A 119377-nucleotide genomic window follows, 5' to 3' on the forward strand; every position below is an offset into this window, starting at 1 on the left:
TTCCTGAAAGGTCACGCTTGTTCCAGCCAGACCAAACACGGCCTAATTGCTTTGTTGTTTGTCGGGCCGAGCCTGTTTTTGTGTCGCACTTTTCCTTTGTTTAGCATTCCCAAGTATATTACCTGCACCAATGGCCAAAAAGTTGGGAAGGATTGAGGAGGGAAGTCTAAGGAGTGGGACAAAGAAGGAGGAAGGGAGAAAATATGATGGCGAGGGTGGGGGGGGCTCCGACGCTCCTTTTCCTCTCTCAAGCTAAAAATAGCAAAAGTAGGAAGGTGGTGATGGGAGGACCTGAATGAACAGGGGTAATAGGCAAGAGACAAACAGCTGGGGGAGAGCATGTTTTTTTTTGCAAGATGGCGGCCTGCCATGCAGCTGTACTCCGTCCTTCAAGCTCCGGCTCCCTTGGACATTATTATATCGGCCCGCTCTTTCTCTCACACTGATATGTTGAGCGGGAAGGAGAGTCATGGGCCCCTGACAACACCAAAGAAGCAAAAGAATGTGCAATATGAGGCAAGAGAACAGCTGTACGGCGAGAGAACAGCAAGTCGAGGGGCGGGAGGGTCAGTCCATTCACACAAGAGGTGCAGCTGAAGGGAGCCAACCTTTCTGGAAGTGGAATCAACAAATGCATGACATGGTTTCAATCAAGTCCAGAAAGTCCCGGCTGGGACGGCCGAGGCCCGACAGATGTGCGGCTCAGCTGTTGCTGCGGAACTCACGGGCTTGCGGTGGTCGGGTCTTATATTAAGTAGGCTCCCCCGTGGCCAAACAGCCTTGGGAACTCGGCTTAAAGGAATGACGCGATGGAAATACGATAAGGTCACCCTCGTGAAGATAAAGTCTTGAGTCTTAATTCATTGGCCCAGTGAATTTGATTCATCTTTGATCAACACTCACCTGAATCTTACACACATGCACCGAGGCTGGGTTCTTGTGAAATTGTCTTCAGTGAAAAGCCACGTTCTCTGTGGTTGCCACCAGCACAGATGGTAAAACCATAATAGCTTGAGCATGTTCCTTCACACTTAACACCTCAACCTGCCTGTTGGTTTCCGCTCTTCACTTACGGGTAAATTCTAAAACTTGTTGTGAAAGACGTTGAGCATGTTAACTTCCTTGACTGGTTGTCATGAACTTGCGGTTTTTGAGATCCAAATACAAAGCTTTGTGTTGAATGAGAAGCAGAGTTTATTTTAAAAACTTATATTTATATACTTATAATACAAAGTATTCACAGACAATGCAACGTGCTGCAATGACGACAAACAGAACATCTTGTGTCTTACTGCATTGTGTCTTCTGTGTATGTAGGCCCCGAGGGGGACCACAGACCCCGCAAGGAGGTCAACAGGTGTCCCCCCACCTCCAGGTGCACAACACCGCAACCTTTACAAAAAGTACAGCAACTATATACTATGCACTCATTTTATCTGCCAGATGGTCATCTTATTAGATAACTTGATTCTGAGCTTCTATGGATTTTTTATTTTATTTTGCGGGGGCGAGGTAACCTTTGCTGCAAATGGCAATTGTGATTCTGAGATTGAAGAGCAGAAGCACGAGATATAAAAAAAATCATTTTGTCAATGTTTTCCACTATCAAGTACGATCAACTGAAGTAAAACTCTTATCAGGAGTTCTGAAACTATTTTGGCCTTCATTGCACATGACTTGACTGTAAAAACAAATAATACTGAGAAGATCATCTATGAGGTTGTTCTTTCCGTTCATCTATTTACTTTACTCATATTGGGAGAGAAACCCAATGCGATCTCTCAGCGGGACATTTTTAGGTCTTTTTTTTTTTTAAAGCTAATATGTGGAAGATTTAGCAAGACATTCCAAACGTTTCTGATCAGGGTGGACCCATTCATTGGCCATTTAAAGAAAAACTACACATTTCTTACACACACACACACGCACACACTTCAAGCTGCAACAACGTGCAGAATAACTTGAGTTTATCATATGCTATCATTCACATTGAAGGCACACAGCTGCTAAAATACATTATATTCCATGAATAGAATGAAAACAACATTGTGAGTTCAAACTGTGTCACATGGGAACACCTTGGAGAAGTTCCACACGAAACCTTATAGCACGTATAATGTCATCTGGGCTGTTATGGAAGCCACATGACTCAAGTGGTTACAAAGTGAGTAAACACATTGTTATGTCCGAGTGTGTGTAGTATAGATTTAGAGCACGAGAAAAGCATGAGGAAAGGTTCATATACATATATATATATACGTATATGTGTGTGTATATACACGTATATGTATATATTTATAGAAGACCAGCCTCATAGCTCTGTGGTTAGAGCACTGGTCTTCAAAACCAGGGGTCGCGAGTTCAATTCTCTATTCGCCTGGTGCCTGTGTGGGTTTTCCCCGGGAACTCCGATTTCCTCCCACATCCCAAAAATATGCTTGGTAGGCCGACTGAGCGCTCCGAATTGCCCGTAGGTGTGTGTGTGTGTGTGTGTGAGTGGGGATGGTTGTTTGTCTCTGTGTGCCTTGTGATTGGCTGGCAACCAGTTCAGGGTGTCCCCTGCCGACTTTCCGATGACAGCTGGGATAGGCTCCAGCACACCCGCAACCTCCGTGGGTATGTATATATATGCATATGTACATATGTATGTGTAATGTGTATATATATATATATGTATATATGTAGGTACATAGTATATATAAATATTCATTTATTTATTTATTCAGACCCAAGGATCATTTCAACTTCAATGAACCTAGTGTAAATGTTTTTGCAATGTGAGATGACCAAGAACTTCACACAGCAAGATCGCCATCACGATATCAATGATGCATGCATTATTTTCCCCATCTTCTCAACACACCCCATGCTTGCATTTTGAGCCTCGTGAGAAAGCAGTGTCCTCGCAGAGGGCCGGAGAGGAGAGGACCATCATGCGTTCCTCGCATTCTGAACCAAAACCGCATGCTTGCTTGAGCCCTAATGACATTTGGATGACTCGCATAAAAAAGGGCATCCAACTTCCAATTTGAGCGGAAGCTCAATCAATGGACATGCAGTGAGGATAAAGGTCAATCTGTGCTTTGCATTTTGAATGTGAGCCAAATTGTTTTGTTTTTTTGTTTGCACACTATGTTTTCATGTTTTGTTGTTTAGTTTGAAATCGAACTCTTGACTATCTCCGTCTAACACACACACACACACACAACTTGTTATTACTGGAACGCAACAACTGCAAGTGGGTATGCGCTATTTCCAACAGTCTTCTCAAAGTGGGATTACAAAATAAAACACTGATTATCACAGAGACGAAATGTTTTTTTTTAAGAAAAGGAAGAATGAACTTTTCTTTTTCATCATGATATCCTAAAGTGTCATTGTGGTCCTCTTCTTGACTTTGGTTTGAGCCATTTTGTACATATGTAAGCTTTGTGTATCTTCTGGACTTGAGCGGTTCCACAATATGTCCCACTTGGTTTTTGTAAAGTTATGTCCACCATCCTCGGAATCCACCTGACCTTTACATACCTGAACAATGCCTGAGATAGCAGTTAGTGACTGATTCTTATGACATATGGACATGAACGTGCTCTCAGTAATCCATCCACCCGGCATCAAAGCATCGGGTGTATTGTTTCTTCTTGCTCTGCTGGGACGCGAGGCTGCCAAAACGTGCTCACCTAGGGGATGTCGCTGCAACCAGAGCCTCTCTTTTCCTTCACCTAACCTCATGCACAGATGCGACGGTTTGAGCAGACCGCAGGAGAGCAAGCTTATCAGCAGGCAAAACAAGTGCGTCTGCTTCGCACCAGGCGTGACAATTAACTGTCGAGCTAAGACTGGATTTCTCTGATAACCTTTTATTTGTCGCCCCAGTAGATGTGCAGTAGAGATGGGCTCAAATCTCATCCGGCATATTGTACACTCGCCAGATGTGTCTTGATATTCAGTCTGCGTGTTTACGTGCCGCCGCAGCTTTGTGGTCAGGCTGTCCGCGAGCGACTAACTGTGAGCCAGGCACAGGTCATCGGGTCAGTGATGGCTTGTTTGGCTCATTGATGGCTTCTTTGGCTCATTGGGTATGAGACACTGCTCTCTAGCGGTTAGTTAGTAAACTACATTTATTTAAAGGCAGCCGCACAACATCCATCTGATTTTCTCTACTGATTATTCCAAAGGTGGGAAAGGTTTTTCATGATCTGCTCTGTTCTTTAATTTGTCCCACCAAGCATTTACATTATCAAGACTTGTGCAATATTTGTTGCCGTTTCCTTCCTGAAATTGGTTAATCAAAATCTTCCTTTTTTTTTAAATTAAATTGACTTGTTTTATTAACGTACAATGAACATTTTCATCTAATGAAATAATTGTTTGTTCATAATGAAATTACATAATTAAGGGTTGCGGGAAGCTTGAGTTCATAACTGGGAAACAATTGTGTGCAGTGGATGTTCCCTCAAAATATTTCCCACAGAAAAACTGCACTGTACAAGTGTTTATTTTTGATTTGCAAAACATCAGACAAAATAATATTACATAGACATCAATTTATAATAGAAAAGAGATCTTTGAGAGAGAAAAAAAAGACACAAAAGATAAAATTGTAATTACAATAAAATTTAGGTGATTTAAATTTTTCTGATAACTAAAGCCAAGCGTGACCTATACATTAGGCCTTTTGTGGCAAATAGAGTCAATCAGTATGCGCGCATTACATAAGATTACATTAAGTGCTTTTGTTGGTTTAGGCATTTTAATTGAACGTGGCATAATTTGGCTTCATAAAGAAGGACTAGAATTCCATGCCAAATTCAGAAGTACTACATTATAAGTCAGATTCTCTCCCAGTCACAAAGCTGGGGAACGTGGTGTCCCTGCAGTAAAAAGGCCATGTAGCACACAGCTCAGGGTAAGTCGTCATGGCAATAATGTTCGTCTTTATATTACCCAAAAAACAACAACTCTAATCATTCCATTCAGTGTTTACCTGAAGCAGTTTGACATGAGTACAAAAAGTGATCTCTCTCCAATGAGTACCACTATATTCCTATTGGGGGGGGAGGGACACTTTGGACTATGCCCGCATTATGTCGTGTCTCTAACTTGTTGATGCTTGACAATTTAAACAAATTATATATAAATAGAACATAAGGGGGGAGAAGCAGCATTGCATGTAGTGTACTGAAGATGTCGCCTCTCCTAATTCCCTTCGTCGGACCAAAAACGGGTTGGGAATGACACAGGTGAGGGAGCAGACTTCAGACAGAAGATATGAGAAGAAAGAACGTGGGGGCGGGGCACTGTAGAACTTCAACCACACATAAAGTAGAACCAAGTGGGGCTAACACACCTCTCATTGCTCCATCAGCCACTGGAGTTCCTCTGGACACTTCCCTAACCAATTACATCCTCTCCAAGGTTTGCCTTTACAAACCACAGTGGCTTTAAAAAGTCTACACATCCTCTCCAAAAACTTTCAACATGAATGATAGCCTGTAGGGGATTACAGCCATTACTTGCCAGAAATTCCTGCAGCTCCTTCATCTCATGTGTTAACGTATCTGACTGATCACATTCAAACTAATCTATACATGCCTCTGAGCATTTCCAACACTGAGATTTCTCTGACAAGTATTTCCAAGGATTTAGCTGTACCTTGGAACAAAGTGAAGACAGTCATTATATGAGTACATAAAATATGGCACCATTGTGAGAACTGGAACAGGAGAACTGGACATCTCTGTTAAACAAATGTAAAGACCAGAGAGAGAAGGAAAACACTGAAGGAATTTCTGGCAAGTCATGGCCTAAATATGACAATAATTGACTTATTTTCTTTCACGCACACAGACAAAAAAAAACCATTATCCAGCCATTATATTTTTTCTACATTTCACAAAAATCTGGTCTCATAAATGAGGTGTGTAGACATTTCGTTTTCATTCCACTCTCCAAGTATACATGTCAAGGACAATGCTGCGAAGCGCTTTCTAGCCAGTGAGAGCCCCGTGGGTGTAGGCACAAGATTTCATAAAAACACCACTGGTATTTTGTGTGTTGGTGGGAACGGAGGGGGCAATGCTTAGTATGAGAAGACAACTGTACAACGACAACAAACAAACTATCAACGACTTCATTAGCTGGACTCTCCCAAAATCTGTGAGATATCTCTGAGGTAATCATTGAAGTATGACTCATTAGACAGCAATAAATACCAATATGAATACAAACATTACAAAAGTAAAAACTGAAGCAAATGCTAAAGCCCAAAAAAAAAAAAAAAAAAAAAAAAAGAGCTAAAAGAGGTAGGTTGTTTCTTATTAGGTTGACGACGGTGTACATCCATTGTGGAAAATCTTCGTCTTAAGAACTACATTTAAGTTGATTCCATTACAATCCCTGTCGTAAAGGCGGGAACGAAAACTCCAAATCGAACGTGTGGGTGGGCGGGCGGCGAGACGGCTATCATACCTGCTTTATGGACAGGATTTGTAATGGCAACAGTCATACGGACAAACTTTCAAAAAGAGAAACAAAATAGTATATCTGTAAAGCTTGCTGGTGATAGTGTACCATGATGTGTATATTACAGGTATTACGGTATGTGATGTCATTCTTGTTGACTAGAACGTTACTATCTCAACAAAGATGGTCGCATGTCATGCGTGGTGGATCGCCGTTGCAGTAGAATTTACAAGGTCCAGTAATCCAACAAGCACCAACCACATTGTTACAATGGTTTGAAGCAGCTTTGTATGGTGAATACAAACAAGAAAACCTCGTGTCAATATGAGCAGATCCATGATATGTACAATGAGTCAGAGTCATGAGCGCCAACGTCTACGTTACTTTTGTCCTCCACAATTTTCCTGCTCGGCTCAGAAATCCTCACCGAAGAACTCACTGACCCTGTTCTCGTTTGGAGGAAAGCCTTCCTATGGCACTTTCGCATTCCCCAAAGTTCCTTACTTGGATAAAACACGCGCATATCTACAAAGAAATATTACGACTGCACTGAAAAGAAAAGACCAGCACAAGAAAGCCCTAAAGTTACCTGAATGAAGAATGGAATATTACATGAAAAAAAAAACATTTTTTTTTGAGAGATAGTTGTTTTTTCTTTTCAGTGTCGCCTTACTACTCCTCTGTACAAGTCAACACTGCATTACTATCTTTAACCTACATACAGCAGTAGAAAAAAACTTTCCAAAAAAATACATACGCGTGGTGGCCTACTGCCTCCAAGACACCCAATCGTCACTTTTGAGGACATGAACTTAGTCCGTATACTGTATTGGAGAAAACCAAAACGGTCGTTGCATTAACAGGGAAACATTTTGCAATATATTTCCCGTGCAGTTGGATTGGCACAAGTCATCAATAGTAGAAGAGTTGGACTTATGCCACAGTGAAAGAGAACGGTCCTGCTGGTGAGTCAGTTTGGGCTGCACAGTTTAAAGCGACAATGCTCTCCCGATGACAAACGAGGAGCAGCACGACGGATGCAAGAGTAGCCCTGAGATGATGTCAGTGGAAGCGTCATGAAAAGTCTGGCACAGGAAGCCTGCATAGCCAATCACAGGAACTACTTTCGCCCATGTCAGAAACTATTTGACATCACATCGCTACCGGGAAAATAGCTTGAACGCAACGCAACCCCGTGAAAATAGTCCACGCGTGACAGGAAAGGGAGGATTTGTGATGTGCATGCGGCATACTATCTATCAAGCAATCTACAGATCAGTTTTCTTCGGGCAATTTCATCGTGGCAACAAATAATACAGCGGCGGCCTCTTACGTGACTTAATAATCAAACTGGGTCATTCTAAAACTAATGAGGGTTCATCAGTTGATCACAACAAAGTGGAAAACGGCAATATTCTGTATTGGATATTTCTTTTGTATATCAATTTAAATACTATTTAGAATTCTCTTGCATTTACATTTAAATCTGTCATCTTCACGACATTTGTTTTACCCTGATACAAAGTCATTTTTTTTGCAGTGAGTGTCCTCAATGGGACAAAAATAAATAGATCAATGTTTTCTTGTAAAATTACAACCTTAATCTGGATGTCGGGGCATATGAATATTTCTTTAATCATGTATTTACATAAGGGCTTCAATCCTGTACTATTTCACCTTTTACTACTTTTTCTTTCAAATGTCCAAAGTCACTTATATTACAATGGAATATTTTTTTTAATCACTCGCATAATAAGAAATTCTCACACATTTTTTTTCCTATAAGCATTACATCAGTTTCTCAACATTAAAACTCCATTCGCATTTTAGTCTTAATACTACAAGTGTATTTCTTTCAAACCATAAAATGTTTTTTGTTCTCGTGATACTGTTTTTAACCGTCTTATTTTACGTTATTACAATTAAAATGTTTTTCTGTTTTTAACCATCTTAAACTATGTTATTACAGTTAAAATGTTTTTTTTTTTTTTTTAGTAGAACCAAATACACAACTTTTCTCAAAATTCCGATATGAATTATCTAGAGCAGAAACTGTATTATATTGAGTACTACAAGGCTGGTCACCCTAACTGTTATGTACTGCATATCTGGTCTTTAGACAAAACAGCCACTAGGGGGGGCGAACTGCACACATGAACTATCTGGAGGGCCTTTGGGAGGAGTTGCACACCAACCACAACCAGTCTCCCCCTCATCCTAGTTCTCAGACGTTCTAGAAAATACAGGGTATAATAAGTGCCAAGGTGTGAAGCAACTTGCAAAGTTTCATGCCCACCGAGCTCATGATATTCCACAGAAGAACAATTCTTGAAATTGTCCTGGAGAAGATACAGGGACATATAGAATAAAATAAACAATTCTGAAGCAATTATATCCATTTCTAAGCCAACTCCAAGTATGGTTTGCAGCCATCCATTAACAAGTCAGGTCTCTTACCGGAGCCTTAATTCACTAATCCAGTTAAATTTGGCATTTAGCCCTTTAAAACCTGTGATATATAGAGTATAGAGTCTTGAATAAATGGTGATACAACAGTGCTTAGGATACACATGGTAGCAATTAGCTATTTACAAGGAATTAACTATATCATTAGAAGCTTTAGGAAAATAAAGAGCGACAAGCCATAATGTTGGCTCGGTTTGATTGACCGTTTGCAGTTAGAAAGAAAAAAAAAAAAAGTAGCTAACACATTTAGTGGCTGATTCTCACCTCCAAAAACCAGGCAAACCAAAATCCAATCCACTAAATGACAGACTATACTCTGCAATCTAAAGTGAAATACTGACCGTTTTCCTTCATGGGCTGTGAGGTTAGTCAGAAAAAAAAAAAAAGATTGTGAGCGTGTCACGCGGCCGCACGCAAGTGAGCAGCAAGATGGTTTTCCGAGATGGTAGAGGACCATACCTTTGGCAAGAGATGAAAGGTTGGTATACATAAATACACACTGCCTTGGAGACAAGCAGATGACCATAAAAAATGACAACTTGTAAAGTAATGCAGAGGCACTGATTTCATCCGATAAAACATCGTCCGTACTGTATCTAAAGCATCCATAGAGGTGATAGTAATATAAAACAGCCCCGGTAAAAAAAATAAAAAAAATAAAGAGGTAGCTCAACGGAATGGCTAAATGAATAACTGAGTGTGTTTGTTGTTGTGCACCATGTGTGTACACAAAATGTCCTGACATTTGAAGCAGCGTTGATTTTTAAATAGACAAAAAAAATAAACACTGTAAAGAGGCAGAAGTATGCTTAGCTTAAGTTGTACTGAATGTAGTTCCCTTGTTTACTGTCGCTTAAACATCGGCTTGCTCGCCTTATGGACTCTTGAAAGAGACCCGCGTCCAGATCATCATCGGCTCCCGCCCTCCATTTTGTACCCACACGGGTGCGGTCGGTCGCCCCTTAGGACACCTCGCTGCCAAACACCTCCAGCACCAGTGGGGTGAGCTGCATGCTGTGCTCGGGTTGGAAAGAGAGCGAGCGGTACTGTTTGGAGTGCTCCTCGTTGAGGCTGCGCAGGTCGGCCAGCTTTTGAATCATCTTGGCGTAGAGCAGGCTCCCGCCGGGGTGGTTGAGCTGGATGTAGGCCTGCAGAATCTCGGACAGGCGGTCTTGGAGGGTTTCGATGCGCGCGTGGTCCTGCACACCTGGGCGGTCTGTGGGCAGGAGGAGGGGTTGGTGTTTAGAAATGATCATGGGTGCTGTTGACAAATGAGGTTTTCCCCAGAGTTTGGTTTTATACGGAAACAAGTGTCACTGGCATCAGGTTGCATGTTGATCCACTAATTTTAGATCAGCGGGAGCAATGGTCTGCAATTTTAATGAGGATCTTCCAGTTAGTTATACTCTATGTCCTCGCTTGCATAACGAGGCATATATAATGTATGTCTTGTGTTTTCTGATTGGAACGCCGTGACAAGACATAAAACCCGTCTGGGTGAAGTTCTGAAGAATCGCATACAGTGGGGATAAATATTTGATAGCTCTGCTGAATTTGCTCACTCGAAATCCTTCAATTTATCGTTGTTGTTGCGCGAAGCCCCAAAATGATTCCAAATGGATGGAAGTCAAACAGCTTAACTTTGATTTCTCCAAGTCATCTGTGAGTCACTAAGATGTCTTCATTTGCGTAACAATGAGCGTACCTGGAGAAAGCAAGCAGATGGCCATCAGCAGTACATGTTCCTCCTCATGTAGGCAAAGCTTCTTGAGGCCCACCTGGAACTTAACCAGCGGCTCCAGTAGTTCCAGAGTGTGGCCCGCTACAGCACAAACAACAACTTGGCATGATTATGTTCACCTGCACCGTCTAATGAGATTCCAAGCGACACGTGTATGCCAGCGGTTCTTTGAAGCTCTCAAGACAAGTCCCACAAATGCTAAAATGAGGGACCAGACAAAGGCAAAAAAAAAAAAAAAAAAAAAAAAAACATCCGAGTGTACATGTGGTAACTTTTAGACTGACCTTTGGTGACATCACTGATCTGGTATTTAAAGTCGGGACCACCGCAGCTCCAGGACATGTCTTCCAGGTTGAAGCTCTGATTTGAGCGAAGCATGATCACCTCAATGGCACTCGACTTCAGCAAGGCGATCTGATCTTCTGCTGTCAGCTCTCTGCGAGGGAAGATGCTAATGTGTTAGCGTACGCCAAGGGCTTGCAGTTACAGTAAATTAACAAATAATTGATCAAATGATGTCACACTTGAGATGATGGATGCAAATGCAATGTTTCATACTGACAAACATGTTGAGTTTAAGCATCGTCAACAAAACTGCCTCGAGCAAGGTCGCTGAATGTGTAAAGGGATGGAAATAGAATATGGATCTAGGAAGATCCTTTGACTCCTGAGCGACGGCCCGAGCTTAAGCGAATGAAGGCGAACAAACATTCCGTGGGTAATCCGAGCACATCCATCAAACCCAGTAGATGTCAACAACAACTAGCGAGAAATACGGGGCCCGGCTCACTTTAGCCGCAACTTTGAGGCGACCCCTATTTTGTCCTACCAACGAGCGGCGGGATGACTTTTCATAAAGTGGAGGTCGTCAAAATGTTAATAAGGAACAAAAACAACTCAAAATAGAAAGTGGTGCCATTGTGACGCCGACACCAGTCATCCGATTTTAATTTTATAACATATTTCCCACAATTCGGATGTGAACATTATTTTCCATTCCCTCAAATTAGCTGCTTCATGTTTTCCCTATTTGTGAGTCAGCTGGATTAGAAAAGTAAAATCATTTTTATTGCGGGCGATAAAACCTGCACTCAAGACTGGTATTTCGTCAGGAAGTGTGGTTTAAGGACTTTTACGTTCAACATAAAATTCCATTGACTTTTATTGAATACAAAAATATGCAAAAATATTTTAATTCATTTAATGCAGCGTTCATATGGCCGGAGAAGTTCTCATGTTAATTTCTGGTTTTATGATGATCAAGATCTCTTCTAAATTTATCATTTTGATTTTGATATTGTGCTCTAGATTAGCAGGCAGCAAATAAGACATGACATTAAGATATACCTGAAGCCCGGGATCATCTTGGCAAAGCCGATGACCTTCTGAATGCTGTAGGACACCAAATCGGCCAGGTGGGGCAGCATGGAGAAGCTGGAGGCTTCCTCTTCACTGGAATCGGGGCTGCTTCCTTGCTCCTGATACATCATCATCAAGTTGTTCAAATTCATTTTGGTGTCCACCGATTCTGCAGCAAAAGGGGGGAGAGGAAAATTAGACTAAGGGGCTAAAAAAACAGAACATGAGGGGAAAACGGATGACAGCCTTGAAAACACGTGAAGTACTTGAACATCAATGGTGTTATTTTCAGTCGTTTGTTGGCGCTGCGTGTAGGCTATGTGACCGTGCCTCTCGCTCTGTGCACTGCATTAGTGACAGATGCATTAATGGACTCATGTTTACCAGCGTACGTCAGATGTCTGCAGGGTACGAGGCCTTCAAAGGATTTCCACCGCATTCTCAGTAAACCAGTACAAACAAATTATACAAGCCGATAAAATAAGAGGAAAGTAGCTAGCTTGAAACAATTATAAATATTACGCTTCCCTAAATAGATTCTGTGATTATAAACGGAGGTTCACGTGTTCTTGATGGCTCTTGCGAGGGGGACTTTATGTTCCTCTTGAATATAACATTTACTTTTAAAGGCAACTGTGCTGGAAGGTCTATGTGAATTATTTCACCCAGCAGCCAATGTTGATCTTGAGAGACGTTTTCATAGAGCGAGAGCTTCTCACCAGGAGAATGACTGAAGGAATCGGAGGAGGCGTCCGACAGAGAGTGGAGAGAAGCGGCTCGGCTGGCGCTGCGTGTCACTGGACCCTCTCGCACAGGAGGCTACAAATGGAGGCAAAGAGGACAGTGGAATATTATTTATTTACTGAACAAATGATTACTACAGTGGAAAAATCTAAGGGAAAATATCATTGATGCTTGTCTGAACTGAAACATGAGCCACCCATATGTAGTTTTAACACGGGACCAGAGATGACATCAAAGTGACGTTTATGTTGTTGACACTCTAAGCCCTTAATGTGATAATTACAAGTTTGGTTCACGCTACAAAACGTTTTCCTTTTGTCTTTTGTTGGGTAAAAAATGCTACTTATCAGCACTAGATGTCAGCAGCGAGATTCACAACAACCAGCTGTTTAGCAGCTGGTGAACGATTTTGGCAACGCAACCCAGTCGTGAACAGAATGTTCTTCCGTTTGTCGATGGATTGCAGAATGCGACACAAACCCGAAAGCGGCAGAAGTCAGAGTAGGAGTCGTCGAATGTTTTGTGGTGCGCCTCCACCAGCGTGGCAATGACTTGACTCTGTTCGTCGGTCAGCCGAGGTCGCCGCGCTTCCCTCTCCGCTTCGCGTTGGGCCTCCTCATCCTTTCGCCGTTGAATGAGGTCCTTCTTCCTCTGCACTTCCTCGTCTGTCAAGATGACTGTGGCGCGGAAAGGGCGGGAGCGGGGGGGCAAAGAAACAAAGTCCATCATTTATTTATATATGTACGTATTTTTCCAGATAGTTAACTAATCTATAGGAAGAAGGCCATCGCCTCTTTACATAATATATTTTGCATTGTGATGACAGCTATGTCAATATAGCATTGGGCGGGGGTGTTGTTGTTCTCTGGAGGAAGAGAATGGGAGGGGACCAGTCCACATGGAGACCCCCGCTGTACTGAACAACTGAGAACATTGTCTTTGTTCTGTGGGCTCCTTGTTGTTCCAGCCACTGAATTAGCTCACAGAGAACCAGAGAGAGCGAGAGTCCGCGAGCCGGCTGACAATAACATGCTGCTGTCTTTTTTTTTTTACATAGTGTAACAGAGTGACAGGCCTAAGGTTCCTGTTTGACGCTAATGAACTTAGCTGCAACAAGGAGGGTTTTGGATAAAGGTACTATGTGTTGCATTTATTTCAATTTACATGAAAACAAAGGGGGGAAAAGGTCTACGGAGCAGCAGGTGTTTGAACTTGAGCTGGAGAATAATTTGTCTTTACAATGCCGGCTGACTCCACTAGTTCAAACATGTCAACACTCTAATGGGGGCAACAACTCAGTGATACTTTACCCTAGTTCAAATATTAGGTAATATTTGAAAAAGCCACCTCATGACCCCCCAAACACCTTATAGTTCACTTTGACTCTGAGGAGAGTAGTAGGATAGTAAACAATACTTTGTAGTCACCGGGTTATTTTTTTCTAAAAATTGGAACAACAAAAATAACTGAGATGGGGAAAAAAATATCTGTTAACGCTGTAACATTAACTTGTTCATCCAGCTTTTCTTGTTATAAAAGCATATGTCAAGACTTCATAAAAAAATAAAAAATCTAATAATAGGCCTGGGAAAGGCCCACCTGTTGAGAACTTCTACCCTCTAAGTATCTTTTGTCTAAGTTTTATTGAGGCAATCCATAAAATTCAATGTTGGTCTAACAGTATTAGACGACACAACCTTCTGGTTCTCCTTCAAACTGGGGTGCAAAGCTCCAAAACACAATAACCAGTGCAAACATTTACAGTAGTATGGTGCAAAATTGAACGCAATAAATACCTTCCTTGCAAGTATCTGGGTCAGCAGTCATACTTACACTCTTTCATCATGCCAATGTCCACACAGCGTTTGAGCCGGCATGCCTGGCAGTGGCGTCTGTTGTCCTTGGTGATGGTGCAAGTGCCGTTAAAGGGACACGTGAAGGAAGCCTTGCGCTTCATACTGCGCCTAAATCGAGCAAAAAACATTTCAGTCGGTTACGCAGCAACCTACTGTCAGATGACATAAATATGTTGAATTCACAGAAGAGCTAGTACTTACTTAAGAGCTTGCTTACTTTACTACGGTTGAAAACAGAATCAGTCAAGGCCAATCCACAAACGTTTAAATGGAGATAAAAAATGAATTTAAAATTTCTGGAGTATAATTTTTCTGTTTGCACCATTTTTGCATTTCACTACAATGTCATCGTGAGTTTGATTAATCATTGTTCAGCCTGACCAGAAACAGACTCAATTAAGTTCAGGCAGAGGCCGGATGAGCGAAAAGGACAGAGACTGTTTAACACATTCATCGAAGCACACAAAAACCCTATAGTAAAAAAATAGTGATTTTTTTTTATTTATTTACTGTACTTGTCAGCCCAGGAATATTCATAGCATTAATAAGCTCAACCGGCTGCTTGGTATTAGTGTGCACACGGATGCTGTTTTCAATGTGTTCTTATGTAACTGAGCCATGTGTGTGTGTGTGTGTGTGTGCATGTGAGTGGGAGGTCGCGCAACATAGGCAGGACCTGTGCATGCATACTAATGCGTATGTGAAGCAATTTGTGCTTTTCAGCAGGTCCGGTTGCACAAAGCACACACTAAGCGCATGTACAATATGAACGACTACGCGGTTTGGAGCATGTGCTTCCGTTTACATCAACCCATCGGCATGCTTGTGACATCACCGGCAATTCGTGTGTGCCGTTTGTCTACCTGAAAAAGCCCTTGCAGCCCTCGCAGGTCATGGCGTTGAAGTGAAAGCCGGTGGCTTTGTCGCCACACACGCCGCAGATTCGAGGCACATTTCTGTCGAACTCATCAGGGGCCAGGGTGGATGTACTCACAACAGTGGGCTCCATTACTGAAAACAGACGGGAGAGGTTAGATGGAAAATGTGAGGTCCCAACAAATTAGGAAACCGGAATAATTCTATTTTTACCACAAAGGAGAAGAAAAGTGTAACTTTTGTGAGAGTCAAATTTTAAAGTCTTGAGATCACTATCTCTCGATAACTGCCAAACAGCTCCATTAAATATTTGTTCAATAACATTGGTGGTTGATGATGAAATAGTTTTCCTCTCAGAAGCCAATATTTGTTCACTAAACAGAAAGCTGTTCATTTCGGTGCCAGAATATTCACTTTATTCAATTCCTTATGTTTGTGAAACGAAAGTGTATCTTCAAGACACACACACACACACGACAGTATCTGCTGCCTATTTTCATAATATAAATTCACAAATTCCTGTCACGTTTCTTCTCCCTGCAAGCCAGATAATGTCCCTTCCAGAAGCAGGGACCTTAACTTTCCAGTTTGTCCTTTGTAGGGCGGACTAAGGATTTTGTAAGGCAAACTGAGAGTTTATCTCGTCTGGAAAAGGATTTACCGCAATACGCAACAAGTGGAAAAATTCCTGTTCAACTCCAAAAAATGCGCACTATATTTGTTTGCCCTTAGCGCTTGGGCATCTATTTCAGTAAATGGCCTCGCGAAGGGGACAAAAAAACCCATGTCACCAAGAGGCCAGCATCCTCAAAAACAAATACGCACTGTCCTTGCCACAAAGCGCCTTTCTTACTATTTTCTTCGCTTCTACTGCAGAGTCAAAGCGGGGCAGATGGCGGGAGGAAATGGCGAGTCAAGGGAAAGTAGGATGCAAACCTCAACAAAGTCACGAATGAACCGCGGCTGGGCGGGGGCCAGCATGAAAATGTTTGGACCCATCGCTCCATTATCGAGTCATGTTATTTTCAACTTGTAAATATCACCAGACCAGTTCTTCTTTTGCCACACCCATGCAGACATGTTGACTAAAGCATATAAAGAATACTACAAAGGTTGTATACATAAAATTCTTACTGCTCCGGGCCTCACGCGGCCATCGGTGCCTTGCGTATCGCAGCATCACAAGATATCAACAATAATGGAAGTGTGTGGAAAGAATGGAAAAGGCACAGCTTCACATTGCTTCAGCTATAAATATTTGTCGGGGGGGGGGAGCAAAAACTCGCAACAGAATGACAATAGACGACTGACAGGCTGTTGATAGAAAAAGGCTGTTGGACCTCCTGCAAAACATGAGCTCAGGCCTGTTACCGGAGAGGAAACACAAATCGGACTTTCTAATTATACAGGAAAGAGACACGGGGACATGACGGCTTAATATGTTGAAACAAATTCTATGTTATGTCACACTGGCAAGGTGGTGTTTTTTTCTGCTGCTTCTCTTACCGTGTTGTTTTTCTCCCAGCCAACCCCTTCACTCACCACTTTTAAGAACAAAGGTCAAGAGAAGCAGTAATCCTATCGGCCACGTTGCAGAGATTTTAAGGTCATCTTTTCGCCGTGGGATACATGTCACACAAGACTTGATCAACAAAGGCCGCAGCTAGAATTATAATAAAGGCCATGTCATGATTGGCAGTTGCGCCTCTACTTCAACAAAAACACTGGCAACGCAAAAATAATATGCTCATAATTGGCATAGTGGTAAAAAAAAAGTCTGACTCCAATACTAAATAGTATTTAAAAAATATTTGGATTTTCTTGACTGACTCACCATAACTGACAAACTACAACGCCAAATTATTCAAGATTCAAAAAACAGCCTCTCTATCAAATCGTGCCCTCCATTTTTGATTGACCAAACATATTGTCACAAAATGGTTTGCTTTACAACACCATGTAGATACGGTGCTTCAAACGATATATTTGCATTTTATTTTATACGTACGCTCATGCTCCACTGAAGTAGTTCATGGCGCGCTACATAATAAATAAAATGAAAAATCATGTGCAAGTCAGCGACTCCCAGCAGGCACACTCATTCACCTTCCGATATCACTGACTAATGAGTGAAATCCGCCCTCTGCGGTTCCATTGAGCCTTGACAGGCCATTACACTCAACACACGCTTTGTATTGAGAGGGGGCTCTAAATAATTCATCAGGTTATTAGACCAGATCTGTACTCATTCCAGTTTCAGACACGCAGTACGACAAACAGCTCGGAGCGACGGCTTTCCGCTGACTTACCTCTCTTGAATAATATGCATTGTGTTTTCCACTATCGGCGGCATCAATCACACTTGTGTCGCAATAAGGACGACGCTGCTCACGGGCCGATGTGTTTGTGTTCTGACAGGTATGTTTTTGTTTTTTCTTTACACCTCCTGGTTGGCTTGTCCGAGCTGCTGTGTCACTGAATGAAACATTTGTAGAAAACTGTGTATTTCTTTGTCACTTACATAAAGGTTATTTTAGCAAAAATAGATTGTCAAGTGGTTTTACTGGTGCAGTGCAGCAAAAACTGATCCTGGCACCAGAAGTCACCTCGTGCCCTGAAACAAAATGATCAGTTTGGGGACACGCCCTCGACTGGCACCAATCCATGCTGCGTCGCCGCTCCCAATAGCAGGTAAATTCAAATATTTCTTCTCTGGAGTCATAACGATAAAGTATGGAGTTGAACAGACCACATGCAGTGCGGCAATAAAACGGACAGAATTATACATCACGTGAAGTGGAGAGCCACATGACAAGTCTAAGTGAGTATAATCTTGCACCAGCAGAACATTTATGACTGCTACACGGGACAGAGTTTGTCAAATAGTCCGATCCTCAAAGCTGCGGTTTACTTCATGTGCTCTCGTTTTCCAAACACTGGTCAGAGTACAAGATTGATTTTGTAGCGCTAGCCCCGAGTGACCCATTATATCAAGTAAGCGCAAACCTATCCAGTATGCTGAAGAGAAATGACAAATATTTATGGTCATATTCAAAGCAGAGGTTTTTTTAAGCCCGCTTGCCTTGTGCAATCCTCGCACGGTGTCGCCATTGACAACCTCACAATACTTCTAACACTGCCTATGTTACAATTGGTTACATTCTCGCCTCGCCACGCAGACGTTTCTCATCTCCTTTCCTTCTGAATGGCCGTTTGCTGCAGTCAGGCGGGCACGGCATCAACCCACAGGAAAGCATCGTAGGTGCGGTGCAGAAGGGGAGCGATTTACGAGAGAAGCGGGCCGGAGAAGAACGAAGCGGAGGGAGCGCGGGAGGGAGGGATGGGAGCTGTGAAAGTATACATAGATCCGGACAATGAAAAAGGGAGTGACCTCCATGTGACTTTCGGGGTCACCAAGCCCAAGTGTGCCCTTCTGCAGCGAGAAAGGGAGGACTCGTCTTAAGCGTTGGCACGGAGACACGTGCCAGACAAGACATCAACACAAAAATGTCTGTTTTAGAAATCTCAAAAGCCGGCTAAATATACACATTCGTGGGACACTTGAATTACAGGCTAAATATAAAAGTGTCTCATCCCTGTTGGCTGCTCATCTTGGGAAGCATCAAGGGGAAAAAGTGATTTACTTTGCTTGGTGGAGTCACGTTTTAGTACGTTAGTACTGTTACAGAGCAAACCTGACAAAGATTCTCCATGTGTAAATTGATGTGTTTATTTTGGGAAGTGGGAGGAACCTATTGATGAAAGACATAAAAAAAACGGAAAGCTCTCAGGACAAGACAATAGCTGTTTCTCTATTTGCCCTTCTGATGTTCCGTTCTTAATTGGCAACTTGCCCCAATTACTCATTGGGTGTGTCCATTTGACGAAATGAATGCCACATCGCAAATATATGTACCATAGATGCTTCCCATACCACAAACCGCTCATTTCTAGTGGGTGGGTAGGGTTGTGAGCGATTGAAACTAAAAAGCCGCTAAACTTTTGGGGGGGTTATTGGAATTTCCTTTGCCTTCAAACAACCAAATTGGCCGAGTCAGTAGAGGTGCTACTTGAGGCAGTGATTGATGGCTGGAATTTAAATAACTGCTTAAGAATTTCACTCCGATTTACTCACAATGTCCAGAAAAGGGTTTGTTAAATTTAAAAAAATATTATAAATTCAGCCATTGATATCATCAAGTCTAATCCACTGCGTAGTGCCAAACTTTATAGCATGAGACAATAACAGACTAACAATAAGCTTAAAAGGTTTTGTTTTTAAAAGTGGTAATAGCGGCTACACAAATAGTGCAATATCATAGAAATATAAAAATTCAGAGTGTTGGGTTCCTGGACAGCTGATATGAATGAGTATGCAGCGCGTTCACCTTGAGCTGAGCCAGGACAATTACTTCATTATTGAAGCCTCAATGTCAAAACACCATGGCAACAGAGAAAAACATATCAGGTTACTATTCCCCCTTTTCAAAATGGAAATGTTTGCGCTGGCGTGTCGTGACGAAAAAAAATATCGTAGGTGTAAAGGCGCTGCAGTAAATAATGTTCGATTTTCATTTAGGTGCAATCCATCGTTGCAGAAAAGAATTTGGAAGCACTTTAAAATGAAATGAAATTACATAATTGAGATGCACAAGGCATTCTTTGCTCAGCCTGGATTGGACCTCAATCAGATTTGAGTTTTACTGATCGACTCGTAAAGTTAGTTTTGAGATTTGTTTCTTCACAAATGCAAACTTGATACTTTTGATACTTTTGATAACATAGCTTGGCAGGCCAGATTAATAAAATGAACGAGCTGTTTGCGGCTTTTCCCATCTCTGAATTACTCATTTGAGTCTGAGTGGCAGTGTGTCCATCATAATCTATAAAAGGATAAAATATTGAGCACACACATATGATTTGCACATCAGCTACTTGCACTCCCGACTGAGGAATGCAGCTTTGATTTTTCTTACAGGTTTGTGCTCGGCAATGATCACCATTCCGGTTAACGACCGCTTAACAGCGACTTCCCACCGGGAGGAAAACTGCTGCTTTTATGCAGTATGCTCACCGTCACTGCCGCACAAAAGCAAAAATGTGCATGCAATGGACGATGCACAAAGTTTGCACTGATGTCACCTGATGTTATCTCGTTACAAGCACACACACGCACACACACACAAGACCAAATAAGAACCACCCAGATGTTAACACTAACTTCCATCAAATTCAAAATATTTAACGCAGTACACCCAGAGCACTAAAACATGCAGAAGAGGAATTGTCAAGTGGTAAATTCAAGAATAAAAAAATTTGGCATCACAGCCCAAGAATGCCAGCAATGAACTGTATTACCACATCCCAACACATACAAGTCGAAGCCAGAATGTGACCTAAAACAGACATGAAGCATCTCCGAGAGTCTAATCAGCATCCACCATTCAGCCAGCAAATGGGCCTAAAGGTGTACTCGAAAAGTACTGTAGAACGGGACTGATTGCAAAAATAAAAAGGAAAAAAGTTATGGCGCGAGAGAAGGGAGCAAAACGTAGGTGAAAATGTTTTAGCACATACCTCGGGCGGGTCACCGCGAGTACAGAAGATACATAAAACAAATCAGATCTGGAATGACCCGGGTTACTCAGAAGGACGCCACAATGGAAACATATGGACTTTTATGTTACAGCACAACCACCGCAAAAAAAAAACAAATACAAGGAGCAGGCGGGATGACGTGACCAACAAAAACAGATATTTACAATAATGGAAGTTAATGCTTAGGTCTCCGGAGAACACATGAATGAAGGAGAACAATCGGAGCAAACCACAACAACACCGTCAATAAAGAGGTTTGCAATGCGGCAAAACAACTGGCGGAGTCGACTAGTCCAGTCCTGTCCCTTTTCTTCCTTCTCTCATGCGCGCCCTTGGTCTATCATGCTTTTTTTTTTCTTTCTTCTTCTTACGATCTCTGGGACTATGTTACAACAGCAGTAACAGCACATGACAAGGTGACCTGTGCCCCACACAAGAATGGGCTAAACTGGGTTGGAAGGGGTGGGGGTGTTGTGTCCAACATCTATGGTATATTGCTCCCCTACTCAGGCCCCTATTGCTGGCCAGCAAAGGGAGGGAGAGAGAGAGGTAGTGACGGCAACCTGCCCCTTATGCTGGGCCCCTTGCTGGACTCTAGAGAGGGGGAAAGGCAGAGAGAAGCCCACTCAAACACACACACACGTCGAGAGTCCTGTTTATGTCTTTGCTGAATTTGACAGGGAATGCGTATTCTCAAGCACACGGGTCATGCAAGGAGATAACTGCTCAACTCATAAATGCGCTGAAACTAATCTTACATAAGCATCAAAAAACTCTCCTGAAAATTGTCAATGATTACGAATGATGAACATAAATTTAATACCTGAGCCAAACGATTATCAAATCATATGTCATATGTGAATGCTTCGGGGGAAAACAATAAAAATGGTCATTTTTAGCAAGTTAAAGGGTTCAGTCGAGTAAGAAAAATCATTGATATTCTAAACACCCACATTAGTCTAAACACAGCATTCAAATGAATGTTGCTTTTTTTACTTAAACAGCTAAATCCTCCCGTTTTTGATTTATCTCAGGTGGCGGCCATTCTACCAATTGCTAGCAACTGAAAATGACATCACAGTCCCTCAGGGCTCATGTGACAACTCTCACATCTGACCTGTTTTCTGGGTTTGGTCATGTGACATGCGCTGAAGCACCATGATGTCATTTTCCATCAATAGCAATTGATAAAATGTCCGTCCCCTATAGAATATAGTTTTAACTTTTTTAAGAAAATGACAAGACAATTATTCAATGTATATTGAGTCCTTTTTTCCCCGAACATTTTGCTTTCCAAGAAGTATTCGTTCTGCTTGAACAGCTGTCCATCAAATATATGTGTTTGGCCTACAAACCATCAGCCACAGGAGTTAACCGCGAACCCGCAGACATCAGGGTGAACTTACGACTTCATTAGTTACAAAGGCAACTGAACATATGTGGCACGTAGAGACAAGTGGCTCTTAACGGTACAACGAAGCCCTTTATACGTTACACGTGAGGAGGAAGCCACCAATTACTACGCCCACGAAAGGGAGGGGGACATCACTGCATGATATCTAATGGGCTGTACCTTCCCCACCACGCGCACGCACATCGAACACAGAACTTCATAAACAACATGATGTAAATACATTTCATAAAGGAAACAATTGTTTCTTAAGTTGACTTTGACGGGTTAGATCGAAGAAATAGTATCTAGGACATTTTTCGCACTGAGAGAATGAAGTAGCGGATATCGAAATAACATTGTGCATGCTATAAAACAGGTGTGGAATACTAAGAAATAGATAGATTGTGAGAAATGAAGTACAATCGATGGAAGGGGTAGTAATGAGAACAATTAGTGCCTTAATGGATGGTATGAGGGGAGGGGGAGACAGGCTGGTGGTAATAAATTTAGATGAGATTTTTGTTGTTGTTTTACCATTTTGACATGATAATAAAGTGCTCACAGACTATGGAAATGAAATGCTGGGATGTACAAACAAAACAATTATTATTTGAATATTAAATTAAATTTAATTATATTGTTTCAATAAACCTTACCTAAAAGGTTGGACAAAATAATTATGAAGAGAAAGTGTCCAAAACTTACAGAAAGAGACATCAATAACGACTGATCAGATAATTGATTGCTAATTTTCTCTGCCATTGTCCATAAATGAAATGCAGTCAACCACCCATGCCTACTTGGGATGATTAATTTATCGCTATACAGGACATCCATCAGAAGCAAAATGATTGACCGTCGAGGGCATTTTTGAAGAATTTAACAGCTATTTGCGAAACACATTTCAATACTGCCTTGATAGAAAATCCAAGCACACAATATCTTCCCAATATCCATTTTACTTGGATGGTTATTTCCTATTTATATAATAAGTATGTGACATTATATGAGAGAAGTAATTCTGCCTTCAGGGATATTTTTTTCCAGGAGTGGGCATTTTTCAAAGCAGAAAAAAAAATCTGTGAGCACCGCTGCATATTATGTGGCTAGCTTTGGCTTATGTGTGATAGAAATGGCTCACCTGAGGATTTGGCATGCCCTTGAACACTGGCTGAGACTTGAAAGCTTTCCTCCGTTTATCCCAAGATGTTAATCCTGTTCAATAGAAAAGCAAAAAGGCATGTGGCAAGTCAGTGGAAGGGGGCCTTCACCCTCGGACCTGACCAACAATTATGTAACGCAGAAATATCAACCCAAACATAACATGTCATCCGAAGTTGCGCAACGTTACTGATCGACATCGACAAGTTTAGGAGACGGGACTGGGGTTCAAATGAAGCTGTCATAAGGAAGAGACATTTCCAAAAGTCACAATCTGGACTTTAGCACGTTGCTCTTGTGCAATGCGAGTTTTCATACCTTAACAGTTGAACACAACTTTCCCCCCCCCATTAAGCCCCGAGTTGCTTTTGATCTTCTTCACACGCAGTCTTCGTGCGTGCCCGATCCCATGTTGACGAAGTGGTTTCTTTCGAGACGAGGCGACTATTTTGCAAATCTTAGGAATGTGGAGAAAAGTCGTCCGCCCTTCCAGACGTCGGACTCGCACGCGGCGGCGCTGGTAGTGGCTAGCGCTGTTTAGCGTGGTTAGCAGGCTGCATTTAACCCTCAAACGCGGAGCAACTTCGAGCAGATCGTTTAAGCGGTGCCGAGCGGGTCAAAGGCTGAACGGGAAAGCTGCTCGATATAGCACAAACGCTTCAACATTTGTAGAAGAAATTCACACCTACTGTAGTACGACGACATATATCCTTTAGCGCTTCTGTAACCAAATAGATGGCCATTACTTTTTGTTATGCACCGCCTCCTCCTTGGAGCCTCTACGGGAAAGAGGGATTTCCTCCCCGCCCACATAACGCACGTAGCCAATCACGTGTGAGCTTAGCGGATCGGCCCTGATCTGGTTGGTGACACTTCTGCTTTGCAGTCAGCCGATTGGTCAGTCTTGATGTCCGTAACGCAACAATCCAGCCCCTAAAACAGGGGTGTGTCGTGACGTCAGAGGTAACGAAGAGGTAAACAACTTTGACCGCGTGAGCTTAAAGCAACATGGTTTTGCCTCCAAATTTTGCGTGCGTATGGAGAGACCCCCGGTGCGGGGATTACCGCCACATCATTATCGACAATGCTCCCTCTCGATTGGCGGGGATTGTGAAATTTAGGCCATGTGTTTCTCTGCATCTCTTTGTTTATAAAACGACGTGTGATCAGTTCATCAAGACGTAAATGTAATTGTGTTCTTGTCTCTGGTCGAATGTCGAAATCGCGCCATTAGATGGACCTCGTTTTGTTTAATGCGTCTCGCCTCATTGTTTGACATCCTCAGAATGTGTGTTCGGTCAGGCGTGTGGAGACGAGGGGTGTGTCTACTCTGCAGTGCACTGGTAGGCTGCGAGGCGATGCCGCCGCTCTGGGCAGTGTGTTGCCATAGTACACTTACAATGCAAAGCACACCGGCTGCAACGAAAATAGATGACTAAACAACGTCAATGCATAATATTGACGTTTCGTCGCGCTTTCCTTGAGTATGGATCGAATCCGCTGCGCTTTCACGCTTCACTCGTTCAAATGGCATTTACGTCCGCGGTCGTGTTGCACATGGGAGCTGTGGTGCAAGGAGGAAATTGTTGTACAAAGTGTGTGTGTGTAGCTGAGGGCAGTGGAGGAGGCCTATATGAAGGTCAGGGGTGTGTCTGTAATAAAAACACCGTAGAGGGGGACAGATAGGAAGGGGAGAGGGAAAGAGGGAGAAGGGCCCCATCCGGCTTCATATATACGCTTCCAACTCAAATTGTTTTTGGACTCCTGCTGCAGGCCGAGTCAAAGCGCCATCTGCAAATTCCATAAGTTCAAAAGCTTTATCCACACACTTCCCATAAATCTGTTTTACGTATACATGTGTCCAATATCGTACTTAAAACTGATTATAACAGGGAATAGGAAAGTGGCGGCCTTTGACCTCACTGAGTAACCCATGGATTGTTTGTTTATTTATTTATTGTTCATAGTTGGACGTTTTTTTTACAGACCCAACATTCTTCAAACACTGACAAACATTCAATGTGTTTATAAATTATTTAAACACATAAATACACGATAAAATGAAACAGAGAGCTCATAAAAAAAAATTCTAAGCGATAGTGTCAACTTTGTTTTGCGGAAAATTGCATTCAGGGTTATGGTTATCCTCCCAGTTCTCCTCTTCATCATTAATAATACCCATCTGTATTGGGATCACAAAAATAGCCAACGATGAAGAAGGATGGTTTGAACTTTTTGAGGCATCTAAAATTCATTTTTAAGTGCAATTTCACCACTTTCGGGGCACTGTACATAACACGCTTGTTTTGATCCGTGCACCGTCTCCAGCGCATAAACCTATTGCGGAGCCACTTAAGAAATGTGGTGAGCTGCCGATTCACACAGTGGCTGGTAGTAAAGTGTGTGGGTGTTAGGTTCATGCTCGTCATTTGTCCTGTGGCTTGGGCCCTGTCCAAGTCTGGCACCAGGGCCCGATTCGAGCAGCTCCGGTAGCAGGGATTTATTTGACTGTGTTACATCCATGTCGGACTTGTATTTTGGCTGGGCCAATTTGTGCCCTCAGATGCTCCGATTCTCAAACTCAGCCAGGGTGATGTTTGGAAAGCATGAGGGTGGAAATCATAAATCAGAAACACTTGACCCACTTAAAGTAGGGAATTTGTTTTCGTGGCATTTGTGGGGTGACATGAATAGCCTGCACAGTAGAGCTCATGCTTTTGGTCAGCCAGAGTTGACAGTGCACTCTTCAGAAGTGCAGGCAGACTACACAGAACATAGACAGTAAATAGTGAAGTTTGCATGCTGTATTTGTAAGCGTATGAATATGAACATGGCCTTGTTGATTCAAAAAGAGTCACGGTTCTGTGACTTACTTATTTTACTTTCTAGGAAAAAAAAAAAGTATGAAATAGACAGAGCCAAATTCATTGAAGGTTTACTGTATTTATACAACTGAGAGTTTACGTTCTCCGATGCAATTCGTAAACTTGTCAAAATGAGAAATATTTAGATTCTGGCTTTTACTATCACACAAAACCACAGGAGACCCCCTCCACCCACCTTTATATTATTTACTTTAGATTAAGGGCTGTTTCTGGAGTTCTACACTTAAAATGGATGTATGTATACATTTGGACTGATTGAAATAACAAATTGTACATTAGTTGTTACACAATCATCTAATGCCGGGATGCTGACTGGGATATATTCATACACAGGCGAAGAAAGTCTATACTTCACACTGGAGTTCAAATGTTTACCTCCGGAGGCCCAAGCACAGCTGCAAGATGGACTTTGGAGGAGTGGGCTGAGCAGCTCTGGTTCCCTCCTGTGGGAGAAAGAAGGACAGCGTTAATCACTTCTGTTCTGGACAAGATGAGCAAACCGTAATTTCTAACCCGGATGCCAGTTAATATCCTACTTTGAATCTCTAACCCTAATAGTAAGCCTCCTTTGAAACCTTAACTCATACAGAACTTTTCTTAATGAAATGCCTAGTAAATGCAGCCGTTCATCTGCACCCCATCTCTCCCCCCCCCCCCCCCCCCCCCCCGTGTGGCACCCAACCCTAAGACCTCTGCGCGCCCCTGGCCTGCTGTACAGTATGTACTGTCCATTGTGACGTAACATGAAACAAGCAAAGATGCTCTCGAACGCGTCATGAACTGTTGAGTCTTGCACACTAAGATCAATCACACAGACAGCAAATGAAAGACGTACGGTACTCCTATTAGACGTGAATGAATTACCACGTTGATTACGTGCAAATGCAATCGATCACCTGTCTATGCTTTCATTTCGAACAGACTGAATCGACAAATCCACACGCTTGGATATCTGGACAAACAAGGCAATGCAACTACAAATTATGTTCGAATTTATTACCGCCATCGTTTCAGTCTTGGTTCATTTCGAACTCTGCGTCACGACGCCATCTTCCCGACCAGCTAACTTGCATGTCACATTAGCCACATGTGGTTAGTTGGAGTTGCATAAAACGTCACTAGTTACAGGGAAATGCAGACAGTTAATATGATCTCGACGAACTAAATTAGTACTTTTTATTGTATTTAAATACAGTCAAAAATGGCGGTGTGACAGCGCCGGTCCCGTGGTGTAATGGTTAGCACTCTGGACTTTGAATCCAGCGATCCGAGTTCAAATCTCGGCGGGACCTCGTCCTTTTATTTCGTATTTTTCATCGCGTGTGGATAATTTGCGCTATGATGTAATAGTGCAATACAGTGATTCAGTTATAACTTGTGTATCTTCGAACCTTTTTATTAAACCATGCAAAAAAAAATTTCTTTTAGTTTCCGTAATGTGAACATTTAATTCGCTTAGACATACAATATGCCGGGTTAGGAAATCACTGTTGTCATGCATAAAATATATTTCAGGATGCAAATAGATTTATATTTGGATACTGTGAATGTATGCACGATTATACATACGTATGTTGTGTATACGCACTCACATTTCTACAGTGCAAAAATAATACACGCATACAGTACATACTGTAGATCGTGGTTAGGAAACCACTGTTGTTGTGCATAAAATATATTTCAGGATTCAAATAGAGTTTATATTTGGATATTGTTCATGTGTGCGTAATGATACATACGTGTAGGGTATACACACTCACATTCCTACAGTGAACAAATATCACACACATAACATACTGTCATGCATTTTCTCTACCGTTTCTAAAGTCACACTACAAACATAACACCAATAAGATTTAATAATTATTTTTTAAAATATCGTACATGTCTTTATTGGGGTCAATGGTGAGCTGATGCCTGTCCTATCTGGTAATAGGTGGGGTCCATCTGTTTGCATATCTCAAATACCACACTTAACAATTTTCATTTAGTAACGAAGCATATACATTGTGTGTATTTTTGTAGAATTTTATTTCACACAGTTCTTTTTCAGAGGCATAAAATATATTACTTCTTTTACGGACAAACATTATGAAAATTGCATTTGTGCTCACTGAAGTTACACTGTTTGTAAATAATTAAAAAAAACACACACACACAGACACACGGGTGAAAAAAATAATAAAAAACAAACTTGAAATATATTTTTACATTTTATATCTTTGGTTGTTTTTTAATTTTTATTTTGGGGTGTTTTTCCAAGAATCTTGGTTGTCTTGTGAAAATAAAAACAAACCAACCAGGTCAGGACCAATGTGTGGTCCTTCTGAGGCATGGAGAAAGTGAGGTAATGTCTCTGTTGAAAATGACCTTAGCAGCCAGCGTGACATGTTTCCCAGATTGTGAAACGTTTCAGCTTTAAGGCATGAAGTTGTGATTTCCAGTCACAAAAATGTTAATGTAGTCTCTCTTTGAATTGGTTGATACATTTATGGCTGTGTGTGACTGAGTTTGTCTTTTGGTTTATGAAGATTGATGAAAATATGGGCCGGGCTATAAGATTCTGCGCACTGTACAGTGGCTCAAATCTGTAAACGTAACGATTTTTTTGCGTGTAATCCTGCTCACAATTAAAAATCTAATTATTTGTAACCTCTCTTCTCTTTAACTAAGACGTAGTGGAACATAAATCCACTATTGATCAACAATCAATTCCACACAATCAGAAGAATTAGAGATCCTCTTTGGTAAAACTTACAACATGACTGTTTAAAAAAAAACAACAAATCAAAACAAAATCAACGATTGTGTGTGTTTTTTGCGCCGTAGTATATGTTGTGTAGACCTCCCTCTTGCCCTCAAAATGTTTTCAGATGTTTCATCGGCGGAGCTGTGGTCCGAGCATAACTTTATTGATAAAGTTGACAATGGCCACTGCAGGTTGCTCTGGATCCAGCTCTGCAAAAAGGTGACACACATTCTCTGTGGCGCTGCCTGTCCGCCTGGCAACAAAACCAAACATCCTGGTGCAAAAAAAAAAAAAAAAAAAAAACCCATTTCAACTCAGTTTTTACAGTATGAGCACCACCAAGTACAACGTGTTAATTGCCATGCAATGTTGGTAGTAAGACTTGCTAAAACAGGAAGTCAAGCACTTACTTGCTGGACGTGCTATCACTGTTAGTCCATCTAAAGCACGGCACACAAATAGAAACAGAAGACAATTGCAGGAATACATAAATCAGGAGCTCAAATTGATGATCCAGACTAAATAGAGACTTGCATTGCTTTAAAAAAAAAAAAAAAGGTGGGCACAAGCACTGATAATTCTGCCTTTATTAGTCGCAACTGCCTGGAAAATTATATAAGCGCACACGCATACACACTTTCTTTTTTTCGGTCAAGAAGTCTCACCTCTGGTCTTGGGGATCAAGACTGCTGAAAGTCACACTGCTGATGGGGTAGTGCCTCCGAAAAAATAATCTGTGCAAACACAACCAGGGTCGGTTCGAAGTGCATCATCAAGAAAAAACATCACATCATGTCACCTTCTTTTGCTGTCAGTCAGAGTGATGCCCTGAGAGGAAACTTTAAAATGGACCATTGTTGCAGCAGGACGTGGACTCAGAGCCAGTGTACTTTTGGTTGCTTTGGAAACGGCTTCCGGTCCCGTTAATGATTCCGTTTCCACGGAGTTCAGATAGAGAACGTTGCAAGCTTCAGAGAAATCACAAGAATGGTGTTTTAAACACAGTGAACAGCATTGTGAGGCTTTACTGACCTCTACTGGTCAAACGTAAGAACTGCAAAAACCCGTTGCACAACTTTCTATGAGCATTTTTATTTATTGTTCTTTGATGCATTTCGGGCAGACTGAACAAAACTGTTGATAGAAATAAAGTTTTGGGTCATCAGAATAATTTAATCCAAATCTTACCTGCTCCCTGTTTAAGGAGGTCGGCCGCCGTGCTTGTGTTTGTTACAGTCCGTATCTCCTGAAGATCGCCGATCAGATCTAAAACATTGCACACCTCATGAATGCAACACTGAATAACCTCCAATGTCCAACCCAAAAGTGATACAAGTTGTTTAACCAATTAAAAAATAAAATTAATACGAGTTGGTTGACATTCAGAGGAGATGAGAACCAGACTACTAGAACCAATTTTACCTCTTTCTGGGACACGAAGGGCACACGGCAAAGAGATGGGTGTGATTGAATGTTGATACACCAGGGCAGACAAACTCCCTAAAGCGAGAATAAGTAAAAAAAAAAAAAAAGTGAAAGTAACCATGGAAAACCACACCTGATGGAGATAGCAGAGAACATCAAATTACCAAAATATGCTTCATTCTGACAGCCCTTGATTTTGACACCTCGCGGTCCTGTCTCAATGAGGAAATGTCTCACGAGCTGTTCCAGGACATCTGCTGTGAAATGATGAATTGTATGCAGGGGGTGAGTATGAACCATTTTTTTTTTCTAACAACAGACTACAAACATGGCTGATGGCTAAAAACTGTGATGACACTACCTTTGCTTCCAGTAATGTTGGCATTAGGCGGAGGTGTGGCCACTTTGAGGGCCAGGCCGTAGGCACCTTGGAAGGAATTACTGTCTCTGATGAGGAAAGTTCCCGGTTCCTTGTCCTTCAACACTGCGATGGCTGCGGAGAGAACAACAGTGAGGTCTTGTATACACTGAAACATACACCAGTAGTTTGGTTCCAACTCACCTTGGTCTCTGGAGATGCTTGGTTTGTACCAGTACTTGGAACTATCTTGGACAAACTTAGCGTTGACCCTGATGTCCTCCCTGCTGCTGCTATACTGTTTCTGCTCTGCCGTAATTGGGGACAAAGCCATATTGTGGATGGGGGAAGGTGCCGGAGAGCCTCGTAGATAAGTGTTCCCGTTAAGCGATCCCGGTGTCCCTGAAAGTCGTTTCTTCTCCGGGAGTGGCGGCTGAGCGGCTGGGATTGTGATTGCGGTGTAGCCAGTGTAAGGGACATGTGGGACACTTAGTAACGGGTAGTAATAAGGTGCGAGGGGGAACGTTGGCGTGTGGTAACCATCAGGCACAGGCGACGGTGGTTTGGCGGGGTCAGTGGAGCTGTCTCTCTCAGGCGTTAGGCGAAGCTCTGTCGCCGATGGGGAGCTGCGACATGGGGACTCACTTGGAGACATTTGTGAGGAGTTGTTGGAAGAGCTCGGACCGGCAACGTGTGTCGCGCTGCAGGAGGATGGGCCGTCACTCGGCGCGTTTGAGCCGTTGAGGTGGTCTTGCACCGGGGTGATGATGATAGTGGTACTTTGAGACTGATCGGTATCCTCGTTATTTTCTTTGACTTTTAGTTCCTCAAGTTTCTTTCCATCAGATGTACGACTGTGAGGAGGTTCACTTAACGGCGGTGTTACTTCAGGACTTGGGGATTGCTCTTCTGCCTCTGCTATTAAAAGTGTTTTGCTTCCATTTGTGTTGAACTCCAGTGCTAGTGAGGCATCTTGACTTAAACTGCAAGTATGAGAGAAAATTCAACTGCTGAATAAATGATAAATGTCTTCTCTGCATCATCTCGACAAAGGTGAGGTGTTACCTACCTGTCATCTGTGTGTGTGGGGCTGCTGCCACCAATGACTGTATAGTCATGATCAGAATCCAGAGTCTGGGTGCTTGATCTATCACGTTTACCCTCTGAACTCCGCGATACGTCAACATCTGCACTAGCTGTGGTCTTTTCCGCTTAGAAAAGAAAAAAAAAATCAGATGAATGTAGGTTGCAGGATTATATATTATTCTAAGAAAGTCCAATTCGTTTTTTTACCTTTGAGATGCTCGTTCTGATGATCTTTGGCTTCTGGAGGGGTTCCTGCAAGTATTTCTCTCCCAAGGGAGGGGCTACTGGCAGGCAGAGGAGAGGCTGACCCAGAGAGGAAACCCGAAGCATAACCTCGACTCTCGTGACTCTCGACGGGAGATGATTGGTAAGGAGAGCAGGGGCAAGATTGTTGTGGGGGCGGAGGGCTGTGGTATCCACTGCTGACTCCGTCTCGCATGTCCACCACAGGCTGGGGGCTGGGATAATTCTGGTGAGGTCCAAGGACAAACCTTTGCTGCTCCGCTCCTTGTTTGAAAGCAGCAGAGTGACAGCCGTGATATGGTGGCACGACTGATTTACACTGCCAGAAGTCAGCCTCTCCTGGCACTTCCCACGGGTTTTTACTTTCCCACAATGCCTCTCTAGTTCGTTGTAATCCCACCGCCTGGTCCGGATGCATCGAATGGAGCAGTCTGACCGAGGCCGCTTGGTGCTCCCGCCTGCTGGAGCAATCTCGGCAAGGACATTGATTTGGAGGACTGAAGAACATCTCTCGGTATGGGCTTGAATGGAGTGACTGGTGGGAAAGGTGAGCGATGGGGTTTTGGCTGGGATAATGGAAGCCTTGGCATTCATCATTGTAGTGTCTGTTGGAAGCTGGAAGGGTGTGACCATGCGAATGCGGATGCTCGGAAGCGGAATAAGGGAAGCACGGTCTGTGGAGACAAGGTGCAGATGGGGCCGGCTGTTCCCACGCGGGCAGAGGATGGACACTATGGCGATGACAGAGTTCCATATGGGTCAAATGAGGTGGAGGTGACACGGATTTGGTCGCTAAGGTCGGCAGGGTTTGGCTTTTGGGATGTTTTTTAATACTGTTGCGGCATCCAGCACAGTGACCATTGGATAGGCACGGCTCTTCCTCCCATTGCCGCCCCACCCCTCCACACTTGATACCTGCTCGACCGCAACATGAGTGTTCTCGCCTTAATCCACCCGTACTTGACAGGTTTGCTTCGTCTAAAATCTCCGTCTCTCTGTCTTTGTCTCGTACACGCTCTCTTGTTCCCCTTTCTCCTTTTTCCGTCAGACTTTCAGTCGTCTCGCTTTCGGGATGGGAAGTAAAGGGGACGCAGCCGGAAGTGCTGGTGAGAGTTTGCGGCTGGCTGGCAATCTGTGTCTTCACCGTTGGGCTGCTGCTGAGGCATCCGTTGGGTGAGGAAGTCGGGACCGGTCCTCTGCGTTTCCTCACCTGTGCATACAGACTACCGTCCAGAGGGCCCCGGGTATGAGAAATATCTGGTGGAAACAGGAAGTTCTCATTTATGAGACAACTCCAGTTTTAAACCAGTGGTGCAAATAGTTTGCATGGCACTCAATGTGTCGTTCAAAAGCTTAGTGATGCTGAGGAAGAACAAGATTTGTTTCCCAATGAGATACAATGAACAATTTTCTTACTCCCTGGGCTGTCTTCATGGTGCAGGTTCAAGTTCTCATAAGAATCCCATTTGACGACCGGATCTGATGTGTTGTAGTTCATTTTGATGGAGGCATCTGTCTTTTGGTTTTCTTGAAAGCACACACAAAAATAAGTAAGTAAAAAAACAAAAAAAAATCACATTAAAGATACTCAAGACTTCAGAACTCGGAAATATTCACCGTTTATTTTTTCTGGGCTGCTAGAAAAGATAAACTCCACTGCAGCATCACGAGGGAACCTGTCATCTATAAAAAGATACACAATGTCCAAAATATCACCTTGACTGCAGAAATGATAAAAGCACTCTTATTATTATTATTATTATCGTTATTATTATCATCTCATCTCTTAACAGCGTCACTTTAATTGAAAAGTTGGTCAATTTATACCTTGTAAAAAGGCACTTAAGCATGTACTAAGACCGCCACTTACTAAAAGATATCCAAACAAGCGCCACATTAGCGCGAGTTTGAAATAGTTCTCACACTTACATCGATTTTCCAAAACGTGGCCTTTGATCCAATTTAGTACAATCTGGGGCTTCCCTTTTTTTTTACCTGTGCAAGCTACGTCGAGGTCCTTCTTGCCAAACCACAGCTGGGCGCCATGAATGGTGCACGTGTGGAACTGGATCCTGAACACCACTTCTCTCTCTGCTGCCTGGCTCCGTCGATGATAGCACTTGACCTGAGAGGAAGAAAAGAACTTGATGAAGAGGATCAGAGATATTTGAACTGTAGGCAAAAATATTGGACCACCAGACCATTACACCGAAAGTAAATGACTTGTGGAAAAGAAAACACAAATTACAAGTAGTCTTTTGTGACATTGTGCAGTTTCTCACCAGAATGTCCCCCTTTAACAATAACGCCGGTTCCATGGTCACACACAGCTTTCTGGACCTCGAGGTCTGAGGGTTGCTGGAAAAACACGCAAGAGCTCGATTACAACCAAACATAAGAGCAGTCAAAACATGTCTCTGTCGAGTAAATCAAACGTAAACAAGGTGGACTTGAACGTAAGCAGTCGGGCAGCCATCATCTAAACATAGACAGTGAGCCAGCAAAAGGAACGTCTGTCTGTTTGAGATGAATGGCGAACATGGCGGAACAACTAGATTAGTGACCACTTACTAGACGCAGGAAGTGTAGATCAGCTGTAGCGATTGGTAGATCTTCAGAAATGGAAAGTAACCTTACAGGGGAAAAAAAACAAAATTTACAGACGCTTGCTTTGTATTTTTCAACAACTTTTGTGTACATCAAACGTACCTCCTCCCGTCTGAAAATTTGGCAGTGATGGAATAAGAATCTGATGAAGGAACAAAGGACTGCTGTTCATTTTAATGGCACCGGAGAGCAGACCACCAAAGTAGTAGATGTACCTGAAGAAAGCAGATGAGGATCAATTGATGACAGGAACCAAAGAGAAATGAAGACATACTTTTTGTTCTATTTATGAATATTTTCTGGCTGGTTCAACACAAGAAGTCTTATTTTAAACTGCAATTGACCAAGTCCACCACAGGGAGGCGCAAATTGACCCAATTGTGCTTCTATTCACTTCTTGTGACCTGAAATGAGTGAGACCTGTTCTGAGAGGGCTGAAGGGAAGAAGAAACTTTGTCCTCGCAGAACTTCCTCATGGCCAGCGTGGTGAGCGCCTGGTCCGCTCTGTGGACACCCAATTCATTTACAGATGTGTATGACAGCTTCATTTATTAAAATTAGAAAAAATAATAATTACCCTGCTGAGATCTTGCTGTAGTGCATGTAGGCCGCCACAATGACCCCCGTCTTCCCTTTGTTTCCCTGTCAGAGCAAATAATAATATCCTGTCACAATCAGATCAGAATGTCTTCATTTTGCGCTGTGTTGGGGTTGCACTGACCTTACAGTGGAGAACCGCTACATTATTCGGATCAGCGCTAAGCCACGTCTCCATAGCCTTACATACAGTACAGATCCTGTCCAAAGGTGGAGCGTGGAGATCGGGCCAGCCAAAGTCCTGCATCTGCAACCAAAAAAAAAAGAAGGAAGCTGGGCATTTGATGTTATGCTGCTTTTGAATGTACTTTCAAATCGTACCTTTGGGATGAGTCTTGTCATGTCGTGTCTCTTCTCTGATAAATTTAAAAGCTGGGGGGGGTGAAGAAATCTTTTTTTATTTTCTACATAGCCGAATGATCTCACTGTAATGATCTAAAAAAAAAGTTTACTAACCAGAAACTTGTCTTGGTGCTTGGATTTAAGCATGGTCGCCATTTCCTGTAGCTCCCCATGGTATCGCTGTTCTTCAAGCTCAGGCATGAAGAAGACCGAGATGATCCTCTCCGTGATATAGGTGAGGTCAATGTCGTAGTGGCGCTCCATCACCTGCTCCATCACTTGCTCCTCACTTTTACTTCTGGACATTGAAATCATTTCAAATTCAAATATTGGGTCTTTATTTTGGGTTAGGAGGAGGAAGCTTTCCTACACTACCTCGGCATGGAGCTTCTTTTCTTCAGTGATGCAGATTTCATGGAATTGAGCTAAAAAAAAACACACACACAGGAATGCAGCTCGGTGAGTGCACTGTGACTTTTAAAGACAAACACATGTCCAAAACATACCTGGTCTGGTGTTGAGGCACAGGTGGTGGACACCTAGAAGAAGAAGCAGCACAACGTTACCACTGGCGAGAATATGCAAAGAAAAAACATTTTGCAACGCATCGCCCATTCTCCACAGACTTCCTCATATCCCCCAGCAATGAGTCACAGGCTAAAAATAAAAAAAAGATTCAAGACTTCCACTGTAAACCTCGACAGGCAACACCTTGTCAACTTTTCACCTTTGAACCCTTGAAAGAGAACGATTGGCATCCAAGCGGCCCTCTCGGATGGAGGTCCGGCCAGTCGATGACAGGTGTCGGCAACAAGTTAACAAGTTGCATACCTCTGCAATTGAATACTTCCTCGATACAGAACAGTTTTGGAGCGTTTTAGGATTAAAGTGTATTTTCCAAAAACATATAGCAATAACATAGTCAGGTAGAAATTGTTGCTCATAAATCCTTCAAATATAAATGACTGGTGCTCCTGATGAAGTCTTTCTTTCAACATAACAAAACTAGCAAAAAAGCCACAGTGGGGAAACGGGAGGACATGTAAACATTGCCGTCGGGGCAAGAACTTCTGTCTTTAATAAGGGTTGTTAAGAGGCTGAAGGGTGCTCGGCTTCAGGAAGGAACAGTAGGAGACGGACGCAACCTCCACATGTATGACCGACCGTGCATCAAAAACACATGACGCTTGACATATAAAAACAACAGAATGAGACGCGAGAGTCAACAGGAAACAATTTGCAACAGGATGTCAGCGCTGGTCAACAGTGGTTGAGTCCTGCACATTGTTGGTAGCGCTGCCGGCCACGGGATCTGCTGGATGTGTGTGTCTGTGTGTGTGTGTTTGGCTGAGCCATCTGGTTCAGCTTGTCTTGTTCATCAGTGTGCTTTACGGTGGCGGCAATGACAGCGCGCCATCACAGCCCCGGGGACTGACTCTGTGCCCATCAACATGCTAACGTTTGTTACCATACATAAGTCTTCTTCTAAGGTCACCGTCATGACAACCACGAGAAAAATAATGGTAATTCATTCATATGCCCTAGATATGAATGACCAAAGTAATTCCAGGGAAAAGGTCATCCCCCCTTGAGCTGCTGATGGAAAAGTGTGTCGGAGACACAGTCATGCCATCCAGGACGGGCGAAAGCTGACATCAGACGAAGGGAGAAGTGACTAAGCCTTCTCATTTGGAAATGGAATGGCAAAAATAACCAGAGCTTATTCCATATTACACCATCTGTCATAATGTCGACTGAAGGTAAACAAGAATGAAGCTGCTGTCATCATTTATTTAGGAGAGGTTGAAAGAATGAAGCAGCTCTGGCTTTCCTCACCTTCTTCCCCTCTAGCTCCATATGAAGAGCTCAGGAAAGGATGAAGAAAAAGAAGAATGCCTTTAGAGACCAGCGACAGCCACATCGCCACTGAGCGGTAATCGAGTGAGCGAATGATTAGACAGACATGTCAACAGCTGAAAATTCCTTCTGAGAAGATCAGAAAGATGTCAGACAGCTATTTTGATCAGGCTCCTGAATATAGATCACAAGTCCCTCTGGCTGCTCTTTTACTGGCTATCATTATCTTATACATGTCTGTAGCCCCATAAATAATAATAAAAAAAAAACAGGAAGTCCATCTGGAATTATTAATCCTGCCAGAATGGTGACAAAATTTAATTAAACAAACCAAACAGCGTGTTTATTGCTTGATGATGGATACGAGGAAATGAAAGAGATGTGTCACTTTAGATAAGGCGAAGAAAGCGTGTTGAATTCAACTAAGCCAAGCATTACATGCTAATAGTTTGCCCGGCTGCAACTATAAATAGTTGGGAGGCGATATGTCAACATGTTAATCTGGTAACACAGATGTTCATCAGCAAAATCCATTGCCGACCTAGTGAGGACCTCCTCTCTGCACGCTCCTCAATGATCAGCTTTGTTACCTGCGGAGCGATGCTCGGCTAATGGCACTATAACAGCAATGTCCAAACTATTACTTGCAAACATTAAGACAATAATTCCAGTGTTGTTTACAAATCCGGATATCTGCATTTTCATCACCACTGCAATATTCTTTTATACAGTTTCAGAAGCATCTATCCGTCAATATGCAACATCAGCATCCATCACATTGTTGTTGTTGATACAAGGGGGCGGGGTTTTGTCTCTGCTCAGCACCCTTGGGTTATTCGCATAATTATAAGCAACCCATGACTCAAATCATATTCAACCATCTTCTATCCTCATCTATTTCTCTGGAGTTCATCTCAGTTGACGTCTGGTAAAAAGCAAACAACACCTTGGATCCAACGCCAGCCAAAAGCAAAGCACAACCATTCCCACATTCACACTGGCCCAGAGTAGAAACGGAACTGCTTCCACGCAATCCATTAATATTAAAAATTCAAAGATGCATATTTTTGTAGGTCACAGCGCACGTCTATTTTTAAATATTTGCAGCAAAAGAAATACTATGCAATCATCCTGCATTAACACAGCATATTGAAAGTTTGTCGCTCACTACAAAAGATGCTGCATAGTAGATTTAACGTGACAAAAAAAGAAGTTACACGAAGTGCGGTAAGTTTTTTTTTTTTTTTTTTACCTCTCACAAGGAGCTTCAGTCCTTGCCTCTCTCTCTGAGCTGTCCAGTCTGCACACTGGCACACGTACGCAGCCTCCCTCTGCCTCTCTGTCACACACATAAAGCTTTTGCTCACTCTCTCCCGCTCTGTCTCATATGACAACACACACATGCACTCTCGAACCACGCTGCCGGCAGCAGTCGCCACATAGCTTTCTTTTTCCCCTCCCGCCCTGTGCTGCAGGCCACACAACCACCCACGCACACAGTCAAACATGCCTACTTTGCTCTTCAATGACTATTTCCAATGACCTTCCAAAATCTAAATAATGCACTCATAAAATACTTTGACTGTCCACTTAAAGTGCCAAGTTCCCGGAAAGTTCTAACAACAGCCCTGCCAGCTGCCTCTCACCTATTTGTGTCCCCAACACCAATCGCTCCGTGACAAGCATCTACGGCACTCTTGTTATTTTCTATATTTACACTCTTCTTCCATCCGCATTGATCATGACGGTGATGTTGATGATGAGCACTCTGGCCGAATCAACATCCAACAAGCCACTCCACTGCACTTGTATTTGTCCATCTCCGTGGTAACGCAGTATGACAAAAACAATAATCCTCTTTTAGGAGCAGGCTGCTGAAGCACAACAGCTGCTAGTGTCCAGTGGCTATTAGGTCATTTTGTGTGCCATTGGGAATCCTGCAGGGATTTGAGGTGACGGGGTTCAGCACAAGTATAATATGCTTAATTGTGCCGGTTTTGTGGCTGTTTGGGACCTTCACACTCAGTCTTCTGTGGTTTAGGACTTTTCCACGTTCCTTCTGATTAAACTCATCCAATTATACCTTGTCATATAAAATGTCTTGATTAATTAAAGAGGGCGTTCCAGTTCAACGCATGATTGCTCAATTAATACAGAGGCATCCCTTTCTGAAAAAAAAAAGAAGAAAAAAAACTGGCAACACAACCCCCTGTGTAGTGATGTAGACGTAACCGCTGTAGGTTACCACGATGAATTACTCATAGCGACCTGGCTGCTTGCTGTTCAAGAAAGGGGCTGGCCTTTTCCAAAGCTGACATCTAGGTCAGTGAACATGCCTCGGCCGTCCATCGCCCAGCAATTTTCTTTGCTCTCCAACCTGAGGTCAAGAATATAGATGGATCACTTTGGCTTTACATGCCACTTTTTGGTAACCTTGCGGAGGAGATACCGAATGCCCACCAAACACAGAACGAGTTAACGAAAATCTACTCATTAGGCAACTGACCCTCGTGGATAAAAGCTAACTCACTAGCATGAATAAAGTTACTCCTGGTCTTGTTATCGTAAACTGTTTAAAAGCGCCACATTTACTGTGTTACATTTTCTATAGCGCCACGAACAACGTGGCAAAAATGTCAAGGGAGAAGTGGTTTGCTCTTGGCTGCTGCGGCTATAATAATACAAAGAAAGCAAACAGGCAAGGATTTAAATGAGAGTGGCTATTTTAGAGACTGTTGACTCCATTCATTAATGGTACTCGCGCATTTCTGCGACTCTCCCCAGAGGTTCACTTTTTCACTCAACATGATGTCATCCTCCAAGAAAACACCTTCCAGTACGAACCATATCAAACCACTGAGTGTTTTTTTTTTTCCATCCATGTTTTTAGTGCTTGTGCATTAATGTGTGAGTCTTTCAGAGGGAGTCCCCCCCCCTCCCCGCTACCTGTACACAAATGTTTATTTTCCTGTACAACAACTCAGTGGATTTCCTAATCCCCTGAAATAACATTTCCCGCATGGCTTAAATACTTTTTTGCCTTTTTCCAATGGCTGGATTTTCCTCACAAGAGGAGTATTTCACTCCAAACTCTAATACACAAGCACCTTTTGATTATCCCATACCCGACCAACTTGCAGAGTTTGACTCGAACCCGCTTGAGTTCTGAGCTCATGCATTGCGATGCATTATAAAAGAGCACTTTCTTCTAATGTGTTGTTTTGAATGGACTATAAATCCTTTATGAATAGATATGCATAATGCATGAAATACCAACTTCTGTCATGAGTTTTTTTTTGGGGGGGGGTTACATAACATGGACTGCACAAGGTGGAATGTTGTTTTTTATTTTTCTCAATAATGTGCATGTCCACGGGTCCGTTTTTTGTAGCTGCACATATTATGAAACCCGTTCTTGTTTTGTTTTTTCTCATTGCAAAGTGCGAATTTCTGCCTTTCCTGAGTGGAGTAGTCAAGGGCGCCGTCTTGTGGTAAAAATATCACATTGCAGGTCAACCAACAACAGTTGAATGAAAGAAAGGACCCAGCACTGCTCCTCAAAGTCATGCTCTCACTTGATAATACCGAGAAAACCCACACGAACACGGAGGAACCACGCAAACTCGACTCAGTCTAAGCATTGAACACAGAATTTTTGAACTGAGGCAAATTCGCTGACCACTGTGCCAAATTCATTTTCACTCATCGATTAACATTAAGAAGGATAACCGAATGCCTTAAATACTAATGTGTTGCTCAAGCCCAAAGCCTCAATAGGGTCAAGGGTGAACATTTGAATTGATTTCACACTTTGGTGAAGTTATTTTCAAACATACTTGTTTGGTAACGACAGTTAAGAGTCCTTGCGTCTCCGAGGGATCTCATGACTATCAGCCACAGCAGCAGCAGTTTTAAAGGACCCCACCCATTTGGAGTTTAACAGCCAAAGTCAGTGTCATTCCCGAAGCATGTGAGACCTCTGCACAGAAACTTCCACTTCTCTGTCGCTTCACTATTTTGTTGCATATATTGTAAAGGCTTGTTCAAATAGCAGCTTAGCTACAGTTTAAGCGACGTACTGTTGTGACTAATTGTGAAATATGAGATATGGATGTCGGATGTAAGAATGAGTCCCATTCTCTAGGATGGCCGATAAATGTTTGGAAAATAAAACGTAAGACCCTTTAAGACTCCTGCAGAAACAGCGTGCATGGGGGAAGTGCTCAAAAAGTCTATTTATCTAAGAATAATAGTATTTTCAGGAGAACATTCACACTAGTGCTCGGGCCCTAAAAATACACTGCTGCAACACACACACTGAAAATGAATACTGTACTTGAATACAGTGACACACTCACTTCTTGCTTAATGTAAGGGTTTCTTTTCCTGACACCTCACTAGCGATGACATACAGGACCCACACACACAAACACAGACACATGAACACACGTACACACCAACGTACTCACGCACACAGTCTAGAAGGGACGGGAGCAGGTGGCAAGCCAGGAGTATGCTCCAGTTCAGCCAGGGTATTTATAACAGCGCGGGTAGAAGCAGTCACCTCGGAAGAGCCACAAAAATTCTGGAAATAGGTGCGGGGCTATGTTTGTTTGTGTGCGTGTGCACGTGTGAGAAAGAGTGAAACACAGAGGGAAGAAATCTGGACAGTACAATTGTATGGAATTAAAGACGACCGAGTCCACCCATTCTGGAGAGACCATGTTATCATAATTTGGCAGACTCAAACATTACACACGTGCAAGGAAATTCACACACACGCACACGCACACAAAAGTAAAAGCAGGCTTTAAGGAATTTGACGCTGCATGTGATCTCAGTAATGTTTTTACGGCCATCATAGATTAGGCACATGCGCTCTAACGCGTGCATGGCGCTTTATTGGTGATTTACAACTTACATTTATATAAAAAATATAAAGAATTGTGATGTTCTAAGCTTCTATTCACACCAGTGTGTGTGTGGGTGTCATTCCAAAGTAAAGCCACTAGACAGACAGACGACGGGTCGAACCGTGGATAGTAACCGACACCGCTACTTCCTTTTTACCCTTGACCCCACGGGACCTGATTAACAGCCATCACTGGATTGCTGGTTTCATCACTCGTGACGATGGCCGTACGGACAATTGTTTTTGGACACAAGGCCATTTCATCCGTCAACTTCCACATTAAACTCATCCAACGTGCTTCTAAGCAGTCATGTAAAGTGGGTTGGGAAGATGTTGAAAGTGTACAAGGTGTGACGCGTGTCCCAATACTTATGTCCACATAGATCAAGTTTTTCCAAACTGAAAAATGCACTGGAGGTTGGGTGATTGCCTTTCTTGTAATCATATCGTAATTTTTTTAAGCTTGATCGCAAATCAGATGGAATTTTCTAAGATATTTTATCAGGCGTATTAGGAAAGAACTTTTGGATTCTTGTCTGCACTGTGTGTAAGAATGTCTGCTACATCCCCAAATAGCAGAACAGCACCTGTTTTTGAATCTGAGACAAGGCAAGTTCTTTTAACGTTATAAATCAAGTAGCCAACATGTCAACCGGCACAGTTGTTTCACTCCACTTACCTCCACAAGCTGCAGGATCTCGGGGGGCACCTCGGGGTCGGTCTTTAGAGGGGTACCCTCGGGGTCAGCTTCTTTAATTCTGCTGGCCAGGCTGTGAATGCAGCCCATGTTTGCAGTCTTTGGTGGCCCTCGTCATCAATTCCGTTCACCGCTGAAGTTGAGTCACCAGAAGAGAACTTCTCAAAGCTTCACAGCCCATGTCCAACTCCTGCTCCTCTGACATATGACTTCTTCTCGCTGCTGCTTTTACAACTCTTCCCAGTCCTCTCGCACTCCGGCTTTCCTCACTCTCAAAGCATGCGGGTGCACACTCAGCACCTCCCGTCTCCCATTCCACTTGCCAGCACCTTCTTCTACGTCTGAAGACCCTCAAAGGCGACACTCCCTGTTGCACTCATGCACAGACTCTCCTGTCATCCGCCCTCTCACTTCATCGGGTTCCTCTTGCTGTCTCTGCATGGGGGGGAAAAGAAGGGAGCAGCTGTTTATGGTCCTTCCTCTTTCCCTATTGGCTTCACTTCAAGCCCTCTCACTCTCTCGCAACTGATAGTCGCTTTCAGGCAGCCTGGCCCATCCAGACTCTTTCTAGTGCGCACAACACAGGATCGAGCCATTTTTGGGCTCATCTTATTTCAGTGTGAGGAGTGCTTGACTTGATTTTAGTATGCAGTTGTAGAGCTGCAAAAAGAAACAGGAAGGGGGGGGGGGCACAAAAAATAACTCGTTAAAAATGTTATTATTCAGGCACTATGATTGTTCTGAATGTCATCCTGAAGCTGCAAAAAAAAAAAAAAATATGAGGCCTGCTCATTTTATATATGGGAGTATAAGACCTGGAGCGAAGCCATTACTGCCATCTAGTAGTGGATTGTGATATTACAATTGCAAACTGTATAGTGGAACGCCTCTATTCCTGAAGGATAGGACAGGGTTGGTCCACATATAGTGAAAATTTGTGCATAGTTGACATCTAATCAAAATTATTTGGATTTTTTTTGGTCTACACGTACCTCAGTGGATCAAATTTGAATCCCACTAAATGAATCCAAATCGAATTGTTCCGAATGTTAGTAGTGTCTGTCTTGAGTGGTGTCTTCCATTGTGTCAATTATAATTTGTCAGTCTGTTTGAAAGTACTCCAAGCCTGCAGAATCTTTGACAGGAAGAAGCAGAAATACTGATATCCATTCTTGATTCCTCTCCACTCAGATGAAAACAATGATTGTCTGTGTGCTTGAATCTCAACACAACTCCCTCTCTATGTAGCACAAACTGAACTGTAATTCCTCAGACAAAACTCTTCTTTTAGCAGACCGTTGGGAGAGGAAAATTTTAAACAAGAAGTTCTTTCTATGAGCCAGTTTTTAGCTACTCACGGTGCTCTTTCTGGGCGGGACCACTCTGCGGATACAAAATAAATGAGGCTACAGGTCATTAACATGGAAGTTTCGGACTTATGATTGGGGACATCTTCAGGCGTTAAGGACATAGGGCTGTCATTTGCTGTGATGGGTGATGCTGTGTGTGTGTGTGTGTGTGAAGCAGCTGCTGACTCACATGGTGACACAGGTGGGAGTTGGAGCCGAATAGTCTCTTTAAGGATTTCCAACTCTGGGAATTTACTAAAACATAATGTGTTGCCATTATAGTAACATGATAAAGAACATATGAAGAAAAAAAATGTTGCTACCTACTTGATGGGCACTGGAATGTACTCGGAGATCAACGCAAGCACATGTAGTAAAAATCTTAATTTAGTTCAGACTGTAGTTTATCACCTGCAATAAAATGAAGGGTATCAATCACATTTACGACGCTTGTAAAACAACAGAACATGTCAGTCACCAGCATGCTGACCCTTCATGGGTGTGATGAAGCTTGGTGGGATCCTTACCAGCTGCCACCAGGAGTCCAGGCTGCAGTAGGGGGGCTCCGGCTGAAGAAACATTGTGGAAATGTCTAGATGGCAAAAACGTTGTTGGGACATTGCAACTCGTGTAAGTCAGTACAAGACCCATAATTGACATTTATTAGCAAAGTGTGGACGTAAATTTTAATAGGGCCTTCAAATTCTCTCCCTAGGTTAGCGAGAGCCCACTTGTGCTGGTCTCAGAAGGTAGTGGTAACCATGAGGAAATGTTTAGTTTGTGCCAATATGCTAGCCAACATGGCAAGCCTTCATTTCTCTGAACATGCGTACCAAATTCTCAGAGACATCACATATTTTAAGAGCCTATATATTTTTTTTTAAATCCCCCATCCCAAAATTTACTATTACTAATTATAATTTTCCTCACTGGAACAGAAAGTCCTTTAAATTGACTTCATTTGAAAATGTACATGTTCAAATAGAGACCAATCAAAATACTTGTTTCAGTGCACCAGTTGCATGGAAAAATGCAAAGCACTCATCGATTGGAGTAAAAAAATAAAATAAACAGTTGGGAAGAACGTGCTGTGTACCCCTTTTTATTGCAAGCGGGAAAAAAGGTCATGTCATGAAAACCAGGCTCCCACACTGCAGCCCTCACATGAGGAAGAAGGATTTGTGAACAGCAGAGGACGACGGGAAGACGGCCAGAAAGGAGCGCAGATGGACTAATTGAAGCGATGATTTCATCAGAAGTTATAGAAAGAGAACAAAGTCTGTACAATGATAAGGGCAGAACAATAATGGCACTTAAAGACTCGAGCGGAGTCGCGAGGCGGCTGTTTGGTGTCATTCGGAGTGAAACACATCAAAACATGTTGCACAGTGGACATGGACTACAGTCCATGTGGTAGTTTCAGAATCAAAGACAGTGCTGGAAGACATGATTTGTGATTAATTATAGCGGGAGAAGACTTAAGGACCATTTCCAAATGACTAATAAAATTAACTGCTGTTGCCTTGTGGGAGGTACGCAAGTCAATGTGAACGATTTGATTAGAATTTAAAAGTCCATGACAGTGCCATTATAGCTACAATATCTAGGATCAATCCATCGCATCTTTGATCCACAAATGTACAAATTCCTTTTTCCCCACTTTTTCCATTTATTTATTACAATTTTCCAACTTTATCACATTTCCAGAGCTAAACACTCATATTTTTCCCCAACCAATTAAAACCAAGTCCAGTAGGTGACTGTGTTGAACCTGAAAGAGTCCTCAGAGTTGAGTAGAAGGGAAGGAAGATGAAGGGAAAGGACAGGTTTGAAGGTGGGTTGGGCTGTTTGATCACCCGGGGAAGGGGGGGCTACTTCCACATGAGAATATAAGCTATGTGAAATTATTATTCTTGTGTTCATTTGCTCCTCTTCTTTGCCGTCTTCTCTACTCCACATCCCCAGCGTCGTCGCCGTCTCCGTCCATTAGCAAAGCGGCGTATTTACTGGCTGAGCTGAACTTCTGAAAGAGACAACCAATCGGGCATTCTCAGCAAATTGCACTCATGCAAATTATTCAGGTACATTATTTGGTGCCTGCTGCTGTGGTTGGTTGGTCTGAATAAATTGAGGGAGGAGGAAGAGGAGCCCAAGTGCTTCGAGAACAGCCTTTAGAAACTACGACAACTGCCAGAGTTGGGTGCCCAGTGACGGACTTACAGGGATTGGGGATTCTTCGTATTTCTTTGGCTCTGGCGGTGGTCTGGCATCTCGGTCTCTTCTGTTATCCTTTCTACAGTCAGAATGAACCCGTAGGTTAACGTTCACCAGCAGGACTCGCAGCGCTTGCCAAGAATACTCAATAGCAAAACAGGAGCACAAACCATCCATTTGGATCATCTACAAGGTGCTATTGCTCAAAGTCAAAACTTATTTTCTACAGCACATGCTATGCTGTTACTGTTGTAGCACTCCAACATCCAAACTGGGGATTGTGAGCAGGTTTTGCAGGGAGTGCATTAAATAGTCCCACTGCCCGAGTTGGTAGTCCACCACATTCAAAAGAAAGGATGCATCAACAGTTGTGTAGCTTAATGTGGGCCACTCTTTGCAGATGCCCTCATGCTAGATCCCTGTCTGTTTTGGTTAACAACTTGAAGAGTTGCTAGGCTTTAAGTGGCTGACCTGTCTGCTTCCTTTCTTCGGTCTCTGTTGGGAACCTCTCCTCGCCCTGCTCCAGGCCCCGCAGGCCCACCTCGAGCCCGTGGGGGGCCTCGAACCCGGTGAGCACCGCCAGCCTTGTTCTCATCTTAAAGGACAAGCCAGGCAGTTGAGAGAACGGTTGGACGGTAAACTGTCGGCTATGCTTTCAACACACGGCAGCAGCGTGGCACTCACTGATTGAGGGGCAATGACAGACCAATTATTATATGACAGTTGCAATGTTGAGTCCAGAGAATACTGTACTGTATATTTTGCATTTTTAAATCCCTCTTTAGATAACCACAATCCAAAGAGCGAGTTTTTTTTTTTGCATATTAATAATGCCAACTGTTTAGTAGATCCGGAATTAGAGAATTGGTGCAATGTTTAGAATAAGTGAAAATAGTTTCATTTTTAAACCCCCCCCCTCCAATAAAAAAAAATAAAATAAAATCACCACCGAATCTCAGAGAAAATAATCAAATTATATCTTAAAAAAATACAATGTTATATGAACAAAAACACACGTGAGCAGATTATCAATAGAAAAATTACTTAAACTGTCAAAATTCTTGTTACAAACCCGTTAAACCAGTTCAAGGTGTACCCCGAATGCCGCCCATAGCCTGCTGGGATAGGCTTCAGCACGCCCGTGAACCGCATGAAGATAAAGCAGCTCGGAAGATGAATGAATTAATCTCCCTATTGTGGTGGATCACTGTACTTTGTGAATTGCTGCGCAAAACCTAAAGTTAATTGCCGAGACTTCAGTTGCTTCTTTGTCATCGCAGTCTTTTAAAGAAGGAGCAAGCTCCGCCAGATGTACGGAAGAAGAAAAACAAAACAGAATCTGCTAAATGCCGTTTTTTTATACTGGGTCATTTCACTTATCAAATCGTAAATTGTAAAATATCATTGTAAATTGTTTCCCCTCTGCTGTGTAGTTTTGCTAATCACAATGCTTTGCATGTGTCCAAGGCTGTACTTTGCTGAAATCCGCCACCGTGTCCCCGTGTTCAGCAAGCCTTACCCTTTCCGGATTCTCTCTCATCTGCAGAATTTGAGGAGCTAAAAAAAAAATAACAATAATAATTAGGGCATAACATTCCATAGTCCATGTACTTGGATAGACACTGAAACTTGACACTCACCTGAACTTGGGGGGAGCCGAACCAACAGGGGAGACCGGGGACCGCCCATCAGCGTCAGCAGTGCTGGTGTTGGCCGCACTTCTCTTGGCCCAGGCGTTCTCCTTGGGAGGAGGTGCTGGCATCACCTTCAACGGCTCCTTCGTGGGGGGAGGCTGTGAGGGGGGCGCGGGAGATGAAGGCTCATCTTCCCTCCCACTGAAAACCTCGTTCTCCCCGGAACGCTCGCTGTCCCGACACCGTGACGCTGGCGGGAGAAATGAAAGGCGGCTTGTGTTACTTACTCTGGACAAATTTGAAAATTAGACAAGATAATAATCTCACCTCTTCCAGAACCACTTCCTGTCTGGGAGGATTCACTTCCTGTACGAGATCTCTCTGTGTAACTTTCCTCATTTCGCCAGCTTGGGTCTCTGGTTATAAAAGATTGATATTTAGCAATCATTTCTATTTTGACGAGCAGGGCAAAGCACATACTTGTCTCGTATCTTTCGGTCAGGGCCCCGGCCCTTGTCCTCCTCCAGCTGTCTCTGGAAACTCTCTTCCTGTTTCTTCAGCCTCTCTTCAACCGCCCGTTCTTTGGCTGCCGTGTCAACTGGTTTGGCATCACCAAAAATGGAGGAGGCCCTGCCGCTGGAGGCCGGCGCAACGGCTGGGGAAGACCCACCGCTGCCGGCACTGCCGCCTTCCTCATCCTTGGGCACGCTGCGGGGCTTTAGATTCAACTTGGGCCGCTGCTGGGGAGCTGCAAGAAAGAAGCATGGTTTATTTATGGAGCAGTGAAGCGACGTAACAATTACCATATTCCAAGCTGTGCACTGACCTCTGTCCTCACGCCTCTCATCACGCCGCTCGTATCGATCCTCACTGTAACGATCCCTCTCTCCATAACGATCTCGATCGCCGAAACGGTCATTGCTACCTCGATTATCATCGTAATCTCGACGGAAGCTGCTGCCGAAAGCACGGCGGCCTCCTCCGCCACCACGGGAGTCATAGCCTAGAAAGCAGAGAGCAAAACGTGATTGAAAGTTCAACTACAAACTGAAAGACATTCTATCACAATGATTGATCTATACCAGTGAAAGCTATCCTAATGAATCTATCCCATCTCCAGGACACACGACTCACCTCTATCGTACTCTCGCCGGTCTCTGTCATCGTAGCGGTCTCGGTAGCGATCTCTTCCACCGTCATAGTCCCTTCGTGCACCGTCTCGGAAACGATCCGACTCATAGCGATCCCGTGATCCTGCAGGACATTTTAGATACATCTACTTATTCAAAACACATTTGTGTTTATAATTAATCTTTCAGTTTTAAACTGTCTATCTGTAGCTACACCAAGCTGCTCTCCTACTTGCTACTATAAATAGTTGTTCAAAGTATCTCATTCTGCACCTGGAAAAATATGTGTACTTTATTTCCGTGACATCAACAACTTAAACTATAGTCAAGTTCAAAATGTAAAATTCCAAGAAGCTAGTCGCAAATAACCACTGTGATGCAGTATTATTGCATTCCCAATCAAAATTTTAAATGTGACCTACTCTCTCCAAAGGCATCGTCTCTCCTGGGAGGCCCATCATCACTCTCCTCTCCGCTGGGCCGAGCCCTCCAGTCACTGTCTGTCTTGTCCGGGCCCATGTCCGCCATTCTCCCACCGCGGTCTCGACCTCCCATCATTCCGCTGTCTCTCTCTAAAGTACAAAATGGAACACATCATCAACAGGATTAAATTGGATTAAATCACATCACAGACTTTAGGGGGAAAAAAAGATTAACTTTATACCTTTATCATTTGACTGGTCTGCTATATCTACACGGATCCTTCGGTTTCCCAGGTTCTTTGGTTATAAACAAAATGGCACATTAGAAAGACATTTGCAATCATGTCTGCTACAAATTCATCTACATGGTGTGTTGCCTCACCTCCTCATTGAGACTTAAGGCCCTCAGGAGAGAGTCCACATCATCAAACTCTGCATAGCCAAAACCCTTCAACCTTTCATGGTTGCTAGGTTCACGGGGCAGACGCACTGCACTGATCTAGAGAAGCAGAACAGACTCAATACGTTGGTAACTTGGGGCAGCATTGGGACAAACAAACGCTCACAAACATCACGTGCAATTGATTATCTTAAGACCGCAGGTTGATTGAGTCGTTCCATTTCTGAACAGCATGTTAAGTATTTGCTTACTGCCAAGCCGCGGAAGAAGTCTTTGATGGATTCTTCAGTGACATCATAGGGCAGGTTGCCAAGAAAGGCGGTGTACGGCGGGCTGCGGGGCAGACGGGACCGGTCGATATTGGGCTCACGAGCTGAACGGGGTGCCGTGGGCAGGCTGGACCGATCAATGGGCGGGGCCCGGAACGAATCCTCATCTGTGTGCCATGAAGTTGACACTGAAAAGATGGACAGAGGGAAACCAGATCACTCTACCGTTTCATTATTTCTCTTTAAGATTCAAAACAACATTCCAATTTCACAGAAGGGGACTGATTATTGGCTTGAACAAAAAAAAAAAATATCTTCTCCATTTCAACACGTGCTCACCATCTCCATCCAAGTCAACCGTTTCATCAGCCCAGCTAGTGGTTTTGGCAGGGTAGCTGGGAGCCGGTGCACTGCCTCCGCCGCTTTGGTCTGCCAAGAAGTCGGTGAGAGTGATGGTCTTCCCCTTCTTGTTCTTTTTCTTAGCTAAGGGGAGACCAATAGAGACATTGACGTTGCAAGCTGTGACAAAAACAGCATTGGAAAAGGCTGGTAGTGGTTGTGACAGCCAACCAGAAATCATCCATTCTATACTGTCTGAACGGCAAGCGAAGTCGATTTGGCTTTGATCAGAGGCAGAAAAGCGTGCACGCAAGTTCTAGGAGTCATAACATTCTTTACGTGATACTGCACACAAATAGAGTAGGATGTTGTTCGACTGCAAATTAAATCAAAGAAATTGACAGCACTGACACAAAAGACGCTAGGCGAGAACTTTATTGCTAACTTTTATGAATGAGCCAAGAGAGAGGACCAACACGTGGCAGTCAAAAAACATGATTCATATAGGAGACTCTTCTGGCGATGCTAGCCGCAGCTTAGTCAGCACAAGGCGTGCTGACGGGGAGCGTATGGCTGCTGCGCTGGCTAGCTTTTACGGCCTAGCTCACGTCGCGGCGCCACGAATCAAGTGCGCAGTCGTCGCAGCAATATTGGACCGGAAAAGACTGTCGGATGGCCCGACGATTAAAAGCTACCACCGATATGTGGCATTCGAGCGAAAGCGCTAGAGCTGACCGGTCTTAATTTAGCACTGACGCCGAGGAGAGCGACTGCACACGTGGGGAGAGTCCTCTGATAGCCCAGGCTGGTTGGCCCAACCCCTCCTCCACTAAACGCGCTTGCTGCTTCGTGTGCTCCGAGCATTAGCTAGCCGTTTGCTAACACGTCATATAGCAACCGGAGGCTTATTATACAACGCTTGTTAATAAACTAATAAGTGCTAAAAAATGAGTCCCCGATTTGTTGCTTTTGAACAACAACACCAAAACACAAATAACGTGTAAAATGTTCAAATTGAGCTGATCGTTGCTTCGTGCAGTTCCCCTCCTTCGGCGGTTTCGGAAGCACCGGCTTAAAAATAGCAACAGACCTAGTTTCCGCACGAGACGACGACGGGGAAGTGAGCGAAGATGTACTCGCAACTTTAAAACATAAAGTGGCCGCTTATTCGTTGTGAAAACCGGCGGAATTTCACCGGAACCGACCCTGTCGGTTCACCCACATAAACCTCACCTGACGCCGCCATGTTGAAGAGCGAGTTCGCGGTAGTTCCCGGATGAAGGCGTCAGCGGGTTATTGTCGGGAGCGCGCATTTGCGTTCACGAGCTCAGCTACTCGCCTCCCTTGGCCAGCATCTCCATCATGGTATTGTTGGCGTGCACCAAAGGGAGGCTGCAAAAGTACTTATACTCTTGTGTAAAAAAAGAAAAAAGAAAAAGAAAAAAAGTAGCTACTTAAATCTTGTACTTGTACTATTTTTTTTAAAATATATAAATCAGATTGAAAGAGCTGTGGCTTAACGGATTCCGATCCTTCAACTCTGGCCATGACTAAATGCTTTAAATATTCAAGTAAACAATGGAACTCTTTATTCTGGGTTTCACTAATGGCTGTAGAAGGGCCCATGTGATTTTTATTGTGACTGCACAAAATGACCTATTCTATCTTATTATCCATGCTTCGTGTTATTAGAATTGACTAACTGCAAAGTACAAAAACACTAGTCTTCTAAAATACAGCATATTGGTAAATTGTGTACGGATTTCAGATTTGTAGAGATTAAAATCGCAAGTGAGGGGGTGAAATGGGGATATTTAAAAAAAAAAAGAAAAAAAACTGCCACAAAAACATGCCTGTGCGTCTTAGGTGTTTTGAGTTCAGCGCTCTCTAGTGGCCAAAAATCAAAAGCTTCAATGCACAAAGAGGTGCCACGGTGGCTCTTTTCAACAGGACTCAAGGGACAATTCATTAGGTATACTTGCACACTTAGTTGTTACTTGCATGTAACCTCCTATTCAATACAACTATACCAATGTAAATAATCAGTTTTCATATTTTATCACAAAAATACACCAGTAGTCAGCACTGTTGGTCAACAAATTGTTTTATTGCTTAGTCAGGGTTGCACAGGAACTTTGGCCGACCGCTCATTGGATTGCATCTTGAAGCCTGTACGCAACACAAATCAAATATATGTTGATGGTCACAAAAATATTTTAACTCACTTTGAACAATTTTTGCATCTACTTGATCATCAACTTCTGAGGAGCACTCAGACATGTTTGGACTTATGTTACTTGAAACTTACTTGAAATCGCCGCCGTCCAGTAGGGTCTTGTAGGTCTGGATCTCAGCTTCCAGTTTCACCTTGAGGTTGAGCAGAGCCTCGTACTCTTGCGTCTGCTGGTTGATGTTAGCGCGCAGGTTTCCGAGCTCATCCTCCAGACGTAGGAGGATAGCGTTATACTTCTCCATTTCTATGTTGTTCCGGAGCTCTGTGTTGCGTAGTGTGTCTTCTAGGGAGGCTTTCTGATAATTCATCATAAAACAACCATGAGATGTTTGAGAGGGATTTTAGTATCATTCAACTGGATGATAATCAAAATGGATCCAAATACAAAACACGAATCCTTACTAAGCTCTGTTGAGACGCCAGTTCGATTTCTAGAGTTTGTATCTGTCTGCTTAAGTCACCCCTCTCCACTTGGGCACCCTGGAGCGCTTCTGTGTTCTGTGATACTTGCGCCACAACTTCTGCTGTCTAAAGTGGAGAGGAGGAAGAACATCACACATATCAACGTGAACTTTGTTGAGCAATCACAGCATCATCGTCTTACCTGATTTTCATGCCAGCGTTTGAGATCTTCTGCATTTTTCAGTGCGATCTTCTCGTAGTTGCCCCTCACGTCCGCCATGATCTGGGACAAGTCGTGACCTTTGGGGGCGTCGACATCCACTTGCACACCTGACTGGGAAATCTGATTCCTCAACTCCCTCACCTCCTACAACAACAACAACAAAAAACGCACACACTTTGTAGTTGACTCCAAAGAATGAACTGCAATTGTTTCTGCACTGTCCACTTACATTTTCATGATTCCTCTTAAGGTAATCAAGCTCTTCCTTCACGGCTTCAATCTCGCTCTCAATGTTCATCCTGCTCATGTTGGTGTCGTCGATGACTTTCTTTAGCCCGGAAATGTCGGCCTCCACCGACTGGCGAATGGCCAGCTCTGTGTCATACCTGGACAAACCAACACTCTATTACAAACAAGCTTCAAGCTAATTCATTCTCCAAGCTAATTTTTTCTATGTTTTGGATAAAAATAACAAAACAATTTTACATTCATGAGATTCATCCCTCGTGTTTTCAGAATGTCTCACAAGGGCGGGTGGAATTGTTTTGTCCGCCTTGGCAAGGCCAAATGACATGTGACTAGGAAGCCTTGAATCACCACATTTATAGAACCTTGAATGGGCGCCTGAAGACAAAACCACATACTTGACTTTGAAGTCATCAGCAGCCAAACGAGAGTTGTCAATCTGGAGCACCAGACGAGCGTTCTCCGATATCTTGTCGAAGATCTGAGAAGAAAAAACAAGTGTCAGTTGGTGTTGCAAACTTTATTCTGTTCATATTCCTATTGGGAGTCATGGGGATTCGTTCTTCATATTGTGTCCAATAATCTGCAGATGTGATTTGGATCTCCACATCTGTTCAAGCGACAGTGTCCAATTACACAAAAGGAATCATGGAAGAGAAGGAAGAATGTTCCACTGGAAAAAAGAGACTTTTCCTTACGAAAAAGAGTTGCATAAATCAAATGTGTTTATATGTTTACGTGAGTGGAGGAGTTTGAATTCTTTGTGGGTGGGAGCGGATTTATTTTATAAGCACGGTATCCTGTCTGGCCGGAAAGGGGAAACACAAAACAGTTGAGGGAAAAGTGAAAAATGTGAAATTTGTGGCATTTGGAGAAAATATGTGACATTTGACTCTTGCTGAGTGAAGCTGATTGTTATGCAAGCAGAACGCTCACGCGCATATACATCGACACACACGCCGGGAGGACAAGGTCTTTTGTGTCGTCTTTACCACACATCTGTTTCACATTGGGGCCCACGGACATGGGTGGGGAGGGGGGGAGTGGCATAGAATGTCAATTACACACGGCGCCATTTGGGGAACTGTTGTATGTGGAAGTTTCTACCCTCGTGTTGGTGACTCATCAAGGGAAGTCATGAACAACTTTTTGATGGGGGTGGGGTGGTCAGAACCACACCCTTCATTCTCATGCAAGAAATATCATAACTGGTAAAAGATATTTTAGAAAGAAATGCACTTCTTTGCATTTGGCATTGACTGAAGAAGCTTTTCTGGGTCTCATTCACAAACGTGCAGGTTATCTTCACTGTCTTAATAATGTGATATTAGATGAAAATGATTCTGGTTCTGATCGGACTGCTTGTCACACCAACCTGTTGACGGAGGTCTTCAATGATGGGTTCATACTTGCTGTAGTCTCTCAAGTCAGGCCCTCCGGTCTTCAGCGCCTGCCTGATCTTCATCTCCAGTTCCTGGTTGGCCTGCTCCAGGTTCTTCACCGTCTCAAGGTAGTTGGCCAGACGATCGTTGAGGTTCTGCATGGCTCCCTTCTCGTTGCCTGTGATGCCCGCTCCCATGCCGCTGCCCGCTGCCATGGAGCCGCTGACACCCAAACCTAAACCAGCAACCATACCGCTGCCCATTTTGTTTGAAGAACGCAGGGAAGGTACAGAGGAGACGCGGACGTCCTGGGAACCGCCATAGGTGCTGAAGGCACGGTAGCGGGGTTGAACGTGGGATGCAGAGATCTGCTGAACGTTGGTTCTTCTGAAGCTCATGATGATGAAGTTTCTGTGTTACGGAGAAGAAGAGGAGAAGTTGACACTCGGTGCTGGTCGGCGTCAGAAGAGACGATGGCAGTGGGAAGTGGGGAATTTATACTCCGCCTCCTTCCCCCCTCAATCTCAGTTGGCCTTTTTTAGACCCAGCCCACATGAGCATCGCCCCATTTTTCATTTCCTGCTCTCTCTCACGCTCTCCTTTGCCCACATGTTTCCTTTTCTAACCTGGTGTGTCTTCAATCGCCATGGAAACGTACAAAGCATATTATATGCAACAAACCCTGCATGAGCAATGCAAATCAGTTTGGTTGAGAGCAAGAGAGAGAGAGAGAGAGAGCATAGGCAAATGAGAGAAGTGTAAGGTTACATAATCTTTAACAGAAAAATGAAAGAACTTGGCAAAAACAACCAAATGCTTTTGTTTTACCCATAAAAGGAATAATGCCCGCTTTTCATTACAGCCTCCAGCCCTGGTCAGCCAGGCACAGACGTAAAACCATTTTGCCATATGCAAAATGCAAAAAAAAAAAAGTTTAAGCTCTGTGAAATAAACACAATGTTAACCAACAAATGTGCAAAGTTGACTTGTGATTGCTTAACCCTTTCAGGGATAGCTATCATTACATTTCAACACAAACAAAATGTACACAGTGAAGACAATAACTGTTCCCACATTCACAAAGAAAATCCAAAGCACACAAGCTTCCGAGATATCCCGGGGGCTGTGGAAAAGCTGAGATGCACAAAGCCAGCGCGTTAGCTGATACCGTGCTCACAATACAATCACAAACAAAACACAGATAAAGGACACCTTTGTTCACCAATCACATTGTATCGGTTGATCCGCGCATATCGGGTCGTCTATTGATACAATAACTACTGAAGACGTGGCTTCACCTTTGATAGAAGAAAGCAGAGAGGACTTTTGAGAAACAACAGCTGACATCACATGGATCAACAGGTTGACAGAAATATGAAATTGAAAACTCTCCTAAACACAGCACTTAATTTTCAAGGGGTTTGCTCAGATGCTGAGTCATGTGTGCAAAGCCACAGCTCTCTCAAGACATTTAGCAGGTTGTTTATTTATTCATTATTTGTCTTCTCATAGTGAATGGGTCCCCCTCCCCTCGCCCAAAAAAGCTGATAGCACTTTCAATGAAAACCAAAGCAACACGGTGCCTTCAGGAATGTGGCCTCCTTGGCCCTTGAATTAAACTTTCACCTCTGCACTTTTATTATTATTATTGTTATTATTTTATTTTGCATTTAACTCTGCAACATCAACAACTTTCAAGATTGTCCAGATTTCAGCGTCATTCACTAGCTCATTAACCAAAGGAAAAAATTGTGGAAAATCCAGCTTGTGAAGTGGAGAGCGAGATATAAAGAGGAACGATAAATTAAATCCGCATGACTCAACCCGCGTGACAGCGTTGCGGTTGTCGTTATTTGAATGGAAAAAACCTGACAACATTTTGCTTCACCATCACAACCCCCAAACAAACAAACCAGGATCTTCTTAACTCTTCCCTTGATAAGGCTGGAGTAGCAGCGGTCATTGTCTTAGTCAATTGGAAATAAATGATTGCAGTATTTGATGCACTTCATTAAAACGTGTCCCTCAAAGAACAAAGTTGCTGTGCAGCTTTAGTGTTCAAGTTACCTCGTGAGAGCATAATCTGTGTCTTCATCAGGCTCACATTCACTTAAAAAAAAAACACAAACAAGATCAAAAGAGTTGCTTCAGTGATTTTTTTCCTGTCTTGTTTTTCAAGGCAAACCAATTGAGGGATGAGGTAGTAGCGCCCTCTCTTGGTAGTGTTATAATTGCAGTACACATGCACTCTCCGTCTGCAGTCACTGGGTGGCAGACGTCAGAAAGAAACAGTATCAAGTCGGCGACCCATTGACAAAGTGAGTTTTAGTGACCTCCACAGGGAAGATTTGGTATTGCATAGCCTGAGCAACAATGGCTCCATGAACTACTGTATGAGGAGGCAAGGCAAAATTCACTTTTTATTCATAACATTTGTCAGAATTGTTTTAAGTATCATTACGACAAAAAATGTCATAGGCTATTAAATAATCATAGCTGCTGAAATACTAACAAATTTGAGAAACTATTTGCATGCTATGCCTTATGATAAATAGTTATATATACCTCATCTTGAACCTTTTTTATTTGCTTTATTGCCTGTATAACTTTTAATTGACTTCATCATCCTCGTTGACTTGTAACGCGTATGCGAGTCCTTCGGAACATTCCTCACTTAGTGTGTCACTTCACACATTTATACAAACCATTACACCAGTGCCCTCTTAATAAACTTGCGATAAGACATCTTGGCCTCTCAGCCCATGCTCTTACTTTCCTGATGAAGAAATACAAATAAAAAATTATTTCATGTTTGAAGTAAACAATGCATATGTATCATACAATTACACACATTTGTGTACAAGTGGTTCCACTGTGATCACATTTTGTGGAATGTCATGCAAAACAAATTTGTCAAAAGTCTCTTTACCCAGTGGATGATCTGTATTTTTTCCTTTTGTTGGTTTTTACGGGTAATTTTAAAGCTATTTAAGACTTAAGGTGGGACAAGAAAAATGCCACTTTGTTTGCTCTCCACAGGCTGATAAAGAAGGAATGTTCATGCTTCCATATTATTGAGCATACTGCCCATAAAAGTCCACTTAACTCTTCAAGATTCAAGATTCAAGAGTTTTTTATTCGCCATGTTTGAGCGTGCCAAACAAGGAATTTGACTTCGGTAAATCACAGCCTCTGTTCAACATTTAGGTGACTAACAACAACACTCAGGACATGTGAAAAACGAAAGATATTCTCAAACATCCCCTGATCTTAAACTGATCTTAAACTCCCAAGAGGGCAAGGAAAAACTCAAAACTCCAGCTAGGGGAAATGAGAAACCTTGAGAAGAGACCACAAATGGGATGCTTCTTTAATCCCGTTAAAAGTATTTTATGACAATGACAGTTAAACTATTCATTGGGTAAAAATATGTTTGTCACATTTCTGAGACATACAATCGCTGGCCACAAACGCGTGGAGCAAGTCACACGTGGGAGAAGACAATTTACTTTGCAATATGTCATGCCTGTGAGAAGTGAGCCGTTCAAATTGATGTGCTGAAGGTTTGATTCGGTGCTGCGTCTGCAGATATTTGACAAAACATTTTAATAACACCATTTTTTTTTTGATGAAAGAAAACTAAGCTTAAGTAAGGTTATTCAAATTATTATAATAGCAGAAGAGGAAACTGTCATTCCCTTGAACAATTTGCTGGCTGTTAATGTACAACAAGATGTGATTTTCTTTCTTGACAACACACCCATCTCCACACCTCATGCCATATCCCTGTGTTCATTACAATGGCCAATCACGAACAAGGAGAGACCCTCCCCTGTTCAGATAAATAGCACCAAAACCCAGGCACGGTCTATCTGCCTGACTCTCCCATTTCCAGCAGAGTCTCCGAGCCTCCTCTCACCCCACCTTGCTGCTACAAAATCCTTTGTGACCATGTCTGCCAGAGCTGTGAAGACCACCACCTTCTCCACCCTGTCCACAACCAAAGGCCCGAGTCAGAGGTTCAGCAGCCGCTCCTTCTCCGGCTACGGTGGTCAAGGTGTGGGTGCTGGCAGGCAAAGCTGCGTACTCCGCGGCTCCTACGGTGGGGTGGGCAGCAGCGGTGCCGCCATTGGAGGCTTCAAGATGGTCGGTGGGTATGTTGCCGGGGGGTCGGCCCAAAGAGCTGGTGGATTAGAGTTTGGCTACGTGGGCTTTGGTGGAGGCATGGGCCAGGAAGTGGTGGTCCCCATCACAGAGGTGACGGTGAACAAGAGCCTGCTGGCCCCCTTGAACCTGGAAATTGACCCCACCATCCAGTCGGTCCGCATCCAGGAGAAGGAGCAGATCAAGACCCTCAACAACCGTTTCGCATCTTTCATTGACAAGGTCAGTCAACTTCAACTTCTTTCAAGTACCAAGTTTCCTTCGTACAAGGGTTTTCAACTGGTTTAGTCCAAGGGACCACCAACATAATAACCAAGAAGCAACTCGGGGACCACTGCTTTGGCGTAATATTATTTTATTTTGGATCAAAGGAGGATAGACCCATACAGGCTATTTATTTGCATCTGTATAATAAATAAATAAATAAATAAATAAATAAATAAATAAATAAATAAATAAATAAATAAATAATTAAATAATTAAATAGATAAATAAAACGCTGTAGCCTCCTCCCTCCAAACATCGCTTGCAAAAATGATACTCAATAATAAGACTGAAAAATTCGCTCTCTGCCAGTGATTGATCACCTGTGATCTCCACGTCGCCCCTTTGCTGGTTTCCTTGTTTAAGGAGGCCTCCCTGACAAATGTGAGCTAGAAGTTAACCCAGCAATCAATCACAGACGTTCTTTGCACTGTAAAAAAACAAGCCTTTTCCCCCTTCCTCTGCATTGTGGAACTACACATGCATGCTTGTTCTGTTTGCCCAAGAAGACCCCACCCAGGGTGAGGACACTGAAAGGAGACATTGTAAAGGGGCACCAATGCATTACAATTGGGAAACATGTTCATCGTGGCTCCAAGTTGAGTGAGTAATAATTGACGTGACATTGATGTGGTGTCATTTGGCCTTCTTTGTCCAGCCACACAGTGAAGCTATTCATTTCAAACTCCTATCTCTTCATCACACATTCTGAAAGACTCCTGTCCCAAATTCCATACAGTTTATTCATTAGTGTTGATTGTAGTTAGATTTCTCCAGAAATGCATACATGTTATCTGCGCGGCGGCGCTCTCCTCTGGATGTTATTGCTATTACATGATGCTTTTATTCTGTAGGTACGCTTCCTGGAACAGCAGAACAAAATGCTGGAGACCAAATGGAAACTTTTGCAAGAACAAACCCCAGCATGCTCCAGCATCGATGCCATGTTTGAAGCCTACATCGCCAACCTGCGAACGCAGCTGGACAACTTGAGCCATGAAAAGGTCAAGCTGGAATCGGAACTTCATCACATGACAGGTCTGGTTGAGGACTTCAAGACCAAGTGAGTTGATGTTGCTTCACGAATACAGTGGAATCTCAAAAGACAAACACATGATCATTTTACATTTCTACTCCTTTAGATACGAGGATGAGATCAACAAGCGCAATGAATGTGAGAACAACTTTGTTCTCTTAAAGAAGGTGTGTTCAGGTCTTCCGATTGTTTTTTTTTGTAATAGTCACACTAAATTCAGGGTCATTTGCATATTTGACGTGTAGTGTGCAAGAATGCATTCTAAGCAGTGTCTGATGCCACACAGGACACAGATGCAGCGTTTTTGATCAAAGCAGAGTTGGAGGCCAAACTCGATGGACTTTCTGATGAAATTGACTTTCTGAGGCAGATCTTCAATGCTGTAATGAACTTTTAATGAGTCACCGATCGACACTATGGTGATTACCTGCGTTGAAGTTTCACGTCTGTCTGTCTTTTGGTTGTGTAGGAAATCCATGAACTACAGAGTCAGATCAAGGATACATCTGTCGTCGTGGAGATGGACAATAGCCGTAACTTGGACATGGATGCCATCGTTGCTGAAGTGCGTGCCCAGTATGAAGACGTCGCCAATCGAAGCAGAGCTGAGGCGGAATCATGGTACCAGAACAAGGTAGTGGATTATTTGGACAGAAAAGCCAACGGAAGATTTTCTGATAATACAGCTGACCTGCATGTGCTGCATTTCCCTATAGTATGCCCAGATGCAGGACTCTGCTGGTAAATGCAGTGAAGATCTGAAGTTAACCAAGGCGGAAATTGCTGACATGAACCGCAGAATAATGAGGCTCCAGTCTGAAATTGACATGGTTAAAGCACAGGTGAGCACCACCTGGCTCATTTTCATAGATTGTTGTCACTAAGAATCCAAGGAAACTCTTTGGAGCAGCGATAAAGAACACTTTTCATCTTTTGATTAGAACAATAATTTGGAGGCCCAGATCGCTGAGGTTCAGGAGCGTGGCGAGTTGGCAGTGAAGGATGCCAAACTCCGCATTAGAGAACTGGAGGAGGCTCTTCAGAGGGCCAAGCAGGACATGGCCCTGCAGGTCCGCCAATACCAGGAACTGATGAACGTGAAGCTTGCCCTGGACATTGAGATTGCCACCTACAGGAAACTTCTCGAGGGAGAGGAGGACAGGTGTGATTATTTGGACTTTTTTTCATGTTGTAAATTTTGTTATTAATTAAGATCTATATGTCTCATTTTAGGTTCATAACTGGAATCACGACCAAGGTGTCCAAAATCACCTGTATGTATTCTATTAATTTATTTTGTTGTTACACCCCTAATATATCTGTATATATGTGCATATATAAAATATGTGTATTTTTAATGCACAGCTATGAACTACAATGCTTATGGCCTGGAGAGCTCCCGTACCCCATCTTACATCAGCTGCTCATTTGGCACCATCAAGGCGAGTGGCGATTCTGTGCCTGAGGTGGAGACTGCGGAGGTGAAGAGCACCACTAGTGTCACCACAACAGAAACTGAAGTGAGCACTACTGAGGAGAAGAAGGAGGTGGAGGTGCCCGCTGTTACTGAGGTCGCTAAAACCGAGGAGCAGGTGGAGGCTGAAGTTGTGGCTGAGTGATCTTCTTAAACCCCATTTGAGTTGAATTTGACCCCTCCCAAAAAAAATCACACCATTACGTTTGAGTTTATAAGGCGAATGCCTTTTCTCTTTCTGTCAAGGATCTGTGAGCAGCAAGTGGGAAAACCATTCATCAATGCCATATTGTAAATTTCAGGACTGTCAGATGTTATCAGTGCAGTAAACGCAACTGGCCACTAGATGACTATGTGGCATGGGTTTTACTGAAGCCAATAAATCAAACTGCCGTTTACAAAGTAGGCTGTTGTCTTTTGTCACGGAATGTGGAATTTGGTTTTCTTTTCTTCTTTTCCTCTTGTAATCGCCGTTCGAGGAAAAAAGGTTCTCACGAGCACAAGCTCTCAAGTATTATTGACACTAAACATGATGAGTGCATGTAATTTGATGATTTTTCTTGAGCCACCCTATTATTCTTGTCTCTCGCTCAGAATCTAGTGAAACAAGTGATTAAAACAGATACGTTTATCACAAACTATTTAGGCCAGGGATGGGCTAATTGAAAACAACAAATTAGGTAGGGAGGCCTAAGATGAAATCTGAACCCACACTTCACAAAACTTACAATGAATGTAATGTCTATATTACAATTTGTTAATCGGAGACTACTATGAATGAATGCATGGATAACTGGAAAAAAAAAACATAAATTAAAATTTAAAAAAACTAGACATGCATTGTGGGTGGTGGTGCCACACCCAAGGCTATCAAGGCTCTCATGTTGTAGAAAGCCACACAAAGGTTATGTCTTTAACTGTATTCTTCTTTAGCACAACTGTGACTGCTGACTATATACACGATAAAATGAGTACATGATCTGCCTTGAGTCGAGATTAGCACAGTTTACAATGTGTGCACACATATGAATCCAAAGTGAACATAACCTGGAATAACACCCGTGGGTGGGGAGAGTCATGAAGTTCAAATGTTGACCTACCTTACATGCAGTCCAATAGTACATTCAAGCAACTAAAAATACAATGCAAACAACCAAACAATATAAAATCGATTTTACTCTGTATCACATGATTTTTAATCTCATTATCAAATATCCAGAAGGTGTTGTTTGGAGTTTCTGGAAGAATACCTTTTTCTTTGGCTTTTTAGCAAAGCGTGTGACGATAACCATAGACTTGGAAAAGGAATTTAGACACAGCAAAATGTCATGCTGGAGTCATGGCATGTGGGAATCAAATCGAGTAGATTTAATCATTAAGGCATCATTAAGCATCCGCATAATTGAGGGTTTGACATCTGGCAGCAGCAGAGAAATGTTCCCTGGCAGTTGCTGACACGCACTCATACTTTCAGCAAATTACTGCCGCGTGCTTGAAAGCGTTTTCACGAGTATCATATAGGGTCACACAACCAGCTTGACTTTTGTGTGTTCATCCAGTAAATTATTTCAGAATATTTTAGATTTATATAATGCACCTTTCATTATTGTTGCACCACTTGCGATGGTATTTAACACCGGTTTTGAATTGTGTTATGTAACGTGCAAACTAGGCCTCAGTGTAGTAAGTACCGTGCGACTCCTCAAATTGTCGTGAAGTTTCAGTGGGAACATTCAATCATCTTTGCATCATCCAAGTACCTGCAGTTAAATGCGGTAACACTGAACCACACAAGTTAGACTTGTTAGAGGGTTGGCAGCAAAAAGCATTTTCGAATTATTGGATGATAACATAAGTTTCTGTTAACGTTGGTTCTCGACTTCTTGCTTCAATATAAATATGTCTTCAAATAAGAGTAGCAATTGTGCCTACAGATCAACAAAGGATTGAAATTTAGCAGGAAGGTACATTGTGGTTTTACGTAAACAAGAAAAATAGTTTCTGGGTGAAAGTGGAATTTGATTTCTCAATTTTTGTAATGTCAGTCACAGAGCGACATGGTAGACTCTGTTCCTAAATGTAATGCTGAATAGTGATCTATTCAACATACTTTTTTTTTTTGCCATTTTTTTTTGTTATATGTTATATGACGTGCAACTCCATTCGCGCACTTGTTCATTTAAGTTTTAAACTGATTGAGTTTTTTTGCTGATGTATACAATCAAATGGCTTTGTTTGAATCAAACCTTCCCAGCTGCACCTCTCGCAACCATTTCAAGCATTCAAAGCCACCCTTTCGAAAAACAAAACAAAACAACTCAAGTAAGTTCAAGGATCATCATGTGTTGTTTCTCCTTGATTTTGACTGACAAGTAGTTAAGTCCCTGCAGGGCATCTCAGCACAACTGCTAAAACCTGTGAACTGGACCTGTTTGGTTCCAGTTCAGCGTCTGAATTCTGATCTGAAAGTCGAGCTGCCCCACCCAGGAGCGATGCATTGTCAAGGATGGGTGTGAAGCTTTGAATGCCTACCGCTGTACAAGAGTTGTTGTGCTGCAGGCCCTGCCATAATGAAGGCAATCAAATCATTAGAGCAAAAGAATTGCAAAGGTTGTATAATGCATTTTTGGCTGTCTTCAAATATTTCATCTATTTATTTTGCATCACTGCATCTTGCTTATTTCTTCTTAATATTGTGTTTGGCTCGATGGATTCAGCATCAACTGTTTGGTACCATCATTGTTCAGAAACACTATGTCAACAAAATATCTGTTAGTTTAGTCCAAAGCAGCTTAAGTCATTTGACAGGCAGCATGCTACAAAACTTGATCACCACTTGGACAGGAACATTTAAGGTATTTTAACAGTAACTATCTCCTGGAGATGCGTGGGACCTTTAAAGCGTCAGATGTTTGGGTTAAGGTTCGGATCAGAACAGTTCGGGTCAGTGTGTCCGTTAACTAAATAAATAAATAAAACAAGAAAGAAAGAAAGAAAGAAAGAAAGAAAGAAAGAAAGAAAGAAAGAAAGAAAGAAAGAAAGAAAATCAAATATGTCTTGCTTGGAACTCTCTTTTGCTCAAGTTATTAACTAAACAATTTCACGCAATAGTTGAGTTTTCTTAAGTGCATTTAAATGTGTTGAACTTGTCATTTTGTGGTCGTTGGTGTTGCAGAAATATCAGCAGAGTGCGCCATTGCTTAACTGGACAAGTGCCGTTATCAATAGTGACGATTTTCCCACCTATTGAGCATTTGACCGTCCACGCATTGCAGCGAGGGCCCTCTTCCTCACACGCTCTCATCCTGTTAACTCACTCTTGCTTAAGAGCACAAGTTAATTATTCACTACTATCAAAATGACACCCAGCAAAGTTAGAGCTGCCTGGGTGGGGTCAGCGTATGACACTTTACTTTCACTTGTTCAAACATGCCACAATTGCCGGTGTGAACAAAGCGGCCTAGCGTTCTAGTTTGCACTTTTCTATTGCAATCAAAAAATAATAATACATTGCCATTTAATTGCATTGTTTATTCAATTTATAAATACAGTGCATTTTTAAGCATCAAGCTTGGAATTTGTTTGTTTGGTGACAGAACATTGGTTGCTAGGCACCACTGCAATAACAGAATATTGGTAAGACGAATGATGGGAAGAGAATGTAGTCAGTCTCATTAGTCATTCTTGCATACAAGTGTCGTTCCGCCCCCACTGTACACACAATTAGTACCATTTCTGCTGACTACAAACAAACAATACAACATTTCTGACCGCGTGACCAAATTTAGAAATACCCAATGTCAAGAACTGTACCTTATTCATTCCTAAATCATCAAACATGCACATTAATAATCCTGGGTGTGATACCAAACAGGTTTCACTGTTGACTGAGCAACTAAAAGCAGACCCACCCTCCACCACAAGTTCTACGGTTATCACTCGACTGAAGCACAGCTATGGCTGCACCCCCTCTCTAACTGTTGATAGACGTGCACATTGCATGACTTCAATGGTGAGTATCTTTGAGTCACTGAGACGGTGCCAAAGGCCTGACGGATAGGCTGGGCGGTGTCCCGGACAAGAATGCGTGCACGACTCGGTTGAACACACTGACCTGCTTCAACAAATTGTGTTATTATGAATGGCCAATGTGTAGTCTGCAGATGGGTCAGAAATCCAACAATGTTGTGGAAGTCTACACTACTTAATAATAACTACATGGAAATGACAGATTGCGGTTGGTTGTCACGGTGATGATGATTTACAGGGGCCGTCTTGGTTTCTATGTACTCAAAGGCCCGAATAGAAAAATAATGAAATCCAATAAATGTGGTGTGGATAGATTTTAATTCAATTGTGAAGAAGAATCATAATCTGCAAAACAGTGAGCAGAATAGCGATTATGAACAGATACTGCATGCAAACAGGTGTTTGCCAGTTACGCAAGCAAAGCTCATATTTCGTTACAACTTTTTGGCCAGACATCTCATTGGATGTCTGCATAAAAGTGAATCATCCAGTTTCACTGCAGCTTGTGCCAGAGTTCCCATGGCGAATGTCTTACAAAATTACAGCGCATACTGTACGTGTGTGTGTGTGTGTGTGTGTGTGTGTGTGTGTCGGGTAGGGCGGAGTATGAGTGTGCCTGTTGTGGGAGGAGGTGACACATTGACAAGGCGTTAAAGTCTAGTCCTGCAGGCGGAGTAGAAGGAATTGTGTCGGCATGCGAATTCTGTCGACTTGTCAACTCTGCAAGATGTGTGAAAATGTGCTCAAAACGTAAACTCAGTAACGCGGCTCACATATTTCGTTGGAGTTTTAGTGAAAGCCTTTTGTGCCGCACTCATTATAGTGAAAGCTTCATTAATGTTAACAAGCCAATGGTTGACATTCATGCAGGTTAACCACATTCCCTGCACTTGGCCCTCATAAATTCGTTCCATGCATGATTTGCGGCTTCTGTGTTGTAAGGGTGTGTCCATTTTCGCAGGTGGCGAATGGCCAAGTTCAGATTACTATCCAAACCTGTAACACTCCCTGGCAGACACACCCACGTCGCAACGCCGACACAGGTATGAAGGGGAGTGGACTCGTTTCTGCTTATGAGTCATTTGGTCTCTGAACTGATTAGAGCTAGATAAAACATCACGGTTGATTTTGTTTAATCCTGCCGAGTTTCACAAAATGTGCGTCCAAACTTCACTGAAGTAATAATAATAATTCATTAAATTTTTCAAAACTTTTCAAAAACCTAAAGACGCTTACAGGGAAGAAGGCAAAGACAAACAGGAGGGGAGGGGTAGGGGGACGGGGAAGAGACAATGGGATAAAATGAAGACGAGGAAACCAGTTATGGATAGGGGAGGTCATAGGCTTGAGAGAAGAGGTAAGTTTTTAGACGGGACTTAAATATGGGGAGTGTGGGAGAGTCACAGACAGACTGAGGGAGAGAGTTCCAGAAGTGCAGGAGAAGGCTCTGTCCCCAAAGGATTTGAGTTTAGATTTTGGGACTGTCAGACGTGAGGTGTTGGAGGATCGGAGGGGGAAGTAAGGTTAAATCAACATGTCATCAACATGACTAATGAATAAATAAGGCAAACATGCAAAAATGTCTGCAGATCAGGTGTGCAAGAATATTCGTCGCCCATGTTCGATAGCACGCATTATTGCAGTCGTGCAGTGTTTCCTTCTCAAGTTTGCTCATCAAACATTTGAATTCACAGTAAGAAGAAACAAATGTGAATTGTCACCAGGCTGTGGTTGCTCGGTAGGTTTTTGTCACCAAAAGCAAACATCAAAAAGCCTCATTTTGCCTTGAGCCATAGATGCAATGCAGACTTTGACACAATGTGAACTTATCCATTTCAGGAATTCAGGCCTTTGGCTTTGAATGCATTGGCACAATTGCTTTGTATTTTACAAGCTGCTGATAAAAAACAAGGTCAGCTGACGCTTCGTATAAACAAGAGTTTCGGGAGTAATAGATGAGAAAAGTCTGAATTACATTCCAAAAAATAAAAATGGCAATTCGTAGGTGGAGAGTTGTGTCTTTGCTCGCTACTGTTAAAGCACGCTTGGCATGGCTCTGTGTGAAATCCGATCCTCTACAATGGTATGCTCAGCACAAAGTTAAAAAAAAAGTTATTTCAATACCCATTGTATGTGTGTTTCCATTCAATGGAATGATACACATGAATGTGTGAAACAATTACCAAGTGCAACCCAAAAAATTCCTAGTAAGTAACAATTAAAAGCGTTTGTGATGTGAAATGTGCGTGGGAGTACTTGTATTGTCTAACGTGGCATGGATGACAAAACCTTTCGCAATGTGTTTTTTTTTAAATAGAGCAGTGGCAGCAAAAAAAATAATAAAAAATAAAAAATAAAATAAAAAATGCATCAGCTCTGTGAATAAGATACAGTGTGCAACTGAAGATAATTCACAATTTGTTGCCCGGTGACAAACGAGCATAACATGTACATCAGTTTGATTCATTCTCACTACATTAAAAAAAGCAAATGTCATTTTAAATTGACATGTGTGGAAGATGTGTTTTGCATACAATCACAAATGTAAGTCGGCATCATGTGAATTGTCTTTTTTCATAAAAGTAAGTATGAGGAAGGTGAGCTAGCCAAAATGCACCTCTAAAGAATGTCCACACCCATTTTACACATACTGTACGCTAATGGAACAAACTCCACATTGTAATCTCGCATGACATCGTGTTTGGATATAATCAGCTCAAAAAAGCGCTAAAAATATTTTTCGTGGAATGTTTTCATTTGTTTGGTAGTAAAAACAACAAATAATAAAATTCCAATTGGTGTTTGTCCACTGAAGACTCTGGAGTCGGCCGAGCACCCGGGCAGGGTTTGGAGACCATCATTGGGCAATAACGTACTTGACATGTTCTACTTGTGAGTAAATACAAGCATCGGTCAATTTCAAACGGATATAGTGAGCAATTTTGAACGTACATTTTCTCCAAATAGTTGTCGGACAGCCGACATTTGAGCTTCGGGGTAAAGTTCCACACCATGGTAGAAATTAAAGGCGCATGCGTGTGAAAGGTTTGGGAAGACTGAAAAAGACTGCAGGCCTCAACACCACCAAGTGTACAGAGTGAAGAAATAAAAATGGAGCGGTTTGAGAGTACGACAACTGGGTGTGGTGACATTCAGTCCTGTCATGCAGCCAGCACACCTGAAGTGCGCTCCTGAAGCTTGTTTGAATGGTTTTCACGGAACAAGAAAATTCCCACTAGGCAAGACACAGTATAGTATACAGCTTGAAATATATTGGGCAACTCCCTGGCACATTTGCGACCTGCTGCAACACGCCTTTTGCGACAACAATAAATTGCCTGAAGGCTTCTATCTGAACAGCCATTACAGCAGTATGTTTGCTCTCTCTGTTTTGTAATTTTCCTGCCGTATGATCACACACTGAGCAGGACAAAGTATGCACAGAAATTTGCTTAGGTGGCTTATTTAATCAAATACTAGCCCACCTTGTGTGGGCTCTGCTTCTTCCCATAGTCCAAAAATATGTATAATAAACTTTTGGAATGTGAGCGGTTGTGTGTCAGTTCTGTGACTGACTTGTGATCTGTTCAGGGACTTTAGTAAATGGGAGGAAGGGTGGATTTGTCTTGACATATATATTTTTGAAGGCCTATTCCAATTCAACACAGTTGGGACCTACCCAAGATGACTAAAATGTAATATACTGTATTATGGAAAATTTCTGGAATGCCTGCATGCCCACATTGTGTGCAATTAAACAGATAAGTCCAACAGGTCTTTAGTGATTTGCATATTTTTGAAAATATGAAAAACCGTTGCCACCTCATCAAAGGATTCTGAGACTGTTAAGATAAGGTTCCAGAGCATTGCATGTTTTTTTGAATAGTCTTGCATGCCGACTTTAGAGTGCCTCATTGTAGGCTACAAGTGTGCGCACATAGTGGATATGCTCACAGTGTTTGACAGTCAACATTTCTAGCATGAGTATACTCTGATCCTTAGTACAACAGTAATACGGACATCACCCAAAGGATGCAGTGTTCTGATTTTAATAATGCTGAACATATATATATATATATATATTTGCAATAATGTTCAGTAACATTGCCCCCATTTGGGTCATAGTTGTTCAGCTCTTGATCCACTCTCAGAACCCATTAAGTCTTTGTTTCCTTGCATAACAACCTTTCCCTTCTGCCAAACTCTTACTCTCAGCCTTTCCCAGGTAGGGTGTGGCACAATTTATCTTCTGACAAACCCTAACTACCTGTTTTACAGGATTGGACACTCCTGTTCAGAGCCAGAGGCATGTAGGTTGGGAGGGACTGTAAAAGTGAGGAGAGGTTGTAGTGATGAGGATCCTCCCTCATCGGCCCAGCTCAGCCATAAAAGCCAGCCGACCTTTCCCTCAGACGACTCAGAGGGACTTAACTCTCCTTTGAAGCGTGCACATCTTCAGTTCTCCACTTTCACCCTTTGACCACCTCAACTACGCCAACATGATCACGGCCAGGAAGTCCTACTCAATTGCAGGAAGCAGTAGCGCCTCCAGGAGGTCCTTTGCAGGACCCGCAACTAGCAGCTACACCATCAAGAGATTCAGCCAAAATCTTGGTTCCGCTTCTGGTGGTTTTGGGGCTGGCGCTGGCTATGGTGTAGGCGTCCAAATGGGCTTTAGCAGCGGCTCAATGCTCGGTAGTGGTGGTTCTTATGGAGGAGCAATGATGGGCGCCAGCATCAACCAAGTCACAGTCAACCAGAGTCTGCTGACCCCCCTAAAACTGGATATTGACCCCAGCTTCCAGGCTGTTCGCACCCAGGAAAAGGATCAGATCAAGACCCTCAACAACCGTTTTGCTTCCTTCATTGACAAGGTTGGTTGTGATAAGCCCGTTCGTAGTATGCACAAATGATCTTTGTTTCAGACCGCAGCAACCAAAATGATGCTACGGATTTACCTGACTAAGCAGCAAAGAAGTGACGCTTATCTGTTTGGCGTTGTAGCGACCAATGAGTAGCTTGTACGATGGGCAGGATTAGAAAATAATCAGTCTATTCATTTTTAAGGATGATCTATGCTATTCTACTTGTTGTAAATTTGATCCCCAACCACAAATTGTACAGTAGTACCTTACTGTTTTGCTTGTCATTGAAAGTTAGAGTAGTAATCACAAAAAAATGGCAAGCAAAAAAATGAGAGCATGAATCAGATGATGCAACAGATGCTTTGTCTCCCTGGCTTATCTGCCACACCTAATCTTTTTTTTTTTTATATAGCTGGAGCGACTGTGGCCTTCATTAGCTAAACAAAGTATAAACGAGAACATCAAAGCCATACCAAATGAATCATAACGATTTTCAAAAGTCATAGATAGTGGTCATTATAGTTACGTTTGAAGGTGTGGCTATTCACTGATTAGATTGAAGAGAAGGGATTATAGACCACTGACAGTAACACGCAAAAATGTAACATCAAGTTAAACTAACACAATAAAAATTAAATGTACATTTGAACAATTTTCTGTGGTGCTGTGTTCCTGCAGGTTCGTTTCCTGGAGCAGCAGAACAAGATGCTCGAAACCAAGTGGAGCCTCCTGCAGGACCAGACCACCACCCGCTCCAACATCGACGCCATGTTTGAGGCCTACATCGCAAACCTGCGCAGGCAACTCGATGGGCTGGGCAACGAGAAGGTCAAGTTGGAGGGAGAACTGAAGAACATGCAGCTCCAGGTGGAAGACTTCAAGAGAAAGTGAGTAGATTAATCCGTTGTGGATATTTTAGTGAACAAATGAAGATGATTGATATTATGTCCTGTCTCCAAAGGTATGAAGAAGAAATCAACAAACGCACAGCGGCAGAGAATGAGTTTGTGGTCTTGAAGAAGGTGGGAACTAATCGACTAATTAACTAATGCACATTACTTGGAATACAATCTAATGCTTGATTTTTTTTTCCCAGGATGTTGATGCTGCCTACATGAACAAGGTGGAGCTGGAGGCCAAATGCGATGCTCTTCAGGATGAGATCAACTTCCTCAGAGCCATCTATGAGGCTGTAAGTGATATGAGGATGCAGTTTTTGCCATTGCTTGAACCTGGGCACTGTCTTGACTTTACAACGATTTGTGCTTCTGCAGGAGCTTCGGGAGCTGCAGTCCCAGATCAAGGACACCTCTGTCATTGTGAGTATGGACAACAGCCGCAACCTGGATATGGATGCCATTGTGGCCGAAGTGCGCGCTCAGTATGAGGAGATTGCCAACCGCAATAAGGCTGACGCGGAGGCCTGGTACAAACAGAAGGTAAGAGCAACGCTGACAATCCGTTCCGCTCCTTTCCCCTCTTTGCAACACAGGATACATTTTGTTGCATTTTCCACAACAGTTCTTGGAGATGCAGAACTCTGCTGGCCAGTACGGCGAAAACCTTCAATCAACCAAGGCTGAGATTGCTGAGCTGAACCGCATGATTGCCCGTCTTCAGAACGAGATTGAGAACGTCAAGGCACAGGTACAGAAGTTAAAATAGATCTTTATCGTCTATAGCTGTCAATGGCAGTGAATGACTTTGTTTGTGATAACCTCTGCGCAGAGGGCTTCCCTGGAGGCTCAGATTGCAGAGGCTGAGGAGCGCGGCGAGTTGGCAGTAAAGGATGCCAATCTCCGCATCAAGGACCTGGAGGAAGCCCTCCAGAAAGCCAAGCAGGACATGGCCCGCCAGGTGCGTGAATACCAGGAGCTGATGAACGTCAAGATGGCCCTGGACATTGAAATCGCCACCTACCGGAAACTGCTGGAAGGAGAGGAAAACAGGTAGGTCCTCAGTATTATTAAATTTGTCACTATTGTATCATCATTCATCTAATCCAAAATGTGCCACCACCCAGACTGCTCTCTGGACCATCTGCAGCAACCATCCATGTGCAACAGTCCTCAAGCGGTAAGTTATCAATCATCTATAATTGATCAGATGTATTTGCACTTGGGATTAACAAATGAATGCCATTGCTCTTTTCTAGGAATGTCCAGCAGCGGTGGATTTGGCTACGGTGGCAGCAGCGGCGGCAGCATGAGCTTTGGTGGCAGCATGAGTGGAGGATACAGTGGCACCATCACCAAGTCCACGGTGTCCACAAGCAGTTCCAGCAGGAGATACCAATAAGAAGGAGAGCAGTCCCTCTCTTTCTGAAAATCTCAAATTGACCCCAAGATCTGTTCAGTCATTTACAGTGCTATGCACATACCCCGATGAAGCAAACATACCAATTCAAAGAATTTGCACTTTGCCAAATTAGAACCATGAGTCACTGGGTCCATTGCAATAGTCATCATCATTTAAGAGTATCTGAAAGTAAATGTGGCCTTCAACGTGCGGCAGGTCAGTTGCAAAGCAAAATCTCATAATCCTGCACTGACTTTGGAAAAGAGAAGCAATGGAGGTAAGGGATGTTGAAACAATGGAAGGGAAACATTTGTATTTGTTCACACAATCTTGAACAACTGATGCTCTGAAAGAGACAAGAAGACCGCTCCAGTCCTTACGAGAAGTCTCCGATTTTTAGATTTGAGTGCCGACACCAGTAAAGAGAGCTGGAGGAATTTTACATGTTTACAAATATGATGCAGGATTTATTAAACGATTAGTGCCTCAATCTTTCTTGGGCAAATAATTCCTTATTTTTGTTGAGCATTCCCTTTCCTTTAATGCTTCAGTTATGTTGAAACCAGATTCATTTTGGGTAAGTCCTCTTAGCAACATGATTGATGACAATTGCAATACATAATATCACCAATAAATCTGAGCACCTCGTCTCCTTCCTGTCTGTCTGGTTTTTTGTTTGAGAAAATACTTTTGAGAAGGGCACTGTAACACTTCAACCCATAATTAGTTCTCGGGATGCGTCCAGACATGCTTTGGAGGAAGCCGAGCTATTTTCTCCATGTTTTATTGACAGGTTTGTCATGTTTACCTGAGGCTGAGCCTTGGCAGTTATTACTCATGGGTTTATGAATGAAAAAAAAAAAAAAGAAAAAGCTTGGCTTAAAATAACTCCTGTCGAGGCTTCTGCCAAATGCCAGAAATATTTAATCTTAACTGCCTAGATGATGACACATGACAAATGATGAAATATATTCGCCCGTTGTTAAACACGCTGTTTTACATGCGTCAGTCCAAATCATCGCACTTTCTCTTTTTATGAACATCCCACCGGGACAATAAATCAGCTCTGAAAACAAACATCATTTATTATGATTTATTTATTAGCTGATATTAGTCTGTATTCAAAACATGACTGCAATCACGGACACAAAGGAAAGGTTTTAAAAAACATCCAGAACTGTGACAAGAAAACTAACCTTGTACTTCCTGGTAGAAATGGCAATAAGGCCTTTTTTTTATATATTTTTTTAACATCTAATAATGTCAAACGCTGGTTGCTAGCATCTGTGCCGCTACCTACAAAGATTGACTTGAGAACTGAAGACTGCATGAACCTTGTGATCTCAACTAATAAACTACTCACAGGATCATCATTGCTGTCTCAATAATAGTGATGAGCGATAACTATGTGGCCACTCCTGCAGACATAACACGGAGCATATCTCCAGAGGAGAAGAACCTGATTCTCCAAAGCCTCAGCATCAAAAGTTGGTGGCCATTTTTAAACACTGTGAAGAAAAGCTCCGACAGGGGCTCGTTGTTTGTCTACACAGCGCTTGTGCAACAGCATTCAAGACAAGCTGGAGAACTTGTTTCCCTGCATAGATTAGTGGTGAGGAATTTAAGAATTTTCACTCGCTTATATAAGTGACAGAAGGCTGTTCTAGATGTTTGGGGATTGGTGGACAACTTGGCTTTTTTGAGTTCTTCCAGCTACATCCATTCTGGCAGCCTGGCATTATGAACATTATTTACTACAGAAAAATTAAATCTGATGAGAATTACGCTCCGGTATGAACTGGATTGTTGACTTGATGGTTGTGGTGTGTTGTCAAAGGGAAGGTTGCAGGACAAGGGTGTGGCAAGGCCATTCACTTTGCACTAACACTCTCACATTTCGACGCATTCCACACAGTGTGACACACCTTACAGTAATGTTGCACACACAACGACATTCTGAAGATTAGGTTATTTTTTTCTTCCAGTGGCAGGTTAGTCAGTGAGATAAAGAGCAATTTTTAATGTTGCATGTACCTTGTGCTGTCTTTTGGGGTAAAATGAACAGAATCACATGACAGGCTAACAACAGAGCATGGACAACATGAAGCCCGCAGCTACAATGCTGACATTGCGTTTTTCAAGTTGGCTTTCTTTTGGAGTCGTTTTGCCTCTCTGCCTCCTGGCTAAGGCGTGGTGTGTTTTATTAACGTGAGAAATATCTTCATTATTGAAAATGACCAAGTGGTACCCCATTAAATACTGTCACGGACATTCTCTGACCCTACCGGTGGTTCAATAATGGCTCATCAAGGCACTTTTAGATGACACAAATTGTTCCGCAGTGGCTGATTGATTTCTCAAATCCAGATTTGAAAAGTTTGAGATCAACGCTGGGGAATGCTGCAAACACTGAGTGGTAGAGGGGATGCATGTCACACTTCTAACTTGGCAAACTGAGATACCGCTCAGAATTTCACATAGCAATGGCAGGCTGACAGCATAAATCATAGGCACGTACAGTTTTTCAAGATGAATCTCTTTTGCACAAACATATAAGCAACCATTACAGCAACATGTGACGACGAAAGCCATACGTTGCATTCTGAGTATTTAAACGGCATGACATTTCACAGCCTTATGTCACGGGTTTGAAACAAATGAATGTTTTTTACTACCCACTAGGGCACTCCTTCAAAGTGGACTGGCTTGTCTGCCTGACTTTCGTCGGGAGTGGCCTGGCCTCTGCTCCCTCGCTGAGGCGGCTTGCAGTGCTTTAAAACTGCAAACTTGCAAATAACAAGCAATCATTGCATTCTATGATACAAATAAAATGTAAATTGTACTTTAGAAATGGACCAGATGGTAGATGAGACAAAGAAGAAGTGTGACCGCTCATTTCTTAAATCCAACTGTTCCAATATGATTGTTGTGACCTGTGAGAGGATTTTTTGTTTAAAGATGTTTCCACTATTCAAAAGTCATAAGCAGCCACCATGAACAGTATATATTAGAATATTTGCTTAAATGGGAGGAGTGGCCGTGTTTATTGAAGGAGCACATTTGACATGTTTTCAGGACTGGAAAGTCCTGTTGTTCAGAGTTGCAGGCATGTTGGGCGGGAGGGAGTCAGGTGAGCCAGTAAAAAGTGAAAAGACAGGTTGTAATGGGGAGTGTCTGCCTCCTCCCACATCAGCTCAGCTCGGGCATAAAAGCAAGCAGACTTTTTAGTCCGCCACTCAGAGGGACTCGACTCTCCTTTGAAGCCTGCACATCTTCAGTTCTCCGCCTTTCCCCCTTGACCACCTCAACTACCGCAACATGAATACGTACAGGAAGTCCTACTCGGTGTCAGGCTCCAGCGGCGGCTCCAGAAGGTCCTATGCAGGATCCCAAGGCGGCTACAGAACGAGCTACACTCTTAGTTCCAGTGGTGGTGGTTTAGGTGCTGGTGGTTTAAGTGCTGGTGGTTTTGGTGGTGGCAGTTATGGTGGAGGTGGATTTAGTTCCAGCTCCATGGGGGGCTCTGCCTCAATGCTTGGTGGTGTCTATGGCGGAGGCAACTACATGCATCCCAACATCACCCAAGTCACTGTCAACAAGACTCTGCTGGCCCCCATGATGCTGGATATTGACCCAAACATCCAGGCTGTCCGTACCCAGGAAAAGGAACAGATCAAGACCCTCAACAATCGCTTCGCTTCCTTCATTGATAAGGTTGGAAATATTTTTTTATTCTTTAACTTGATGACATATTTTTTAGTTAGATGTCAACATTGTTGTCGTGCTACAATTATTGTGCATCTGGTTGAAGCATTTGTCAGAAACTCCTTCACAGGTCAAAGTCTTGAGAAATGCTGCAACAGTGGGGTGTGGCTATTCACACAAGGGTGGGGGCGGGGAATTGATAGCCATGGTGGCAAAGGTTCAAGGATTATACAAAACCATGCACAAATATACAATTACAATACATTGGTCATTCAAATAAAAAGTTAAACCAGAATGCAACAGAAAGAACTTTGAATAGAAACACTAACTTGTATGTGTGGTGTCCTCCCAGGTGCGTTTCCTGGAGCAGCAGAACAAGATGCTGGAGACCAAGTGGAGCCTCCTGCAGGACCAGACCACCACCCGCTCCAACATCGACGCCATGTTTGAGGCTTACATCGCAAACCTGCGCAGGCAACTCGATGGGCTGGGCAACGAGAAAGTCAAGCTGGAGGGAGAACTGAAGAACATGCAGCTCCAGGTGGAAGACTTCAAAACAAAGTGAGTCTTGATAGAACTGGAACCATGTGGATTTCTGGATACCATTTTATGCTTAATTTTGGGTTGATGTTTGATGTTGATTGTTTTGCGTTCTAAAAGGTATGAAAATGAAATCAACAAGCGCACAGCGGCAGAGAATGAATTTGTCCTCTTGAAAAAGGTAAAATCAGATTGCATTTAAGTTTAAATATGTTCAGCGCTTTCTTAACACTCTTAATGATCTTTCCAGGATGTTGACGGTGCTTACATGAACAAGGTGGAGCTGGAGGCCAAATGCGATGCTCTTCAGGATGAGATCAACTTCCTCAGAGCCATCTATGAGGCTGTAAGTGATACATGGATGCAGTTTTTGCCATTGCTTGAACCGGGCCACTGTCTTGACTTTGCAACAATTTGTGCTTCTGCAGGAGCTTCGGGAACTGCAGTCCCAGATCAAGGACACCTCTGTCGTTGTGGAGATGGACAACAGCCGCAACCTGGATATGGATGCTATTGTGGCCGAAGTGCGCGCTCAGTATGAGGAGATTGCCAACCGCAACAAGGCTGATGCGGAGGCCTGGTACAAACAGAAGGTAAGAGGAACGCTGACAATCCGTTCCGCTCCTTTCCCCTCTTTGCAACACAGGATACATTTTGTTGCATTTTCCACAACAGTTCTTGGAGATGCAGAGCTCTGCTGGCCAGTACGGCGAAAACCTTCAATCAACCAAGGCTGAGATTGCTGAGCTGAACCGCATGATTGCCCGTCTTCAGAACGAGATTGAGAACGTCAAGGCACAGGTACAGAAGTTAAAATGGATCTTTATCGTCTATAGCCGTCAAAGGCAGTGAATGACTTTGCTTGTGATAACCTCTGCGCAGAGGGCTTCCCTGGAGGCTCAGATTGCAGAGGCTGAGGAGCGCGGCGAGTTGGCAGTGAAGGATGCCAGGCTTCGCATCAAGGACCTGGAGGATGCCCTCCAGAAAGCCAAGCAGGACATGGCCCGCCAGGTGCGTGAATACCAGGAGCTGATGAACGTCAAGATGGCCCTGGACATTGAAATCGCCACCTACAGGAAACTTCTGGAAGGAGAGGAAAACAGGTAAGGTCAACATTAAATAAGCTCAAGTATTTTCATAGTATCATAAGCCAGAATCGTGCAATTATTAATCCAATCAAATGTGCTGTTATTAGAATTGCCGCTGGACCCTCCAGTGCAACAATTCATGTGACTTCAGGCAGTGGTAAGCTTTCCCTCTTCTACAATGTTTAGTCTTACAACTCACAAACAGACATTAATACAATGTTTCTTTTCTAGCCGGATACACCAGCACTGGCTTCTCTGGTGGAATTGGTTATGGCGGCAGCATGTCCGGTGGTTTTGGTGGAAGCAGCATGTCCGGAGGTTTCGGTGGAAGCAGCATGACCGGAGGCTACGGTGCTACTGTCACAAAGTCCACTGTGTCCTCGTCCAGCGCCAGAAGATACAACTAAGAAAGAGAGCAGTCCCTCTTGCCGTCACCGTGCTATCCAATATCAGTCGTTCGTCATCGGAACCACTTCTTCTCACGAGGGTCACGGGCTTGCTATCCCAGCAATCTTCAGGTGGTAGGCGGGGTACACCGTGAACTGATCACCAGCTAATCGCAATATCCAATACCAACAAACAACAAAAATGTTCCACTCATCAGTTGTGCCTCGAAATCAATGAATCTATTTGTACAATGCCATTCATCATTACTGAAGACAATTTGGGAATGCCCTCGTTGAAATACCATGATGAGTGCTGAAATTATAATAAAGACATCTGAACACACGGTTTAATCCTATACTACGTCTCCTGTTTGTGTATTGCTGGAAAAATGTCACAAGTTCTGCAATTATATTAATTGTCTTAATCGTTCTTGCAAACAAGCGCTCTCTGTGACAGCCGTGCCAGAATTTTGATATGATAACTTTATAAGCTAAATTCATGCTAACAAGAGGCTATTTTGGATAAGTGGAGAACAGCTGGGTGGGCCTGATAAGACTCACCTTTGTGACCTTTGTTGGCTTATGGGCCTCCTATTGGCTGCTGTTGACAAAATACTGATGGTTGATTAATGGCAAAATGCTCAATTGTCAAAGTAATGCCGCGATATTATTTTGCGGACTGGCTGCGGCGGAAGAAATTCCAATAACCGAGCACCTGATGAAATAGGTGTGTCATGATGATGGATTTCTTCTGTTACAAGGTTAAGGTGTTGATTATCACAAATGGTGCTGCCGTGTTTTCCTCTCTCACTTGACATCAGCAAGCCTGGTTTAAATGAGATGAATGAGTTGCGATCCTATCATGAAATAAATATCTTCAAACTGAAGAATGGGTAATTGTTCAGCGTTTGCCCTCTTCGCTGCAGAGCGAGCTCCTCGCGTTTGCGACATTCAACAACTCAACCAGGCGTGGCTTTCCATTTCACCGACAGATTTTTTTGTCAGTTGTGGTCTGCTGAATTTTCTGCTGCGCTAACAAATTGCTTGTGTAGCTTTTTTGAACAAAGAGCCAACATGGAAGCGTGACAGCTTGACATATTCAGATTTTATGTTTCACCGTGTTACTATCGTTGCTGAGCAAATTAACACATCTTTTGTCATTTATTTTTCAGATTGGGATTTTTTCTCCTCCTCGGTATACAGTGTTTAACGCAGATTGCTAAATACAGTTTGCTAGACCTTCCAAAACAAAGATCTGTTTACACCTTGACTTGAATTATGACATTCTAAGTTGAAGACATAAATCAACGCAGGTTTCTAAGCACCAATTATTTTGTCTTGCTCAGCAAATGAAGGAAATATTTGAAATAGCTAAAGGTTCACTTGTTTTTATGTGACTTTGCCTCTCCCTATGCATAACTACTTTTGTCAGCGTCTGTCACTGTTCTGACAAGTCACAATAGGAAACCAGTTTGTCTCGTTTACAAAATTTAACCTGCGTCCACGTCACCTCATTCGCTGCGTGTTACAACTTCATCGTATAATAACAGTAATGTCTAACGTAACTACAAAACCATGCGCTTCCTTTAGAGGGATTACATTAAATCCGTAGATAGAGCAAAAAAGGAGTAGTGAAAAATAAACCGCGTCGTGCTGCTCAAGTTCTGTGAGACTTGCAGGATGTCGGCTCATCTCTGCTAAGGCAAGTGGTTTGGATTAAGGGTCAAAATGAAAAATCTTGAAAGAAAACTGCCACTGTGCTGTCACAGCAAGTTCAATGATTTGCTATACCACCTTCTGGTGAAACCGTGCTGGTTTTATCAATCGATATTGAAAACTGCTGGAGGGGAAAACGATAGTGTGTCACAGAGTGACAGCTGTGGATAGGCCAGTAAAGAGGCACTGACAGGATGATGAGTTAAGGGCATGCATCAGCGAGCGATATGATCAAGCCTAGATATGGGGGGATATTTATTAGATGAGGCAAAACATAACATTATTACTGTGATTTTTACACTATTATTCTTCATGGACAAAAGTGTTGCCAGTGTAGGGCAACTGCAGTAACTAAAAATGGAAGATGGGTTTTGCTTCGTATAATAAATTGGAGGCATTTAACGGAAAAACAAAATATTTCATGACTTTCTTTCTATGTTGATTGTGGATTGTGTTTAGCCAAAATCTTTCACTTAGCCACGTCATTTCTTTTAAGTTTAATGGCATGTGACTAAGTTTTATTCATTTGTGTTGTAGCACCCCCTGATGTTCATGAAGGGAAGTCATGGACGTTTGACAGTTCTCAAGTCAGTGATCTCATATTAGTGATGGTCTCATCTGGAGGAAGTCACGACCCCCATCAGTGACACTGTTAAATGCTGGATGGTCGGTCATACTCGCCGCTTGATGAAGCTGGACATGTGATGGACCGGCAGAGGAAGGGGAAGGGAAGAGATAGCGTAAAAGATCTTATCACCAAAATCACAATGATATCATTGGAGTTTTTGGCACGTCACTCATGGAAAATGGAGGTGTGCATTTGGAGTAAAAAGTCAGAAATAGTCACAAAAGTGATCAGCAAAGTTTTATGCTTTTACAGATGCATACACTTGAATTTCAGGCCACGAATTTGTAAGTTGGAAGGTATTAACTCTCCTTAAAGCCCTGGAGAGGATTGCATGTCTCTTTTTTTTATCTCTCATGTGCAGATTAGAGGATGGTTTGCAAGGAAAACACTTTTAGCCCTTCTGGGTGAACAGCAGGTGACTGTTTGGTGTTACCAATTCTGCTATGATGACAAAACTAGCGTGGAAAAGTTGTCAATAAAGAGAGTTCTTAATGCAAAAGAGGATTTTTAACATCGGTTGTCGGCAGAAATGAGACTGACATCATTTTGAAGGGCACCGGTGTTATCGGATAGCTTTAGATGATTTATCTGCATGCAGCATCAGCAGCAGAGCACACCTGGGAAGGAAGCAAGAGGTCGGCACTCGCGTGGAGGACGTGGGGTCACGTTCTGTCGTTCAAAAATATTTGATATTAGTTTTGTCACGGTTGCAGATTATTGTAGTGGTGGCAAAAAAAAAAAAAACAATGCGAGGAAAATGACTTGCGTAGACAATGACAGATAATGAACACACAACTACAGAAATAAATCGGACACTTAAATCCAAACTGACAAACACCCGGACGAGTCATGAGTGGCTCAGGGATCGGATTGACAAGCATGGGTGGACAAAATATGGGTTCGGATTAGCTCTTTCTTTCTCATTAATTTCTCTCATTCTAATTCAGGCCTGCTGAAAATTCATTCATTCATGCTCATTTTGTTATGTCAACAAGAGCAATGAAGCTCAAGGTTGCTACTGGCCACATTACAACATCGTAGCTTGGATGATATTTTTTTTTTACTGACTGTGACACCATAGACTTCCACAGCATTCCTGTTAAGCTTGAGAGGATCTTGCAGCCCAACGAGGAAAGACTCGTCTTGTCCGTGCAATGGATTAGCCGCAGTGACAGGTCATTAAATACCTGGGAGCGTCGGCTAATCAGAATGTCAGCAGAGCCGCATGCCTTGGGAAATTATCGCCTCAGTTTTAACGTTCAAAGCTCATCTGTACTAATAGTATTGCCACCGCACTGGCATTTTTATGGCCACCTACAGCCTATTGCAAATGCAAACACTAAGACGTTACAGACATAATTCAGGGCTTGTAGGAATCTTACATCAAAGTGGTGTAAATTCCGCACACCATGACAGGAAATGCAAATCTTTAAAAGTCCAAATGTGTTTACTTTAGCATGTAAGACTTATAGCGCCAAGACTTGTGGCATCATTACCTCCACCGGCGAGGTTATGTTCTAAACTGCCCTCGTTTGTCTTTCTGTCTGCCCCGGTGACAGATTAAGTGAAAAGGAATCCTAAGAGATCAAGAGCCCAAAAACCAAAATCTTTGTGAACAAGCTTTCTGTTTGCACTTCTTTCTTTAAACAAGAACATTGTAGTTTATATTTGGAAAGTAGCATCGATATAAATTTGAACTAGCCAATGTAATTTATTAGTTAACATGAATTAATTCACATTCATTCATTATCAGAACCGCTTTATCTTCAAGAGGACCCTGTCCCAGCTCTACTAAAACAATGCTATTGTCAACGGCAACTGAATTCTTCCTGACTTTGTATTGCTCTAAGCTATATGTTATTTTCCTTTGCTGTATAAAGGTAACTCATCCATGAAGCCCTCAGCAGTCCGTTGCTTTCATCCTAGAGGGACGAACGCTAGAACCCGTAATAAGCAATTAGGGAGCCACACAAATGCCAACTGTCATGCTCCTGTCTGGGCCTGAGGTTAGATGTGAAGATGCCCTGGCTTACTTTCTGCCAGTCTCACAACCAGCAACGTTTTTCAATTAAAATCTGAGAAGACCACTGCAGAATAACCACAAGGCAGTTCCTTCAGTGTGGTCCGATAATGTATGCATCAATTATTACTGGTACCGTATTTTCCGCACTATAAGGCACACCTAAAAACCTCCAATTTTCTCAAAAGCCGACGGCGCCTTAAAATCAGGTGCGCCTTATATATGGACCAATATTGAGCCACTACAGCAGGCGTGTTCAAAGTCCGACCCGCAGGCCAAATGTATACATCTTATATATGGACAAACTTTTAAAATGGGCCATTCATTGAAGGTGTGCCTTATAGTGCGGAAAATACGGTATATATTTTTTATTTAACCAGCTATAATACCAGTTTACCAGCTTACTAGTTTGCCAGCATTTCATAATTTAAAAAAAAGCTGTATTTAATCACCTATATTCCTTTCTTGATTTTGCAATTGTAACATCAGAGCACACTGCAGCAGAACAATTATTCCTATTTGCCAGTCAGTGGTATTTCATGCATCCTTCACACAGCCACTCATGGAAACGGAACACTTAAGAAAAAATAGTCAGGTAAAAAAAGATGCTTATTCAAATTTCCATTTATAAATCACTCTGTTTTGTCTTACAACCGCGTCTCCGCACAAGTGGCACATGAGTCAAGTTCTACTCGACACATTTGAATTGGGCACCGTTTCATCAAATATGAAGCACAATACATTCATCAGCACGCAAGCTGCTCCATCTTTATTCATGGCATGTTTCTGTCGAGCCGCATTAGCCTCGGGAGGAAGGTAGCCTGCAGAGAGATGCTCAATGTGGCGCAGCTGCCGCTGCCGGCACGCTTCTCCACATCGCTCACAATTGTGCCCTGGAATGAACAGTGAAGATTTACCGAAGCGCAAAAAACATAGGCAGTGAACCAGGAAATGATGGCGCGTTTTTTGCCATCATATAATTCTTCCTAAATGGTCAGCGAGATGACAGTGACAGAGGAGAGCGGCTGGCCAACCATCTGTCTCACCACAAAGTGATGAATCCTGTGGGCTGTGAAAACACTTTAGGCCTAGCGTTGAGGTCCCGTGTTCATAAATGCTCTCGGGTGGCTAAATGACATTTCATCAGGTAAAAACGATTGATGCCTTTAACAGTTTCCAGTCTGCTGCTTTTGTGCGGTGTAAACGAGGGACAGTTTATTTCGTTCTCCAACTTTAGTGTTGCTCAACAGGACTTGACACCCTGTAGTATTTCAGGCGCTGAATCGACAATAGTATTGAGACACCTCGCCTTTAGGTTAGGGTTAGCAATACCATTGCTCTATTCAAGCGTTTGCTCATTATCGGTACATTTAATTTTGTTTCAGGTTATGGTATCCCACATCTCATTTTTCATATATCTCGTCATACTGTTGGGTTATCATCTCCACCTGTTCTATTCAGGCCCGTTTCTTATATCGACCAATCGTTCATCTTGACCGCTCGTCAATTTCTTTGCGTTTACCTGCTTTTCTGAAGTCTGAAGCTTTATGGGTCGCATTGTCAGGAATGACTGGAGCCAGGGCGACCAAATGCAGCTTGGACCAGGGTTTATTGGGAGGAAAGGTAGTTGGAAGGGAGGATGAGGGGACAAACCAACAAAACCGGCAAACTAACATAACTTCGTAACAAAACCAACAACAGGACTGACCGACACAGACGTGAGACAAAAAGACATCAACAATCCGACGGGAGTGACACGTAGACAGGACTTAAATACAAGACAGGTAACGAGAGGGAGGTGACTGTGATTAGTACATTGATTGTGAGTTGACACAGGAAGGGAGGGGCGAGTACACAGACGGACAGAAACCATAACAACCTACATATCATAAATCAACCGGGGATGAGTCGTGACACGCATAGCATTTGTCATCATGTTCCCATGTTTAGTTTCCTGTCTTGTCTTACTTAACTCAGTTTCTACAGCACTTAAAGAACCGCAGCTGTAAAAAGCTGCCCTCCGTAAAACATAATAATACGGACAGTTATATGAATAGCAATAAATCTGACATTTTAACAGTGAAAAGCTGCCATTGTGTTGTTCTGTGGCTCATGTCAAATCAAATATTACTCCCAAGTGTTGAGTTTGACTTCAGGCAAAATGCAAGACTTCATTTTCAAATAAGCAAAGTGACACAATGCAAAAGTGAAAGAGCTAGCCTTTAGGCATATTCATGTTCTCTTCTTGTGTCCAAATTTGCTTCTTTTCAAGCATTAATTTTCCCCTTCGGCTCACCGGGTGCCAGCAGCTGAGCAGAGAGAAAAAGGCAAATGGACCTGAAACCGAATATTTTGTTCCCCCCCATGGACTCGAGGATTTAAGTGTTTTTTTTTTTTAGTGCTAATTTTGTATCTCAGTACAGGGTGCAGTCTTGGGACTTTTATGTCTCAAATGAACCTCGAGCAAATCCTTTTCTGGTGGTGACTTCATAAGAATGTTGCAGGTGCTTGCATCTAATTACTGTTTGCATCTAATCAGTATGAGAAAACAAACTGATTAATGGCCACATGTTCATGAGTCTCGGGCAATCTCCTACATGTACTACCTATATTTATTATTAAATATTGTGCCAATTGCTCTACTTTGATTTGTTCACCTCAATTAGTGAGATAAATAATACCTGTACCTCAAATTTTGTTTGTTAATATGACTGATCTATGATAAATGTAATTTAATTATTCTTATAAATTTTTGTTCATGGATTTATTAGTCAATAAACAATTTAAGATAAAGTGAAATTATACTTTGATAATTGCCCAAATCAACCATTTGCAAGCGTCGGTTTGAGATCCCTCCGCGTAATTGACTTTCATTGTAGCCGCTTCACCGTTGCTCTTTTGCGTCTCCTTCCGCTTGCTGCCTCGTCACGTCCATGGGCTGAGCAGCAGAATAGTGCATAACTGTTCAGTTCTATGTCCGTGACGGCTGCAGCGCTGCGGAGCTCCTTCACCGATGATCACCACCTGATGTGACATTTCCTTCTCACTCGTCGACACATTTGGAAGCAATGAAAGGCATAGTGGGGCTTTTGCACTACGTGGGACTTTATGTGCAATTTAATGCAGCGCTCTATGGAGAACAAAATGAACTGGATAATCATTTATCTGGAAATGGTGAGTTTGAATTCTTTGCATGTAAAATATGCACTGTTGGTTGGGAGTGAGATTGTTTGATTGTGGTGTTATTCATTTCTTTAGGATTTTATTCTAAATTCTAAATTTATTGGATGATATTTAGTCACTGGATAATAGAAATAGTCCAGTGTTTCAACTTTGGTCTCAGGGCCATATAAAAGTCCAAATGCATAGAGAAAAACTGCAAAAAAGGATTTTTTTTTTTTTAATGAAAAATCATTCATCATTCTTTAGTTTGGCCCTTTATTAAAACCGAAATGATTGACAGATAAAAGTTCCCCAATTTAACCTGATGGTAGAGAAACGAACAGTATTCTATGCATTTTAATCTCAAAAGCTTTAAGCAACCAGAGAAGTGAAATTCATTGAATTTCCGAGCATCTTTTGACCTTTAAGGTATGAAAGCAGTTCTTCAATGTCGCCTTAATCACCCCCACACACAAGATGATGATGTCATGGAGTGAACTGCATGATTCACTCCAATCATACTGATGAGGCAGAATCAGGTACTAATTTGAAACGGGTAGCAGCAGAATGTTTTTATTGAATGGTAATTAGTTGAAAAAAATAAAATATGTTGTTTAAAAACTGAACTTTAAAATGAAATTGGGCTGCTTGAACATGTTTTTTATTTTACATTTAGTAACCAATGCTTCACAGTACATGTTGCTGAGCCTTTTTAATTAATCACTTTGACTTCACTTCTAATGGTAACTCAGTCATTATTAATGAGTGCCCAAAGCAGCATCTCTAAATGGATTAACCGTGGTGAGCAAGTTAGAAAATCAATTAGCCAAATTTCTCCCATTGGGAGTTAATTCTAATTGGCTATAATTGTTGAGTTCTCACTCATGTGGGGTTTCAAACAGGCCATGAAATGAGAGTGGCAGCGGGGGTGTGTGTGTGTGTGGGGGGGTTATGATCACAAGCTGCCACCAGGATGAAAAAAAAAAGTAAAACTATGATCTCCAAAAATCATTTCATAGGTTTCGTCAATGAATCACCAAAGCAGTGGAGCTTTCATGCAGAGCCTAAAAGCGCTGCTCTCTGGAGTGCTTGTTAGACGCAAGCCAGACCCATTTGTTTCAGATAAATGCATCCATCTGAGGACCGTTAAGCTCCCGCAGCCCAGTTTCCACTTGAGCTCAAGTAGAAATCAAATTGCCTCCCAACACGAAACACTTATTGGTCCTGTGTGAAGATTAATCAGCGGGATGAGTTGGTGAGTATCGGCGGGAGGCTGCACAAAGAACCTTCTGGTTGTTTGCTCAAACGATAGTACCAGATCTCACACTCAGTTTGTTGTCTGTCCTTGCTCTCGGGGTGGAGGTAAGTTGGTAGCATTCCTCCCGTTATCCCTGGTGAGCGCATCACTACCGCTCCCTTCGTGCCTGTAATGATCTGTCAGGCCTCAGCATGGTGTCATCTTAATTAGGATGACACTTTGCGTTGCTGTCTCACTTAATAGTGCTTGGACTGTGCTCAAACAGATTAATTGGTAGATTTGCATTTGTGAAACAATATCTGACAATATTAAATAAATATAAACGTAATTTAAGAAAATTCACATTTGGTAACATACTAGGTAAAATGGACGCAATGTACAAAAAAAATACTATATATATATATATATATATATATATATATATATATATATATATATATATATACAGTACATGAACTATCCAGACGTACTTGGCTCCATCTCATTTAAAATGCATCAGTTCAGGTAGAGATGAGAGCGGGTCAGTCGGCGCCGCACTCAATTGTACTTCAATTCGCATCTTTTGATGGCCGTGCACAATCTCCGACAGAGCGTGACGTTTGTATTCATCTCCCGTGAGTTCGGCCCGGGTGCGAGTTGTCAACAAGGCATGTTAATACATGTTCTCACACACACCGGGAGGAAATGGAAATAGCCCCTCGTTTGTTACGTCCCCGAGGATATGAAGAATTCATGCTGCGGGTTCGGATGATCTGCAGCAACAGGCAGACAGCTGCTCTCTACTCTTAGTTCATGATTTTTACCGTCCACCTTGAATGGAGGCTGAAGGGCTCACAGCATCCACTTATTTCCCCGAGGAGCTGGCTGTCTGTTTGTCCCGCTGCTGAATCTGAACCTAATGCAACATTATTGACTTTCTGGCAAATTCCCACATGACTTATTTTTGTTTATCAGTATGTAATGTTGTGTATTCACCCCTCTCGCTATTTGGAGCTGTGAGCAATCTTAGTACTTCTGTCATTTCAAGCCAGCGTGATAAAATGTTTTCATAAGTGTATTTGAATCAGCAGAGACGTGAAGTAGCAGCGCTGTATACATTAAGAAATGGATTTTTATTCGCTTTGGATGAAAATAATCAAAGGGCTTTTGATTATTCATTCACTAAATAAATAAGCTTTATTTGCACGAGTACAATTTTTACACAAGCTTCATTCAACTGTTGACTATTAAAGCCATTAGGGAAATAACACCTCCCAGGGCAAATCTGTTCACGGCTTATTTACACTCACCTTGGCGGAAGTTAGTTTTTGTTCATGTCCTGATCTTTGGGTACTCATTTTTTCCCCCCATTCAATTCTTCTCCTCTGTGCCACGCAGGCATGACGGAAACTGTGCCATTAAGTTAATCCTTACGTTAGTAGCTGGTTCTGTGAGGAGGCACCTCTGCTCATGGCAAAACGTTGCCATTAAGATGCATTTGTGCAATCATTCCTGCAAGCAGAACTTGCTTTCAGATAATTTCTTAAGGCAGAGCAAGGTCCTCAAGAGGCAAATGCACAAGAAACGGACTCAGAGACTGCTTTGCACTGCTGTTATTTTAACCTGCCCTTATTATAAAATCTAATATAGCAGTTTGTGTCCTCCAAAATTTCACAACTCATCCGATTTTTCAATGCGGCTTTAAGTGAAAGAAAAAAAGGGGTTAGTTGGAGTCAAAAACATCTCTGAGTTGGCAACACAGAGTAACCCTTGATTATGCACTGTTGCTCCATCCTTGGTTGTCATGGCAACGAAAGCTCTATTATGCATTTGAGTGAGACTGAACCAAACAATTTCAACTTGAGTGTGACAAAGGTTTGCTGCAATTGTGTTTTTTGTGTCTGTCTGGTGCATCTTTGAAAATGGTGTGGGGAAAAAAAAAAAGATTACACACAAAACACACACTTCTTGTCCATGCTAATACATCCTCTTTAATTAAGTCATCTTGAAAAAGCTCCATGGGCCAAGAAGAATAATCATTGCTTTGACCCCCACTCTGCCACTCACTCTTGATTTATCCAACTAATTTTCCTTCTGACCTGAAGAGAAAAAATATTTGATTTGGACTTATCCCTCTTGGGCTTGAGTCACATGTGTGTGTGTGTGTGTGTATTTTTCTGTTTACATTTATAGGTTCTATTCCTCTCCCTCTTTCATTTTTAATGAGTCTTCTGTGGCCAGGAAGCAGCCTCTTTTCGAGTCCTCGTGGTCTCTTCGCTCTTTCGGAGTTCAATATGCAGTGAAAAATGCCACCGAGGATCCCTTTAAAAATGCATGTTGTGGACGTGCATCATGAAACAATCATTCCTCGCCTTTGCTGGAAGAGCCAAGTAAAATATATGCTCAAGAAGGTCAGTTCAGCAAGCCTCCGGCAGCTGGCTCAGTTCATTATTTGGATTTACATACTGGACTGTTTCATTTGAATTACTGCGTGTTGTTCCTTTGGTTTTGGTGCGGGGATCTTAAAGTCCGAAACAGTTGATGATGATATTTGTCACAAATGTCAGAGTGGTAGCAAGATTTGAAGCTGCAGTGTTCATCATGCACCGATATATATTCTTCCTCAGTGCAAGATTTCGTGATGGTGGTAAGCGAGGGAAGACGGACACAGAGCCGATTTGATGATTAGATTGCGATGAGCATCGACCCGGTGGAGACCTAATCGGATTGCGATCGGCGTGTTGTTGTCTGTGGACTGATTGATTCTGTGTGGCACGGAAGGTGTGCGCCAAATGTACCTGCCACGAGGGGTGAAACAGTTCAGGGACATCGAGGAGAGTTTCTCTGATTTAAATGACACAGCTAGAGGCAGTTAGGAGACAGTCAAAGATGGCTAAAAAATAAGCACTGGAAGCTTCAAGGAAAAAAAAAAAAGAACTGCTTCAGACGTCATGCCCACATATACACACATTTTTGTGCAGGACTTAACTTTGCTTAACTCTTTGAGTCACATCGACATCGGTTCACCTCTACCGCCTCGCTTCTCTTGACAAATGAGACCACTGGCAGGCCGTGAGTTGAAAATGCATCAAGGACGCGACTCTAAAAGGTCAGGTAGTTCAAATGATACAGAATTCCTTGTCAAGGCTTTCCCCATTCTCTGACTTGATTTGAAGTACGGAGATTCTTTGCAGTTCATATCACGAGCGTTAGAACTTTTGTACCGAAAAGGAACAGACAATATTTAAAGCAGTTGATAATGCCACCAGCTATTTAGTAAGAAGACATGCTGCAGCTCATCGATAAAGCTGCCCTTCATATAGTTTCTGAAGGTGACATTTCTCTCAGGCTGGTATCCGTAAAGACATAAAGAAATTACAAGTCAATCTTTCAATGGCTCTCTCCCAGCTTTATTCACAGAGGTGCCCCACGACATCACGACACAGAGTGGCGAGGATGTAGAGATGGCGTGTTCCTTCCGCGGCGCAGGTTCTCCTTCTTCTCTGGAGATCCAGTGGTGGTACACCAAGGAGCACAGACACGGACCCAAGAAGCATGCACATATCACAAATGATGTAAGCAGCAAGGCACTTTTCCTTTGTTACTAATTGCAAAAGAGATTTTTGGGCGTATTTGTTTTTCATGCAAGTCTCCACTGTTTTGTTAATGGATGCTCTCAAGGATGAACAAGATTTATATGGACCATGTAATGTGTGTATGTTTTTCTTTGAGGGCCAATAGATGATGGATGTTTCCAATTTTAACACTAATGACGGTACGGACGTTGCTATATTTTGTAGGACTGTAAGAATGAATTAAAAGAACAAGAGGGGCATCAATAATCAAAAGAGGACCTCATGGGTTCACTTTGCCAAGCATTAGGTTTGCTCAGTCTGCAGTTTTGGAGAGATTAGTTGACTTATGGATGCAGAATTGGTCACTGTACCAAGATATTATCGACCATAAATCCCGCGGAACAGAAATGAGTGGATAATTACTAATTGACTCCAGCCAGCACTGGAGGAACAGGTTGACTCCCGCCCCGAATGGGGCCACTTACACTCTCCTGCGGAGCCTGCAGACACCGTAATTGGCACTGAAAAATAAATAGATTTTGAAAACGTCTACGCCATGCATAATTCATACCAATGCCCAAAAGAAATGCATCTGTGCAAGTGCGCATGCATATTTTGCAGAACTCGGAGATGGGTGGCTCTTGAGGAAAACCTTGTGAAATATAGGCAAATATATGAGATGAGGAAAAATCATACATAAAGATCAGATTGCATAAAAAATAGCAATTTAAGGAGAAAAACAACATGAAGAATAGTGATAAGGGAGTCAGGCTAATTTTTTTTTGAGTCTAGCCAAAAGATTGGCTCGATTGACTCCCAAACAGCTCTTTGAGTTTTATGGGATGACAAAAAATGTCAAATTATACATACAAATGTTATCTAATCAGTTCATTGCAGACTCTGCCTTTGTATCGTCAATAAAGTTGAAATATTTCTGACATTTTCTGACATTTTATATTTCTGTGCAGGTTGTTCCTCTGGAGGAGACGTTGAAAGACGCCACTAAAATTAGCGTAAGTACAAAGACATGTTTCCGCTTTTCAGTTGAGCTCCACACTGAAGGACGAGACTCCTCCAGTTTGCATCATTTGCCTTCACTCATCAGTAAAAACAAGTCCGCGTGCCTCTTAGGTGGTGAAAGTAGCCGGCAGCAACATTTCACACAAGCTACGCCTGTCCAGCGTCAAGCCGTCGGACGAGGGCACCTACGAGTGTCGCGTCATTGACTTCAGCGGCTCTGTGGCGCAGCGCCATCACGTTCGGGCCTACCTCCACGTGGAGCCTCGCCAGAGCTCCGACGTCCACGGATCGCGCCGTCGCTCGGACCAGCGGGGCAGCCAGCACAGGAGAGAGAAAGACGAAAAGGAGATGGGGTCACAACACGACTGACTGACGGCAAAGTCTGTTTCTTAGCGTGCATGTTCGTGACTAAGAAGGTGATCACTCTCATCATCCGCATTTTTATTGTTGCCGCCTTCCATATTTTTGCTTTGTTTTAAATATGAAATGGATGTACTTTTTATGAGTCGAACCTCTGCAGCTGTTATTTTTTTTGTAAACAGGTAATCATTACTAGCACTGATTTTTTTTTATGTGTTGCTAATCTCCATTTGCAGGAATGTACAATTAATTCCCAATTGAAAGGAAACAACCATCTGTTTTCCCTGCCTCATTCGATTTGTGGCTGGACTGGAACTTTAATGAACTTGGCATGTTTTTGTAATGTTGGAGGAAGTTGACGTTAAGGAGGATAAGCGATAAACTTTGAACGGGCAAATGTAAGTAAAATATTTATTATCACGACTAATAGTGGCTTCAAGACCTTTTGAAAAATGTTTAGAGTTTTTGTTTAGAATGTTTTTAGTTTTAAATGTATGCCTTCAACAACAATACTGGCTGTCTTGTAATTGCCATTCTCATTTCGTATCATTTTATCCACTACGATCCAGTAAAACAGTTTGTGTACCTTCATGCCTACTAACATATTTTACACTTTGTGTTTCTTTTACAATTTAACTAGTATGTCCACATAAATCTTGATTTACGCACTTTTGGTGTTAAATACTCCCAAAAACTTTAAGGTGTCTTGTATTTTCAACAATATTTTTTGACTGTGGGCAGTAGAGGGCAATGTTGTCACATAACACAAGTAAAACAAAATATGGAATACAGTCAGTTTTTATTTGTGATGTCATAACAGCTCCCACAGATGGTAACATAGGATGAAAACTAGAAGAAGAAAAAAATTAGTAGTGCGACATGAGTCTGGCTACATACAGTCCACAAATTTATTATATCATTCAAACACAAGGCATGAACCAAGGGGGGAGGAAAAAAAAAAAATCATTTGTTTTGAAATTCGAATGTGGAAGTCAATTCTATGTAAATTGCACTCTTAATTCATTCTTAGTTGCCTTAAATATTTGTGCCAATAAAAACAATATTGACACACGCACTTATTGACAATGATAAAAACATTATTCCAAATGTCTCTTTAGTCTTCAAATTTATATTTGGAAGAAATGCCTGTTTAAAATCATGTGCCGTTTAACATACAAAAATATAAACACTCATTACACTACATAAAAATTTTATAGGGATACATTTTACATATGATCAAAATTAAAGTGACACCTTCATAGTGCTTCTGTCTCGTAACGCGATTACTTTCCAATGATGACGTTTTTGTAGCCCTTGACGTGACACAACTTGCTGCTGTCAAAATCCACCACCAGCTTTCTCAGTCCGCTGTGGGTGGGAGTGAAGTACATTTTCACCTTGGCGTCTTCCCCAGGTCCCACCGAAAAGCTCAGCCTGCGGGTCAAAGTAAATATTAGTGCCAAGCAATCTCATAAGCCTCCGGTGAACTCAATATTTACATGACTAATCAGCATTTATATTCTAATTATGGCAGTGTTATCTTTTTGAGCTGACAAAACCTGTGTTTACTTCCAGCATAGATTAAAATCAGTTATTTATTTTTCTCAGTGTTGGAAAGCAATGACATGAAATTTGATAAAGCCAGTCCCCGGAAAATAGACATCAGACATGCTGACAGAGATATCCAACCTCTCCGAGATGACACTTCCTCCAGTCAGGTTAGCCCCCTCCATGCTGAAGCAGCAATTCTCCAACGGCTCCGGCAAAGGATTTTTTAGCGTGATCTCGGCCGCCAGTTTGCGATTCTCCTTGGGTTCACCCAAAATCTGCAAAAGACACAATTAGCATCATTTTGAGTGCAATCAAAATACACACTTCTCTCATCACTAACACTCACTCGGACTTGAATTTCAGGATTGTCCAGCACAATGTTTCTCACTGCCAGCGTGGCTTCCCGAGTGGCGTAGTCAAACACGAGAGCTGCCAGACGGATCATGTTATCTTCAGTGAGCTGCCCACCATATTTGGAATAGTTGAGCCTTAGTGGAACCTTCCTGGCTGGAAGAAAATCATATGAGTTGTGTCATTTGATGACGATTCTGACGGCTGGCTCACCTCCTCCAGGTGAGAGCTCAACATTGAGTAAATCTTTGAAGCCGCAGTTCCCTCCCTGATTGCCGTTATAGGACACGGCACAGGATCCAAAGAGCAGGCGGCACTTTTTGTCGCTCTGTGTGTTGTTGCTAACCAAAGCAAAGACGTCAAAGTCGCAGCCCTTTTTCATCTCCTCGGACACTTTGATTGTCACGTTCAGGCCTTGGTTGTCCTGCTGCTGGAGAAGTTTATTTTGGTGGTTGGCTTTCTTGAAGGCCTCGCGCTCTTCATCAGAACCTGAGCACAGATTTATTTTTTATTTATTTCTTCCCAATCAATGAACTTCACCCATGCCGCCTGCTTACCTTCAGGATGCTTGTACAGATGAGTGATGTCTTCTCTGTGGTCGCTCCCAATGCTTTTGGTGCTGATCTTCTTCCCCACCAGTTGGGTCGAGGTGACTTTCGATGTGCTGCCGTCTTTTTTCTTCATGGTGGTGATGACGTCAGCGTTGACTTCGGCAAAGACAAAGGGAGCGTCGTACTTGTACATGAGCTCGCCATCCTTAATGGCCCTGACAGGGATGGGCCCACAACAAAACACTCCTGAGGAAAAGAAGGTGTGTGATGCGACGTGATCCACCACAATTCGGAGATGTGGTCATCAAAAGTGTTGGTTACCGTCACTTTTTTCTTGAGGTGTGGGGTCACTGGCTTGCCAGCCGTTATAAGCGGAACTAGTTAAATCTGGTCGGGTCATCCAGCTCTCCACCCAGCAGTGATAGTTCCTACAGATACCCGCACGATAAACAATACACAATCAGAGAGCTCTCAACCAAAGTTACTTCTAGACTTCAATGTTTTATAATAAATAGATACCAGATCATTTCTTTGGATCGAATGAGTTCCCCATTCTCGTTGATGTAGCGTTCGATCACCAGGTTGCTGTTAACGTCATGCGCTGAGTAATAGTTGGTGACCACTCTGCAGGGGATGCCAAGAGCTCTGGAAACTACAGTGTGATACATGTGTGGTTATTGCAATACTTTACAAAAAAATGTATTGCACATCATAGTATCGCACATGTACACATGTCAGCATTGTCTCCGTGTAAGGCAAAGTGTGTTCCATTGCGATAGATTGCCACACTCTATATACAAAGTCCTATCTTACTTGAGCAGGCAACAGCAGCAAACACCCAGCACTGTCCGAAACGAACAGGCTGACAACTTTGTGTGTCCCAGCAACGCAGAATCTCCACACTGCCCTTCCAGAACATGGGGCTCACCCCTCCGTCAAATTTGTTTGTCCAGTTTCCCTGCAAAACCCCTTTGTCTTCATCATTGAAATTCACCTGTAAGGCAAAAAGGAGTGTCAACCTGCAGCTTGAAATAAAATAAAATAAAATAAAATAAAAATAATGTAGTCAGTCAACTCACCATGGCACTGAGAACTCTGGACACATAGATGGGATTTCTCCTTCCTGAGCAGTCTTTGCCTGGATTACGTAGATATTTGGGATTCATATCCAAAACCCTCAAACACACATCCAGGATTCCACTTTCAAACTGTGCATCAAAAGAAACAAAGTTATTGCCGCCCTTTATCTGAAGAACATATGTGAGAAACATGTTTTGGAAACGAACAAACAGGTGTGGCGAAAGCACATAAAGCTTCAGTAATCACGTGCTGGCCATGCCAAGAGAAACTGGAAACGAAAACAATCCTCCTCTGCCTCCTGTCAGATTGCATAATACTCTGGACATTGCAGGTGTTACTCTGAAGTCTTACAAATGTGTGATTCTGCAGAGCGTTGGCTCTAAACAACCGTATGCATGTGTGGAGTGAGTCTGGCTGCTTCAATGTTGATGTTGGTACCTGGCCAAAGTTCCATGGAGTCGCTATTGGATATTTGGCATCGCCCCGAAAGATGATCCCATCCTGGGACAAGACATATTCTTCCAAACTTTCCTTATTGTCCAGATATACAGCATCTCCTGTTGCCAAGAAACGGCATTTATTCGAGATAATGCTGCTCACTCATTTAGCTTATTTTGTCTCAATCAATTCATATGTTCTTCAAGAACCAGGTTGAGTTGATCCACCTGAACACCAGGGGTTAAACAACAGGATGAAGTCAATCCGTGCAGAGTGTCCCAAGCTCAGGCTGTAACGTCCAATGGGTGCATCGGGGGCAGCGCAGAGGGACAGCGCCACGCTGTTTCCAGGGGGGCTGACGACCGCCGCACTCCAGCGCGACGTGTCGACGTTGGCGGACAGACCAAACGAGGCCCGGGTGCCGTATTGTTCAGAAGGCTGCGGACCTGCAAAAGTAATTATGGTTGAAGAAAAGTGAAATATTTGAGTCTGGCTAACAAAACTCAAGGGAGTTTTTTCAAACTGTAAATTTCTTCATGTAAACCAACAGTGAAATAACACATAATGACGATGACCCCGATGATTTGAAAATCATGTGGCCTTAAATGGCTAATTTTGCTGTTCTGGTAAGTTACATAACCCTCCGTCTGGGTCACGCTCCGCTTCCTTCACATCTTTCACCGCCTAGGAAACCAAGAGGGTCATGGAATCAAAGATCCTCCTTGAACCCATGAAAATATGCTCAATGTGATATCATAGACATGGTTATCAGGCAATACACACATCTCCTGTTGGCAAGCGGTACTTCCTGACCATTTGTTGGCAAGAAGTCTTATCACGGTAGGCGGGAGACAATGACTAAATGTTAGATGTCAAGCAGAAGTTGATGAATGAAATATATTGCCCCAGTAGGAGAAAGGAATGAAATACATCTTCACTAAATGACACGACATAAAAAATAAATACACGTCTGAGTGTTTCCTTTCCCCATCAATCAACACCACATCTCATTTCCTCTTTTCCATGTCTGAAATGACAATAGGCTGCAAAACGTGTGTCAGCATGAAACGGGTCGGGAATGCGTCCTGAATTCCATTAACATCCGAACAGGACGCAACCACAATGGATTGTCCTTTCCACCTTTGAAACTTGGAACATGTTCCAGTCAGAGAGCCCTCTCAGAACCCTGACAAAGAAAGAATTGATAAAAATTGGGTCACCTGTCTCAGCAATGCATTGCAGAGTGCTAAATCCTGGTTGGTAGCTTCCCGAACGAAGATACAAGCTGATGGTGAAGGGTTGACCCCGCCTCACTATCAGCCGGTCCACCCCGTTGAGGTCAGTGTAATGGTCTGTGTTGTTGAGGTCACATTCCAAGTTGCAGCGATCGATGTCTAGAGCTAAAAAAAGAAAAGGAACAGTGGCAATTGAGTTGCATTGCATTCCGGATGACAAACTTTTTCATGAGACCTTATTCGATGTTTTACCAGGTAAGCCAATTGAGAACATTTTCTCATTTACAATGGCGACCTATTACAAATATGCCATTAAGAATTTGTAGATAAAAGGTGTGTCAGGTTTAGTAGTTTGGGACTTTCCCAAGCTCCTCATCATTTCTCGATTCCGTTTATGATGATAACAGTGAACTGCAGGTCTCTTTCGTAAACCAAGGTGGAAATATTTACTTCCACCACACTCACGTACACACACACAGTAGAGCCGCTCCTTCTCTCCAGGGTGAGCCATGACTATAAGACAGTCCCACCCTTTGACTTCCTCTCCATGCAATTTCTATTTAACGCTTTGCTTGTTGGCCTCCTGCCAAAAGCGGCCAATTCATGACATGTCCAAAGGTTAACAACCCTTCCGTCTATTTTGTATTAGCGGCTGCACACAAACACGAGTCTGCGATGTCACGGTCAGGCGAGACCAAAGTAAACACAGACGAAGCCTCGAAGGCGTCCTGCTGATTTATATGAAGCCAAAGGCAATCCAATCTGAGCAGTGTTCTACACGCACGACTTTGGTTTGTTCCTTAATTGAACAGATGTCAGTTGAACAACTGGAGCAAATTCCTGAAAGATGCCAACATGATTTAGCTCGGGAGAAATGCGGATCGGCTTAGCACAACTTTTGCTCATTTTATTTCATTTGATCTGTGTGCAAGAAACAAAAGTAAAGCGATAAACCACATTTGCACGTCCGTCATCCAACACATCCATTTTACCACATTCTTCTGAATTTTAAAATCCACTCACACATTGAAGCCAATTCCAAGCGGATTAGAATGTGGAAACAATTACAAAGATGAATATCACATGCACACATTTAACCATGCCTGTGTTTAAATCCAAAACAGTTGTCTTAATTCCCTCTCTGGGGATCAATTTAGATGAAAACCAGTACATCAAATTTACTTGCATACATACAACAAACAATCCAGCCTTGACGGAACACTCCCACACTCTTGCGATTATCGAGCTACTTGTGTCAAAAAAGTGCAGCGGAGGCCTAAGTTTACCTTATAAGGCCAAAAGACAACAATCATGTGCCTGTAGCTTTTCTGTGAAAACACAACATTGACTTTGGGAAATGTACATGCAAAAATGTGGATGAGACATCTTTTATGGATGCTTTGTGGAAATTCCCGAAGCTGGAAAGCAGGCGACGTTGTACTAAAGATAGAAGTGTAACATTGAAACGTGATTTTTTAGCATGTTAAACGTGTAAAGCGATTGAAAAGGCAGCGTACATAAACAGCTTTAAAATTATTTTAAAAATATTCTGACTTTAATCTTATCTATCCTATTGCGACATTTTAATTGTAATATTACACCTTGTAACATAAAAACGGACTTATTATGAAATTTTATTTTTAATTGCAACATTATTTTGCTCCTGTTGAAAACATGCATCTATTTTAATCACAATAATCTAAAGATAGACGATGCTAATTGTCCAGACTGACAATAAAGGTCATCAGCCCATTTGACTGATTTCTCTTGAGAGTTGTTGGAATTCCTCCCAGGGGTAAATACTTCATCGAGTCGATGAGAGGAACTAAGCCCCAGCTGCTCAGATTCTATAAGTGGTCCAGTTTCAAGAGGTTCAAATATCAGTGATTTATTATTGTTATTATTTTTAACATGCATACTGTACATGCTTAAGAAGTGTGATGGGGGTGCAGAAAAAGTTCCAGTGAAATCACACATAAAAGACATAAAGAATTCCATTTTCATGCTGGATAAAAAAAAAAAAAAAAACTGGCATCAATCTAAGCGAGTATGACTTACCTTGAGCCATGTTTTTGGAGTGGAAATGTCACCCGTGGAGCACCTGAATGGAAAATGTGTATTTGCTGTTATCTGCATGTTATTTGTACTCTTCCTCCACCCCATGCCAGAGTGCTATGTGGGCGTGATGCGACCCTCCCCTCAAAAAGTTCTGAGGGGGGGAGTCATTCCCACAGTCAATTCACATTTAGGTTAGAGTGGAACTTCCCGGCACTCAAGAAGCGTGCTTCTCTTGCATTGGCTTCCCGGTGGCCACACAAGGCAGACTTGATTCAACAGTGATGTCACGATGGCTTTCAAGACGCACTAACAGGATGTAAATTCACGACCGTGCATGTACGACACACCGGGTTACTCAATGCTCAAGTCAATGACGGCCTTCATTGCACCATTTAATTGGAAAATATTACTCAGCAATCTATTTGCACGGCATGGCTCAACTGGACGCCATTGACAAACACATACTGGGTCAGTTTTCTGCGCTGACTTTGGCACACATTAAAAAAAATAAAAAGACTTTAAGAATTTAAATGGGTTTGTTTGGGCTGTATGTACCCACAAATTCAAAAATGGGTGAACATTTGATGACAAACATAAAACAATAGGTATCATTTTCAATATTAAATGTCCTCTTTGTAGTGTATTCCGATGAATATATTTTGCAAATCATTGCATTCTCACTTTATTTACATTTTACACAATGTCCCAACTTCATTGGGATCTGTAGAAAAGAAACTGACATGATAATTATACACTTGAATCAAACTGTTATTATGAAAGAAGACTGGAGTTGTCGTTCTCCTCCCCTTTTCTCCTCCTTGGTTAAAATTGAAAGCGACCAGCTGCACACCATTACCTCCACCCCACCTCACAAGCACCAGCAAGGTAAGTTTGGAGGAACTCAAAACTTTTCACAGTTTAAAGCTTTGATTTGATATATTTTACCCCCCCAAAATTTTTATTGAACGTTCCCAATGCACCTTTATGGAAACTCTTAAGAAACGAGACAATGCAGCCGAATGTTTGGAGGCACTTTGGGCAGACTCGTTATAACGCACGAGCGTTGGCTCCATGCTCGGCATTACATCACACCGTGAGTGAAAGCAAAGCCAGACGGCCTCTGTCCAAACCCGCACGGTGGAAATGACTACAGGCCTTCGCCAAGGTCGGCTTGGCAAATGATTTGTGCTTCTTCCCTCCTCAACGTTCACATTTTCAATATTTATAAAATAGCCATGATGAAAGATTAATAGAAGGGAAATACTATCTTTTATCTTGTCCCAAAAGTAAACAAGCTTGATTTGTTTTTGATTGTGGTTACACTAAATGTCGGATTATGAGGATTGTTGCAGATGTGCAAAAAAAAAAAAAAAAAAAATATATATAATAGCTACAAAACAGGAGTACATGGGTAGTTCTGCTTCTTAAATGATGAAATAAAAATTGTAAACCTTATACTGAACATTAAAAGGCTAGTCTGGATATACTTTTTGAATTTGATTTATTATTAGAAAAATATGAGTTGCAAATAAAAATATTGTAAAACACAAACAAATCACTGACAAATAGAAAGGCAACATTAGTGTTGTAAATACATAAAGCTGGATACGTATGTACAGAAAGCTGCAGGTTATAAAATAAATCTTGATATGTTTTTGTAATCGTACCCTCAAACTGTTATTTAGAGTGTCTGCATTATCATTCAACTGCATCCTTCCACAGTTGTTTAGTTTGCTGAGAATAAACACAAACTGAAATATCGCTATGATTCTGTTAACGTGTGTGTTACCTTCAATCAATATAAAGCTGTGTCACTTTTTATAACTTATCAATGCTGATTAGATGTTTTATCAAAAGTGAGATTAGAAACCAGGTTGACACAATATTATACAATGCCTGCTCATCTCCTGCTACAAAATAATCTTGGCTCTCTCGAGTACTCTCAATCTGAAAAAAAAGAAAAATTGAGTGAGTGAATCAGAAGAGCAAATTGTAAACATCTAATGTCACTTTACCTCATGTGATAGCTCACACCTCAGTGAAATTGCCAACACTTGAATTCTGCAACAGAGTATTTTCGATTATTGCAAATACATTTAAAAAATATTGCAAGGCTTTGATGCTACACCTTAGCACAAAGCACGTTCTTGGCCTGAAGTACGACTGCTGCTTGGCTTTGTTCCGAGGCTTCGCAAGCTCCCGTTGGGATGGAGCTCGCCGCCTCCCTGACAGCGATGGTGGAGGTGAAGACTGAGGACGTGTCCTCAGTGTCCCTTTCCAGAGCAGAGCGGTAACTGTGAGCGGAGCAGCTGAGGCCGCTCACACTTTCTCCGGAAGACTCTGAGCTGTCCACTGCACAAAGACAATCCAAAAGTCATCACATTCCATTCTGTTATATTTAAAAGCAAAAACTCACTGCCCAAATTTTTGCACCAAATCATTGAAATCGACTCTTACACAATAAGTTGTGACTCCCACTCTCACGGTCGACGTCATCCTCCTCTAGAACCCCCGCTGGTGATACGTATCCATCCAAGCCACTTATTAACATCTTCCGCTTTGGCCCACAGAAATATGTCGCCGGGGACAAGGAGCCCCGTCCCGAGGAAGAAGACGAGGACGAAGTACTCCGTGAAGCAGCAGATTTTGGCCGTGCCCCGGTAAGACCGTTGTGTGGCCCATATGCACCGACATGGGGCAGCATCTTGTTTTCTAAAAGAGAGCAGCATAAACACAAATTTTGAAGATAAATTAAAAAAGATTATCTCCATTGGTGCTTTATTTGGAATGTATGAGGAAGCCATAAAACTAAACTTGCAACCTCAGAACTGCTCATATTAGACTTAAAAAATATTGCTTTACCTCTTGTCATCAGCCCGCAGTCAACAGCTCTGTCACTGATAGCTGCCTCACTGGGTTGGATGTCCATAAAGGGTTTATTTCCAATTCCCATAAAGACTCGCTCTTGCATACGGATTTCTGATGGACACATGGAAGAAATAATAAGTCGTGTGCGCGTGGCCACATTTGTAACAATCACTTTTGTACCTCGGTTGTGTAGTGCCTGATCCCAGAGGATCCGTCCCAGGTCTTTAGTCCAAGCCTCCTTCAGTTCCCGGCTAAATGCTTGCAGTGTGTATGTGTCTTGGGTTTTCCGCTTTCTGAACCAAATTTCAAAGCAAAGTCCGGTGTCGCCGGTGTTTTGGGTCATGCCGACGTCTGATGTCTAAAAACAAACACCACAGTGATGATTATTAATTATTTGGGCTAGACTAGACTGGACCTGTGAGGTTTGCCTTTATTTTATGCTTATTAAAATGTGAACATGTGTGTGACATGGTAGTTGGCCAATTGCCCAAGTTTTGTTATTGCAGCAAACCTCAGTTCAGTAACTTCCTGCAGAAGTGGAGGCAACACCCAAAGTACATTGAGCAATTTTGTATATGTATTATGGCACCTAAAAATAAAAAAAATACATTGGTGTGTATGTGTACCTTGAATGACTGTTTGTAGACATACGTATCATTCCCCACGTCGGTCTTCCTGGTTTTGCTAAAGAGGATGAGTTCTTGAAAAAGGAAAATATGACGGGAGCATTTTTTCTTCCTAAATGTTACAACGAACTCGTCCTGGCGAATTAACTGCCCTTGCTCCTTGAGATTAACCTGCAGGGCATAAAGAGAATGATACCAAACCTCAGTCAAGATGGAATGTCATATTTTTGCATCTTTTGTAACAGAGATCATTTATTCATAAAACAGATGGAATGTTTCTTATAAAAAAATGACTTGTGATGGGCCACAGATTTGACTGCCTTGCAGACAGCACCTTAGATTCATTCCGCAGAGCAGATGGAAGAAATATTAGCATTTGCAACTCCCGTCTAAGATGAATGAAGATTGATCATACTAAATTAAAGAAGCCACATTTCCGCCTCCGCTTGTTTTTCCCCTGTCAGTTAAGTTTCCATTGTTATTTGTCATCTGCGCTTCTTTGCAGCATTTCTAAATTGCATCATAAGTAAATGTAGACACACACTTCTAAAACAGCAATTCTGCTCAAATTAACTTTAATTATACTGTATTTTGAAGAATTCATTTTGTTAGGGTTTTCAGGTTAGTTTGATCCTATGATTATGTTGGAATGTAGACTGTAATGATTAAATCAATCACGTCTGGCCCTCACAATGTGATAATTAAATCAATCACGTCTGGCCCTCACAATGCAGAGTCTGTTTCCCACTATAGTGTAAAACACCCCCTGCTCTGATCTTATCAGAGGCCGGGGGTTCACCAAACCTGTCCACTCCCACCCCCACTCTGTTCTTCCTAATAAATATGCCCTTGCAGGGAGGAGACTTTTAGACTTCATTCGATAATCGCTGTCCTCAGACAGCGACGAATGGACTCTCCACCTGCAGGTTGTCTAAAAGAACTTGCTTGTCTTCTGTTTCGTTCTTGCAAAATAAGTTGGAGTGAGCAAATCTCTAACACATTTTATTCATCCATGACACTGGTCACGTTATTGGTGATATTTGACATTTCTTGACCCCTGCTCTAATAAACCCACAAATGTGAGTTGGCTGACAACCGCTCCAGGTGGTACTCCGCCTGGATATGATTTTCATCTCTGGTCCTGACCTATAAACAGAAATTGTAATGTACAACAGTGGAGTTGTCCTCACGTCACAATGGCGGATGGCGTCCATGGCCAGCAGATTGTTGCCGTGTCTGAGCTGGAAGTGAACGACCTCCAGGGCAGCTTTGAGTTCGGCCAGCTCTCTGACTTGTCCTGGCGCGCACTCCCTCATCATGTCTTGCAGCAGCAGGCTGTACTTACTGATCCGCTGCACCGGTTTCAGTAAGTAAGACCACAGGTCCATTTTGTCCCTGAGAGCCAGCTGCTTTTGCTGGTGGGCAAGGAAACAGGAGAGATCTTTCAAAGAAGAGTTACAACACTAAATGAAAAATACCTTGAGATGATAATCCTGGTCTAAGAGTTTGTTGGCGGAATACCAATAATAATATTTGAAGACATGCTCGTCACAAGTCCTATCAATGCATGAATCATGTTTGCATGCTAACCAGGAGCATGTAAGCCAAAAATCTCCACCCTGACATGATAACAATCTTCAAGTAGACAGTTGGGGAACCATCCTTTCCCTGATGTTAAAAAAAAAATGCACGATTGAATTCAGAGTAAAATGTGATTCACCTTGAAGAAAGCCTTTCCATGATTGATGAGAAGACTATCAGACTGTGGTTTGTTTTTGCTGTAAAGGGCATACAGAGCAAAGTTTTCTCTCTAAAAGGGGAGGAAGGAAAAAATAATACTATTAGATAAAAGCATTATCACGCTCCATACTTCAAAATCAAAGGTGTAGTTTATAATATTTCACAATTTTAAGATTGCGCCACACGTTAATCCTTAACAAATATAATTTGTTAGTAATATATCATTGTGACTTCGATAGAATTCTGTGGAAATGACTCGTTGCTTCACGTACATGTCGTAAGAAGCAGCGCCCCACCCTGAAGGGTTCATTAGCGCAGTTCTCCAGCTCACTCGTGAAATGATGGTGGTGGAAATCATGCAGTTTTTCCAGGTTACCAAAGATGCTCCCTTTCTGGCCCCTGAGGTCTTGCGGTACGTCGCTTCTCTCCAACTCGGGGAAGTAGTGCTCCCGAACATAGCCTAGAGCTTTTACGTATTCCCTCTCTGTGGACAGAAGCTCCTCCATGATCTTTTGTAGTTTCCTGAAAGTATGATTATAACCGAGAGAGTGTGTTTTAGATCATGAGTTTCCTAGACAAGACGTCACTATTTTTTAAATTAAGGGAGTCTAACTTACAAAATATTGCTTCCATTGTCTGTTGGGACGACGATTGTCTCCTTATTATCGCAACTCAGGGTTGAAGCTGAGTCTTTGGTGGGACCTTCCTCATCGCCCTCTGTTGATTTGAAGCTCAGATTCTTGGAGTAGGAAGAAGGCAGGCTTTGGAGAGGCTCCGGGTTTTGTTCTGACGTTCGCTTACTCGTCTGACAGAGCGGCTGTTTTTCATGAAAAGGTGCAAGAGCAAAGGCGAACGGCGAATAAGTGGTTATACACGATCCCTCACTCAGGGAGCGACTCAAGACTCGGTGCCGTGAAACGTCGGCGTCCGTTTGAATCGAGGCTGTTCTCCTCAGATCAGCCTCACTGCGATGCCCTCTTGGCTTCCATTTTGTTTCTCCCTTTCTTTGCGGTAGAAGCTTCAGAGCTGGAGGTTCTCTGTTTTCATTCGCTTTCAAGGATGCAGCTTTGGTGTGTTGATTTTGAGGGATGTAAACTTTTGCATGCTGGGTCAGGGAGGATTCAACCTCCCTCATTTCAGTCTTACTCTCCATTCCTCCAATTTGCCCATGAGTGCTTCCAACCATGGTCTGTTGGTTGTGCTTCTTATCTCTGCATGCCTTCTTCCTCTTCTGCATCTTCTCAAGACGCTGCCTGACTTCTTGGCACCGCACCCAAGCCGCATTCCACACTTTCATTGCCCCCGAAGACCCTGATCTTAAAGAACAGGCCTTAGATTTCAAGGCCTGGAAATTCCGGGTGGAGAATTCATCACCTAATCTCTCTTCATACATCTGCAGTGTGCTGAGATTGGTCTGAGCCAAGTAACACTCGTGCTCTACCTGCTCTAAAAAATGACTGCATTCCTTGGCCAAAGCACAAGCCTACAGAGAGAGAGAAAAAAAAACAAAGCTTTTACGTTAGCTCATGTCAGTCAAACTGGGAGTGCAATTAAAAGTCACAAGCAAGATGGCGACTCCAACCTGCTCACAGAAGCGGTGCACTTTCACAAGCGTGGTGAGTTCCTTGTGTATCTGCTCCGCTCGGGACATAAAGTCATCGACATTGCACTTGAAGGTGTTGAGGACTGTCTGAAAAACATCCGCCACCGGACTGGACGGACTTGAACCCACATTTTTTTCTGCTTCACTCACGAGAGACAAGGCGTGCTGTTGTTTTTCCTGGAATAAATAATATGGAGGTTTTGGACATTTTACAGACACAGGGATGTTTTTTTTTTTTTTTTTCAGTCACTATGAGGATGTCTGTACCTTTGCTTGAAGGAAGAATGTGTCGTACCGCTGCAAGATGTCCTCAGTGTACAAATGATCTTTTTGGTCAAATTCCTTCAGTCTATGTTCACCTTCTTCGCTGAACCACACAGCCGACTGCAAAAAATAATACCACGGCAATATTAGCGACGTTTCGCCTCACGTTGCGTCCGAACTCGCAGTACCTCTTTAATTTTTGCATCCATGTCTCGGAGCACAAAAAGGTACTCCAATTGCTGAAGTGATTCGTTCGATCGCATCACCAGCATGTGGAGCTTCTCCTCAACCTGGTTGTACAGATGTGTCGCTAACTCCAGAGCATCTCTGCAACGACACATGTGCATGTTTGTGTTCACCGAGAGGACAAACGTGGTACTACGCATTGTGAGCTACCTGTAGTCTTCAGACTGTGGAAAGCGGAATTCTTCCCTCCTCATTCTGGCCAGCACCGCCCCGCCTTCTCTTTGCAGGGTCACCAATCGAGCATCCTCCAGCACCTTCTTCATCGAATCCCTTTGTTCTTGAATGCATTCACGAACCTCCTGCAACAGGAAAACATTCATTGAGTGTTCAAAAAAAAAAAAAAACAGCACTCATTCAGTGCAACACTATTCATAAAAATAAATATTTCTTTTACCTGGGCTGTGTCCATGACATTGACTTCATTCACTTTAGTAATAGCCCTCTGTAACAAACTGTCAGCCTCGTGAAGGTCACTTGTGAAAGAAACCAGTCTCTGAAATGGAATGTATTTATGCTTTAGTGGAACATAACGCAGGAACTGTCTGGAAGTAAAACCCCAACATGCTGTCATTCACACAGGAGTTACTTTCAACTTTTGTTAAAAAAAACAACAAAAATGTCCATCATTCCTGACATAACTAACTTTTTTTTGGCATTACCTGATGGAATTGTAGCCAATCTTTATGTCTGTAGGTGAATGTTCCTCCCAGTTCAGAGGTCAACTGTGAAGCGTCCACTGTCTTGTAGAGTGCTTTCATAGACGTCACCAAGTCCATCTAGCAGTGACAACATGAAAATGAGCACGGAAATGCACAAGTGTGCGACTGACTGGTGTTTCTTACCTGCAGACCAGGCTGCTTTTCAGGGCGTGGACTTGTGTCTTTATCCACCAGCATTACTACACTGTGGACAGCGTGCAGTGCTTGCTCCTGTTATGAACAGCAAAGACTGTGTGTGGCTTTTGTGTACAAGTCATTCATTGCCGTTTTAAAATGTTGTTTGTACTTCCCATGCACCATAATGAGAAAAATACTAGTCACACATTTTAATCCCTTGTGTGTTAGGCTTCTTGTTACCTAGTAATTAAAATTTGTCATTTGTGACAAATACTCTTCTGGATATTGGTGCAGTAATTCCCACACACAAAATTCAAAGAATGTTCCCAGAAGAGTGAAGTGTCGCCCTCTAGTGTACGTAAAGCAAAACATCCATCCATGCAGTTTCTTGAGCGTGGATTGATCTTTCACTTTTCAGTCTTTTGTGCCTTTGTCTCCTATTGTTATTCTAACCTGTGCCATGAGCAGAGCTTTGTAGAGTTGAGGCGGAGGAGCTTTTTTCCTGGCATCAACGACCAAAGTCATTCCCAGCTCTTGAACATCTTTCCTAAAAAAAAACCAATGAGTCACCTTAGGGCACATTCAAGCATGTTCTCTTCCTCACAAGGGCCTTTGAGATCTGTAATTATCTTTTATCGCTTTATCTCTCTGTGTCTGGGACACATACTCTTGCTTTGCCGCACCCATTACAATGGCCGGGATGCTCTTGAGTTAGTTGTGCCTACGTCAGGCATGTGTGCTAATTCTAGCAGGGCGGACTTGCATACCAGACAGTTGGCAGCCAGCCTGGCTTCAGTACATATTTTGGAGCTGTGGCTTTAAAGAGGAGAAGGGCGCTATCAATTGGTTCTTGAGCTTCAAAGACTATGTAAGTGCCAGGGTAAACATAAACCACTGCTGAAGTATTAACAGAGAATAAATTGCAAAGTTAAATAAGTGCATTCTGCTGCCCTCTTGTGGCACAAACACTTATTACATACTCCCACATTTGCGTCCCTCAATTTAATACAATCAACTAATGGTGAATTTTAAAATCATTATATTAAGCATGCAGCAATTTTGTATACTCATAAAAAGCAATGTAGTGTAATACTAGTAAAGTTCTTCAACAAACAATTTTTGACCCTTAAAGGCCACCGCACTCTAATAGGACTGATACTGCAAGCTTCCAAAATATGATTCTCAATGCAGCACCTGGGTATGGAGTGGAGATAGAGGAGTAACTCGCATAGATTCTGTGCAGATAGAGGAGATGAGGTCCATTCCTTATCACAGTGAACTTCCACCACTGCACGGCCAGTCTTATCCCGGCTGCCTGAAGGTGAGCAAACAAAAGGAAGTACCGAAAGTAATTGACAAGGTTAATATTGGCCTCCATAAATGTGCCTGCCGCTCATCTTGAATTGTTCAAACATTAAGACAAAGTACCTGGTAAATAAATGATAGCTAGTTCAAGCAAACCACCAACGATTTGAAGAGTGGACTTCAGACTTTGAAGAGATTGTGGCGGCGGTGTAGCGCTAACAGAGGTGAGTTGAGAGGAAGATTTGTCATCTGTCTTTGAGTTTTGCAATCTCAGATGCGGTCCATTTGAAGTGGAGGGAGTTTCGATTCCGCTTGGCTGGTGGGAATCTGCCAGTAAACACAAACGTGTATTTTGAAGCCACGACATCTATGGACAGTTTACGGTCATCTATTAACCTAAAACGTATGTTTTGGGAATGTGTGAGGAAATGTGGCGTTTCCGGAACAAATCCTGAAAAAGCCTGAGGGAGAACATGGAAACTCAACACAGGAAGCCACGAGCGCGACTAGAATAACACCACTTTCAAGGGACTCAATGATGCTTAAGCTTCTCAAGGAAGTGATTCCATGTGAATGAACTACCATAGGATCAACGTTTGTGATTTTATATTACCGTATATCCCGGTCTATAAGGCGCACCTAAAAACATAAAATTTTCTCAAAAGCCGACAGTGCACCTTATATATGGACCAAATTCCCCAATTTAATCTGGCCCGAAGCATTGTGTCATGAAATCAATCATAAGTGGCCCGCTGAAGACTATGAATCATGAATCAAAAAGACTATGGATCATTATTTTGTGATTATAAAGTAATTTGTTGCGTCTGAAGTTGAAAAAAAAAAGAGAAAATGGAGAATGATTTGATTTGGATTAAAAATCTGACATGATGCATTAATGGTGCGCCTTATAGTCCGGTGCGCCTTATATAAGGACAAAGTTTTAAAATGGACCATTCATTGAAGGTGCGGCTTATAGCCCGGTGCGCCTTATAGTCCGGAAAATACGGTAGTTACATTGCAAGCGATGACTCTTGGCGGCCTTCCTTAAACTCAAAACACCTGCACAGCTGTGTGTAAAGCTTTTCAAATGTGGACATGCTCGCTGTAACTAAACACTGCAGTGACCCAGATGAAACCCGCCTTTGATTTCAAAAATCTTAATTGCTCTCTCCTCTGAGCCAACAAAGACTGCTCTGTGCTTTCTGCCTTTGCTGCTTTAATAGTCCATGACATGCTTATCTCCGGTCAAAATCTGGCCACGCATCCTCTCGAGGTGCAAGGGATCGTGTATGTCAGTGAGACACAAAATGGCTCTTCTGGCATTTTATGATGTCCATCTGCACAGTAAATTGCAGAGCATCAATTCATCACAAGCTCTCTGTTTAAATGGGGTGGAGAAGGCCATAATTACAATTGCAGCCATATTACAAAAAAAATTATTGAGACAGGATCCATTGAAGATAAACTGCCATTAGATGAGTCTTTATGATGTGTCTGCAATATAATTAGACTATTTGCAAATGTTCTCAAGAAACTCTTTAGAAACATCGCCATTAACAACAACAACATATAAAAGAAGGACATTTCATTTCAACTTCTTACCTTTTCTGTAGAATTTCAGTTTTTCCAGCTTGGTGGTCACTTCATCTGGTAGATCAGATTTTTTGCACTGCATCATGCTACTAATTGTCTCTGGGCAAATATCACTGTGGCTCCTGTTACTGGGTTTGTAGAAATGTGGACTCCCTTTAGGAGTGTCCGATACCGTCGACAGAGACCTGACCTTAAATTTGTGTTTGCCTGATGATTTCATAACATCCACTTTCAGCTCCGACTTCTTGTCGGGATCGTCACGCATACCTAAAAATAGCCCAGGTCGCTCCATGTGCTCAGACTGAGAAAGAAGTTTGGTTTGAATTTTATGACTGTAACTTAAGCCAGGGGTCGATGACAAAATAATCGGTGATTCTGTCAAAATGTCTTCTGATTCAGAGCTTGTGGGGAGATTTTGGTGACTGGAGCCAAATATTTGTGTTATTGGCTCACAGTAGTGCCTCTTTTGGCAGACGTGGTGGCCTGACGTGGGCGTATTACAGTGGTTACAAAACTGTCCAAGTTTATTGTTTTGCTCCGAATCTTCGCAATGGCTGACCTCCTCTAGCGCCGCAAGGTCAACGCTTCCTTTTTCTAAAGGGACGGGGTTTCTCAGCGCCGCGAGGTAAGAGTCTCTGTTCCGACACTTGATGTCTTGCTCTGAGAGGTCCTCCCCCAGCTTTCCCTGACTGCAAGGCATACAAGGTTCTTCGGCATACTGTAGAGTGCGTCCGCAGAAAACGCTGCTGGCCAGTGGCGCGGACGGCGGTGGTCTGACAGGTTTGATCAAGACGGACTTTGGTGGATTTGAACGGCCGTCGTGTTTGGTTAATTGTGCAACATCCACCAAGTCGACATAATCGCCTTCAATTTCGAGATGGTTGCGGCTGTCCCAGGTGTTAGGGGACACCCAACCAACAGGTTTGATTAGAGGTTTGGAATAGGATCTGGGGATTCTTTGATAATGTTCTAATCTGACAAGTTTGGAAGAAGAATCCACAGGTCTTAGAGAAGCTGACATCCTATCTTTGAAAGGTCGAACCCGAGCCTCCAGCGGCAGAGTGGATGCGCCGTAAGTGGACGGAACTGACATTGGCTTTGGCTCAGGAGAAGCTTCCTGATGAGTGCTCATAACCTTCGGCTTGTCCAAAAATTCTGGGACGGCCACCTCTGCCCACGGTAACTTGATGACTCCTTGGTCCGTGCAAAGTAAGCACCGTGACAGAGGAGTCCCCTGGCGTCCATCATTGATGTCCCGCAGCCAGTTTTCAGTGAAGATGCACGGATAGGAAGTCTCAGGGATGGGGGTCTCCTCCACTTCCCGACCTCCGGCTTCCAGAAGGCTTTTGAGGACGATACGAGCCGCCTGCTCGCCAAATGCTTCCACCTGGAGATAAAAGTCTCCAGGACGCAGCAGTAAAGGGTTCACTGGCGCTAACTGGACGACGGTTCTGTCATGGAGGCAGAGAGGCCAGCCCTCACAGCGGAAAACCACATCGGAATATCCAGCCTGGAAATATAAAAGCAGAGTTTCACCCAACGTGTCTCCATCTCTTGCCTCGTGAATTTGAAATAGTCTTTGATTAGCTTAGATGAATAGATTTAACTTGTGATGGAGTTTTTGGTATGACTTACACATGCCGCCTGCTGTACACTTTCCAGCAGGTGTTTGGAAGGGATAAGGAAATCCAGTAGACACCGCAAGGCATCGCCATGGTAATGCTCCTCGATGGTGCGGAAGAGCTGGCTGAGGACGATGGGCGCCGTGGCTTCAAAAGGCGGGTAGAGTGCCGAGAGGGCGCTCTGGATGGATGAGTCCAGAGATTCTGGATTCTGCAGAACCACAACAAGAAATGATTACGTTCAATTGTAGTCTCTTTGAGACAGGGTGATGATAACGATGATAGTCTTAAAGTCATGACCGACGTATGATCAGGATGATCTTAGCTGCTAGCTACAGCATGTCTGCTATTCGTACGATCCCATCACAGTGCCCAGCTGTGTTAATCTCCCAGACCTACAAAGAAGCCTGTTTTCAGCCCCTTCCTCATTTAGGCTGACAGCCACACCAAGACCAGAGCCTGACCCAGAGTAAACACAGTAGAGCAGCTTCAAAGACCTCACACTGCTTGGGCTGGGACTGATGCTGGTGTGACCATGTTGGATATTCGTGGCACACTGAGAAGTGAGGTCATAGCTGTTTTTCACTGAATGCTTCGGTAAAGTCTTCAATTTTGCTCTAATATGCTATATATTTGTCAAATTAACAACATTTGATCCGTGAGGATTTAGTATCTTTCGTAGACAGCGTGCGCTAAGTAGAAAAGAATGTTTCCTTTTTTTGTGTGTGTGCACATCTGTAACAATAGATTATCTAAAGGAGAACAAAATACCTCCGAGTCTGGCTTTTGAGCAGTAATGCATCACAGCTGTTCCAGCTCTACTGTATGCATGTGAGCCTCAAGTCACAGCTATTAAAACATAACACTGGGAAGTAGCTTTTTCCCATTGTTAGAGATTTCAATTGCTTCAAAGTTTGGTTTGGCACATCTTGTCATACCAGAGTAAATTCATGTATTGTCTCAATAATGATTCAAACAATACTGTAAACGCAGTGGCCGCTTTTCATAGTTTCACTCCCACAAGCAGCCAGAATGCAGCGTTGGATTTCTATCCCGGCCTTTATCAGAGATTGGTGAGCCGATGGCCACATTCCACAGCCGCCTCCTTTCTTCCCACTATTGCCCATGTTGCATGCGATTTAGCTAGGAAAAAGGAGTCGGACTCCAGCAAAGCTCTTTGTGTGTCCTGATTTAACATACTGGTGTGGACAATTATTCGCAATAAAGGTTCCTGCGCTCTTTTTTTGTCTCGTCTGCCATTTAAGACGCCCCGGGGCTATTTGCAGCCTTTGTTTCTCCATATTGCCTCTGGCTTTGGGTCAAACAAGCCGATTCGAGCTGTAGTATAAACAAGTAGTCAAGATCTGTACTGCAGTGGCACTTTGCCATTAGCCATGAAGAAGGGGAAGGGTTAGAGAGGCTAAACTGGCCTTGCTGTGATTGTAGAGATTAACTAAATGGACACAAGCTCTTGGGACTCACAATGCATTTGCAGATGTCATCACATCCCCCCCAAAAAAGATTCTGGGAAGAAAGTGACCTCCAGGCTAATGTTAGTTAGCAGCACAAACACGTATGCTGCATGTAGGGACAAGCCAGTACATCCAAGGGCCGTATAGGAAAACACTAGCAACTCAGCCGTGACGACAGATACTGACAGTATGGCAACAGAGTGCTGATGTCGTATAACGCCTGGGCATGTTTGCTAAACATGTGCTCAGTGATGTCAAAAAGAAGAAGAAAATATATGTCAAGAAAGTTGTGAGACTGGGCTGAGGGCCACCAGGGCTTTGAGAAATGGCTCAAGCTCCTGCAGCAAATTGAAATTGCTATTTTTTTAAGGCTGTTGTAAGTCATGAGAATCACCATGACTGGTGCGGTGATTTATTATTTTCTGACATTATCTAGAATGGTTATTGTTCACATGGGCTTGAAAAAAACATTTTAACAAGCACGTTGGGCTAGAGTTGGCTCATTTTTACATTTGAGTTACATGACATAGCGTGTTTTTTTTATTTTTATGTATATATATATATTCTGATAGACATCATGGCAGGGTTGCGAGAATAATACCCGTATGGAATCTGATAACCATAGACAAGAATCAGGCCTCTTCCAAATGTGGGTACAAATCAGATTTGCATCGGTTATCTTCTAGTCTGACTGCAGCAAAACTGCAGACTGTTCCCATCAAAATAAGCCGTAAACATCCATGCATCCAAAATTAGTCATTTGCTACCAAACAAATGCGTTACAAAAATAAAATGACTGTAAAAATAAATCAAATTAATAAGATGATGTACTCTAATATATACTTATCAGTTTTAACTGAAGTGAAACGTTTTGTAAAAGGTATGAAAAACAATTGCTAAAACAATGCCCCAACCCTGAATTCCATTTTGACATATTTTCAGTAAAAATAGACCAGTAATAATCCTTTTCAATAAATCATGTCATCCCAGCCCACCCCATATAATCACATACACTTGTAACTGGGACCTCCATGCTGCTCTGCCTCCTGTACTCTTTCTTCCTCCGAGTAGAAGGGAGTTACACTTGTCTATGCGTGCGATCTATTCTTGTTAACATCAGCAGACAGACGCTCCATCCCGAGATGACATCTTAAATCCTTTTACCCGATAAAAAAGCCCATCTAGGACTGTACGTTGCTCCCGTACACGCAAATGCCAAAAATGAAGCAAATTCCTTTCTTTCAGGACTAGTTAGTATTTTCTATTTGTGGAGCGCAGTTTGTAACATGAAAAGGTTAATTGATAACACACAAACGCAGACATCTAATTGGTTAAGATAACATTTGAATTTACAAAAGTGAGGACCACCTCATCACTATAGCAACAGTACAGTAAGTGACAATATAAGAAAATATTTTGATGGTATCGAATGTTAAACTGAAGAATTTGTTTCAGGGCAGGAGTCCAGTCCAACTCGTTTATTCACTCGCTTAATTATTTTCTTATGAACTATGAAATTCTTTAGCCCGGCCAACGTAGTGTAATACTGTTTGTTTTAAAACAAACGTTAAACATTTGGGCCTACTCGTTGAACTTCGGTTGCAACACATATCTGCTATTCACTCCGCAAAGGTTCTGTTTTGAAAACATTGCAAGACACTTGACTCAATTTTACGAAACCGAGACAACGGACAAAGTCAAACGATTGCCCGAAGCTCCGAAATGTTTGCTTTTCTGATTGAAACAAACGGTAGAAAAAAAGGACTTTGCTCATTGAGTTGCACAAGGTGCGTTTGTCACTAGAGTTGGAGCAGATGGTTTTCGTGGATTTGTCAGTAGGAATTTGGCAACTCAAAATGGCCAGGAAGTACGATTTTGCTTCCAGGGGGAGCAAGGAGATAACTTAAAGTGAAGAAGTGATGACATGTTGATGGCAAGGAAGCCTAGCTACTGATGCACTCGCAGAGATGAATACCGACAAAGAAGGCAATGGACTACATATAAAGTGTCATTCATTGATCATTGGTGAGGGGCAATTATATTTGTACCATGGCTAAATTCCAACTGATAGTATCTTTTTATTAGTTGACCAGGTTCTTATCATGACAATAAAAAGGCATTATGGATACTTTTAGGGATATTTTTCTACATTATGCAATCTGTAAATTAATGAACCAAAATGTGGAAAAAGATGCCTCAAGTTAAACAAAACTCGATAGATATTCAGCTGACTGAATTTCAAAAAATTAACTTCACTAATTTAAGCCATTAACGTTGAGTAGTTTAAGTTTAAGTTTGACATTTAAGGCAACAATGTTGGTTAACACAACAGAACAAAATTCTGAGTTGTTTGTACTTATAATTTCAAAATATTTTGTCGAATTGGCAAACTTAAACATTTTGTTGCCTTAAAATTTGAATTTCAATCGATTTACTTTTTCTTTCGATCCGGGCCCTTTTTTATGATGCCCCCATAGCAAAGATTAAAAGTGTGATGACAACCATAAAATGTGAAAGATGACTCGTGACCAGATGTACAACCAGTTACAATTGTTACAACCAGTTACAATTGTTACAATGAATACATTTCAAACCTTCATTCATTCCAGCAATACTTTTAAAAGCACATTAACAATGACAATTTTGGTGTGTGCAAAGAGTGATTCGAGTTTTTCTATGATTACAAAGCTGTGTTGTACAGAAATCAACTTTTATTTGTACTTTTCTTCTTATGAACTGTTGAACCGCAAAGCTGCAGAGGTATTCATACACCCAGAACTCCCTCCACTCACTAAAGAATTTGGCCCATCCGCATGAATTGAAGTCTTTTAAAAAGTGAAGGACTCGAGGAAGCTTAACAAGAGAGCCTGCGCGCCGCTCTTTGTCACTCTTCTCACACTCCAGCGGCGTGAGATGCTGCGGGCTGCTGATGGGAACCAGTCCCACCAACTGTGCTGAGGACAACAAAAACTTTTCTAGTCCTTCAAGTGACATCCACTTTTGTGTAGCGTTGCTTACTGCTACTGCCCTTGGGTGGGCTTCATTTGTATTTCGCTGTTGAAGTTAGGTACAGAAAAAGGAATCTGACTTCACTTGCACACACACACTTGACAAAGACAAAGAGACAAACATGCCTAAGCTAGACCCTCATGCTCTCTCCCACTAGGTCAGTGGAGCACTGGAGTTTTGAAAGCAAGCTGTAACAATAACACCCCAAAAACAAATGAGTGCATTTACCATCTTCACAGAAGTTTCTCCTCCAGCAGGCAGCGACTTTGATTATAATCCTCTGCCGAGACGCTCCCCGGGATCAGCCCAGAGAGCCTTGCCATATTTAGAGCGCCAGCAGAGGAGCTGTCATCTGTTATACTACATCCGCATGACAATCCTGATGGAAAACTGACTTGTTTCCTCATCGACAAGCAGTGCGAGGAAGAAAAACAAGTTGTCAAGCAAGTCTCCCCTGTTCACGGCTCTCTGGCTTCTCTGAGAGTTTCCAGGGGTGAGCAGGCAGGGAGAGAGAGAGAGAGAGGGAAGGGAAAGAGAGATTGTTAGAGAGGGGGAGGAGAAAAGCTTTCTCTTTTGGAGGAAATCCCCCTGGAGGCTTTTCAGTTTCTTGTCTTTCTCACACACAAACACACACACACATACACACAAAGTCCGTGCTGGCTTTATCACACACCCAAACACACAGACATAATATCACCCAAGAGAAACAACCCACTCTGCACAAACACCAATGGCATGCGTGGCTGCAAATGCAAAGAATGGATTTGTCATGCACAAATGTACACACCATTCGGTATAAGAAAGCAAGCAGACATTTTTACGTGGGCCCCTTTATTCTATTTTAATCGAGCTGTTTTTCTCAAAAGTCTGCTTCAGGCTTTTTCATTTCCTTCATTGGGTGATTGTCTTCAACCGCACAGTCCAGCCTTTGACTGCAATCAAAGAGGAGACACGAGAGGGGCTTCCTTGCCTCGGGCAGCGGGCTAACCGCCTCCACATTTGACCTGAGGAATGCGCTGGTCTTGCCTCCAGACCTTTTTTAACATCTGGCCTCGGGAGAAGGCAGAGTGTTTGAAAGCGACGTCAGCCCGCATCACCTTCTCACAAGGGAAGATTGACAGGCCTTATTTCTCTCGGCCGGCTGCCAGAAAACGAGCGCAAGTGGATTCGTTTACACTCGCCTCGGTTCTTTTCGGTTTCTGAACGTTCCGTGAATATTTGCGTTATGAAGGGATGGGTGTGTTGTGTTTCTTTTAATCCAGCAAGGTACTCGGTGGGTGAAGCTGGAGATCAAGAGTCACTCCTGCGCTTCTGCTTCTCACGAGGTCTACGGAAATTTCTCACAGATGTCAAAGCTGTGCCAATATCCTTCGTGCCCATGCCAAAAGAAAATCCTCTGGGAAAAGGGCCCATGCCTTTAATCTTGATATATTCTAGACAGATACATGGATGGATTACGAGCAGCCATCTGTATGCTATGAAAGAACTGATATGATGTCACTGCCACGGTGGGAACCATCGCACAATCAATGGCGGCCTGATTTTATTTTTCCTTTTGTATATTAAGAGGAAAAATATATTAGTAGTGCATTCTTTTTCAGCCTCACTTTATTTCAAATTGACATTTGCATTTGTTACTATTGTTTCAGTCAACTCAATTGTGCTTTTGTTCATTTCGAGATTCTTTGCTGACAGGCATTTC

General features: G+C 42.6%; 10 protein-coding genes, 2 long non-coding RNA genes and 1 other non-coding gene across 19 annotated transcripts; 5 read left to right on the forward strand and 8 right to left on the reverse strand.

The window, feature by feature from the left end:
• Positions 1–4480: 4480 nt before the first annotated feature.
• On the reverse strand, positions 4481–24459 carry LOC125977681 (vitamin D3 receptor B). Of its 2 annotated transcripts, none has more exons than XM_049734515.1 (10): positions 24349–24459; positions 23640–23713; positions 15495–15642; positions 14609–14739; positions 13256–13452; positions 12751–12850; positions 12020–12200; positions 10957–11108; positions 10637–10753; positions 4481–10147 (listed from the first exon to the last, which is right to left on the reverse strand). In XM_049734515.1, exons 3-10 carry the CDS (start codon positions 15638–15640, stop codon positions 9894–9896), a joined length of 1278 nt encoding a protein of 425 aa, XP_049590472.1. In that variant the 5' UTR covers positions 15641–15642; positions 23640–23713; positions 24349–24459; the 3' UTR covers positions 4481–9893. The 2 variants fall into 2 exon arrangements, with proteins under 2 accessions (XP_049590472.1, XP_049590473.1); XM_049734516.2 differs by having other exon boundaries at positions 24345–24419.
• A 2123-nt stretch (positions 24460–26582) lies between these two features.
• Positions 26583–27811, reverse strand: LOC125977683 (uncharacterized). The gene is made up of 2 exons (XR_007484712.2): positions 27545–27811; positions 26583–26987 (listed from the first exon to the last, which is right to left on the reverse strand). It is a non-coding gene; the product is annotated as an uncharacterized lncRNA (long non-coding RNA).
• trnaq-uug (transfer RNA glutamine (anticodon UUG)) lies at positions 27765–27836 on the forward strand. Its single transcript has one exon. It is a non-coding gene; the product is annotated as a tRNA-Gln (tRNA).
• A 722-nt stretch (positions 27837–28558) lies between these two features.
• Positions 28559–43650, reverse strand: LOC125977678 (tensin-2). 4 transcript variants are annotated; one of them, XM_049734506.2, is made up of 25 exons: positions 43400–43650; positions 36458–36490; positions 36327–36376; positions 36066–36249; positions 35931–35981; positions 35734–35856; positions 35590–35654; positions 35433–35516; positions 35115–35227; positions 34977–35037; positions 34688–34763; positions 34401–34530; positions 34023–34088; positions 33822–33932; positions 32370–33662; positions 32146–32287; positions 31281–32059; positions 31080–31211; positions 30883–30972; positions 30716–30793; positions 30482–30559; positions 30093–30261; positions 29959–30027; positions 29704–29733; positions 28559–29567 (listed from the first exon to the last, which is right to left on the reverse strand). In XM_049734506.2, exons 1-25 carry the CDS (start codon positions 43505–43507, stop codon positions 29423–29425), a joined length of 4260 nt encoding a protein of 1419 aa, XP_049590463.1. In that variant the 5' UTR covers positions 43508–43650; the 3' UTR covers positions 28559–29422. The 4 variants fall into 4 exon arrangements, with proteins under 4 accessions (XP_049590463.1, XP_049590462.1, XP_049590465.1 ...); XM_049734505.2 differs by having other exon boundaries at positions 30883–30975; XM_049734508.2 differs by lacking the exon at positions 43400–43650 and adding an exon at positions 39061–39258 and having other exon boundaries at positions 30883–30975.
• A 2202-nt stretch (positions 43651–45852) lies between these two features.
• Positions 45853–52556, reverse strand: eif4ba (eukaryotic translation initiation factor 4Ba). 3 transcript variants are annotated; one of them, XM_049734512.1, is made up of 15 exons: positions 52408–52556; positions 51175–51318; positions 50818–51023; positions 50549–50665; positions 50409–50463; positions 50167–50316; positions 49749–49868; positions 49441–49617; positions 49095–49362; positions 48942–49030; positions 48621–48864; positions 48500–48537; positions 47452–47575; positions 46987–47059; positions 45853–46789 (listed from the first exon to the last, which is right to left on the reverse strand). In XM_049734512.1, exons 1-15 carry the CDS (start codon positions 52418–52420, stop codon positions 46715–46717), a joined length of 1893 nt encoding a protein of 630 aa, XP_049590469.1. In that variant the 5' UTR covers positions 52421–52556; the 3' UTR covers positions 45853–46714. The 3 variants fall into 3 exon arrangements, with proteins under 3 accessions (XP_049590469.1, XP_049590470.1, XP_049590471.1); XM_049734513.1 differs by lacking the exon at positions 47452–47575; XM_049734514.2 differs by lacking the exons at positions 46987–47059; positions 47452–47575 and having other exon boundaries at positions 52408–52555.
• A 704-nt stretch (positions 52557–53260) lies between these two features.
• LOC125977682 (keratin, type I cytoskeletal 18) lies at positions 53261–56147 on the reverse strand. Its single transcript, XM_049734517.2, has 7 exons — positions 55654–56147; positions 54677–54759; positions 54262–54418; positions 54012–54176; positions 53810–53935; positions 53483–53703; positions 53261–53343 (listed from the first exon to the last, which is right to left on the reverse strand). The coding sequence occupies exons 1-7, from the start codon at positions 56056–56058 to the stop codon at positions 53322–53324; spliced, it is 1179 nt and encodes a 392-aa protein (XP_049590474.1). The 5' UTR covers positions 56059–56147; the 3' UTR covers positions 53261–53321.
• A 3387-nt stretch (positions 56148–59534) lies between these two features.
• On the forward strand, positions 59535–63003 carry LOC125977414 (keratin, type II cytoskeletal 8-like). The gene is made up of 9 exons (XM_049733854.1): positions 59535–60046; positions 60943–61151; positions 61231–61291; positions 61411–61506; positions 61594–61758; positions 61841–61966; positions 62066–62286; positions 62358–62398; positions 62490–63003. Exons 1-9 carry the CDS (start codon positions 59612–59614, stop codon positions 62741–62743), a joined length of 1608 nt encoding a protein of 535 aa, XP_049589811.1. The 5' UTR covers positions 59535–59611; the 3' UTR covers positions 62744–63003.
• Positions 63004–71021: 8018 nt separating this feature from the next.
• On the forward strand, positions 71022–74440 carry LOC125976846 (keratin, type II cytoskeletal 8). Its single transcript, XM_049732791.2, has 9 exons — positions 71022–71501; positions 72171–72379; positions 72454–72514; positions 72589–72684; positions 72767–72931; positions 73014–73139; positions 73221–73441; positions 73516–73568; positions 73648–74440. Exons 1-9 carry the CDS (start codon positions 71127–71129, stop codon positions 73788–73790), a joined length of 1449 nt encoding a protein of 482 aa, XP_049588748.1. The 5' UTR covers positions 71022–71126; the 3' UTR covers positions 73791–74440.
• A 2565-nt stretch (positions 74441–77005) lies between these two features.
• On the forward strand, positions 77006–79865 carry LOC125976845 (keratin, type II cytoskeletal 8). The gene is made up of 9 exons (XM_049732789.2): positions 77006–77504; positions 77848–78056; positions 78156–78216; positions 78286–78381; positions 78464–78628; positions 78711–78836; positions 78918–79138; positions 79231–79280; positions 79355–79865. Exons 1-9 carry the CDS (start codon positions 77109–77111, stop codon positions 79528–79530), a joined length of 1500 nt encoding a protein of 499 aa, XP_049588746.1. The 5' UTR covers positions 77006–77108; the 3' UTR covers positions 79531–79865.
• A 4614-nt stretch (positions 79866–84479) lies between these two features.
• On the reverse strand, positions 84480–85642 carry LOC125977031 (uncharacterized). Its single transcript, XR_007484545.1, has 2 exons — positions 85396–85642; positions 84480–84766 (listed from the first exon to the last, which is right to left on the reverse strand). It is a non-coding gene; the product is annotated as an uncharacterized lncRNA (long non-coding RNA).
• A 1171-nt stretch (positions 85643–86813) lies between these two features.
• Positions 86814–93828, forward strand: LOC125976970 (V-set and transmembrane domain-containing protein 2-like protein). Its single transcript, XM_049733020.2, has 5 exons — positions 86814–87047; positions 91681–91847; positions 92816–92860; positions 92979–93283; positions 93464–93828. Exons 1-4 carry the CDS (start codon positions 86942–86944, stop codon positions 93234–93236), a joined length of 576 nt encoding a protein of 191 aa, XP_049588977.1. The 5' UTR covers positions 86814–86941; the 3' UTR covers positions 93237–93283; positions 93464–93828.
• Positions 93829–94007: 179 nt separating this feature from the next.
• On the reverse strand, positions 94008–100717 carry tgm2b (transglutaminase 2b). The gene is made up of 13 exons (XM_049733018.2): positions 100492–100717; positions 98419–98598; positions 97426–97644; positions 97199–97317; positions 96760–96888; positions 96494–96674; positions 96200–96332; positions 96002–96108; positions 95687–95926; positions 95343–95618; positions 95125–95285; positions 94917–95053; positions 94008–94661 (listed from the first exon to the last, which is right to left on the reverse strand). Exons 1-13 carry the CDS (start codon positions 100499–100501, stop codon positions 94511–94513), a joined length of 2043 nt encoding a protein of 680 aa, XP_049588975.1. The 5' UTR covers positions 100502–100717; the 3' UTR covers positions 94008–94510.
• A 1258-nt stretch (positions 100718–101975) lies between these two features.
• Positions 101976–118191, reverse strand: quo (quattro). The gene is made up of 24 exons (XM_049733017.2): positions 117904–118191; positions 113208–113405; positions 111582–113082; positions 110103–110306; positions 109869–109989; positions 109128–109221; positions 108681–108767; positions 108498–108614; positions 108233–108331; positions 107989–108137; positions 107781–107919; positions 107596–107712; positions 107308–107505; positions 106343–107208; positions 105998–106247; positions 105706–105795; positions 105176–105400; positions 103986–104156; positions 103540–103717; positions 103354–103470; positions 102949–103203; positions 102620–102843; positions 102507–102552; positions 101976–102438 (listed from the first exon to the last, which is right to left on the reverse strand). Exons 1-23 carry the CDS (start codon positions 117904–117906, stop codon positions 102520–102522), a joined length of 5436 nt encoding a protein of 1811 aa, XP_049588974.1. The 5' UTR covers positions 117907–118191; the 3' UTR covers positions 101976–102438; positions 102507–102519.
• Between the last annotated feature and the right edge of the window lie 1186 nt (positions 118192–119377).

The sequence above is a fragment of the Syngnathus scovelli genome, chromosome 11 (genome assembly GCF_024217435.2).
Source record: "Syngnathus scovelli strain Florida chromosome 11, RoL_Ssco_1.2, whole genome shotgun sequence".
Classification (NCBI taxonomy): Eukaryota; Metazoa; Chordata; class Actinopteri; order Syngnathiformes; family Syngnathidae; genus Syngnathus; species Syngnathus scovelli.

Bases quoted from the DNA above. Each gene is read 5' to 3' on its own strand.
- LOC125977682 (XM_049734517.2), bottom strand. From the start codon at position 56,058: ATGAGCTTCAGAAGAACCAACGTTCAGCAGATCTCTGCATCCCACGTT. The intron at 54,760-55,653 runs GTTGGTGTGACA...TTTTCTTCTCAG, and splicing joins TTGAAGACCTCCGTCAACAG to ATCTTCGACAAGATATCGGA. The intron at 54,419-54,676 runs GTATGTGGTTTT...TGGTTTGTCCAG, and splicing joins GCTGATGACTTCAAAGTCAA to GTATGACACAGAGCTGGCCA.
- LOC125976970 (XM_049733020.2), top strand. From the start codon at position 86,942: ATGAAAGGCATAGTGGGGCTTTTGCACTACGTGGGACTTTATGTGCAA. The intron at 91,848-92,815 runs GTAAGCAGCAAG...ATTTCTGTGCAG, and splicing joins ATGCACATATCACAAATGAT to GTTGTTCCTCTGGAGGAGAC. The intron at 92,861-92,978 runs GTAAGTACAAAG...CGTGCCTCTTAG, and splicing joins AAGACGCCACTAAAATTAGC to GTGGTGAAAGTAGCCGGCAG.
- quo (XM_049733017.2), bottom strand. The intron at 105,796-105,997 runs GTACGTGAAGCA...CTCCCCTTTTAG, and splicing joins GGCGCTGCTTCTTACGACAT to AGAGAAAACTTTGCTCTGTA. The intron at 105,401-105,705 runs GTGAATCACATT...CTTGCCCACCAG, and splicing joins ATGGAAAGGCTTTCTTCAAG to CAAAAGCAGCTGGCTCTCAG.
- LOC125977414 (XM_049733854.1), top strand. From the start codon at position 59,612: ATGTCTGCCAGAGCTGTGAAGACCACCACCTTCTCCACCCTGTCCACA. The intron at 60,047-60,942 runs GTCAGTCAACTT...TTTATTCTGTAG, and splicing joins TCGCATCTTTCATTGACAAG to GTACGCTTCCTGGAACAGCA. The intron at 61,759-61,840 runs GTAGTGGATTAT...ATTTCCCTATAG, and splicing joins AATCATGGTACCAGAACAAG to TATGCCCAGATGCAGGACTC.
- LOC125976845 (XM_049732789.2), top strand. From the start codon at position 77,109: ATGAATACGTACAGGAAGTCCTACTCGGTGTCAGGCTCCAGCGGCGGC. The intron at 77,505-77,847 runs GTTGGAAATATT...GTGTCCTCCCAG, and splicing joins TCGCTTCCTTCATTGATAAG to GTGCGTTTCCTGGAGCAGCA. The intron at 79,139-79,230 runs GTAAGGTCAACA...TGCTGTTATTAG, and splicing joins CTGGAAGGAGAGGAAAACAG to AATTGCCGCTGGACCCTCCA.
- LOC125977678 (XM_049734505.2), bottom strand. From the start codon at position 43,507: ATGGGCTGCATTCACAGCCTGGCCAGCAGAATTAAAGAAGCTGACCCC. The intron at 32,060-32,145 runs GTAGGTAACACC...TCATACTTGCAG, and splicing joins CCCACACACACAGATGACAG to TTTAAGTCAAGATGCCTCAC. The intron at 30,976-31,079 runs GTAGTGTCATCA...ATCATTTCACAG, and splicing joins CAACATTACTGGAAGCAAAG to CAGATGTCCTGGAACAGCTC.
- LOC125976846 (XM_049732791.2), top strand. From the start codon at position 71,127: ATGATCACGGCCAGGAAGTCCTACTCAATTGCAGGAAGCAGTAGCGCC. The intron at 72,380-72,453 runs GTGAGTAGATTA...CTGTCTCCAAAG, and splicing joins GTGGAAGACTTCAAGAGAAA to GTATGAAGAAGAAATCAACA. The intron at 73,442-73,515 runs GTAGGTCCTCAG...GCCACCACCCAG, and splicing joins CTGGAAGGAGAGGAAAACAG to ACTGCTCTCTGGACCATCTG.
- tgm2b (XM_049733018.2), bottom strand. The intron at 95,054-95,124 runs GTGAGTGTTAGT...TGTCTTTTGCAG, and splicing joins ATCCTGAAATTCAAGTCCGA to ATTTTGGGTGAACCCAAGGA. The intron at 94,662-94,916 runs GTTGGATATCTC...TTTGACCCGCAG, and splicing joins GGAAGTGTCATCTCGGAGAG to GCTGAGCTTTTCGGTGGGAC.
- LOC125977681 (XM_049734515.1), bottom strand. From the start codon at position 15,640: ATGGAGCCCACTGTTGTGAGTACATCCACCCTGGCCCCTGATGAGTTC. The intron at 14,740-15,494 runs GTAGACAAACGG...TGCTCGATTTAG, and splicing joins GGCTGCAAGGGCTTTTTCAG to GCGCAGTATGAAGCGCAAGG. The intron at 11,109-12,019 runs GTATATCTTAAT...CTTCCCTCGCAG, and splicing joins AAGATGATCCCGGGCTTCAG to AGAGCTGACAGCAGAAGATC.
- eif4ba (XM_049734512.1), bottom strand. The intron at 51,024-51,174 runs GTGAGCACGTGT...CCATCTTTTCAG, and splicing joins GGTTGACTTGGATGGAGATG to TGTCAACTTCATGGCACACA. The intron at 50,317-50,408 runs GTATAAAGTTAA...TTTGTACTTTAG, and splicing joins AGACCAGTCAAATGATAAAG to AGAGAGACAGCGGAATGATG.